This window comes from Pleurodeles waltl, chromosome 3_1 (assembly GCF_031143425.1).
Source record: "Pleurodeles waltl isolate 20211129_DDA chromosome 3_1, aPleWal1.hap1.20221129, whole genome shotgun sequence".
Taxonomy (NCBI): domain Eukaryota; kingdom Metazoa; phylum Chordata; class Amphibia; order Caudata; family Salamandridae; genus Pleurodeles; species Pleurodeles waltl.
The window spans coordinates 1,751,791,293-1,751,935,471 of record NC_090440.1 but is presented as its reverse complement, the minus strand read 5'-3'; positions in this window follow the sequence as shown (position 1 = coordinate 1,751,935,471).

Sequence of the window (144,179 nt, the reverse complement as noted above, 5' to 3'; positions counted from 1 at the left end):
TTGCTACCCTGAAATGGAGCTATCTTGGTTGTGCATGCCCCTGTGTACATGGTGGGAGTTGGTATGGCATTGATGGGGGTACAGGCATATCACATGGTACTCACCGGTTGATGTAGTGGGCTCAGAGGTGTCCAGATCTCCAAATCCTGTCACTGCCTCCTGCTCCAGGGTCTCCTCCACCCTTTCCTCCAGGGGTGTGGGTGGTGGTACGGATGATGGTCCCCCTCCTGTGCCTCTCATCTCCCGGAGCCTTTCTGCCACCCTCTCCTTGGTGCGGGAGCGGAGGTCATAACACCTCTTCTTGATCTCATCCACACTCCTGTGGCTGACCCCCAGGGAGTTCACTTTTTCTTGAATTTCCAGCCAGAGTTGTTTTTTGGTTGAGTCTGGCACATTAAGGGCTGCCTTTCCAAAGAGATCATCATAGTGCTGACAGCATTCTTCTATCAGCACCTCCAGCTCCTTCTCAGAAAATTTAAGTTTTCTCTTTCTTGGTGTTTCTGCCGTTGTAGCTGCTGTTCCTCCTGTTGGCTGTTCAGCAGTTTAAAATGGGTGTGGTCCTCCCTCCTCCCAGGTGTATTAGTAAACTTCCTGGCTGTGATGTCATCATCATGTGCCAGGAAGTGTTTCCAGAGTGTTCTGGAGTGGTTTCTGGAGTGTTCTGCAGCACCTGCAATAAATTTACATGGAACTCGCAATTTGCGACACCCACTCGCAAATTGCGAGTTCGTTTTTTGCGCGGTCGCAAACAGCGACCTCGCAGACAGCGGACTCGCTATCTGCGTTGAGACTCCGGGTGCGAGTCGCAATTTGTACACGGACATTGTACCTGCATTCCTATTAGCGACACGCAATTTGCGAGTCGCTAATTTTTTTGTACCTACATCTGGCCCTTAGTCTCTTTTTCGAAGATTTTCTTCAGCGGGACGAACCTGCCAGTCCAATTCGACCTCCTGGAGCCCTTCTCCGGATACGCGTCGCGGGAATCCTCGGTGGAGATTTTTACCTTCGGACTTAGCCGTTTTTTCGAGGTGAAAATCCTTTGACCGGGGTAAACCTGGATCTTGATCTGACGTCCCTGGAGCCCTTCTCGGATACGCTGGCTGGGAGGTCCCAGTCAACTTTTTACCTTCGGACTTAGGGCCTGATTACAACTTTGGAGGAGGTGTTAATCCATCCCAAAAGTGACGGTAAAGTGACGGATAAACCACCAGCCGTATTACGAGTCCATTATATCCTATGGAACTCGTAATACGCCTGTTGGTATATCCGTCACTTTACAGTCACTTTTGGGACGGATTAACACCTCCTCCAAAGTTGTATACAGGCCCTTAGTCTCTTTTTCAGAGATTTGCTTTACCGGGACGAACCACCAAATTAGGCCGGGTCGCGGTTGAGGCAAGCCGGCTAGAGTTGCCACGGTGGGTCGGTCCCTCTATGGATTATTTTTTCAAAAGTTCTCCAAACTTCTCCAAACTTCTGGGGCTTCTCCCAGATGTCCTTTTAAGGTTCTTTTGAGGTCCACAGCTCACCCCAAGGGTCCAGAAGTTCTGAGATGGTCCTTGGGGGGTGCGGACTACAACTCCCAGAATGCACCTGGCGCAAACTCCTTTTTGGCCACTGGACAGTGGTCAGCTGGTCGCTTTCTTCAGGAGTTGGTGCAGGGGACTCTGGTTAGAAATTTTTCACCTGTAGCAAACAGGGAGTCCCTCCTTGAACCAGTTGAAGCCAGGCAAAGTCCTTCTTCTAGTGAAGCCCAGGTGTGCAGCTGGTGCAGTCCTTCTGAGTGCAGGTTCCAGGTGCAGGCCAGGGGTCCAGCAGGGCAGTCCTTCTTCTTCTGTAGTTCTTCCTTGTTGGATGTGGTAGGGAACTGAGGTGTGGGTGCAGGTCTGCCAGTTTTATCCTTGCTCCTGGGTGAAACGCAGGGGGGTCCTGGTTCTCCAATCAGGTGCAGTATCCTTCCCTCTGGGATGACCACTTCCTGGGAAGTGTGGCAAAAATCAATCCCAGGAGGCAACATTCTCCAAAAATCCATCATGGCTGAATCAGATTTTTGGAGGTTACATCTGGCTGAGCCCACCCACTGTTGTGGCTAAAAATCATAAACACACCCCTCTCCTGCCCTCTCCTAATCTAATCAAGGGGGCACCAAGTTGTCTGGGGTTGCAGGATGTGGGGGTGTTGCTTGTTGCTCCAAATGTCCTTCTCTGCCTTTGAAGACCAGTTTGGCAGCCCCCCCCCTTCCTGCCTCACCATCTGCTGAGGGGAGATTCCCTCCCACAGGCACATTCCTTCGTGTGAAGCCAGGCCACTTCACACCTCATCAAGCAGCCTGGCCAGGCTGCTAGAGGCTGGCCAATCAGAGCACAGCAGCAAAAACAATGCAGGGCTGAAATTGGCAACTTTTCAGGTAAAGTTTAAAACTCTTTCCCTGAACAAGTTATATTAAATCCAACAACTGGAAGTTGTGAGATTTATTATAACAATTAATTTGATACCAAACTCTTGGTATCCATCATATAAGGGGACTTTAAAAATTAAAATAAAGTCTCCCCATTCTAGTCTATGAAGGCCATTTACTACAATGAGGGAAAAACGAATTTGGCTGTTTTTACCTCACAAGGGCTTATAAAACTATTTTTATAAGGTCCCTGCTTATAGTTACATGGCACCCAGCCCTAGGGGCACATAGGAATCACCTTAGGGGTGACTTATATGTAAAAACAAGGTAGTTTAAGACTTTGGAACTACTTTTAATTCCAAAGTCGAATTTGCATATAACTTTAATTTAAAAGCAGCCAGCAAGGCAGGCCTGCCTTTAAAATGACACTGGGCACCTCAGCAGTGCACCTATGGGTGCACTACCTATGCTGTGGTCCCTAAACCTACATGCCCTACCATATACTAGGGACTTATAGGTAGGTTAACTTAGCCAATTATAATTAGCCTAATTTGCATATTCATTTTACACAGAGCACAGGCCCTGGGACTGGTTAGCTGTACCCAGGGCACCATCAGAGTCAGGAAAACACCAGCAAAACGTGGAAAATGGGGGCAAAAAGTTAGGGGGCCTCTGCAATCAGCCCTGTTTTCTCACAGTAAGAATATGGAACTTTAGTATATATGTATTAATATGTGTGTGTGTATTCGTACATTCTCTTTGTATTTTCTCATATTTTCACCTCATGCACTCGTGCTTATGCGGTGTATAACTCAATAAACCTGTCACACGTTTGTGCATACGAATATCTTGTGAAGAAAGCATTGTAAATGTTGAAGTGATTGATAATCAAAGGTTTTCAAGGTAAATTGGCTGTTTACAATGTATACACATTCATGACGATGTGTTTCGTAAGGCTTCCCCTAAAGATATTTATGAACGCAAAAACAAAAGAAAGAACAAAAAAAGATGTGGAAGAAACAAAGCCAAGATTGTGAATTAAATATATATGAACCTCTAATGAACTGACATGGTTGAATGCATGAAAAGCCTTTGTGTATTCTCAAAACTGAAACTTAATTAATGACAGATTAGGGGAATCTATTGTTTAGCTTAATTCAGGCCCACGCCTACAGCCCAATGAGACGACCCCTCACCTGATACCAGACGCATGTTAACGGGCTGTCCCCTGTTTCCCTAAGCAGTGCCACTAAAAAGATCCTTTCTTTAAAGAATAGATTTGCGGGCATTATCGCAATAGCATATTACTGCAGGTGCTAATGAGACAAAGTATTACTTTCAAAGTCGTTCATTAGTCAGTAAAATAAAAGTGTCAATATGGAACCCATTTAAACCTAGGAAAGTAGGCAAACATACTCAAGTGAAATGTTTTACATCATAAACACTAAGGCCCTAATTTTGACAATGGCAGTAAATGCCGCCTACCGGCGCGATGACGGCCGCCAAAAGACTGTTGCCGCGCCTAACATCCTTCCGCCATAATATGACCACAGCTGGAATTCTGCCACAAGAAGGGTGGAAATCCGGCTGCTGACATGCTGGCGGATGGTGTTAAGGTGGCACTGCTACTACCAGCAGCGCTGGTGGTGTTCTGCTGGCGGGTGCTGCTGGCTGTAGCAGTGCCCCATCCTGTCCCCTGCCGGAAGACACCCTGAATGCAGGTAAGCTAGGTTTCCAACAGGGGAGGGTGGCTGGAGGGCATTGTGTGTGTGTGTGTGTTGGGGTGTGTGCATAAATGTGTGAGTGTGTGCGGGAATGCAAATGAGTGTGTAGTGTTGTTTGCATGTGTGTGTGCATGTGTGAGAATGTGTGTATGAATGGAAATGGAAATGCGTGTCAGCGTGTCAGTTTGAATGTGTGTACGGATGTGTGCATGAATGAATGGATGCATGTGTGTATGAATGCGTGTATGCCTGTGTGAGTGAGTGTGTGAATGCATGGTGTGTGCCTGCGAGTGTGCATGTATGGGGGGGAGGATTGGAAGAGGGGGAGCATGGATGGGGGGTGGGGGTTGCCTGGGGAGTGTTGGGGGGTGGGTGGGCCTCCTACCAGTGACAGGGAAGGAATTCCCTGTCACTGGTAGGGCCTATCGCCATGGTTTTCATGGTGTTATGAATGCTACGAAAACCATGGGAGTAGGCAGGGTCAATGGCGGTCGGTGTGGTACATTGGCGGGTTGGCTGTCATAATGTGGCGGCATGTACCACCAGCCTGCTGGCAGTACTACTGCCACATTTACACCGACCACTGGGGTCATAATGACCCCCTATATGTACTCTAATCTACTCAGCACTACTGCACTCTACACCACTGCACTTTATGCCACTCTACTTTAAACCACTACTACCTAAACAACTACTACTTAAACAACGACTTCCCAACACCGGAAAAACCTATAAAACAAATTATTTTACAACGAAGTCTAAACAACGAAAAAAAACATTAACTAAATTATTCCTGAACAACGAACACCTATTTAACGACTACGAAAACCACTAAATCACGAATATTCCACTAAACCACTACTATGTAAACCACGACTACCTAAACAACGACTCCCCAAATAACTACTACCTAAACAATGACTACCCAAAAAAAATATTACCTAAATAACGACTACCCAAATAACGAATACCCAAACAAACTACTACCCAAACAACGAATACTTAAACAACGAATCCTAAAATAACTACTACCCAAACAAACGACTAGCCAAACAACGAATACCCAAACAAATACTACCCAACACCGAAAACGCCTAAACACCTAATATATTTAAAACAAACTCCAAACAACAAAAAATATTAATAATTAATATCACAACTAAACAATAACGATTAATAAATAAAATATTAAAACCACTACAGTACTGCGTAAAAAATAAACGAAATCGAAAATAACAATATATTTCCTACATACAAAAAACAAAACATCACAAAAATCCAAAACATATAAACACCGTTTTAAATCAAAATAAATAATACTTAAACAATTATAAAACAAACACAACACTAAAAAAAAAACCTACATAAAACGATAGTCCTACAACACTTTCTACATGACCCAGGAAGTACTTCCTCTACTAAACATACGAGAACGAACATAAAAAAAAATACAAACTACAAAACAAATACACTCCACAATTATATATATCTAACATCACAAACGAATTCATAATAAAAAAACACATCGAAAACACATTCAATTTACAAATAAAACAATACTTACAAAAACACATATAAATACCAACGACCTCCATTTTCTACTCATTACTAAACCGAACAACTTACAGAGAAGACGAGCATATCACTACGGAAAAGAATTAAAATATAATTCATCCAACACCGCCATCTACTGAGATAGCAAGGTAAAATATCCATAAATAAATATAAAGAAGTGTACTAACCTATACCACAGCTAAAATAATACATAATTAATGTACCTTTCGTACTATTTTGTTACAGGCATAAATATCAAGAATCTGACCAAAAAGATAAACACCACACCTTCACCACCAAAGGTAAACCATTATTCAAAAACAATTTCACTAAACCATAAACAATTGCATTAAAAAAAATGTTAAATAACGAATACCATAATATAATTAAAATATATATATATATATAAAATATTAAATCTACTAATTAGTTAAAAATTAAAATTAATTCACCTAATAAATTTAACCAAAAACCAAATAGTATTCACCAAATTTCAAACCTACTAAAAAAATTGCTTCTAAATCAAAAAATTAATAATTAATAAAACAAAAGAATAAACTAAATAATACACTCTTTCTTATTTCTTACAGACTCCAAGAACCCCAAAAAACACCAGAAGACATAAAAAAGTGAAATAAATCAATTAAAAAAAAAATAACATCTGAAATAAGAAAATAAACTCAAAGTAAGTATAATATTTTCATTATAACATACAACCAGATTTTCTAGTTAAATAAAACTAAACAAACATTCTTATTCAAATACCCCTTAACTTAACACCAAACACATAAATTCAATAAAATTAAAAACACTTCACAAACACAGTACATATATTATATAAAAAAAATAACTATTACAACTCCACCAAACACTTACCTCTAAACAGCTGCTGGACTATAAACATAAATAAATTTCACAACAAAACACCAACTTCCAAAACAACTAGTACCTTAACAACAAGGACATAACACCAACCTTGTTCTTACTACTAATAATTTTACCACAAATGCCTTAACAACAATATTTCATTGTAAAAACATTCTTAATAAAAGCATTACTAATAATCACCATTCACCCTACATCCCTCACCCCACCCCCCCAACCACACCCCAAAACCTAAAACCCCCTGACCCCCCACCCCCTCCCCAAAACCAAAAACGCCCCACCCCCCAACCCCACCCCAAAACCTAAAACCCCCTAACCCCCACCTCCTCCCCAAAACCAAAAACGCCCCACCCCCCAACCCACCCAAAAACCTAAAACCCCCAAACTCCCCACCCCCACCCCCTCCCCAAAACCAAAAACACCCCAACCCCACCCCAAAACCTAAAACCCCCTGACCCCCAACCCCTCCCCAAAACCAAAAACGCCCCAACCCCCAACCCCACACCAAAACTGAAAACCCCCTACCCCCACACCCACTCCACAAAACCAAAAACACCCCACCCCCCCCAACCCCACCCCAAAACCTAAAACCCCCTCACCCTCCACCACTTCCCCAAAACCAAAAACGCCCCACCCCCCAACCCCACGCCCAAACCTAAAACCCCCTGACCCCACACCCACTCCCCAAAACCAAAAACACCCCACCCCCCCAACCCCACCCCAAAACCTAAAACCCCCTCACCCTCCACCACTTCCCCAAAACCAAAAACGCCCCACCCCCCAACCCCACCTCAAAACCTAAAACCCCCTCACCCTCCACCACTTCCCCAAAACCAAAAACGCCCCACCCCCCAACCCCATCCCAAAACCTAAAACCCGCTGACCCTCCACCCCCTCCCCAAAACCAAAAACACCCCACTCCCCCAAACCCACCGCAAAACCTAAAACCCCCTCACCCCAACCCCTTCCCCAAAACCAAAAACGACCCACCCCCCCAACCCCACCCCAAAACCTAAAACCCCCTTACCCCAACCCCCTCCCCAAAACCAAAAACGCCCCACCCCTCCAACCCCACCCCAAAACCTAAAACCCCCTAACCCCCTACCCCCTCCCCAAAACCTAAAACCCCCCACTAACCTAATTACCTCAATAAATAACACACAATCACCAAATATATAAGATAACAAACCACCTACACCAAACACTTACAAATAGAACACATTATATATTAATTAACTTACTAAGTAGTAAACTAAATCCACCACAAATTTAATAATAAAAACTGCAAACTTCTTTTAACCTATTTCTTTTATATTATTTACAGATATTTCACAAATGGCATTGCAAGGAGAAGCAAGTTACATAACCTCAAGAACCGGAAACAAGCTACTAAAATATGAAGGTTATCTTTATTGCAGAGACAAGGTTGTCAACCTCAGGAGCCATTGGAGGTGTGTACAATTCTACTCTTCACATTGTAGAGGCAGAGCTGTAACTCTAGAAAACACAGTTGTTAAGACATCAGATCACAACCACTCTGCCTCTGCAATAGAAATTGAGATAAGAGAAAACATACAAAAAATAAAAAACATTGCACACACCTCCAATGACTCCTGCGGACAAGTTATAAGGGAGGTAGTACAATATATTCCAGTACAGATTTCTGGTAGCATGCCTTCTGTACCAAACTTTAGGAGAATATTTCAACGAGAAAGACTGGCAAGTAATCCCCAACATATAACACCACAAACCTATGAAGACATTAACATCCCCCCAGAACTAACAATTACCTTCTCCAAAGAAACTTTCCTCATTCACAACAACGAAAACCCTCAAAAAAGAATTTTAATATTCAGCACAACATCCAATTTACTAATCCTACAAAATAGTGAAATTTGGATGATGGATGGAACTTTTAAATCTACACCCCATCCATTCACTCAAATTTACACCATACATGCCACAAAAAATAACACTACAATCCCCCTAGTGTATGCATTACTACCTGATAAACATTCCTCTACATACAATGAATTGTTATCAACAATCAAAAACAAAACATTAAATAAAACACCTAGAAAAGTAAAACTAGATTTTGAATTATCAATGATAAATACAATACTAAAAATATATCCACAAACCCAAATTCAAGGATGCTTTTTCCACTTTTCACAAGCATATTGGCGTAGAATACAAAAATCATCCCTAAGTAGAGAATATTTCTCAGATTGCATACTACAATTTGAATTAAAAAAACTCACAGCATTATGCTTTGTACCACCTACAAAAGTAGATGAGTATTACACCGCAATAACAGAATCAAACTATTATACACAAAATGAAGACAAATTAGAACTAAATTACTTCGAAGAAACCTGGATTGGACACCTAAACAGATCTGGTCGCAGACGAAAACCAAGATTTCCAATAGAATGGTGGAACTGCTACCAAACCTGTTTAGAAGGTGGTGCAAAGACTAATAATGCCATTGAAGGATGGCACAATGCCTTCAATAAAGTAATAGGTAAACCCCACCCAAACCTGTATCATTTCTTGGAAATTTTGAAAAGGAACAAAGTTTCCAAGAAATGAGACTTGCTCAATCACTGTCAGGTAACCTGAACCCACACACAAGTAAAAAAAAGCAAAAAAATGACCGAAATAATTTTGGCAAAAATACAACAATTTGATACAATAACACCATCAGAGTACCTCAACAGTCTAGCATATATTCTACATTACTAACAACCACTCACCTACTGAAAAATTACTTGCCAGTTCTAAAAAACACCAAACACCATCAATTAAATTGGCATTTTTCAAAAAAAATTTACACTAAATTTACACAACAAAAATTGTTCTTACCTTTCAAGTTTTCATGTCTTTATCCAAACATGTGATGCTGAATAAATCTTCTTCATTAATATAGAAAGAAGCATCTCATACTTAGAAAAGAAAAAAAAAACATTAGTCATCCAAAAGCAAATAAAAAATATTCATATTGCATGGATGATACAAAAAACAACTCTATATACTATAAAAACAATGAAAGAAATAAAATATAATACTTTACCAAACCAGAAATTCGAGAAATATCTAAAAAACTTAAAATACCAAAATATACTTTTTTTTACCAAAAAAAAGTAAACAAATTAATCACCTACTAAACAAAGCCACATCATTAATTAAAACATTAACTATCAAGATAAAGACATGAAAACAATATAAAGGATACTACTAACACAAAATAAAAAATTAATCACAAAACCTATTAATCCCAAAACTAAATTTATCAAAAAAATATACATTTCTTTCCAACTACTACAAAAGCAGTATAATCATTTGTAAGATAAAACACTGCTAAACAAATTTGTTAACTTTTACGAAACCACTATCGTATTCAAAAATATACGATAACAAATAATTAAACATAAGAAACATAACAAACACCGAAAATCTACTACCTACCTTACAACTACCTCCAACAACTATTTCTGTAATAAAAATACCCTACTGCATACGGTAAAAAAAATTATAATCCCACTTACCTGAACGAGGTCTCCGCTTCCGTCCTATCTTGACCGCGACGCTCCACCGACTGAACACAGAAGACGTCAAACAACGTAAACATGGAAGAGCACTAAAAATAGAAAACGGACTATTTCACTCACAGACTATAATAGGGAAAATAAGAAAATACCACAGAAAATAGATAAAGAAATATAAGAAAATAAATAAAAAAATTCTATAAATCTGTAAATATCAAACAATAATTTAAAACTTTTTTTTGCATTTTTTAAACTTGATTATGTTCAAAATAAAAAATATTTAAAAAAAAAGAATGGTATTTTAATTTTTTTTAAATTACATTTACATGAAAAAAAACATTATTGCAAATGCAAACATTTCTAACACCCCAATTTTTATTTTTTATTTATAATCTACAAATAATTATTTAATTAATTATTTTTTAGAAATAATATTAAGACAAATTAATATATGTATACAATTATACATCCAAAAAAATAATTACAAAATATGAATAATATTAATTACATCAGATCAAAAAAAAAAAATATATATATATAACATTTTGACAAATTTTAAAACTCACAATTTCTTTTTTAAATCTAATAAATATTTAAAATAAAAAAATGTAACATTATGATATTCCAAAATCTACTATACCAACTACTATACTATTAAAAAATCAAATATAAATGTTTAAACATAACTATTTTTAAACACAATTATTTTTACACCTTCAATAACAACAACCAAAAAATACAAAACCTAAAAATATAACACAAAAAAATAATTCACCCATAATAACAAATTATAAACTATCAATACATGTCCTAATCATGATCCACCAATAAACCAAATTGCATCCACCCAAAAATAAATAACATTACAAAAAAACTCAAACATAGAAAAAAAACTAATCATAAGAACAATACCCCAGCCATAAACCCTACATCCCCTATATCCCACCCCTAATTCTAAATATACTTTCAATAAAAAAAATAAAAAAAATAACCAAATACAATAAATAATACCAGACTACTAATATACTTCCCACCCATAACTTATAGATCGCATATGTCCCACCCCTAAACCCACAACATAAATTCCAAATTTTAATAAAATACAATAACTTAAATTAATACCCAAGTATTAATACACTTCCCCACCCATAACCCCTACATCCCATATATCCCACACCAAAACCCACAACATAAATTGCAAAATTTAATAAAATACAATTACTTAAATTAATACCCAAATATTAACACACTTCCCCACCCATAACAACCACAACCCATACATTCCAAAAATTAATCCACAATATACCCTTAATAAAAGATAAAAAAATACTTAAAGTCCTAATAAAATACTCAAATATGAATATACTACCCCACACCAATTTCACAAAAAAAAAATACCCAACTATGTAAATTAACACCCAATTACTAATACACTTTACCACCCATAAGCCCTACATCCTATATATCCCGCACCTAAAACCACAACATAAACTACAATATAAAAAAAATACAAGTACTTAAATTAATACCTGAGTATTATTACACTTCCCCACCCATAACCCCAACATCCCATATATCCCGCCCCTAAACCCACAACATAAATTACAACATATAAAAAAACACAAGTACTTAAATTAATACCTGAGTATTAATACACTTCCCCACCCATAACCCCAACATCCCATATGTCCCGCCCCTAAACCCACAACATAAATTACAACATATAAAAAAACACAAGTACTTAAATTAATACCTGAGTATTAATACACTTGCCCACCCATAACCCCTACATCCCACATATCCCGCCCCTAAACCCACAACATAAATTACAACATATAAAAAAAACACAAGTATTAAAATTAATACCTGAGTATTAATACAGTTCCCCACCCATAAGCCCAACATCCCACATATCCCACCCCTAAACCCACAACATAAATTACAACATATAAAAAAACACAAGTACTTAAATTAATACCTGAGTATTAATACACTTCCCCACCCATAACCCCAACATCCCATATATCCCACCCCTAAACTCACAACATAAATTACACCATATAAAAAAACACAAGTACTAATACACTTCCCCACCCATAACCCCTACATCCCATATATCCCGCCCCTAAACCCACAACATAAATTACACCATATAAAAAAACACAAGTTCTAAAATGAATACCTGAGTATTAATACACTTCCCCACCCATAACCCCTACATCCCATATATCCCGCCCCTAAACCAATAACATAAATTACAACATATAAAAAAACACAAGTACTTAAATTAATACCTGAGTATTAATACACTTCCCCACCCATAACCCCTACATCCCATATATCCCACCCCTAAACCCACAACATAAATTACACCATATAAAAAAACACAAGTTCTAAAATTAATACCTGAGTATTAATACACTTCCCCACCCATTACCCCTACATCCCACATATCCCGCCCCTAAACCTACAACATAAATTACAAAATATAAAAAAACACAATTACTTAAAATAATACCTGAGTATTAATACACTTCCCCACCCATAACCCCTACATCCCATATATCCCGCCCCTAAACCAACAACTTAAATTACAACATATAAAAAACACAAGTACTTAAATTAATACCTGAGTATTAATACACTTCCCCACCCATAACCCCTACATCCCATATATACCGCCCCTAATCCCACAACATAAATTACACCATATAAAAAAACACAAGTACTGAAAATAATACCTGAGCATTAAAACAATACCCCACCCATAACACCCACAACCCATAGAATCCATTACTTAATCCACACAATATACTTTAAAAAACTAAACATACAATAATTAAACCCTAAACAAATAAAAAACAAAACACAAAACTCACCTTAAAATTAATCAAAAAATAATTCACTTACTTTAAAATTCGTTGTTCTGGCATTAGTTGTTAAGGTAAAATCGTTGTTAAACCAGTAGTTGTTCAAAACTTCGTTGTTAAGACCCAGTAGTTCTTCAAGATTCGTTGTTAAAGCAAGTAGTAATTCAAACGTAGTTGTTAAGGTTGTTTCCCGTACTCTACACATTTACTTTCTATCCTGTACCACTCCATTATACCCTGCACCACTGAAACATTCTACTATACATCACTTCACTGTCTGCCACTTTTCTCCACTCTGTGACACGGTTTGCATGCTTCTTACCGCTGTAGTCTGCCAGTCAAGGGGCACCACCTGGTTTCTTGCTTGTTCTGGTTTGGCCAATGTAAGGGTGACCCCTTCCAGTAGCCATGGTGCTGCTGACAATACAATGCCTAGCATTGGTAGAAGGGGTCCCAGAGGAAAAATGCCAAATATTGGGAAAAAACCTCAGATTACAAGAACTCCTCAGAAGAGGCAAAAAGAGAAGCGAAAATAATTAAGAATGAGGAACAACAGAACTGCTGGCAAAAAACAGGATAGGTCCAAAAACACAGGAAGTAGGCGTGACAAGCACCACCAGAATGGAAGTGTTTGCAACACAAGGAAAAGAAAACCTTCTGTGCTTTTATACCGACAAATAGGAAGTGATATGCAGGAAGAACTAAGATACCATCTTGGATTGGGAAAGCTACATACAGGTGAATGGAAAAATTGTCATTGTAGAAAAGGTAGTAAGCAATGCATGCAGGGAAGGAAACACCTGGGAAGAAGAAAATATGGGCACAAGAAGAAAAAGGATAAAGAATAAAGAAAAAAAGAAAAAGAAGTTCAGCAAGCAGGTAATGAAAACTACAGGGCTCTTAAGCAAATGTGGCGTAACCCAGAGCCCAAGAGAGGATTCCCGAGCCACGCCGCGGAAAAACAAACAGGTCACGGCCCAAAAAGCTCTCGGCTACAGGATTGGCCACCCACAACGAGCAATGCCAATCTGACCGTAGCCCACGAGGGCAATGCCACGGATCCCCGCGTTGCCACCTACCCGAAGCTCCAAGCTTGTCCGGAAAATGTTGAAATAAATTGCGACCAAGCTGGGAGTATGGACAGAAGAAGCATCCTCCCAAGAACAATAACTAATGGAATATCCTTTCCAGTGAACCAAAAACTGGAGACAATTCTGAAAAACGCAGGAATCACATATCTCTTGTACCTTATACTCAGGCTGGCCATCAACCAAAACAGGAAGAGGAGAATGGGCATGTCTGTGATATGGATCAGAACCAAAAGGCTTGAGTAGAGACACATGAAAAACTGGATGAACTTTCCAGGTCCGTGGTAAACGAAGCCGAACAGAGACTGGATTCAACACATGCAGTATTCTAAAGGGTCCAAAGTAAAGGGGCTTAAATTTATTCTGGACAAACGAAAAGGCAGAAACTTAGAAGAAAGCCATACTTTATTCCCAGGCTTTTATGATGGTGCAGTACTATGCCGGGTATCAGCTACTCTTTTCATAAAACATTTTGTAGCTAACACATTGGTAAGTTTCATGCCCATTACATGGTGGAGACTTTGAGCAAATGAGGTAACTGCTGGAAAAGTGGAGTGTTCACGAGCTACATTAGGAAAAGCCGTAGGATGGAAACCATAAGTGCAAAAAAAAGCTGTGGAACCTGTTGCACTGTGGACCGTATTATTATAGAAAAACTCAGCCAATGGGAGATACGAGGACCAATTGTTTTGAGTGGCATTACAAAAACAGTGAAGATATTGATGTAGCCCCTGATTTAGGCGTTCCGTTTGACCATTAGTCGGAGGATGGAATCCAGATGATGGAGCAACATCTATGTGTAAAAGTTTACAAAAGGCTGTCCAAAAACGGGACACATATTGGAGTCCTCAATCAGAAATGATTACTAGTGGAAGGCCATGTAGGTGGAATATATCCTACATAAAGATTTGGTTCTTTTCCTTAGGAGTGGGTAATTTCTTTAAGGCCGTAAAATGAGCCATTTAGGTAAACGAGTCAACAATTACCGTTATGACATGGTGTCCTGCAGAAGATGGCAGAGAACATATCAAATCTGTGGACAACGAATGCCACAGAACGGATGGAACAGGCAAGGGTATCAATAAACCTGCTGGCTTAGTTCGGGGTATCTTGGTTTTAGCACATATTGGGCAAGAATTTACATATGTTTCAACGTCAGTTTTTAAAGTTGGCCACCAAAAGGAACGAAGGAGCAGTTCCTGCTTGTTCTTGATTCCATGGTGTCCAGCAATAGGAGAGTCGTGACACATCTGCAAAGCTTCTGTTTGAACTTTCTTAGTAGGCATAAACAAGGTGTCTTGGTGATAATAGTATCCCTGTTTCTTTTGTAAGTGAGGACTTAAAGCGTTCCACTCTTCAAGAGGAAGATGCTGATATTCTGATTTCAAATGATCAATAAATGATTGCAGAACTCCAATAATTCAACATGGTTCTATGATATGTGGGGAAGAAGTAATCATACTTTCCGGATAACAGGGGGATAAAGCATCTGCCACAAGGTTTTGGGACCCAGGTTTGTATGTTACTACAAAGTCATACTGACTGAAATAGAAAGCCCATCCGGCATGACAACTATTTTGACATTGAAAGCTGCGGAGGCATTGTAGATTACGATGATCAGTTCTGACTTCAAATGTTTCCTTAGTACCCATCAGAAAAAGCCTCTATTATTTTCAGGCGGCTTTTAGAGCGACCAATTCCCTTTCCAACACAGAATAGTTGCGTTTTGCATCTGTCAGCACATGGGATATATAAAAGACAGGATGTTCTAAGCCATCATCTTCTTTTGTTGAATAGCCCTAGAAAGCATTGAGGCTCCTTAATAGAAGCAGGAGAGGGCCAGCCAAGAATGGCTTGTACCTTTTTTGGGTCCATGGCTATGCCGAGTTGATTGATACAAAAACCAAGATATTGTACCTCGGTCTTGTTGAACTCATATTGTTTAGGTTTGCAGTATAGATTATTTTGTCAGAGTCTTTCTAAAACCTGAAGAACATGCTTTGTATGTTGTTCGGGATAACGAGAATATACCAGAATGTCATCTAGATATATTACAACACTTTGGACGGAATGCAGAGCAAATCAAACATTCACCCTCAGTCACAGATCTGGGTTTGATCCATCAGTTTTTTTGCTTACCCTGCCATTCCAGTTTGGACCCAGTCATATGCAAAGGTTATGCCCAGATGTGGGTCCCTTGCTCACTGTGCCACTGGATTCAAGCTAGCCTGGCTGATGAAGGGTGATGCCCTGAAACTGGTCCCAGGATGTTTTTTTTCTGGTCCAGGGAGAACCTGGCCTGGCAGTTCGGGCTGGATTGTTCCCATTGGCAACAGGGTCAAGACTGATTTGCATATGGCTGGGTCCAAACTGGAATGTCATGGCAAGCAAAAAAACTGATGGATCAAACCCAGATCTGTGACAGGGGGTGAATGTTTGATTTGCTCTGCATGCCGTCCATCATCTGTTGTTTTTCTTTTGTCGCCCCAAGTGGGAAGGGTATGCCCAGACATGGGTCCTGTGCTTGCTGTGCCACCAGATTCAAGCTAGCCTGGCTTATGAAGGGTGATACCCTGAAACTGGTCCCAGGGTGCTTTTTTTCTGGTCCAGGGAGGATCTTGCCTGGCAGTTCGGGCTGGATTGTTCCCACTGGGAACTGGGTCAAGACTGATTTGCATATGGCTGGGTCCAAACTGGAATGGCATGGCAAGCAAAAAAACTGATGGATCACACCCAGAGCTGTGACTGGGGGTGAATGTTTGATTTGCTCTGCATTCTGTCCATCATCTGTTGTTTTTCTTTTGTCGCCCCCAGTGGGAAGGATATGCCCAGACGTGGGTCCCGTGTTTGCTGTGCCACCAGATTCAAGCTACCCTGGCTGATGAAGGGTGATACCCTGAAAACGGTCCCAGGATGTTTTTTTCTGGTCCAAGGAGGACCTGGCCTGGTAGTTTGGGGCTGGATTGTTCCCATTGGCAACAGGGTCAAGACTGATTTGCATATGGCTGGGTCCAAACTGGAATGGCATGGCAAGCAAAAAAACTGATGAATCAAACCCAGATCTGTGACTGGGGGTGAATGTTTGATTTGCTCTGCATTCTGTCCATTATCTGTTGTTTTTGCTTTTGTCGCCCCAAGTGGGAAGGGTTTGCCCAGACGTGGGTCCCGTGCTTGCTGTGCCACCAGATTCAAGCTAGCCTGGCTGATGAAGGGTGATACCCTGAAACTGGTCCCAGAATACTTTTTTTCTGGTCCAGGAAGGACCTGGCCTGGCAGTTCGAGCTGGATTGTTCTAATTGGGAACAGGGTCAAGACTGATTTGCATATGGCTGGATCCAAACTGGAATGGCATGGCAAGCAAAAAAAATGATGGATCAAACCCAGATCTGTGACTGGGGGTGAATGTTTGATTTGCTCTGCATTCCGTCCATCATCTGTTGTTTTTGCTTTTGTACAGTATGAAGCATGGATTGTGCAGTTTCCATAATGTTTTCTGGAGGTTCTTCCATGGTTCCAGAGCAGCGCTGAATCTTTTAGAGGTTGCAATCTGTGATGGTTTGCAGGCTTCTTACAGCTGTAGTCTGCCATTCTCAGGGCGCCACCTGGTTTCATGCTTGTTCTGGATTGGCCAAGGTAAGGGTGACTGACCCCTTCCAATAGCCACGGTGCTGCAGATAATACAACGCATAGCAGGCCATAACCTCCAGAAGGAGTCCCGGAGGAAAAACCCAATTATTGGGAAGAAACCTCAGATCTCAGGAACTCCTGAGAAGAGGAAAAAAGAGAAGCAGAATTTAGCCATGCTGAACAGCAGCCACGCTAGTGTGCGGCTTGGCTATGAAATATTGGCAAAGCCAATAGCTCTTGCTTAGGCGACACCTGTTGGCTTTGCCAATGATTGTTTACTGTTTACTGTTGATTTCCCTGATATTAAAACTAGCATTGCCTGCAGCAAACTCAAATCCACGCAGTCTTCCATATGTTGCAAAGCACTCATCCAGCATAACTTTAAAGGTTCAAAACCACCCTGTTTGCAAACAAAGGCCATTTGTTTTGCTATCTACTTCACTAATGTGGGCCCTTTTATTTTGGTGCCGGCCTATATTCTGTCCCAGTCCTGCCTTGCCAGACAGATGACAAGAAATGGTGCTGAGGCCAGATACTTCCTCTTTTTGACAAGACTAGGAGCTGCCCTTGCTGTAAGTGTCCTGGTATTGAGGTGAATAAGCTGTGAGTTGTGCACCCACTCTGGGGCCTGTAATCTGAGCACACAGCCTGCTGATGCTTTTAGCCAACCTTCTAGTGATGGGTCAGCAGTACTGATGATGGCACGGCAGAGCTTGAAGGCTGGGGGAACAGAGGGATGTCTACTGCAGCTTGCTTCCAGACCCCCACCTAAGCAGGAGCTATGCTGAGAGGAGCAGCGTGGCAGGCAAAGGACTGGATACACAAGGAGGAACTAAGAAGGGAAGAGGAGTAGAACATAAGAGAAAGACTGTGGTCCCCTGGCAGCAACTCTGCAATTGGAATCTTGCAGCCCACCTGTTAGAAATGGGGTCTTTGGTTGGCAGTCAGGTTAACCCCTGCCAAGCAAGGACCCTCACTCTAGTCAAGGTAAGTCACACATAATTGAATTTATCCTGTGCCCACCCTCTGGTAGATAGGCACTGAGCAGTCAGTCTTAACGTAGAAGGCAATGTGCAAAGTATTTGTGCAATAATTCATGCAATAACACAGTAGAACACCACAAAAATACACCACACAGTGTTTAGAAAAATATAGAACATTTATCTGGTAAAATGCAAAACGATTATGATGCAAAAGGTATACGTTGAGATATCACTGTAAAATTTATATAAAGTGTCTTTAGTCTCTTAAAAGCAATAAATGTCTCCTGCAAGCACAAAGTATCTGGTTTGCGTTCAAAATCTCTGCAAAGAACCGCAGAGGAGAAGATGCGTGCAAAACAGGGAGGTGTGTGTTGATTTCTCACAGTGATGCGTCCTTTATTTTTCACACAGGGAAGGCTTTGCGTTGATTTCTGGCGCTTGGTCTTGGATCCTCTTCGGGTTTCAGGGTTTTTGGACACCCCAGGGACGATGCGTTGAAACCCGGTGCTGACAGGACGAAGTCACAAGGGCTGCGTCGATCCAGTGGGCGTTGCGTGGAAATTTCTACTGCACGTCAGGTGCTACGTCGATTCCTCTCAGGAAGTCAGACTTTGTTGTTCTGGCTCAGCTATGTGTCGATCCAATGGGCCATGCGTCGAATTTTAGGTCGCTACACTGGCACTGCGTCAATCTTCAACTTGCGTAGTCAGGCTGCGTCGCTCCGGTTCGGCGTGTGGTGAATTTTTCACTGCGTTGCAGGCTGAGCGTCATTTTTGCCTGCCAGCTGTGCATCAATTTCCGCGGCACAGGGAGTTCTTCTTGCAGGAATAAAGTGTTTTTGGTCCTGAGACTTCAGGGAACAGGAGGCAAGCTCTATCCAAGCACTTGGAGAGGTCTTCTCAGCACAGTCAGAGAGCAGCAAAGCAGCAGGGCAACAGCAAGGCAGCAGTCCTTCACAGAAAGCAGTCAGGTGAGTCCTTTGGGCAGCCAGGCAGTTCTTCTTGGCAGGTTGCAGGTTCTGGTCCGGTTCTCTTCTCCAGGAAGTGTCTGTGACAAGAGTGTCTTATCAAGAAGTGTCTAAGTTGGTAGGGTCAGAGATCCTGCTTAAATACCGAAATGTGCCTTTGAAGTGGGGTGAGACTTCAAAGAGTGGCTTAGAAGTGCACAAGGTCCCCTTTCAGTTCCGTCCTGTCTGCCAGGGTCCCAGTAGGGGGTGTGGCTGTCCTTTGTGTGAGGGCAGGCTTCTGTCCTTTGACATGTAAGTGTCAGGCCCTCCACCCTCCCAGCCCAGGAAGACCCATGCAATATGCAGATGTGTGCTTGACTGAGCATCCTATGTTTGGGGTTTGTCGGAGTGAATGCACAAGGGAGCTGTCAACTAAACCTAGCCAGACGTGGATTGGAAGGCACAAAAGGATTTAAGTGTAGAGAAATGCTCACTTTCTAAAAGTAGCATTTCTAAAATAGTCATATAAAATCCAACTTCACCCTTAAGCAGGATTTTGTATCACCATTCTGGCCATACTAAATATGACCTGGCTTCGCCTTTCAGATCACGATCTACCACTCAAACAGTATATGATGGTAGCCCTAATGCTATCCTATAAAAGGACCAGGCCTCACAGCAGTGTAAAACGAATTTAGGAATTTTACACTTCCAGGACATATAGAACACACATGTTCATGTCCTGCCTTTTACTTACATAGCACCCTGCTCTATAGGATACCTAGGGCCTACCTTAGGGGTGACTCATATGTAGAAAAAGGGGGAGTTTAAGGCTTGGCAATTACTTATAAATGCCAAGTCGAAGTGGCAGTGAAACTGAACACACAGGGACTGCAGAGGCAGGCCTGAGACATGGTTAGGGGGCTACTTATGTGGGTGGCACAACCAGTGCTGCAACCCACTAGTACCATATATTTACAGGCCCTGGGCACACGTAGTGCACTTGACTAGGGACTTACAAGTAAATTAAATAAGCCAATTGGGTATGAGCCAATGTCATCATGTTTTAAGGAGAGAGCATATGCACTTTAGCACTGATTAGCAGAGGTAAAGTGAGCAGAGTCCTAAAGCCAGCAAAAATATGGTCAGAAAAAGAGGAGGAAGGCAAACAATTTGGAAGTGACCCTGCAGCAAGGACATTTCCAACACCCCCTCTCCAGGAATAAAGGCAAAAAATGCAATACCTGTGAATCTTGAATAACGCTCTCACAGTCGGACTGTGTGTAACTGGTGATAGGTATGGATACACCAAGTCCACAGAGCTATAATTGTAAATTGATACTTTTTGCCACATGGAATTAGGGATCACTAGTTGATAGGGGATTTCACTGATCAAGTACATGAATTGGCCCATATCTCCTCCACTTAAGCAAATGTTGTGAATAAAGCAGAATGTGACTCCTTTGATATTTTCTTGCATGGGTCTTTCAGCCCCTGGTGGACAAACATTTGGGAGAATAAGACGCACTGCACCTAATAGAGTCATGTACCTTGATAGCAGTGGGGAAGCTGCAGAGCTGAACACAGACGTCGCAGAGACTGGCCGGGCCCAACCAGGGAAGTGGGGGAGATGGATGCTCTGGTCCTCTGATAACAAAGTCGAGACATTACTGTAAACACCCTCTGATGGGCTTGCAGACAAATTTGACACTATGTCGGAACCACTGCAGTATCCCGTGAGGCATTAGAGCCCAGAATTGATAGGGTAAAACCTGTTGGCAAGGGACAGTGAACATTTTTAAATGACTCCTATTGTGTGGGACCAGTAGTTTTTGAGTTTGTTTTTGAAAATCTAAAAACATGTTAAAAGCTTGCCGAATGTTTTTCAGTTTGACAGTACCATCTATCAAACCTTTAACAAGGTGATGGTGTATTCTACTCCATCACCCTGACCAATTACAACTACTCTGCACTCTAATCAAGTCCAATATTGGGATTGTGGGATTACCCAAAAATGATTAAAGGCTCCCCAATGGGATTATTCTTGGAGCTGTGGTTGCAGAGCACATGGCTCCCGGGGGTGTCTCCGACTTTTTCACCATGGATAGAACACATAGAGTACTAGCAGTCCCCTTAAGGTCACGCCCGCTGCCCTGGCTGGTAGTGACAAGACTCTGAATTACAGGGACAGACTCCTACAATTGGTGAGAAAAGTAATTTCCTACAAGGTGAAGGGAAAAGAGTATCTCTGCCTGGATAACACAATTGCAGTTCAGTGCCAATCTCAGGCCACTTGATCCTAAGAATATGCTAATGTATCCAGCAAAATAAAGAATAGTGGACAATGGTACAACACATTTTTTCACAGAGGCAACAGAGGTGGCCACATGGGTGGGAAGACCGGCTATGAAATGAAAAAAGCAAATCGGATATGCCATGGAAAAGGTGTACATCTAGCAGGAAGCACACTAGAAATAAGAACACAATGAAACATAAATTGTTGACAAAGGAGATCAAAATTGAATAGAAGAGGATGGTGAAGGCGTTCATGAAGTGCTGGTAGGTATGCCAAGAGCTCCCTGATGCTGGTTTGATAGTGCAGGAGACAGATCAGAACCAGGATCTGCTCATCTTAAAACTGATACTGATGGAATGCTGAGTGTGACACCAGCAACAACAGAAGATTTGTTGTGATTCAAATCCCAGACACTCTACTAGTCCTGAGGGAATGAGTGTGGAGTGCTTGAGTGTGTGGAGTGATTGGAAGGCTTGCTATGAGAAATTAGCAATTATAAAGTGCTGTATCAGGATGAATGGGTGCCCCAAGGCAGATCATAAATCTCCAGCAAGGGGTCTAGAGGCTTGCAGATGTCAGAAGAGAAAAATATAGACACGGAAGCCCTTCCTCGGAAAAAATAGGCTTAGCCCACAACCGCCCCTCCCTATATTTTTGTTATGCATCTCTGGACCCAAGGGTGGTCTCACAATGTCTATGTCTCTTTATCATGGTTGCTTAAAGAATACAGTGACCTCTGACTATTATCACACTATATATCAAAATCTTGCAGGCTGTGATAAAGCCTTGTGATTACATATGCTGGTGATGCGGGGATAAGAGGTTCAAACACAGCACAAAAAGCAATTCTGAAGGTCCACTAAGGATGAAGGAAATTAAAGCCGCCATTAGGGAAACAACTACTGGTAGGACTTCAGTTGAGAATGGATTATCAGCAAAGTTTTACTTTGCATAAATCAAGTACTTGACTCTCTCTTTGCATAAACCCAGCCTTTAAAGGTGGGAGTTACAGTGGTCTGTAAGAGCGCAATTATAGTTGTAATACCAAAATCAGGACAAGACACACTAGCACCCAATGCATAGCATACTGCCCTTTATCGATGCTAAACCTTGACTACAAAATTTTTGCCAAGGCAATAGCTAATATTCTATCGTCCTAACAGTTTTGATTCCCGGTAGATGCATGGAAATGAATATCAGAAGGTTATTGCATGCTATGGAAGAGTGTCCGGAGACGCAGCCGGTGCCAGAAGTGGTATCAATAAACACGGAAAAAGCTTTTGACATTTTAAGATGGGGATATCTAATTGTAGTTTTTAGAAATGATAGATGTAGCACAGGGGTGGACGTGACTGAAATGCCTTCTCTCCCCTCTTTAGTTTGCTTTGGCCATGTAGCCCCTGTCCTCAAGTTGCAAGCAGAGAACTGAGCACTGGTTGATATTCGTGAACCAGGATCGCATGTAATTTTATTGTATGTGGATGACATTCTGATTTGCTTTTGGAGGGCAACAAAAGATGTGCCACTAGCGCTGGAAGAACTTGTGAGGTTTAAGAGGGTACCTAGCCTAATGGTTATTATCACAAAGTCCTGCATATATTCTATGAGGCACAGAGGTTGGACTCCCTTGACAAGCAAGACTGGCTCCCAACTCAGATGGGAGGCATATACAGTTAAGTATCTGGTTGTGCAGATTTATCGAACAGATGAACATCTGATAGTTTATAATAAGCCAAACTCCCCTTTGTGTCTCAAGGGATTTATTGGATTTCTGGACAAAACTCCCTCCCTATCTCAGCTGAAGGAGGATAGCCATATTAAAAATGATTGTCCTCACAAGACTACTCTATTACTTTGCAACAAAACTGGTGAGATTGCCTGTGAATTTGTTCAGGAGGATTAAAAGCTTACTGGTTGATCTAATATGGGGCTGGGTCACTGTCTTAAATGTGCCCTGAAAAAACTACAGCCTAGATGTTCAAAACAGTCACAGAATGCAGCACAACAACAAAAATGGCCTTCAGTCTTTTTACAGAGTTAAGGCAGAGTTGACTATTGAGAATGATGCTATATTAAAAGGTAATTTGATGGTCCCTTCACTAGAGCTGAGCCCGGGTTGATCAAGTTTGTACATCAAAGTCATCTTGGCATGACAGGTACAAAACAAGTTTGATTACGTATTACCGGTGGCCTGATATGGACACCAAATTGGAGTGTAGCAAGATGTTGGAGTTGGCAAGAAGCAGATAAGTCAGTCAGCCTGTGAAATACTCCCCTTCATCCGGTAAAGTTTCCAGATGTCCCACGGGAGAAATTAGGTTTGGATTTTGTTGGCCCTATGTATAATGTCAATGTGCAGAGGAGGTGTGCCTTGGAATTAATTGAGTATCGCTCTAAATGCATGGGGTGTCGATTTTTAACAGAACCCACCACGTCTGCAGTCATAGGATTGTTGAAAGAAATGTTTTGCAGAGAGGGCGCTCAAGTTCAAGTCGCACGATATGCAAACATTTTTTAAATCTTGTGGAGTCAAGCACTTGTCTGTTGCATTGTATAGTCTGCAAGGAAACAGAATGATAGAAAGGGTGAACAGATTGCTCAAAGAATCAATTCAGTTGTCTATCACTTCAGGAGCGAGTGTGATGCAGTCCAAGAAAGACTGTGGAGTTATCATAGCCTTTCAGCAATTGTCCGTATCTGGGCATCACCAGTTTTACCCCAGAAGCTAAGGTAAGGCTGACTTATGAGCGTAATGTGCTACTGATGACGCAGAAAAGAAAGACTAACAAATATTCATATATCATATAATCAAAATCGTATAAGGTAGTGTGATTTTAGCAAAGAAAATAATGTACGTGGGAAAATTGTGCCCACAGGGTAGTTCGCCATCATTATAAACGAGCTTAAATTAATCATGAAGAATTGACAAATGTAGTAATCCGTCATAATTGCAAATGTATTCTATGATTTTCTTGTCAAAATTGTTTAATGCTTAGCTTAAATTTAGCAGAGGCTTTGGCCTAGTTGCCTGGTCTCAAAATTTAACTGTGTGGTTTTCACTTTCTTTAACAAAGACTTACTATTTTAGTATAATGCTGTATTTTTCCAGTAGAGATGACTAATACACTTATCTCAAGGTTTCGTGCTAGGATGGTTTCATCCCTTTTGATGCAAGGTCAGCTCCTGCAGGTGTGGACAATAAAAGCACTGATACCGAAATAATTGGCAAACTTTGTTGCAACTTGTGTTTCAAGGCTCCAAGGACAATGTGTGCATAAATGAGTACTAGGGGAAAGACACTATTCATTGGTCAAATTGAAGCCACCCTATGAACCCTCCAATGGAAGACCCTGAAGGATTTGGAATGTTTCTTACTTAAACCCACCGGACAAAGAGAAGTCAACCATTTTCCTTGATGCCATCTTGAAGCAAGATTCGAGAAGCCATTTTGGACCTTTTCTCTGTCGCAGAGAAAGAAACTTTAAAGAATTCTCACCCAAGAGACTTTAACTTTAATGTTGCCCCGTCTTGCCCATGCATTAACTCTTGCCCCATTCTCCTTGCTGCCGCAAGGAAACTTGCCCTTAACTTTGCCACTTTGAAATCTGCCCCATGCTGATCGAACCAATACCTGAAGGACGAAGATTTTCCTTGAATGCTGATTGTATTATGTTTTCCTTCCTAGGTCCCAACTGCTTATTTTGATAGGGCCCAAGCTAGAAGTTTTCTAAATTTGTGTTGACAAAATTTGCTTTGCATGAAGCCCCACATGCCAATGCTAATCAGAGGCTAGTCGAGGTATTCATCTGATGCACCATGCTAAATTGAAATCATGTTATGCTGACCGATGTATGAAATTAGTCAAATTCAATTGCTTATATTAGTGATTTGCATTGCTATAACTGAGTGCATTATAATACAGATTTTGCGTAGATTGCGTTTCTTCCGCCGCTATGGACAGCTAGTAATGTTCGTATACATATATCATTTGATTTTGAGACTCACCTATATTGTGTTAGCTTTGTTAATATAGGGAAATAAATTCATTAACTTTCAATAAACCGGTGTGGTTATTCATGACTGAAAGGTCATGGCGTGTGAAAATACAAATTGTTATTGATTCCTAATGTGTTGTTTGATTATTAATTGATTATTGGGTATTGATTAGAACGGTTATTGACTATTGATTCAAGTGATCCGACTATTCCTGGATGAGGAGAACCCAACTCGGTTAAAAGGTTCATCGACCTCCAGCGTGTCCAAGTACAGGTAATTTTTAAGGACTGGACGCGCTATCAGTAGATGGTAGCAGAGGATGGTTACGCCCTTTGGGACCCCATCTGAACAATAGATGGAGTCAAGTTAGAATTTTCTTTGATGAAACAAGTTGGAGAGATGATGATGCCCTAAATCCCCAATGACTTTCCCAGAATCTCAGAGCTTGCGAATGGAGGAAATGGAGGTGTGAGAATGTTTCTGGCGTTTCTAGTGACGGTATGAGAGAAGTTAGGGTTTTGAGCTTGCAGAGCTTATTGCCACAGATTAATTGAGAAGTTTGTGAGGATTTTAGGGGGTTACGCACTCCAGTTAAGAGATTTTAGAGGAGTGTTACTCCAAAGTGTGAGAGTAGGGAAGTCGTCGAACTTCACATGTGTGTAGCGCTTTGTGCAGGAAAATTGTCCACATGGTTGTTGATGTTGAGACGGGCCCTGCGAGGTCAAGAGACTCCGGAGTATGTTGAAAAGTGTATGAGACACTTGATTGATGTTGTAATCTGTTCGGTTTAATAGGTTGATAGGGCGTGGTCAACGAGTGTAGGAAGTTGGCTCTGTATGTGCTATTTCAAAGTAAGGAATAGCATGCACAGAGTCCAAGGGTTCCCCTTAGAGGTAAGATAGTGGCAAAAAGAGATAATACTAATGCTCTATTTTGTGGTAGTGTGGTCGAGCAGTAGGCTTATCAAAGGAGTAGTGTTAAGCACTTGTTGTACATACACACAGGCAATAAATGAGGAACACACACTCAGAGACAAAACCAGCCAATAGGTTTTGTTATAGAAAAATATATTTTCTTAGTTTATTTTAAGAACCACAGGTTCAATTTCTACATGTAATATCTCATTTGAAAGGTATTGCAGGTAAGTACTTTTGGAACTTTGAATAATTACAGTAGCATATATACTTTTCACATAAAACACAAATAGCTGTTTTAAAAGTGGACACAGTGCAATTTTCACAGTTCCTGGGGGAGGTAAGTTATTGTTAGATTTAGCAGGTAAGTAAATCACTTACAAGTCTCAGGTTTGGGTCCAAGGTAGCCCACCGTTGGGGGTTCAGAGCAACCCCAAAGTTACCACACCAGCAGCTCAGGGCCGGTCAGGTGCAGAGGTCAAAGAGGTGCCCAAAACACATAGGCTTCAATGGAGAGAAGGGGGTGCCCTGGTTCCGGTCTGCCAGCAGGTAAGTACCCGCGTTTTCGGAGGGCAGACCAGGGGGGTTTTGTAGGGCACCGGGGGGGACACAAGTCAGCACAAAAAGTACACCATCAGCAGCGCGGGGGCGGCCGGGTGCAGTGTGTAAACAAGCGTCGGGTTCTCTGTAGGTTTCAAAGGGAGACCAAGGGGTCTCTTCAGCGGTGCAGGCAGGCAAGGGGGGGGGCTCCTCGGGGTAGCCACCACCTGGGCAAGGGAGAGGGCCTCCTGGGGCTCACTCCTGCACAGAAGTTCCGTTCCTTCAGGTGCTGGGGGCTGCGGGTGCAGGGTCTTTTCCAGCCGTCGGGACTTTAGGTTCAGGCAGTCGCGGTCAGGGGGAGCCTCGGGATTCACTCTGCAGGCGTCGCTGTGGGGGCTCAGGGGGGACAACTTTGGTTACTCACGGTCTCGGAGTCGCCGGAGGGTCCTCCCTGAGGTGTTGTTTCTCCACCAGTCGAGTCGGGGTCGCCGGGTGCAGTGTTGCAAGTCTCACGCTTCTTGCGGGGATTTGCAGGGGTCTTTAAATCTGCTACTCTGTAACAAAGTTGCAGTTCTTTTGGAGCAGTGCCGCTGTCCTCTGGAGTTTCTGGTCTTTCTTGAAGCAGGGCAGTCCTCTGAGGATTCAGAGGTCGCTGGTCCTTGGGAAAGCGTCGCTGGAGCAGGTTTCTTTGGAAGGCAGGAGACAGGCCGGTAGGTCTGGGGCCAAAGCAGTTGGTGTCTTCTTCTCTTCCTCTGCAGGGGTCTTTCAGCTCAGCAGTCCTCTTCTTCTTGTAAGTTGCAGGAATCTAAATCTTTAGGTTCAGGGAAGTCCTTGAATACTAAATTTAAGGGCGTGTTTAGGTCTGGGGGGTTAGTAGCCAATGGCTACTAGCCCTGAGGGTGGGTACACCCTCTTTGTGCCTCCTCCCAAGGGGAGGGGGTCACATCCCTCATCCTATTGGGGAATCCTCCATCTGCAAGATGGAGGATTTCTAAAAGTTAGAGTCACTTCAGCTCAGGACACCTTAGGGGCTGTCCTGACTGGCCAGTGACTCCTTGTTATTCTCATTATCTCCTCCGGTCTTGCCGCCAAAAGTGGGGCCGTGGCCGGAGGGGGCGGGCAACTCCACTAGCTGGAGTGCCCTGCGGTGCGGGAACAAAGGGGGTAAGCCTTTGAGGCTCACCGCCAGGTGTTACAGCTCCTGCCTGGGGGAGGTGATAGCATCTCCACCCAGTGCAGGCTTTGTTACTGGACTCAGAGTGACAAAGGCACTCTCCCCATGGGGCCAGCAACATGTCTCGGTTGTGGCAGGCTGCTGGAACCAGTCAGCCTACACAGATAGTCGGTTAAGGTTTCAGGGGGCACCTCTAAGGTGCCCTCTGGGGTGTATTTCACAATAAAATGTACACTGGCATCAGTGTGCATTTATTGTGCTGAGAATTTTGATACCAAACTTCCCAGTTTTCAGTGTAGCCATTATGGTGCTGTGGAGTCCGTGTTTGACAGACTCCCAGACCATATACTCTTATGGCTACCCTGCACTTACAATGTCTAAGGTTTGGCTTAGACACTGTAGGGGCACAGTACTCATGCACTGGTGCCCTCACCTATGGTATAGTGCACCCTGCCTTAGGGCTGTAAGGCCTACTAGAGGGGTGACTTATCTATACTGCATAGGCAGTGTGAGGTTGGCATGGCACCCTGAGGGGAGTGCCATGTCGACTTACTCATTTTGTTCTCACCAGCACACACAAGCTGGTAAGCAGTGGGTCTGTGCTGAGTGAGGGGTCCCCAGGGTGGCATAAGATATGCTGCAGCCCTTAGAGACCTTCCCTGGCATCAGTGCCCTTGGTACCAGGGGTACCAGTTACAAGGGACTTACCTGGATGCCAGGGTGTGCCAATTGTGGAATCAAAAGTACAGGTTAGGGAAAGAACACTGGTGCTGGGGCCTGGTTAGCAGGCCTCAGCACACTTTCAATTCAAAACATAGCATCAGCAAAGGCAAAAAGTCAGGGGGTAACCATGCCAAGGAGGCATTTCCTTACACAACCCTCCCCCAAACGAAAGAGGATGAGACTAACCTTTCCCAAGAGAGTCTTCATTTTCTAAGTGGAAGAACCTGGAAAGGCCATCTGCATTGGCATGGGCAGTCCCAGGTCTGTGTTCCACTATAAAGTCCATTCCCTGTAGGGAGATGGACCACCTCAACAGTTTTGGATTTTCACCTTTCATTTGCATCAGCCATCTGAGAGGTCTGTGGTCAGTCTGAACTAGGAAGTGAGTACCAAAGAGGTATGGTCTCAGCTTCTTCAGGGACCAAACCACAGCAAAGGCCTCCCTCTCAATGGCACTCCAACGCTGCTCCCTGGGGAGTAACCTCCTGCTAATGAAAGCAACAGGCTGGTCAAGGCCATCATCATTTGTTTGGGACAAAACTGCCCCTATCCCATGTTCAGAGGCATCTGTTTGCACAATGAATTGCTTGGAGTAATCTGGAGCTTTTAGAACTGGTGCTGTGCACATAGCTTGTTTCAGGGTGTCAAAGCCCTGTTGGCATTCTACAGTCCAGTTTACTTTCTTGGGCATTTTCTTGGAGGTGAGTTCTGTGAGGGCTGTCACAATGGATCCATATCCCTTCACAAACCTCCTATAGTACCCAGTCAAGCCAAGGAATGCCCTGACTTGAGTCTGGGTTTTTGGAGCTGCCCAGTCCAGAATAGTCTGGATCTTAGGCTGGAGTGGCTGAACTTGGCCTCCACCTACAAGGTGTCCCAAGTAAACCACAGTTCCCTGCCCTATCTGGCATTTGGATGCCTTGATAGAGAGGCCTGCAGATTGCAGAGCCTTCAAAACCTTCTTCAGGTGGACCAGGTGATCCTGCCAGTTGGAGCTAAAGACAGCAATATCGTCAAGATAAGCTGCACTGAAGGACTCCAAGCCAGCAAGGACTTGATTCACCAACCTTTGGAAGGTGGCAGGGGCATTCTTTAAACCAAAGGGCATAACAGTGAACTGATAATGCCCATCAGGTGTGGAGAATGCTGTCTTTTCTTTTGCTCCAGGGGCCATTTTGATTTGCCAGTACCCTGCTGTTAAGTCAAAGGTACTTAAGAATTTGGCAGCCCCTAATTTATCAATCAGCTCATCAGCTCTAGGAATGGGATGGGCATCTGTCTTGGTGACAGAGTTAAGTCCTCTGTAGTCCACACAAAACCTCATCTCTCTCTTTCCATCTTTGGTGTGAGGTTTGGGGACTAAGACCACTGGGCTAGCCCAGGGGCTGTCAGAGTGCTCAATTACTCCCAATTCCAGCATCTTGTGGACTTCCTCCTTGATGCTTTCCTTAACTTGATCAGACTGTCTGAATGTTTTGTTTTTGACAGGCACGCTGTCTCCTGTGTCCACATCATGGGTACACTTGGGTGTCTGACCAGGGGTTAGGGAAAAGAGCTCAGTAAACTGCTGCAGGATTTTCCTACAGTCAGATTGCTGTTGGCCAGAGAGGGTGTCTGAATAGATCACTCCATCTACTGAGCCATCATTAGAGTTTGATGACAGAAGATCAGGGAGAGGTTCACTCTCAGCTTCCTGATCCTCATCTGTTACCATTAACAGATTTACATCAGCCCTGTCATGGAAGAGCTTAAGGCGGTTCACATGGATCACCCTCTTGGGGCTCCTGCTTGTGCCCAGGTCTACCAGGTAGGTGACCTGACTCTTCCTCTCTAGCACTGGGTAAGGGCCACTCCATTTGTCCTGAAGTGCCCTGGGAGCCACAGGCTCCAAAACCCAGACTTTCTGCCCTGGTTGAAATTCAACCAGTGCAGCCTTTTGGTCATACCAAAACTTCTGGAGCTGTTGGCTGGCCTCAAGGTTTTTACTTGCCTTTTCCATGTACTCTGCCATCCTTGAGCGAATGCCAAGTACATAGTCCACTATGTCTTGTTTAGGCTCATGAAGAGGTCTCTCCCAGCCTTCTTTAACAAGAGCAAGTGGTCCCCTTACAGGGTGGCCAAACAGAAGTTCAAAGGGTGAGAACCCTACTCCCTTCTGAGGCACCTCTCTGTAAGCGAAAAGCAGACATGGCAAGAGGACATCCCATCTCCTTTTGAGTTTTTCTGGGAGCCCCATGATCATGCCTTTTAATGTCTTGTTGAATCTCTCAACAAGGCCATTAGTTTGTGGATGATAGGGTGTAGTGAATTTATAAGTCCCTCCACACTCATTCCACATGTGTTTCAGGTATGCTGACATGAAGTTGGTACCTCTGTCAGACACCACCTCCTTAGGGAAGCCCACTCTGGTAAAGATACCAATGAGGGCCTTGGCTACTGCAGGGGCAGTAGTCGACCTAAGGGGAATAGCTTCAGATACCTAGTAGCATGATCCACTACTACTAGGATGTACATATTTCCTGAGGCTGTGGGAGGTTCAAGTGGACCCACTATGTCCACACCCACTCTTTCAAAGGGGACCCCCACCACTGGAAGTGGAATGAGGGGGGCCTTTGGATGTCCACCTGTCTTACCACTGGCTTGACAGGTGGTACAGGAGATGCAAAACTCCTTAACCTTCTGGGACATGTTGGGCCAGTAGAAGTGGTTGACTAGCCTCTCCCACGTCTTGGTTTGTCCCAAATGCCCAGCAAGGGGAATATCATGGGCTAAGGTCAGAATAAACTCTCTGAACGCCTGAGGCACTACCACTCTCCCAGTGGCACCAGGTTTGGGATCTCTGGCCTCAGTGTACAGGAGTCCATCTTCCCAATAGACCCTATGTGTTCCATTTTTCTTGCCTTTGGACTCTTCAGCAGCTTGCTGCCTAAGGCCTTCAAGAGAGGGACAGGTTTCTTGTCCCTTACACAACTCTTCCCTTGAGGGTCCTCCTGGCCCCAAGAGCTCAACCTGATAAGGTTCTAGCTCCATAGGCTCAGTTCCCTCAGAGGGCAGAACTTCTTCCTGAGAAGAGAGGCTCTCTTTTTCTTGTTGTGTTGCAGCTGGTTTCCCAGCTGACTTTCCTTTTCTCTTGGTAGGCTGGGCCTTTCTTCCAGACTCCAGCTCTACTTTTTCACCCTGTGCCTTGCACTGTGCCCTTGTTTTGACACACACCAGTTCAGGGATACCCAGCATGGCTGCATGGGTTTTCAGTTTTACCTCAGCCCATGCTGAGGACTCCAGGTCATTTCCAAGCAAACAGTCTACTGGGATATTTGAGGAGACCACCACCTGTTTCAGGCCATTGACCCCTCCCCACTCTAAAGTTACCATTGCCATGGGATGTACTTTAGTCTGATTGTCAGCGTTGGTGACTGGATAGGTTTGTCCAGTCAGGTATTGGCCAGGGGAAACCAGTTTCTCTGTCACCATAGTGACACTGGCACCTGTATCCCTCAGGCCCTCTACACTTGTCCCATTAATTAAGAGCTGCTGCCTGTATTTTTGCATGTTAGGGGGCCAGGCAGCCAGTGTGGCTAAATCCACCCCACCCTCAGAGACTAATGTAGCTTCAGTGTGACACCTGATTTGCTCTGGGCACACTGTTGATCCCACTTGGAGACTGGCCATTCCAGTTTTAGCTGGAGTTGAGTTAGAAGTGGTATTTTTCTGGGGACAGGCCTTGTCTCCAGTTTGGTGTCCAGACTGACTACAGCTACGACACCAGGCCTTTTTGGGATCAAAGTTTTTACCCTTGTACCCAGAATTGTTTTGTGAAGAGGCTCTGGGCCCACCCTCCTGTGCAGGTTTTTGGGGGCCTGTAGAAGACTCTTTACTATTTTTGTTTTTGGCTGTCTCACCACCCTTCCCCTGGGGAGGTTTTGTGACCCCTTTCTTTTGGTCACCCCCTGTGGAAGTTTTGGACACCCTAGTCTTGACCCAATGGTCCGCCTTCTTTCCCAATTCTTGGGGAGAAATTGGTCCTAGGTCTACCAGATGCTGATGCAGTTTATCATTGAAACAATTACTTAATAGGTGTTCTTTCACAAATAAATTGTACAGCCCATCATAATTACTTACACCACTGCCTTGAATCCAACCATCTAGTGTTTTTACTGAGTAGTCTACAAAGTCAACCCAGGTCTGGCTTGAGGATTTTTGAGCCCCCCTGAATTTAATCCTATACTCCTCAGTGGAGAATCCAAAGCCCTCAATCAGGGTACCCTTCATGAGGTCATAAGATTCTGCATCTTTTCCAGAGAGTGTGAGGAGTCTATCCCTACACTTTCCTGTGAACATTTCCCAAAGGAGAGCACCCCAGTGAGATTTGTTCACTTTTCTGGTTACACAAGCCCTCTCAAAAGCTGTGAACCATTTGGTGATGTCATCACCATCTTCATATTTAGTTACAATCCCTTTAGGGATTTTCAACATGTCAGGAGAATCTCTGACCCTATTTATGTTGCTGCCACCATTGATGGGTCCTAGGCCCATCTCTTGTCTTTCCCTTTCTATGGCTAGGATCTGTCTTTCCAAAGCCAATCTTTTGGCCATCCTGGCTAACTGGATGTCCCCTTCACTGGAGTTATCCTCAGTGATTTCAGAGAGGTTGGTCCCTCCTGTGAGGGAGCCAGCATCTCTGACTATTATGCTTGGAGTCAGGGCTTGAGAGGCCCTGTCTTCCCTAGATAGGACTGGTAGGGGGGAATCACCCTCCAAGTCACTATCATCATCCTCTGAGTTGCCATCCTCAGAGGGGTTGGCCTTTTCAAACTCTGCCAACAGCTCCTGGAGCTGTAGTTTGGAAGGTCTGGGGCCCATTACTATTTTCTTTATTTTACAGAGTGACCTTAGCTCCCTCATCTTAAGATGGAGGTAAGGTGTGGTGTCGAGTTCCACCACATTCATCTCTGCACTAGACATTATGCTTCTAAAAGTTGGAATACTTTTTAAGAATCTAAAACTAGTTCTAGGTTCTAATTCAAACTTTCACAAACTTTTAAACTCTAAAAGCAATGCTAACAGGGACTAACACAAGGCCCTAGCAGGACTTTAAAGAATTTAGAAAAAAAATTCAAATTGCAAAAAATCAATTTCTAATGACAATTTTTGGAATTTGTCGTGTGATCAGGTATTGGCTGAGTAGTCCAGCAAATGCAAAGTCTTGTACCCCACCGCTGATCCACCAATGTAGGAAGTTGGCTCTGTATGTGCTATTTCAAAGTAAGGAATAGCATGCACAGAGTCCAAGGGTTCCCCTTAGAGGTAAGATAGTGGCAAAAAGAGATAATACTAATGCTCTATTTTGTGGTAGTGTGGTCGAGCAGTAGGCTTATCAAAGGAGTAGTGTTAAGCATTTGTTGTACATACACACAGGCAATAAATGATGAACACACACTCAGAGACAAATCCAGCCAATAGGTTTTGTTATAGAAAAATATATTTTCTTAGTTTATTTTAAGAAACACAGGTTCAATTTCTACATGTATTATCTCATTTGAAAGGTATTGCAGGTAAGTACTTTTGGAACTTTGAATAATTACAGTAGTGTATATACTTTTCACATAAAACACAAATAGCTGTTTTAAAAGTGGACACAGTGCAATTTTCACAGTTCCTGGGGGAGGTATGTTATTGTTAGTTTTAGCAGGTAAGTAAATCACTTACAAGTCTCAGGTTTGGGTCCAAGGTAGCCCACTGTTGGGGGTTCAGAGCAACCCCAAAGTTACCACACCAGCAGCTCAGGGCCGGTCAGGTGCAGAGGTCAAAGAGGTGCCCAAAACACATAGGCTTCAATGGAGAGAAGGGGGTGCCCCGGTTCCGGTCTGCCAGCAGGTAAGTACCCGCGTCTTCGGAGGGCAGACCAGGGGGGTTTTGTAGGGCACCGGGGGGGACACAAGTTAGCACAAAAAGTACATCCTCAGCAGCGCGGGGGCGGCCGGGTGCAGTGTGTAAACAAGCGTCGGGTTCTCTGTAGGTTTCAAAGGGAGACCAAGGGGTCTCTTCAGCGGTGCAGGCAGGCAAGGGGGGGGGGCTCCTCGGGGTAGCCACCACCTGGGCAAGGGAGAGGGCCTCCTGGGGGTCACTCCTGCACAGAAGTTCCGTTCCTTCAGGTGCTGGGGGCTGCGGGTGCAGGGTCTTTTCCAGCCGTCGGGACTTTAGGTTCCGGCAGTCGCGGTCAGGGGGAGCCTCGGGATTCCCTCTGCAGGCGTCGCTGTGGGGGCTCAGGGGGGACAACTTTGGTTACTCACGGTCTCGGAGTCGCCGGAGGGTCCTCCCTGAGGTGTTGTTTCTCCACCAGTCGAGTCGGGGTCGCCGGGTGCAATGTTGCAAGTCTCACGCTTCTTGCGGGGATTTGCAGGGGTCTTTAAATCTGCTCCTCTGTAACAAAGTTGCAGTTATTTTGGAGCAGTGCCACTGTCCTCAGGATTTTCTGGTCTTTCTTGAAGCAGGGCAGTCCTCTGAGGATTCAGAGGTCGCTGGTCCTTAGGAAAGCGTCGCTGGAGCAGGTTTCTTTGGAAGGCAGGAGACAGGCCGGTAGGTCTGGGGCCAAAGCAGTTGGTGTCTTCTTCTCTTCCTCTGCAGGGGTCTTTCAGCTCAGCAGTCCTCTTCTTCTTGTAAGTTGCAGGAATCTAAATCTTTAGGTTCAGGGAAGTCCTTAAATACTAAATTTAAGGGCGTGTTTAGGTCTGGGGGGTTAGTAGCCAATGGCTACTAGCCCTGAGGGTGGGTACTCCCTCTTTGTGCCTCCTCCCAAGGGGAGGGGGTCACATCCCTAATCCTATTGGGGAATCCTCCATCTGCAAGATGGAGGATTTCTAAAAGTTAGAGTCACTTCAGCTCAGGACACCTTATGGGCTGTCCTGACTGGCCAGTGACTCCTCCTTGTTATTCTCATTATCTCCTCCGGTCTTGCCGCCAAAAGTGGGGCCGTGGCCGGAGGGGGCGGGCAACTCCACTAGCTGGAGTGCCCTGCGGTGCGGGAACAAAGGGGGTAAGCCTTTGAGGCTCACCGCCAGGTGTTACAGCTCCTGCCTGGGGGAGGTGATAGCATCTCCACCCAGTGCAGGCTTTGTTACTGGACTCAGAGTGACAAAGGCACTCTCCCCATGGGGCCAGCAACATGTCTCGGTTGTGGCAGGCTGCTGGAACCAGTCAGCCTACACAGATAGTCGGTTAAGGTTTCAGGGGGCACCTCTAAGGTGCCCTCTGGGGTGTATTTCACAATAGAATGTACACTGGCATCAGTGTGCATTTATTGTGCTGAGAAGTTTGATACCAAACTTCCCAATTTTCAGTGTAGCCAATATGGTGCTGTGGAGTCTGTGTTTGACAGACTCCCAGACCATATACTCTTATTGCTACCCTGCACTTACAATGTCTAAGGTTTGGCTTAGACACTGTAGGGGCACAGTACTCATGCACTGGTGCCCTCACCTATGGTATAGTGCACCCTGCCTTAGGGCTGTAAGGCCTACTAGAGGGGTGACTTATCTATACTGCATAGGCAGTGTGAGGTTGGCATGGCACCCTGAGGGGAGTGCCATGTCGACTTACTTGTTTTGTTCTCACCAGCACACACAAGCTGGTAAGCAGTGGGTCTGTGCTGAGTGAGGGGTCCCCAGGGTGGCATAAGATATGCTGCAGCCCTTAGAGACCTTCCCTGGCATCAGGGCCCTTGGTACCAGGGGTACCAGTTACAAGGGACTTACCTGGATGCCAGGGTGTGCCAATTGTGGAATCAAAAGTACAGGTTAGGGAAAGAACACTGGGGCTGGGGCCTGGTTAGCAGGCCTCAGCACACTTTCAATTCAAAACATAGCATCAGCAAAGGCAAAAAGTCAGGGGGTAACCATGCCAAGGAGGCATTTCCTTACAACAAGTCAGTATGAATATTGAGGAATGAAAGAAAATTTTCGACTTTGAGCTTTGACGAATTCTAAGGTGCACTAGAATAGTTCATTGATCAGTTGAGAGTAAAGTTTGCGGGTCAAATTTTGCTTGCGAGAGCAGGAAACCGAGAAAGATGGAATAACTGCCGAGGCTAGTGAAAAATCCCTAAGGTTTCTGAAGCGATTATATTACCCTTCCTGTAGTAAACCGACAGATTTGTTTTCTTCTTTTTGGTTAGTGCTCGCGATATATTGCGGAAATTAATTTTGAGTGAAGCTGAATGAAGGAGGACAAGCCGTGTGACTTTGTCAGCCGCAGTGTTTGAGTGTGACGTAACTAGGAGCCGCGCTTGGATAGGTTGGTTGGTGAGAAGGGTCGCGCATGGATTGGACGCAGTCCGTGAAGCGCAATTGGTGGGGAAAGGCAAGCAAAGAGTATTCCGGGAATTAAAGTCACTTATTGATTACATATCTTAGAAAAATAAAAGACGGAAAGATGAAATTTTTCAAAGCATTCAAGAGTGCCTTGAGGGGAGATGTCTATATTAAAGCAAATGTGGGAGAAGAAACACCGCCTGAGGGTACACCAGCTTACATCGTGATTGAAGAAAAGGGTGTTGCACCATGTCTTTGGCTAAAGCAATGGTGCAAATTAACAGAAAAATATGGAAGTGTAGCGTTCCCTATCCATGGGTCGTTTAATCTAAGAGTTTTGAAGAATCTAAGATTCACGCTATACGACATGAAAGTACCTCCAAGACCAGCACAGTTTGAGGCATTAGCTATTTGGGAGCTAATAGCTAGAAACCAACAACAACAGAAATTTGAGACAAGAATAAGAAAAGTAGAAAAGACACTAGCGGATGCTAGATGGGATAGCACACAAAAGGTTTGGAGATCAGACGTATTGCAGGGAATTAAATTGTTTCCAGCAATTACTGATGAAGCAGAGACGGAAGGAAGGAAAGCTACCTATAAAACAAACAGGAGTCAGTCCAGAGATAGAGAAAACAATAGAAATTCGAAAAGTTCAGACGAGTCAGACGATGAGGAGTTCATTATGCAATTGCTAAATGACCACCGCCACCATATGTGGAAAGCGAAAATGGCCCAAGCACTAGTACTGCCCCTCCAGAACCAATACAAGGTAATGTGACACTGAATTTGAGAATACCGCAGAGGCAGAGTAGTTCCGACATGCCTTTTACACTAGAAATACCACAAGTTCAGAGAATATATCCCGGCGTGCCTAAATTTAAACCTGTCAATGATTACCAGCCACAGGTTCAAAGGCGCTATTATGCTGAGCATAATTTAGAAATGACTTCTAGTTTAATGGCACAGGGAGGACAGAATTATCAAAGACCGACATTAATTCAAGCCGAATCAATGCCTCAGAAGCAGATGCAAGAAGTGCCGAGGTACACACAAATAGCAGAGAACCAGTTAGACATGCCAACAATGATGAACCATAATGTGGGAATTAACATGCCACAGAATTCGGGGAACGGACAGAATCCAGACGCAATATCTCTGCCTATCACTGTAGGTCCGCCAGTACCATTGTATATACAGACAAAGCCGAATGCATGCGACCAAGGGGTATTGACACAAAATGAGACAGGGAGGAGATGCATAGAAAACACTCCAGAAACAACCCCGGTAGGAACACTGCCAAATAGATCTGGGTCCTTGTTGGAACTTAGTCCATTTCCAGCTTGTGTTCCGGTCAACTGTGGTAAGGTCAGGTCCAACACTAATAGTACCGCTAACTTCAAAAACAGAAACGTTACAGAAACCATCAGTAGCAGCTGATGTAAGTGCTACATTGATGGGACTGAACGCGGAACAGTTAACACAATGGTTGAACAGCCTGAACTCCCAACAGAGTACACCCAGCGGAAAGGGAGAAGAATATTTGAATAAGATAAGATTGGGCATGGAAGCAGACGAACTAGTAGAGGGAACAATGGGTCTGAACAGGTTAGAATCATACACAGAAGAAGAGCTGAGATACATATGCCCTAGAATTACAAGAGAAGTAAGCAACATACATAAAAGGTTACAAGAAATTGAAGACAGAAACCAAGTCGACATAGGTAAAACCAAACACTTGAGCAGAAGTTACAGGTTAGACTTTGAGACAAAAGACTTTGAACACATGAGATCTGCAGGAATGAAAACACACCTTAAAGAGATACTGCAAAGCGCGCAGGTTTGGAGATGTCTAGATAAGTGGGAGAGCAGGTGGGTTAAGAAAAAGGACAAGAAGAAAGAAAGTACCCCAGACCGGAACGAGAAAGTACAACAGAATGATGATCTGATAACCATGTTGCCAGTGAAAGAAACGGCAGGGGGAAAACTTGTCCATGTACCATGGCACAGGTGCGATATTCAGTCCTTTATGGATGATTTCCCAAAATTAAGAGAGAAACCGATCGAATGGTATCAACAAACAGATCGATTTGTGAAACTCGCAAAATGTATTTGGGAAGACTTAAATACATTGTTCGAAATCGTGGTTACGGCAGATTTGTGGGAAGATTGTAAAAGGGCCGTAGGGTGGCCAACAAGTGAACCAGAAAGAGATAGGGACACAGGTGCACCATCACCTACGGTGATGAGTTTGTACCACAAGGTGATTGAACATTTGAAAACAAAGGTTGCGTCGAAAAATTTAGATTGGCAGAGAATTGACAGAACAGCACAAGAAGTTAAAGAGTCGATACATGCATACTATGAGAGATTGTTGAAAGCATTTAAAAATTACAGTGGTACGGAAATGATTGAGCCAAAGGACATGCTCCATTTTGTGTTCAGATTTGTGGAAGGTTTGAGACCCGAAATCAGCCAGATGATTAAAACGCATCTGATTTGTTGGCAGTCAAAATCGATCGATGAGGTGTTGAATTATGCAAAATACTGCAGCGATGAGATTGAGACGAAGCAGAAAAAGTTGAAGGAAAAGGTGATGGTAATGCAGCTTAGAGCAGCTCAGACAGGTTTGCAAAGTTTGCAAGGGTTTCAACAACAGTTGCCGCAGCAGCAACAACAGGGAAATGCTATGTTTCAGCCACAGATGAGAGGCAGAGGCCGAGGAGGTTTTGTGAATAATGGTCCTGATTTAAATACTTTTATGATTCCAAATGGTATACAGGCAATGAAGAAGGTGATGCTGTGTCACACGTGCGGAATCGTCGGGCATTGGAAACGGGAGTGCCCAATGTTGGTGCAGGAAGGTGTAGGTCAGCAAAACAATGATGTCAATTCATTTCAGAATATGAGAGGACCGAAAATGAAGGGTCCAAATCCAAATTTTCAAAATAATGTGAATCAGATGCAGGGTTTACAACCCATACAACCACAGCATGTGCAAATGCCCCGTGTACAAATGGCCCAGTTGCAGCCAATGCAACAGCAGTTTCCCACGGTACCTAATCAGAAAATGCAAATACTCTTAGCACCAATGAATCAGCAGCAAGTAATGCTTCCTCAACAGGTCACGGGTCAAGGAATGAATCAAAATGACACAGTACACCAATTCCCGTTACACAGTGAGCATGGAATAAACGATATATGGGAGAGTGAAAGTTCAGATGAGGAGGGAAATTGTATGCTTGCAGCATCTTTGGAAGTTGACCAAAAGGGACCGTATGTGGAAGGAAGAGTTATGGGTCACAGCGTTTCATTCTTGGTTGACACAGGAGCTACACGCTCTACAGTCAGAAGTATCGAAGTACCAAACTTGCCACTTTCAGGGAGAACGGTTCAAGTAGTGGGAGTAGCAAATAGGGATCTGACAAACCCAATCACAGATCCAGTGCAAGTCAGGATTGGTAACTATCAAGGGTCGCATAAGTTTGTGGTGTGTGACTCGAGTCCAATATCCCTGTTAGGGAGAGATTTGCTGTGCAAGTTGGGATGTTCGATTATGTGCTCAAACAATGGAATTAAAATACAGACAAACAGTGATGAGGAAGAAGAGGACAGTTTAGGAGGAGACAAAGTGGAAACTGTCGATGAAGAGTATCCCCTGAATACACTTTATCCAATGCTCACTGAAGCAGATATTCCTGCAGAATTACAGGAAACAGTTGGAAAGGAAGTGTGGGACATGACAGGGGAAGAAGTAGGCTTGGTTAAAGGAGCAGAACCAGTGAAAGTGACTGTAAAACCCAATGCAAATTTTCCTCAGACTCCACAATACCAAGGGGGTCATTACGGCATTGGCGGGCGGCCGCACTCCCGCGGCCCCCATCACGACATCCCCGCTGGGCCGGCGGGGATGAGGCCGCAACATAGGAGCCGGCTCCTAATGGAGCCGGCGGTGTTGCGGCCGTGCGACGGGTGCAGTTGCAACCGTCGTGCTTTTCAGTGTCTGCTATGCAGACAGTGAAAAGCTGTCCGGGGCCCTGTCGCACGCCTTCAACTCCGCCGGCTCCATTCGGAGCCGGCTTCCTCGTTGAAGGCGCTTTCCCGCTGGGCCGGCGGGCGGCCTTCTGGCGGTCGCCCGCCAGCCCAGCGGGAAAGCCAGAATGGCCGCCGCGGTCATTTGACCGCCGTGCGGTCATTTGGCGGCTCCCGCCGGGCGTGCGGTTACCGCCGCCGGCGGGAGTCGGAATGACCCCCTTTGTTTCTTTGGGAAACGGATATGCAGATCAAGTTGCAAGGTTTTGCGCATTGAACTGTATATTGCTCAGAGACGAATGGAGCCTGATAAATGAGCCAGAACGTGAACCAAATGAAGCCTTTGCTTTAAAAGTTGTAGATACAATTGAAGAATTGAACTTCCTACAAAATAATGTCAGTAAGGATAAGAGACTCTCATGGAGCAAACTACAATGCATAAAGAAACCAGATGATTTGTGGGTTTCAAGTGAAGGGAGGTTGGTTCTGCCAGACAGTCTTCTAACGCAGCTAGCCAGATTGTATCATGGACAAGCCCATCTTGGAAGGGATGCCATGATTAGGCTATTCAAAATTGATTGGTTTAATCCCAAATTCCGCCAAGTTGCTGAAGCAGTTTGCCATTGTTGCGTCATTTGCCAACAAATGAACGCAGGGAAGGGAACAGTAGTAAATTTGAGCCATATTGGAAGAGCAGGTGGGCCATTTAGCAGGATGCAAATGGATTTCATTGAGATGCCTATGGATGCAGGCTTGAAGTATGTGTTGGTGATTGTGTGTATTTTTAGTCATTGGATTGAGGCATACCCTACATGCAGAAATGACAGTCTCACAGTTGCAAAATTACTCTTGAGAGAACTAATACCACGTTTCGGATTACCGATCTCTTTAGAATCAGATAGGGGAAGTCACTTCAATAACAAAGTAATCAAATTGTTGTGTGCAGCGCTGAACATCGAGCAAAAGTTGCACTGTAGCTACCGACCTGAAGCATCAGGACTAGAGGAACAAATGAATGGCACATTGAAATCGAGGATGGCGAAAATATGCGCATCCACAAACCTAAAATGGCCTGACGCGTTGCCTTTGGTGTTAATGTCAATGAGAAACACACCTGATGGAAAGACTGGACTGTCACAGCATGAAATCCTCATGGGCAGAGCCATGAGACTTCCAGCCGTTCATGCAAATGCACTTGTAAATATTACCGATGATATGGTATTGGACTACTGCAAAGGTCTAGCTGATGTGGTCCGTTCTTTTTCCCAACCACCTTGCCACCGATCCAAGGTCCAGGACACGACCTGAAAGCAGGTGACTGGGTTGTGATAAAGAAACACTTGAGGAAGTCGTGTCTGGAACCCCGTTGGAAAGGACCTTTCCAAGTGATTCTGACAACTACCACCGCTGTGAAGTGTGCGGGAGTTCCCAACTGGATTCACGCCAGTCACACGAAAAGGGTGACGTGCCCCACAGAAGAGGAAGCCGAAGAGCTGAAATTGCCAGCAACTGGCAGGGAAGTACCAGGTACCGAGACAAGACAAAGAGAACATAGAGGCGAACAAGCAGAAATAGAAGAAGGAGAAATATTTTCTGAAGAAGAAGCAGCTGACCCATTTGAGGAGGTCGGAGGAGAAACATCAGAAAGTGACAAAGATCCTGAAGGTGACGAAGAACCTGCGACAGGTGAAGAAGCAGGAGAGCCTGATCAGAGGAGGGCTTTCCCAGAAGCAGACGATACAGGAAAAGAAAAGGAAAACCTGATTGACCTCCTAGGGGAAGAAAAGGAGGCGGGACAGAGTGAAATCGTTCAACCTCTTCCAGAACCGGTTGCAGGTCCGTCAAGTGAAAACAGTGCGAAAAGAAGACAAAGCATATCGCCAGTGGGATCAAAGACTAAAGAAATATTAAAAGAAGGTGAAGAGCCAAAGTTGAAGGAGAAAAGCAAAGAAGTGTCTGTCGCAATAACATCACCAAGTGAAGAAAAGGACACAGCCAAAGAACAAAGCGTCAGCAAGAGAGAATCAAAAGGTAATGCAAAATTGAAGAGGAAAAGAATACCGAGCAGAAGATATTCTGGTCCTGAGTGGGCATACATAGCCGCTAACGATTGGTCAGACGAATTCCTATCTCTCAGTCTTGAGAACGAGGAAGCAGAACGCCACTTTGGCACATGAGAAATGAAAATTCCATGAACATTACCAAATAAGTCATTGACAACCTGATTGACTTTTAACCGGATAAGACATTGTTAACTTGATTGACTTTGAAACCGATCTTGAGACAAAGCTGCTAAACCGATAAGAGATTAAGGGAGTTATTACAACTTTGGAGGAGGTGTTAATCTGTCCCAAAAGTGACGGATATACCACCAGCCGTATTACGAGTTCCATAGGATATAATGGACTCGTAATACGGCTGGTGGTATATCCGTCACTTTACCGTCAATTTTGGGACGGATTAACACCTCCTCCAAAGTTGTAATAATCCCCTAAACTGCTAAAGAAAACTGTGTGAACATTGAACTCGTTCAGCTTTATATATAGATATATCTGCAAACCTGATTTGATAAAGTGTCTTCAACCTTCTGATTCTATATAGATCATGACAGGCTACACTACAAAAGGACACAAAATGAAATGTTGTAAATATGTGTGTACAGGTCTAATAACTGCATGTGTACTAATAATTATAGCAATAGTTCTTGGAATGCATGGGAAGAATGAGAGAGACGCGAATGATGCTTCTACTTCCAAACCTACTACTGAACTAACTCCTCAGCGGAAACTTGAACAAGACGAGAAATATTTACACGATAAGAAAGAGCTCTCCTCAAACGTTTTCTATCGCTTGCTGAATGAGTATGTTGAGACAATGGACGCGAAAGATTGTTATGTGTGCACACAAATACCTACCTCAGTAAAAGAAGGAGTGACATATCATAGCATGCCTCTTACGTATGGCATTTCATGTAGTTTATTGATGACCAGATTTTATGGCCAGGAGTATATTCACTACTTTTATTCCAATCATGATGTTGTATTTGCATATATCCCCATAATTGAGTACCTGAATAAAGTAGCAAGAGATTATTATATAAAATTAATGAGGGGTTTCTTTGAGCCATTGTCACCTTTCCACACAGCTCATGCCCACAGAGAAAACATTACATGCTTGCTTTCACCGATGGAGAAAAGTTAGATCACACTGACGATAGGAGGAAGGAGGGGAAGGACAAATTAGAAAGGGAATTACACAAGAGGATATCTGTAGATAATTATGCTTTTGCCACGATAAAGACACAAGGGAAACTAGCTTTAGATGCAATACATGTAGGGAGGCTTTGTGTATATAGACCTAAATCATATTATGACACAATCTTTGTGGGAACGAGTGAATGTAAACATACGTTTTTGTTTCAAGCTAAATGGACGTTCATGTTAAATGGCCTAGATCCAGTTATTCCAGGGGTATATTATATCTGTGGACTCAATGCCTATTATCGTCTTCCAAAGGGATGGTATGGGAGGTGTTATTTGAGAATAGTATTTCCAAAGATTTATCAACTAGACGACTTGAAGAAGCTTCCAAAGCTGTCTGAATCACATCATGTTCAGAAAAGGGAGACAGCTTCTGGTGTGGTAGGAGATATATTTGGAGCAATGATTCCTTCAGTAGGAGTCATATTGAATTCAATCAAAATACGAAAGTTGTCTACTATCGTGGATAACATGTTGACAAAATACTCAGGAGCTATAATCCTGATGGATACTGAACTTGCTGCAGAAAGAGCTATGACTCTTCAAAATCGGCTTGCTTTAGACATTCTTTTAGCAAAGGATGGCGGCGTTTGCAAAATGCTTGGTGCACGTCACTGTTGTTCTTATATCCCGGACAACAGTGGGCAAATTAGAAAAATGCTTACAAATTTAACTAATGAGAGTACAGATTTGAAAGAATTGAAAGAACCAGGAATATGGGAGAAGTTTGGAAAAGGATTTGCTTCTGTGGGAAATTGGCTCAGCAACATTTGGAACGGACTATTACTGAAAATAGTAAAAGGAATATTAATAATATTAATTTGCTTATTGGGTGTTTGGGGAATATGGAAAGCTATTAAAATATTGAAAACAAGAAACAAAAGGAAAAGAGAAGAGAAAGAACAAAACAAAATGGTAGAAATATACAGAGAAAAATCTAAAGGAACCAAAAGAAAGAGGGAATTGACTGAAGTGCCAAATTACTAAAACAGAATTTTAATGGAATAAAATTTGTGGGAAGATTTGATGTGATTACATAATTAGTCATCAGAGGAGGGATTGATGATGCAGAAAAGAAAGACTAACAAATATTCATATATCATATAATCAAAATCGTATAAGGTAGTGTGATTTTAGCAAAGAAAATAATGTACGTGGGAAAATTGTGCCCACAGGGTAGTTCGCCATCATTATAAATGAGCTTAAATTAATCATGAAGAATTGACAAATGTAGTAATCCGTCATAATTGCAAATGTATTCTATGATTTTCTTGTCAAAATTGTTATATGCTTAGCTTACATTTAGCAGAGGCTTTGGCCTAGTTTCCTGGTCTCAAAATTTAACTGCGTGGTTTTCACTTGCTTTAACAAAGACTTACTATTTTAGTATAATGCTGTATTTTTCCAGTAGAGATGACTAATACCCTTATCCCAAGGTTTCGTGCTAGGATGGTTTTATCCCTTTTGATGCAAGGTCAGCTCCTGCAGGTGCGGACAATAAAAGCACTGATACCGAAATAATTGGCAAACTTTGTTGCAACTTGTGTTTCAAGGCTCCAAGGACAATGTATGCATAAATGAGTACTAGGAGAAAGACACTATTCATTGGTCAAATTGAAGCCACCCTATGAACCCTCCAATGGAAGACCCTGAAGGATTTGGGATGTTTCTTACTTAAACCCACCGGACAAAGAGAAGTCAGCCATTTTCCTTGATGCCATCTTGAAGCAAGATTCGAGAAGCCATTTTGGACCTTTTCTCTGTCGCAGAGAAAGAAACTTTAAAGAATTCTCACCCTAGAGACTTTAACTTTAATGTTGCCCCGTCTTGCCCATGCAGTAACTCTTGCCCCATTCTCCTTGCTGCCGCAAGGAAACTTGCCCTTAACTTTGCCCCTTTGAAATCTGCCCCATGCTGATCTAACCGATACCTGAAGGACGAAGATTTTCCTTGAATGCTGATTGTATTTGGTAAATATGTAAGGATAATTGTATTATGCATTATGTTTTCCTTCCTAGGTACCAACTGCTTATTTTGATAGGGCCCAAGCTAGAAGTTTTCTAAATTTGTGTTGACAAAATTTGTTTTGCATGAAGCCCCACATGCCAATGCTAATCAGAGGCTAGTCAAGGTATTCATCTGATGCACCATGCTAAATTGAAATCTTGTTATGCTGACCGATGTATGAAATTTGTCAAATTTAATTGCTTATATTAGTGATTTGCATTGCTATAACCGAGTGCATTATAATACAGATTTTGCGTAGATTGCGTTTCTTCCGCCGCTATGGACAGCTAGTAATGTTCGTATACATATATCATTTGATTTTGAGACTCACCTATATTGTTTTTAGCTTTGTTAATATAGGGAAATAAATTCATTAACTTTCAATAAACCGGTGTGGTTATTCATGACTGAAAGGTCATGGCGTGTGAAAATACAAATTGTTATTGATTCCTAATGTGCTGTTTGATTATTAATTGAGTATTGCGTATTGATTAGAACGGTTATTGACTATTGATTCAAGTGATCCGACTATTCCTGGATGAGGAGAACCCAACTCGGTTAAAAGGTTCATCGACCTCCAGCGTGTCCAAGTACAGGTAATTTTTAAGGACTGGACGCGCTATCACTACTTCACTTAAAAAAAACTACCAGACATGGACCAAACTTGTGTGTTGTGGGTTCACCAAGTTCAATGGAAAGACCTTACTCCTGCCATACCGGTAAGTGGGAAGCTGGGTTAACCAAGGGACCTTTTATTAGGACCCCTAATTCCATTTAGCGCCCTAACACTCACACTCTTAAATTCTTATACTTCATCACTCGATCCTTACCTAAGCATTCCATAGAGATATGGGATCTGATTAGAGATGAAACTCCAGATGTACTTTTTATCACTGAGACCGGGCTTAATGAGACCGATTTACCCGACATTGCGGTCTCACTGCGCCTAAACTACAAAATTCTAAAATGTGATAAGGCAGGACGTCAGGGTGGTGGTATGGACATTACCTTTAAAGATATGTATACCAGCTCAATAGAAGGTAATTATTCGTCAGCTGATGGGGAATGGTTTGCTTTCCAATTGGCATTAACGGATGAGAGGCTGCTGTGTGGCGCTATTTTTTATGGACCGCTGGGCTATAATGTTCACTTGGCGACAGGCTGTTTGCATGGCTTGCTCCTATTATGGTGAACCACTTTAGCTATATTGTAGTTGGCTACTTTAATCTACACTTTAAAATCTCAGAAGATCCATTGTGTAAACAACTAGAAAAGGATATGCTTAGCCTACAACCGATTCAAATGATTAATGCCCACACTCATTCTCCAGGGCACACCCTCAATCTACTCTTCTCAAATTCTAACAACATAAAAGATATTAAAATCTCCCCTCTTTAGAGTCAGATCATTTTAGTGTGAGATTTGCAATTTTTCTCCAACTAAACCATAAACAGTTCTCCAAAATCTCAAATGTTCCCAAAAGGCCCTGGAGCAAAATCAGTGTTGAAACTTTTGCCAATCACTTCTCGTCTCCAGAATGTGACACCTCCATCCCTTGTTAGTTATCTACACCTGTTCAATACAGCCATTTCGGCTGCCTTGGATGCCTGTGCTCCCCTAAAAACTAACACACCTCGCAGATTGACCCCATCTGAACAATGGTACTCCTTGGAGATGAAGAACAAGAAAAAGAAATGTAAGGCCGCTGAAAGAGTATGGATACTCCCAAAAAATGCAATAGACAGGCTATCATACAAACACCAATTAAACGACTATTATCAGCAGGTTAGAAAAGCAAAGAAAAATTACATTATCAAAAGGTTAAATGACAATAGTGGCTTTCTAAAGAAACATTTTTAAATTGTGAGAGAATTATCCCAACCAGGTAGTTTGTCACAAACCAATACCCCTTCACTGCAGCATTGTGAGACCATAGCCAGTTATTTTTCCAATAAAATATAGAAAATGTACTCCACTTTCAGCACACAACCCACCTTAGAAGACCTTTTTGGTATCTTGACAGGCCCCCACCCTGGAGCCAAAGCTCCCTTAGATAACTTTACCTGCATCACTAAAGAACATGTGGAGAAAACTATGTCTGAAATTAAGTCTGCTTGCCCACTGGATCCCTGCCCTCATTTCATTTTTCTCCCTTAGCATCTACTTTGAATGTACATCTGACCCAAGTCTTTAATTCATCTTTAAATAGAGCGGTATATTTAGATTTGTGGAAGCAAGCCCTAATCCTCCCGTTAGCACAGAAAGCGGGACTTGATATGTCCACACTATCAAATTAACATCCCATCTCACTGCTGCCATTTATGGCTAAAGACATGAGAGATTTATTAACCTCCAATTGACAACTTTTTTGGAGGCTAATGACTTACTAGATCCCTCACAGACAGGCTTTAGAGCTAAAAATAGCACTGAGAGTACCTTGCTTGCCGTTCTGGACAATGTCATACTGGAGGTAGATCAGGGCAAGGCAGTGGCCCTGATTCTTTTAGATCTCTCTACGGCACTCAGTAGTCTCTCATAGCCTGCTTAATAAGAGACTAATTGAGATACAACTCAACTCTGCTACTCTTCAATGGTTTGAATCCTCTCTGTATAATAGATCCCAATCTGGACACATTTAGATCATCCACTTATGGTCCAAAATGTAGTGTACCCTAAGGGCTCTTCTCTGAGCCCCACACATTTCAATGTATATGTCACAGCCTTTGCCACACTGGTCATAAACTGGGGCTTTGACATTTGCTCTAACGCTGATGACACTCAGCTGATCACCTCTATTGGTGAAAAGTAGTCAGAGACCAAGAAGAATTTAGTGGGTTGTCTCTCGGAAGTGGCCAGTTAGATGACGGCTCACTCTTTAAACCTCAACGCACAAAAAAACTGAGATCCTGCTGTTTGGCTGACCTGAACATATTTGGGATGATTCTTGGTGGCCCTGCTTGTTAGATACTGCAACAGAACCTAAACAAAATGCAAAATATCTAAGAATTATTATTGATCGTTCCATAGCCAATCAAGACCAGGTAATGTCCACATGTGGTAAATGCTTTGGTTTATTAAAACTGCTTAAAAAACTGTTCAGAAGGATCCCAATTGACTGGTGTCGCATTATTGTCCAGGCTTTGATTTTTAGTCGTCTGGACTATGGAAATGCTTTGCATATGGGAATGGCGGATTATCTGTTTACGCATCTTCAGACGATACAAAATGCCACTGAAAAACTTATCTGCAATAAGAATAGACACAATTCTGCCTCCACCTGCCTAAAAACTGAATTGGATGCCCACACGCAAAAGAACTACGTTTAAGCTTCTCTGTCATACTCACAGGGCTTTGTACAACTCTGGCCCTTTGCTTCCATGGCAGAAGGTGGAATTATACCAACCTCGAAGAAATTGTAAATCAAAAAACCTTGCCATGGCCAAAACTAAAAGCATTAAGAGGGCTAGAGCAGGTGGTCGCTCATTTACTCACTTGTCAGCGTCTCACTGGAATGCTTTCTCTTTGGATCTTCACCTTACCGAGGATTACCTTGTATTTAGGAAAAAAATGAAAACATGGTTCTTCCCTGCCTGATGCACCTGCACCCTCTGCTCCTCGCTGCTTTCCTGCTGACTATACATATTGCAGTCTCAGACCTGTGATATCCCTCTGGGGATGATTGTTAGCGCTCTATAAATACTTTTAAAAAATCATAATACACCGCATTCAGTCACAGGAGTTTCACCGTTCGTGCTATTGAAAGAAAGGCCTGGTGCACGCAAATTGAGTCCTAGTTGGGTGTTGGAACGCATGCATAGAAAGGACAGACTACCAGATTTAGGACAGGTGCGGGCTAGGCTGACAAAAGCTCAGTTGCAGAGCAAATTGATATTCGACATAAGCAAGAGGGTGAGGGAAGTATGTTTTCAAGTAGGTGATGTAATTAATGTGAAAAGGCCTTTTGATATCAAGAGGGGAAACTCTAAAGGGCAGATCAAACAGACCCTAGTGTCACCGGAGTGTCACTGTTTGTGACGTTCTGGTGGCGCTAACCACTGCTCCATATTTACAAGGAGGTGTAACACCACATTTTGTGGTGTTACCCCTCCTTGTAAATATTGGCCATTCTGACACAGTTGTCTGGGTGTTGCAGTGGGTGTTCCACCGCAACACCCATTGCTTTTGACGCTGCCTCAGATATACAAGTTGTTGTAAACCTGAGGCAGCGCCAAACACTAATGCCACCCAGGTGTGGCGTTAGCATGGCAAAACGAGGAGGAATGCTTTTATTCTTCTGCACACATAAAAGAAGCAAAATGCCAAGGATGGTTGTTTATGTGCAGGAAGGTGACCCTTTCTGCACATACCCAATCATTCCGAAATGGCGCTTTGGTACTTCTATCTGTGCTGCATTTTGCAGCACACATAGAAGTGCTAAATTGCAATAATAGATTGTTCATGTGCAGGAAGGGACACCTTCCTGCACATAAACAATCTGTCCCCTCAACTCAGAAACCCTTGCACTATGGTGCAAGGAGGCCTATGTTGGAGCAGGCAGCTTAATTTAGCGCTGGTGCAGGGAGAAACACAGGGATGCGCCGTATTCCTGTAAATACGGCACATCCCTGCATTTCAAAAGTAGCGCAGCTTGGTGCTGGTATTTTTGGCGCAGCACCATCCTGCGCCATTTTGGCTTAAATCAGGGCCTACGTTTTTCCCAAAAACAAAAATTATCGGGGTCTCCAAACATGCAGTGGAGGTAGAAAATGGTAAATGGTAAAGCAAATTAAATGTGGTAATTAATGATACGAATAATGAATTCACATTGTGTTATGAGGGAGAGAACCTTCAAAGTGAGCGGTGGTGGTTGGGAGCACAAAATGTTTCCAGACAGGATGTGCAGCCTGAGGAATGATGTGTGGGAGCACCGGGTGATATGCATACAGAAGCTATTTAAACTGTGGGTGACAGATGTGGTAAGGATGGCACAGCGAAAGGGGTGGGCTCCTCAAGGGAAAGTGTGAGGCAGGTCTCCTCAAGGAAAGGTGGATGCCAAGTGCGACTTCTCCATTATCTTGAAGATTTTGTCTAGGTTGTGTTATTTGGTGTTTTGTGTTGGGTTACAGTTGGGGCTTAAGGTATTAAGGGGCATCAGTACTTATGCAGTGAATGTTAGTTCTGTGTTTTATGTTGCTGTGGTCTCATATTTTATGTTGTAATAGGTGTCGTGCTATATGTTGTAGGGGTCTGGTGATGATGGGCCACGTGTACGAAACGTTTTTCCAGTCGCAAACGGGTCAATTCGCAGAATCAGCCATTTTCTGACTGGGAAAATGCAATTTGGGATGTACAAAGTCCAAATTGTGATTCACTAACTTGTCACTGAATCACAATTTGGAGGTTGCAATTTGGTATTAGGAAGGGGAATGTTGAGGGCATCCCTTCTTAATTCTGAATTGGAAAGGTATTCAAGAATGCTTTGCGACAAAAAAGCGATTGCAAAACATTCACAGTTTACCACCAATGAGAAGTTGGTGGTAACCCATTAGCAAATGAGAAGGGGTCCAAGGACCCCTTCTCCTTTGAGTATGGTTGGGAAAATATTTTTTAAGAGCAGGACCACTGCCTACACTTAAAAATGAAACTTAAACATTTCATTTTTTTCTTTTTAAACGCAGGCTGTGTTTAAAAAATTGCTTTATTTAAAAGCAATCACAGACACGGTGGTCTGTTGACCCCTGCAGACCAGCATCCCTCTGATTTTTTGCGATTCTCAATGGGTCAACCTACCTCATTGATATTTATGAGGTAGGTCATTTTGCGATCCACTGAGAATCGCAAAATAAACTCAGTAAAGTTTTGTACATTTGAGATTGTGATTTCCTAATTGCATTTTGTATGGAATTGCACTTAGGAAAATCGCAACTTCCAACGTACATACATGTGGCCCTAGGTGTTGTATGTTACTAGGGTGGTCTGTGGTTGTACAAGGGGGAGGATGTGTTGTGTTTAGAATGTAGATCTTAGCATGCGTGACAGGAGTTCTGGTGAGGGATTCCATGGGAAGTCAGTTGAAAGCTGACAGTGGGAGTTTATGGAGGTTTAGTCGTTTGTGCTGTCTGTACAGTAGGAAAAAACTATTCTGACATACTTCTGTCTACGAGTCTTACATGCCATGTGAGAGAACCCAACATGATGCTTTGTAACTAAAAAACAACAGAAAAGCAGACTCGCCATACCATTGCTGGGGATCTTTGGTTTGGATTGCTTTGTGCAAAATTTTCAGTGTACATGGTTCAATAAATCACGTTTTATAAATATGAAGGACATTAGGTTATAGGACAGTGTAGATATCTGTCTACCACCAACAACCCAACCTTCCATAAATATTTGCATAATGTGCGCTATATTTAATTAAACGAGTCAACCTCTTTTCTTGATGCAACTCTCATTTGGTATCTGCAGGGCTTAGTTAGTAAACGAAAAAGTGAGGGTGCCCAAACCTCTGTTCAGGGCACTCATTTTTGGGGACTGGCACTTATTTTTCTATATCAGACAAACAAAACAGAAAGACTGATGAAGAAAAAGATGGCAAAAACGCCATAAAGGAGGAAGCAGGAACCTGCAAGGAAGCGATAAAGAGACAGCGAGTGTTTGGTAATGAATTAAAGAGGCTTGAGGTGGATTCAAGACTACCAGCCTTGGTTTTTGGTGAGCTGCACTGGCCCTGGGCTTCCGAGCAGAGCCTTGGGCACTGATAACCATTGTTTTACAAATTAAGCACTGGCTTACCCTTCTAATACTTACCTTTGTAATACTGAGTGATGAGTAGTGTTTGCATCTCCCTCTCCATCCCTCTGGTCCTTTCTTTGTTCTTTAAAACTGTGGGGCAATTTTAAGAGCCCCTAGCGCCATTTTAGCACAGCCATCACTTTTTTTTACGCTAAGGCGGCGCTTAAGTGGCTTTTCTGCCATGCCATATTTGCAAAGTGGCGCAATGCATACATTGTGCCACTTTGTGCGTCAGGCAGAATGTATGCAAGGGGAGCATTTCAGTTCTACGGGGCCCGCAAAAATGGTACAGTGAAATTTAAAAGATTTCACTGCACCATTTTTTGGCATCATTTTTAACGCCTGCTCAGAGCAGGTGGTAAAATGACACTCCCATAGGAACCTATCGGCCTCCTTGCACTTTGCTGCACTAGTGTCAACATTTTTTATGCTACCTTACCAAAGTGCCACAATAGCGTCAAAAATGTTGCCGCTATTGTGCTAACCACTGCCATGGTGCACCGTATTATAAATACGGTGTAACCATGGTGCCGGTAGGGGGGGCGCAAGAAAAGTGGGGCATCATAGCTGATGTGCCACTTTTTCTTAAATATGGGCCTGTGTTTACACTCCTAGTTCTGTCCGTTATTTATTTGTTGTACTACATGAGGATATCAACCTCACCTGTCTAAGCTGATCTGATATCTACTTATGAGGGCTGGACTAATCCAATTTTTCTTTGATAATGTTCTCACTTCCTGTATATGTAGCTACATACATGTGTCTTAAGGTGGATGCCCGCTTTCATAACGTCAATAACTGTGCCAGCAACATGCTTTATTAGCTGACACGTACATGTATGACTTTTGTGAATAAATATATTTAGATTAAAAAAAATCACAAACTAGACAGCGGATCATGAGATGAATTTGTCTGTTTTTCAATTTTATGTTTTATATTCATGTTGCACCAACACTGTGTTTTACTTTTGCATGCATGAAGTAATTTTAGTAGTAGCTTCGAAACATGAGTTAAACATCTGTAGCATCACGCATATAAACTGCATTGATCAACAGGGCATCAGTACTTAAACCTGGAATCTGTGACCCTAGGGCCCTCATTTAGTTCTCCTCTGGAGATTTGTGGTAATACCTATTTTTGATTCAGTAGTTCATTTTTTTCTAAATATAAAAATGATGTTAAATGCACTCCCATTTAATTTAAAACCACTTGACGCACATTTGCCATTTCTATTCACACCTTCCGACAAAGTATAAATGAACCCCTAAGAGGAAGAAATTCTCACCTCTGCATGTAGAGCAGGACACTGTAGCTTTGATGATTTGTATCATGTCATGAAGTCCCTTGAGCTCGCCAGGCCCTCATTTAGCAAACCCAAATATATTGCAAGGTGTACAAAGATATTTTGCCTTTGTCATTCCTGCAATCTGCAAAATCCCAGGGTTTGCAACCACAAAATGGCTTTTTTGCTACTTACTATAGGCCAGATGTACAAAGCTTTATTCTGTGTGCAAACGGCCCAATTTGCCGAATCAGGCCGTTTGTGCACAGAAAAATGCATTTTGTTATGTACAAATGTTATTTTGGGATGCAGTTATTTATTTACTGAATCGCAAAATAGGTTTGCGAGTCAGACTTAGGAAGGGGCGTGCGAAGGGCGTCCCTTCTTAATTGCGAGTCGCAGTGGCATGTACGATTGTTTTGTGACAGTGAATGCGGTCGCAAAACAATCGCAGTTGACAGCAATTTCAAATTGGTGCTAACCCATTCGCAAACGGGAAGGGGTCCCCAAGGAATCCCTTACCCTTTGTGAATGGGGACGCCAACATTTCTTTAGAGCAGGCAGTTGTCCCGCGGACCACTGCCTACTCTGAAAAAATTAAACTGAAACATTTCATTTTTATTTTTGAAATGCATCCCATTTTCCATTAAGGAAAACTCGCTGCATTAAAAAAAAAAAAACTGCTTAATTTAAAAAGAAGTCACAGACGTGGTTGTCTGCTGACTCCAGCAGGTCACCATCCCTGTGAGTGTGGCCATTCCCAAATGGGTTGCAATTTGCGACCTGCCTCATGAATGTTAATGCGAGTCACAAAACCCGACATTTGTACATGTGGCCCTAAATCCTTCTGTGAGTCAGAAAATGATTTCCTACTCACAAAATAGATTGATCGACCCAATCCAAATCACAGTTACAAAGAGGTGTGAAACGCACTTCGCGTCTTAATTGCTATGTGGAGTGGTATTTGTTGTGGTTACAGACCGTTGCAAAATATCAGATTCCTTTAAGAATGTTGTAAGTCAATGATTTGCAAAGCGGAAGTTGTCCCCATCGGATAACTTCCTTTGTCCCAATTGTGTTGGGCAATCGTGGGACAGAGTCAGCAGACAGTTGTCAAGAGATTCCCTATCTGCTTGCCCTTGTTGTTTTACCCAAAATGTTTTTTAAGCAGCATGGGTTCTGTTTGAAATGGGGTTTCTGGTTGGCTAGGGTATGCACCTAAACCAGGCAGAACCCACCCACTCTAGTCAGGGCAAGGAAGTTACACGTCCAAGATAACCCCTGCTCACATCCTTGGTAGCTTGGCACGAGCAGTCAGGCCTAACCCGGAGGCAATGTGTAAAGCTTTTGCACAACACACACAACACATTTGATGCACTATCCCCACCACAAAGGAAACACAACACCCAGTTATATGAAAATATACTGTATTGTACACAATGCAATTATTAGACCAAACGTCACATATCAGTAATATCCTGCTACCTTAGCAGTTGTCAGAACGTTACACATTAGTTACTCTGCAAAACTAGCAGTAGTCACATATAACACACAGGTTACTTAGTATTCTGCAACCTAAGCAGTAGTCAGGAAACACGTTATTACACCAAAGCACTTGTCATAAGAATATCATAAACGCCCATATTAGGAACATTATTAAACATATGGCAAGTCAGAAAAACATATTAGCATGTTATGCCCATAAGAGGAACATTTGCATACACATATGAAACATCCTAAAACCGGTAGGCAACATATAAGTCAATTAAGTGTCTAAAAAGAACTTATGTTATATATATTGGCCCTCATTCCAACCCTGGCGGTCGGTGTTAAAGCCGCGACCATACCGCCGACAGGCTGGCGGTCCAAAAAATGGAATTCTGACCCTGGCGGTTCCCGCCAACAGAGACCGCCGCTTCAACACTCCGACCGCCACGGCGGTACAAACAAACAGCCTGGCGGTCACCGGCAACAGCCCGGCGGGAGACAATGTACCGCCTACCCGATAACGACCCACCAATCCGCCACCTTTTCCGGGGCGGGAGCCCCGCCGATAAAAACACGGCGGAAACAGACTACGAACGGGAAAACGCTCACCTCCACATACTCCACGCGAGATTCCGGCAGTATGGAACCCGAGTTACAGGTCATCCCCGCACTCCTATACCTGCTCCTGTACCAGGAGCACGCCCGGCGGCACGGAAGACATCGGTGAATACTGCACCTACGACACAGGGGAGGGAAAAGATTACCGGCACACACCCACCCACCCACACCCACTACAACACACACATCAATGCATTCCCACAGATCACTGTCACAACCCACAAACCCCCCCCTCCGAAATAATGCAAAGACCAAAAGAAGAGATCTTAAACGGGCAGATATATTGAAAAATGGACAGCAGTAATCCAAATAAATAAATAAACTATGTACAAAATATATACATCTACTATATGTAGTCCAACCACTGTCCGTGGACCACAGGGGTCCTGAGCAAAGGGGCAAGGCCCAGTCCCACGACAAGAACTCCACGGAGAGAACACTGCAGGGGCATCAGAAAGAAAAAAGGACAGGCACCTCAGGGGGAAGGGAAGGGGGGGCACCTCAGCCACTTGAGTACACGACGCCAGATCCACGAGGGGACTCCATGACCACTGGGCCATCCTGGGGAGAGCAAAGCCACAGTCCATACAGTCCATACAGTGGGTGGCCTGCCCACTGGGCCATCCTGGGGAGTGCAAAGCCACAGTCCATACAGTCCATACAGTGGGTGGCCTGCCCACTGGGCCATCCTGGGGAGAGCAAAGCCACAGTCCATACAGTCCATACAGTGGGTAGCCTGCCCACTGGGCCATCCTGGGGAGTGCAAAGCCACAGTCCATACAGTCCATACAGTGGGTAGCCTGCCCACTGGGCCATCCTGGGGAGTGCAAAGCCACAGTCCAAACAGTCCATAACAGACTCCACTGCCACTGGAGGAGGCATGTTGGCCAGAGGACATCCTGCAGCCCTGCCCGAGACAGATCCTGCCCTGCCACGTCTGCCAAAGGGCCAGCGGTTCTTGCCTTGAAGGGCCCAGTTCAGCGGTTCTTGAGACGGCGGTCCCCAGCGGAGCGGTGCTGGAGACGGCGGGGCCCAGTTCAGCGGTTCTTGCCTTGAAGGGCCCAGTTCAGCGGTTCTTGCCTTGAAGGGCCCAGTTCAGCGGTTCTTGAGACGGCGGTCCCCAGCGGAGCGGTGCTGGAGACGGCGGGGCCCAGTTCAGCGGTTCTTGCCTTGAAGGGCCCAGTTCAGCGGTTCTTGCCTTGAAGGGCCCAGTTCAGCGGTTCTTGAGACGGCGGTCCCCAGCGGAGCGGTGCTGGAGACGGCGGGGCCCAGTTCAGCGGTTCTTGCCTTGAAGGGCCCAGTTCAGCGGTTCTTGCCTTGAAGGGCCCAGTTCAGCGGTTCTTGAGACGGCGGTCCCCAGCGGAGCGGTGCTGGAGACGGCGGCCATTCTATGGCCAACTGCTCATTGCCTGGTGGTGCCCTCCTGGGCAGCGGGGATGGTGCTCCTTCAATGCCCACCTGGGCTGTGGGTGGTGGGGCCCTCCTGGCCAGCTGGGCTAGGTCCTCCCTGGGCAGCGGCTATGGGGGTGGTGGGCTCTCCCTGGGCAGCTGTGACGGTTCCTCCCTGGGCAGTGGCTATGGGGGTTGTGGGCTCCTCCTGGGCAGCTGTGACGGGTCCTCCATGGGCAGCAGGCCTGCTGCCTGACTTATCCGCCTTGCTGCCCTTGCCCTCCTTAGTCGGGAGTCTGTGGCCCTTTCCTCCCTTTGGAGCTGTGGCTGTTGACGGTGGCTGGCTAGTGTCCTGGGGGGATATAGAACCCGGGCTCCTGCGGCGGCCCTTCCGCCTTCTGCTCCTCTTCCCAGGGGGTGGGCTGCCTGTCCCCTTGCTGCTGGGCGAAGATCCAGACATGCGGGCTGGTGGGCTCCAATACCCCTGCACCCTTGTCAAGGGGGCTGCAGGGCTGGTGGTGGCTGAGGTGCTCTTCTTACCCCGACGAGAAGGAGGGGGGGGCTCAGGGTCAGGAAAGAAGTTAGCAGTAGCGAGAAAGATTTTCTTGGGACAATGGAGAGTGGTAGGTACAGTGGGAATGGGAGTGGAGGGAGAGGATGTGGTTGTAGGTGAGTCACGTTTGCTGTCTTTGGGTGCAGGTGCAGGAGGGATAGGCTGTCGTGAGGTGGATGGCTGTTGGGTGGGTGGGTGGCTGCGTTTGTGTGGTGTGGAAGAGGGGGTGACAGACAAAGTGGGAGAGGACACAGGGGACGTGTAAATGGCAGTGGGGGTGGTGACTGCACGTGTGCGGACTGTACTGGAGGGTGTGCTGGTGATGGAAACACTGGCTGATGGTGAGGTGAATGAAGGTGTGAGTGTAGACATCACAGGGAGGGAGGAGGGAGACGAGGAGGTGGGGGTCACAGAGGTGGTAGTGACTGTTGGCATGTCTGCATCGGAATGTTGCTCGTGTGAATGTCTGCGTGATCTGTGGTGCTTATGTTTGGATGAGCTGCTCTTGGGTGTTGAGGTGTGTGCAGGCTGGTCTGATGGTGTGTGTGGGACAGGCAGAGGAACAGGAGACTGGGAGGAGGGAGTTAGTAGAGGGAGGCAGGGGACAGGGACAATGGCTGCCGTCAGTGCTGAGGCCAGAGCCTGGAACGATCGCTGAAGGGCAGCCTGACCCGAATGAATGCCCTCCAGGTACGCATTGCTGCGATGAACCTCCCTCTCCACCCCCTGGATGGCATTCAAAAGGGTAGACTGCCCAACAATGAGCGTTCGGAGGAGGTCAATGACCTCCTCACTGAGGGCAGCAGGGGTAACTGGGGCAGGGCCTGAGGTGCCTGGGGCGAAGGAGATGCCCGGCTTCCTGGCAGAGCGGGCACGGGGCGAACGCTGAGGGGCTGCTGGGAGGGCGGAGATGGTGCGCTGGGTGGCGGCTGTACCTGTAATGGCGGGGGGCACGGATGGTGCCACCCCCGCAAGGGAGCTCCCTTCCGAGGACGTGTCCGTGTCGCTGCAGGGTCCAGTCGTCCCCGTTGTGGAGCTCCCCTCGCCCTCCGTCTCACTGGTCCAGTCAGACTCTGTGGCATGGCCCTCCTGGGCCATGTGAGATGCAGCTCCCTCCTGCCCCGATTCCACTTCTCCTCCGCCTGATGATGCTGATGCACACAAGCACAGAAAGACAAACAAAAAGGGGGGGGGAGAGAGAAATAAAGAGATTTTGAGTACATGGATCACCGGTACAGTTAGCGGACATGACAGACACAGATGCCCCCTGCACTAAGTTGCGCACTTGGGGTCCGCTACGCATTCCGTGGAACATGCCCTACACGCCTAGAGTTGACAACTGCACCCATGGATGACACGGCCCAGGGATGGCTGTACTGGCACACTACTGAGGGTGGTGGCTGGGGACACAGGGGCTTACGGGGGTGCCCAGCCTACAGATATCGCCCTGGCCTAGGGGGACCCACAGCCCTCCTCCCCCACCCAGACACCTCCACTGCGCGACAACAGAGTAGATTATGCTTGTACTCACCCCCTTGTGTCTGCTGTGCTGCCCTCACGCGCCCATCCAAATCAGGGTAGGCCACCGCCAGGATCCGGAACATCAGGGGGGTCAGTTGACGGCAGGCACCCCGCCTACGTTGGGAGGCCATCCCCAGCAGAGACTCAGCGGTCTTCTTGGTCCCGCGGCGGATGTCCTCCCACCTCTTGCGGCAGTGGGTGCCCCGTCGCTGGTGGACCCCCAGGGTCCGGACTTCCTTGGCGTTGGCACGCCAAATCCCGATCTTCCCATGGGCGCGGACCTATGTGACACGTACAGGGAGGGAGAAATACCACGTTCAAGTTTGTCTGCATTTTCGTTGCCAGTGGCCCAACGCCCCCCATCCCCGCCATGCCCCCCGCCAGGCCCAACATGACCCCATCCCCGCCATGCCCCCCGCCAGGCCCCCCGCCAGGCCCAACATGCCCCCCATCCCCGCCATGCCCCCGCCATGCCCCCCGCCAGGCCCAACATGCCCCCCATCCCCGCCATGCCCCCCGCCAGGCCCCCCGCCAGGCCCAACATGCCCCCCATCCCCACCATGCCCCCCGCCAGGCCCCCCGCCAGGCCCAACATGCCCCCCATCCCCGCCATGCCCCCGCCATGCCCCCTGCCAGGCCCAACATGCCCCCCATCCCCGCCATGCCCCCGCCATGCCCCCCGCCAGGCCCAACATGCCCCCCATCCCCGCCATGCCCCCCGCCATGCCCCCCGCCAGGCCCAACATGCCCCCCATCCCCGCCATGCCCCCCGCCAGGCCCAACATGCCCCCCATCCCCACCATGCCCCCCGCCATGCCCCCGCCAGGCCCAACATGCCCCCCATCCCCGCCATGCCCCCCGCCAGACCCCCCGCCAGGCCCAACATGCCCCCCATCCCCGCCATGCCCCCCGCCAGGCCCCCCGCCAGGCCCAACATGCCCCCCATCCCCGCCATGCCCCCCGCCAGGCCCCCCGCCAGGCCCAACATGCCCCCCATCCCCGCCATGCCCCCCGCCAGGCCCAACATGCCCCCCATCCCCGCCATGCCCCCCGCCAGGCCCCCAAGCCAGCCAGTGGCCCCAAATCCATATTGAATTAAACTCACTTATTGGTCTGGAGGACCGTAGAGTAGCGCATACTGGGGGAGGACCCCATCCACAAGTTTCTCCAACTCTTCTCCAGTGAAGGCAGAGGCCCTTTCCCCAGGCGCAGCAGCCATTGTCCCTTCCAGACCGAGGTCACAGCAACACTTGCAGTATAGGTCCTCTCCTGTGAAAGTTCAAGTCGCGAGTGAATAAGTAGATAGAAAATGGCGGTCACGCCCGCGGCGGTGCGTACCGCGGCGGTGCGTACCGCCACCGCCGGCGCCCTTCGCCATTGGCTCCTGAAACCCATAGGCTTCAATGTTAACCAATGCGGCTTCGCGCCGCGGTCTTCGACCGCCGACCGCCGCGGTGTGCCACGCCAGCGCATTGACCTCACATCCCATTGTCACACTTCACAGGTCAGGCAGCCGCCATTACGAGGGTCCACATGGCTCAATTTAAACTGCGTCACACAGGCCTAGGCCTTGCATAGCCACTCATACACGCCATTCACTGCATAGAGAATCGTTTACTGTGCAAGCTGTGAGTACGTACCTGTGGGTTGCTTGACTGTGTGCTCCATGTTGTCCTTCCTAGGCACCGTCCGCTGGGTTTGGCGAGGAGAAGGAGGAATCCTCCTGTGTACAGACCGCTGGTGGACCTGTCGACAATGGAAGCACACCACATTATCCTGACCTACCGGCTTGACCGTGCCACTATACATGAACTGTGTGCCCAGCTGGAGCCCGACCTGATGTCCCCCATCCGCCAACCCACAGGGATTCCCCCTCTGGTGCAGGTCCTGTCAGTACTCCATTTCTTGGCAAGTGGGTCATTTCAGACAACAGTGGGAATTGCTTCTGGGATGTCTCAGCCCATGTTTTCGAAGGTGTTATCCAGAGTGTTGTCTGCCCTGATGAAATACATGAGGAGCTACATCCTTTTCCCTGAGGTGGGCGAATTGGCTACAGTGAAGGGTGATTTCTATGCCCTTGGACATATTCCCAACGTCATTGGTGCCATTGATGGGACCCATGTGGCTTTGGTTCCCCCAAGAGACAGGGAGCAGGTGTACAGGAACAGAAAAAGTTACCATTCCATGAACATCCAGGTGGTGTGTTTGGCTGACCAGTACATCTCGCATGTAAATGCCAAATTCCCTGGGTCAGTGCATGACGCCTACATCCTAAGGAATAGCAGCATCCCTTACGTGATGGAACAGCTAGAGAGACACCGTGTATGGCTATTGGGGGACTCTGGGTACCCCAACCTGTCGTGGCTACTGACCCCAGTAAGGAATCCCCGGACCAGGGCAGAGGAACGGTACAATGAGGCCCATGGGCGTACTAGGAGGGTGATCGAACGCACCTTCGGCCTCCTAAAGGCCAGGTTTCGGTGCCTGCATATGACAGGTGGATCCCTAATGTACTCACCTAAGAAGGTGTGTCACATCATCGTGGCCTGCTGCATGCTTCACAACCTGGCTTTGCGCCGCCAGGTGCCTTTCCTGCAGGAGGATGGTCGAGACGGTGGTGTTGTGGCAGCTGTGGAACCTGTGGAGAGTGACAAGGAGGAAGACGACGGGGCTGAAACAGACAACAGGGACAGAATCATTGAACAGTACTTCCAATAGGACACAGGTAACAATTCAAACATAATTTAGTAAATGTGAACTACTCTCCTGCATCTCTGCTGCCTGTCTATTTGCCCCAGTGTATGATGACTGAGTTGTGGCTTTTCCCTCCCTATTTCAGATCTGGGGTCCCCACTACGAGTCCTGTGCTTCGTTTCCCCATGGACTACAGCTTTGTGGCAGCTGTTTGTTGACTTCACTATGTACAAGGACATATTTGCACTGTCATGTCAATTACAATATTTTGAAATCACAGCCAGACTCCAGATAGTTTTGTGCAAAATAGGTGTTTATTTCAGTGCTCAAAATGGGATGGGTGGTTTCAAGTGGGTGGGGGCTATGGTGAAGGAATGTCCATGGCAGAGTCCAGAGTAACAGTCACACAGGTGCATTGTCCATAGGCCTGTGGAGAGATGGAGCATGGGCAGTTCAAGGATGCACAGGGTGACAATGTGGGACAGTGGGATGACATCAGGTGGTATCCTTTGCTGGCGGGGGTCTTGACATCCTACTCTGTCTTCTTGCGAGATCTCAGGGCCCTCTTGCGGGGTGGTTCTTCTCCTGCAGGAGGTGGGGGTCTGGTGTGCTGCTGTTGTGCGGGGGCCTCCTGTCCACTAGCGCCGGCGGAGGTGGTTGGCTGTTCTTGGTCCAGGCTAGTGGCAGGGGCCCTTTGTTGTTGTTGAGTGTCCATCCTGGTGTTGATGAGTTCCTGCAGCAGCCCTACCATGGTAACCAGGGTGGAGGTGAGGGCTCTGATGTCCTCCCTGTACCCCCGATAGTGTTCCTCCTGCAGTACCTGGATCTCCTGGAACCTGGCCAGTACCGTCGCCATCGTCTCCTGGGAGCGGTTGTATGCTCCCATGATGGTGGTGAGGGCCTCGTGGAGAGTGGGTTCCCTGGGCCCGTCCCCCCCTGTCGCACAGCTGCCCTCCCAGTTCCCCTGTTTCCCTGGGCCTCTGCCCCCTGGCCGGTGTGCCCACTACCACTGCCCCCAGGTCCCTGTTGTTGTTGGGGTGGTGGGTTATCCTGGGTGCCCTGTAGTGGTAGACACACCGCTGATTGACGCGCCCTGGAGACAGAGGCATGGGCCCGCTGGGTGGGAGCTGTGCTGGTGTTCCCGGAGGGGTTTGGGTCTGTAGTGGCCTGTGGCTGTCTGAGGGGAACCGACTGTCCAGAGGTCCCCGATGGTCCGGGCTGGTCATCAGTGTCCAGGTCGACAGAGCTGCTGTCATCGCTGACGGCCTCTTGGGTGGGGGGTGTGGAGAATTCTGGGCCCTCCGTGGCGGTGTGTTGGCGGTCGGGTCCTGCAGGGGTATAGAGGTATGGTTATAGTTTCAATGTGTGCCATATGGGTGTATCTGTGGGTTCCCGTGTCCCCAAGTGCTGGCATTCGTGTGTGGGGGCTTTGGTGAGGGTGGCTTGTGGGGGGGATGTGTATATGCATTGGGCATGCTTTGGTGATGGGTGTCCATGCTTAGTGGACGCATGCAGGCCTAGGTTTTGGGATGTGTGGGTTGTGATGGTGAGACATTGGCAGGGAATAGGTGTGCTGGGGGTGGGGGTGAGGATGGTGGTGGGGGTGAGGATGGTGGTAGGGGTGAGGGTGGGGGTGAGGATGGGGGTGGGGGTGAGGGTGGGGTTCGAGGATGGGGGTGAGGGTTGGGGTATGATTTGGCATGCAGGTGGGGGGGAAGCAGTATTGAAGCTTCAACTTACCAGAATCCATTCCTCCGCCGACTCCTGCGAGGCCGTCAGGATGCAGGATGTTCAAGACTTCCTCCTCCCATGTTGTAAATTGTGGGGGTTGAGGTGGGGGTCCTCCGCCAGTCTTCTGCACGGCGATGTTGTGCCTAGATACCATGGAACGCACCTTCCCCCGTAGGTCGTTCCATCGCTTCCTGATGTCTTCCCGATTTCTGGGGTGCTGTCCCACAGCGTTGACCCTGTCGACAATCCTCTGCCATAGCTCCGTCCTCCGGGCAATGCTGGTGTATTGGACCTGTGTGCCGAAGAGCTGGGGCTCTACCCGAACGATTTCCTCCACCATCACCCTGAGTTCTTCGTCTGAGAAGCGGGGGTATCTTTGGGGTGCCATGGAGTGGTGTGTATGATGTGTGGGGTGGAGTATGTGTAGTTAAGTGTGTTGAGTGTGGTGGTGTGTGTTGTTTTGTGTGTGGATATTGTGTGGGTGATGGTGTAGTGTGCCTCTGTGTGATGGTGTTCTATGATCGCTGCTGTGTCTCTCAGTGCTTCTTTTTGGATTTTGGTCGAAGGGGTTTGTGGGTGATGTGGGTGTGTGTTTTATATTGTATTGTGTGTGTGGGAGTGGTGTGTGTATGTGTATGCGGTGTGTGGAATTCAAATCGTCCAATGTTGCTGAGTTTTGTTCGTTTGTGTGTATTCTGACCGCGGCGGTGTGTACCGCCACTGGAAAACCGCGATTGAAAGACCGCCGCGTGGATTCGTGGGTCAGAATGGCATGGGCGTATTTCTGTTGGCGTGACGGTGGAGGTTTGGTCACCTCCACTTTTCCGCCGACCGCTGGTCTGGCGGTCTGTTGTGGCTGTCGGATTTTCGGCGGTTTGGCTGCTGTGGGTCAGAATGACCGTGGCGGATTACCGCGACCGCGGCGGAATTATGGAGGATTTCTGACCGGCGGTAAGCGCCTTTTACCGCCGAGGTCAGAATGACCACCATTGTCTCTTAGGAGTACCTGGTTTAGATGAGGGCACCTCCAGTGCCAGTGGAACGGAAAATGGGGCCCCCTGCACTCCTCTGTGCCAAACGGGGGCCTCCCAGGAGTTCCAAGGACGAGGGGGGTGGCACGCACTCCCTCTACATTAATTACAGGCCCCAGGGCCCCCCCTGGCCTCAGCCGCCCTCACGGGTGGACCAAAGTCAGCAAATTATTCAGAAAGGAGGGGGCGCCACGCACCCCCTCTGCTTTAATACCGGGCCCATTCTAGGGCCTGCGATCTCTGAGCCCCCTCCCGAGCCTTCACCGGCCCTCCAACGAGGGGGGGACAACACAAGGTTCAAGCCCACAAGGGGCCACCAAAATGGAACCGGGGATGCGGGGGCCTCTGGTGAGGCTTCCGCCCCCCTGTGGTCCTGCAACTACTCCTTCGGGGCTCTGGTGGGGCAGGGAGAGGCTTCCTTCTCCCCTGCCCTTCCCAAAACCAGGAGAAAGGGGCCCGGTGGGGCGGGGGAGCCTCCGATGAGGCGTCCTTCAGCGCCCGACGTCTCCTGCAATGCTCTGCGGCTCACCCAGCCGTCCAAAATGACAGGCACCAGAGTAGGTGCCTACCTGTGCCCTGGAGGCATTCCTCTTTTGATTGTGCCCCTGGGGCAAAATGTGATAGCGCGTCCTTGCGCTCACGATGAACAGCCCACCCGGGCTGCGGCGGTGATTGTTCCACGGCACAGTAAGCGCTTCACACAGCGCTTTACACTTAATGATGAGCCCACATCGCTGCAGTGTTTCTGGGCGATAAGGAGCGCTCTCAAAGCGCTTTAAGGATAAAAGATGAAGTGCTTTCCAAAGCGCCAGTTTTGTCAGGACGTGAAGCACTCCTCGCGCTTCAATGGTTGCAGGGGTCATTGGCCACGGCACCCTGCCCCTGGTAGCAGAGTTCAGGGAACAGGCCAGCACAAAGAGGATGCAAGCAAGTGGCAAGTCCTTACAGTAACCAAGCAGGTCACAGGTCAGCACAGCAGCAGCAGTCCATGGCGGTCCCTGGTGAGTCCTTCCAGAATTTCTGTGTCCAGTTCCAAGATGTCTCCAAGAGTCTCCAAATTGTGGGGGAAACTTCCCTGTACTTATATTCAGTTTTTACAGTGTTTTACAATGGAAGGGGAGAGGATGTTCCAACCAGTTACAACTGGTTCTGGGAGTGCCCCCTCTCTCCTCCAGCACAGGCTCCAAACATCAGTTGGGGATAAAAAAAACTATTGTGTGAGGCCAGGGCACAGCCTTTACAAATGTAGATGTTCCCAGCCTCTCCTTTCTCTCAGACCAGGAAGACTATTCAGTATGCAGATGCACCTCTGTGACACCTCCACCCTTCCTGTGTACAGGCTGTCTGACAAGTGTGCACAAAGCCCCAACTGTCACTCTGCCCAGACGTGGATTGGAGTCAAGCTGCAAAACACCAGAGTCATAAGCACAGAGAAATGCACACTTTCTAGAAGTGGCATTTCTGCAATAGTAATTAAAAAATACATCTACACCAGTAAGCAGTATTTCTTATCACCATTACAACCATACTAAACATGCCTATGCTACCCCTCATAAATCAGACAATAACCCTTAAACATAAGGCAGGGCATTTCTAATGCAATCCTATGAGAAGGCAGCACTCACAGCAGTGAGACACCAAGTTAGGCTGTTTGTCACTACCAGGACAGGCCACGCAACCTGGCACATGTCCTGCCTTCTACATACATGGCACCCTGCCCATAGGGCTAGCTCGGGCCTGCCTTAGGGGTGACTTACATGTAGTAAAAGAGGAGTTCTGGGCCTGGCAAGTAAATTTAGATGCCAGGTCCCTGTGGCAGAAAACTGTGCACACAGGCCTTGCGCTATCAGGCCTGAGACAGGTTTGAAAGGCTACTTCAGTGGGTGGCGGAAGCAGTGCTGCAGGCCCACTAGTAGCATTTAATTTACAGGTCCTGGTTATGGAGATACCACTTTACAAGGGACTTATAGGAAAATTAAATAAGCCAATTAGGTGTAAGCCAATCATACCAACTTTAGATGGGAGAGCACCAGCACTTTAGCACTGGTCAGCAGTGATAAAGTGCTCAGAGTCCTAGAGCCAACAGCAAGAGGGTAGAAAAAATAGGATGGATTAGGTAAAAAAGACAGGGGATGAACCTGCCACAAGGGCCAGGACCAACACAAAAGGATGATGGACGGAGTGCTGAACAATGCAAACACTCACCCCAAGTCACAGATCTGGGTTTAATCAATTTTTCTTTTGCTCACCATGCCACCCCAGGTTGGACCCAGCAATATGCAAATCAGTCTTGACCCTGTTCCTCATGGGAACAGTCCAGCCCAAACTGCCAAGCCAGGTCTTCCCTGGACCGGAAACAAGCAACCTGGGACCGGTTTCAGGGTTTCACCCTTCATCAGCCAGGCTAGCTTGAATCCAGTGGCACAGTGAGCAAGGGACCCATGTTTGGGCATCCCCTTCCCACTTAGGGCAACTTTAGCAACACAAAAGGATGATGGACGGAGTGCTGAACAATGCAAACACTCACCCCCAGTCACAGATCTGGGTTTAATCCATTGTTCTTTTGCTCATCATGCCTCCCCAGGTTGAACCCAGCCATATGCAAATCAGTCTTGACCCTGTTCCTCATGGGAACAGTCCAGCCCAAACTGCCAAGCCAGGTCCTCCCTGACCAAGAAACAAGCATTCTGGGACCGGTTTCAGGGTTTCACCCTTCATCAGCCAGGCTAGCTTGAATCCAGTGGTACAGTGAGCAAGGGACTGCCAAGCCAGGTCCTCCCTGGACCGGAAACAAGCATCCTGGGACTGGTCTCAGCATTCCGTCCATCACTTGTTGTTTTTGCTTTGTCGCCCTAAGTGGGAAGGGTATGCCCAGACGTGGGCCCCGTGCTTCCCATGCCACTGGAATCAAGCTAGCCTGGCTGATGAGGGGTGAAACCCTGAAACCGGTCCCAGGATGCTTGTTTCCAGTCCAGGGAAGACCTGGCCTAGCAGTTCGGGCTGGACTGTTCCCATGGGGAACAGGGTCAAGACTGATTTGCATATGGCTGGGTCCAAACTGGAATGGCATGGGCAGCAAAAAAACAATGGATTTAGGCTCAGATCACTGTACTGGGGGTGAATGTTTGACAATGTTCAGCATTCCGTCCATCACTTGTTTTTTGCTTTGTCGCCCCAAGTGGGAAGGGTATGCCCAGATGTGGGTCCTGTGCTTCCCATGCCACTGGATTCAAGCTAGCATGGCTGATGAGGGGTGAAAACGGTCCCAGGATGCTTGTTTCCAGGGAAGACCTGGTCTAGCAGTTTGGGCTGGACTGTTCCCATGGGGAACAGGGTCAAGACTGATTTGCATATGGCTCGGTCCAAACTGGAATGGCATGGGCAGCGAAAAAAATGATGGATTTAGGCCCAGATGACTGTACTGGGGGTGAATGTTTGACAATGTTCAGCATTTCGTCCATCACTTGTTGTTTTTACAAGGGCCAGGACCAGCAGGTTCCTTTATACAGTAAAGCTGGTTTAAAAAATATGTTCATTTGGGAATGCAAACAGAGACATGTCAGTCTTTTGTTCCTTGCCTGTCACCATCCCTGTGTTGGCAGTTAGGTATGGGGTTGCAAATAGCGACTTGCCTATTACCGCTCATTAGGCATGTTTTTTGTGACCCCCTCCAACTGGAGATTTTGCAGTGTGACCTAATAGCACAAAGGTCACATTGCATTAGAGACTGAACGTAACAAAAAAAAAAGTCAAAAAGCCAGCGTGCAATTTCAAGGCACATTTGTGACCAACCTTTTCGAACATTCGGCCCATCAGCTCTAAAAAATGCAACATTGATTCTTCTCCAGCCTCTCCAAGGTGGTTGACAATACATGCAAGATCAGCGTCTTGCTGTTTTTTGCCAACACTCAAGGTAGTCATTTCGGGTGAAAGGAGCAAGTTAAGACTATTAATAATCAGTATTTTCTCTCCCGAAATGCATCGCTTTTACAAGTGTATTTCATGAGAAGAGAAGCTCCTGGTATTTTTGGAAGGATGTATTTGCTGCCCCCTGTTGCTCTTTGCAAGGCTTTGTTGGGTTTGAGATGAAACAGGTAATTATTTCCAGAGCGGAAGGTGGAGAGCCTGAGGTGCGCAGTGCTTCAGGGACATTGTATTGTGCGGCCTGGCTCTGCCACCCGATAAGAGGATTTGAGACACTTCTTCGCTCACTTCTGCTCAGCACGATTGCTCTGTCGCGCTTTGGAGAGGTAGAGGACGTGAACAATAGGACCCCTCAGTAAGGCTGCTAGCCCTTCAGTATGTACATCTGCTTGGTGTCATACCTCCATACAGTTCTGCCAAGAGGTGACCTCTTTCATACTCTGGTTTAAGGAAGGAGAGACTGACATTCTAAAAATGCTACAATCAAAAGACAATATTTATCATTCGAGACTTGGCTTCCCACTACTAGTGAGCAGGAAATTTAGTGTTTTTAACGTTTGAACGTGGGCACAGGGAAGTCAGTCCATATGAAGTTTACTAGTGATTTGGCAAAATTTCAACAACAGCCCACCAGCGTGATTAAAGGCAATGAACACCTGAGATATGTTGAGTTTTATTTATGGGTTTAAGGCAACCTGAACGTTTTGCCCGATGCTTTGAAACATAATCCTCAAATAGACATTCCATTTGCAAACTCCAATGGTCTCCATTCAACCTTAAACTAAGTTGCTAATACAATTGCTTCAGTATTATATTCACATCAATAAAAATCAATGAGCAAGATTAAAACAGCTTTTACAGTGAAAGCTCAGAAAAGCCTAGAAGCAAAAAAAAGATTTTAGTCAACAGTTCAAAAAGCGAACAACAAACTCTTGTTATAATAAAAATGTAGCTGTGCTAAATCAACTAGAGGTGCTGCGGCACTCCAAGAATAACCCTGGAGGTGGTCAGAGGAAAAGGCGCAATAGAGAGGCCTTTGGATTTTATTTCTATGTTGTTGCATTTGCTGTGTTCAAAGACAGATGAACTGTCAATGTTTTCTGACAGGTTTCTGTTTATTCATTTAATACAGAGATGATGTTTACTTATTTCTCTGACTTCAGAGTCTGCATTGTGAGGGACTTTTCGCAACATGAATGTAGTGAAAATCTTCTGGGGTGCAGACAGTGTGTGTCAGGCAGTAGCCTGGTGGGATTATCTACTGCTTGCTGTGGCTCCTAAATGGAGGTGGTAATCCCAATCTGATTTTGCTAGATTCCTTTCAGCAAGTAAACCTTATGCTGGGGCTGCGCACGGAGGTGTGCTACACGGCAGCATGCTGGCAGAGAACTATGATGCCCACAGGCCTGAAATCTTGTGTGTTATAGATAGACGGCGCACATCTTCAGTTGCTAGGTAATTATGCTACAATGTTGCTGCTCCTCCCGAGATGAATTTTGAATTTCCCTGCTAACAGCCGATGTTTCTGAGAGGATTGTTTTGAATGGACAATTGCATTTTAGAGAACTATCATGCTGTTCATGAAAACAAACTTTGAAATAGTCTCTTGAATATATATGTAAACTATTCAGGCGGGGGTTGTATATTCGGGTAAGTTTGCCCTGTGAAATAATAATAAGAAGGAATCCTTGAGGGGACCATGCATTGGATTTGTTATTGCGAAGTTTACGGAATAGTAGGATGTTAACAGTATTGATTATTGATTATTTTACAGCGCCATAGAAGTAGAAAATGTAACTGACCTTCCACAAGTGTGTGTGTGTATGTGTGTGAGATGAGGTTTAAGGCAGTCTAAAACATCAGAAAAACACAATTGTAAATGTAGTTTTTGAGAAAGATATATTTTGTATGTTTAGTTTTTAGGAATTACCAACTTCATGTCAAAGTACAAAGAGTTAGTACACAGAGGTGGTGCTGCGGTATACGATTTCTTAATCAGACTTCCATTTAACATTTATGTAAGGTCTCGCTTTGCCTTGTAGAGATCCACTACATCTAGCAGACCTCACGGAGCAGCTGGAGCGAAGCTGCAGAGTGGTGGAACAGTGTCTCATCTCTGTTCTCTATGTTGGCGCCATTTCCCTTTCCCTGCTTCTTGCAGTGGTCCTCGTATCCCAGTGGAGGTGGTGAGAGAGGGAAAGGAGTACTTTGTTGCTGCTGGATCCACACAAAGTTAGTGAAACCTGGCAATGTGAAAGAAAGATACCAGTGTATGCCACACGATTCCTAACACAGCACTACATTGAAATATTTGTAAACAGATTTTACAGATATTTCAAAATATATCAGCATCAAGAAAAGTACAAACGAGGCTCATTAGGTCGGTAAATTCTAAAGTCAGCTGGAAAAGCATTTTAATTAGATCACAACAAAGCAAAAGCAAATGGCAAATACGCATAGAAACATGTTAATTGTTTGCACCTGCTTCGGGTTATCACTAAAGCTGCTTGTTTGATATAATTTAACAGTATCAGTGACAAGGTAAATCCATTTCACAAAAAGCAAGTGCCACGCTCAATTGCCACCAGCAAAATGTTAGTAAATGAATAGGTAAATATATGTAAAAGCTTGCAGTCACTATGATACTGTGCTCCGTTTTTACACGAAGAAAATACTTAACCTGTATAAATGCTAGTAGAAGTGTTTTACCTCCCAATTATTATTTTTAAAGATTTCTTTATTGGTATGAAAAAGACAAAGCAATAGCGCCATCGAGCGGTAGTGCAGTAAAAATAGTGCAGTAAAAAGAGTCTGTAGTAAAATATACAGGTACAGTCACTTGTGCTGAAACAATGGTGGGTGTTTAACTCAGGTATTAATGCACATTCGATCACAAAGACGGCTTATGAACACTAGTATTCGCATTTTGAACGTTGTGTACTCAATATACTGCGAACATTAGGTTACACAATATAACACCACCTAACTAAAGCATACAATCACCCTCGCTTAACTTGGGGTGGGGTGGAGAGGGTGGGAGGTTGGGGAATGGAGAGGATTATGCTTTGTCGGCCAGCGTGAAGGCACTGCCAATATCGGCACATGGCTGGACAGGGATCCTGACCATGCAGTGCATGATTTTAAGAGGCATTCCAATCTAGGAGGCAGACAGACTAAACTCCGTCATCCTGAGGACCGAAGGTGGTAGGCTAGGTGTTCATGGTGATTTGTCATCGGACTTAGCTTCCACCTTCTCCAAGTACTTTTGCTAGCCCAGAGCCCTGGCCGTTGTTGAGCGCCCTAGTCAGCCACTGCACAGTGCCTATTGTTCAGCCAGTATACCCGAGAGCAGGTCTGATGACCACGTTTTGGTGGGAGAGGCAAGAGCTGATTTCCAGCTCATGGCTATCCTGGGCTTAGCAAGTACCAGAGATAAATGAATGAACTTGTTGATAGGTAGCGGAACAGGAGGTAATACCCAGTGCAATGTTGTCCCTCCTTCTGAAGTAGGGAGCCCGAGTCCTCAGCGACAAACCCTAGGATCTCGTCACAATAAGAGGTAAGAAGAGAGCAGGCCCATAGCATGTGTATAAAATCCCCCACAGTAGTTTGACAATGTGGGCATGTGTCTATGGCCTCTGGGTTTATATGTGCCAATCGCTCTGGGGTAAGGTAGGTGTGGTGAAGGAAATTAAATTGCGCATACTTGAGCCTGACATTTGTGGAGATGAGCTTGGGTGCCCCTATACACTGTCCCCATTGCTTATCTGTAAGTGTGGTGTTAAGGGTGGTATCCAATAGGCCCAGATGTAGTGAAGTGGAACCCACTGTCTGTGCATAAGGAGCTATATGGATATGTAACAGCTCAATGTCCTCCCCCTTGTGTCAGTAATACCTGGAAGCATTCTGAGGTCACCGGTTCATCATGCGTTCTCTGCCAAACCCTATGCAGATGTCACGTAAGTGTGGCATAGATGATGAACGAGCCTGGTGGTATACCAATATCGACTACCAAGCCCTCAAACGTGCTAAGAATCTTATCATTAAAGAGATCACCCCTGTTGGTGAGGTTAGCCTTCGACCATAAGGTTGCATCTGGTCGTGAATTTCACTCTGCACAGCCCGGTAGCGCCCAAAGGGGTAGTTCCGGAGCATATGTGGGATAAGGGTGGCTTTTGGCCATATGTTTCTCCCAGATACTTTAGCCACTCACATCAGTGTGTTTCCTCCATCCCTGGGATCCCACCCCATCGGAACCAAGCGGCCATTGAAGTACCGATGATGGTGTTGCCCTCGCGAACCAATACCCCAGTTCAGACATATTTTGCCCTGCCAAATAGCAGGAGGATGACTGTCGCTGGCTGGCAGTGTAATAGTATTTATAATTTGGTGCGCCTAGACCACCCTCCTCTAGCGGGGCATGTAGCTTTGTGAGAGCCACCCACCTCCTTTCCTTGCCCCAGATCAATGTGGTCAAGAGTGAGCGTACTTCTGCTGATATTCTGTTAGACGTCAGGACAGGGATAGCAGAAAAAATACAGTAGCCTAGGAAGGATCAACATTTTGGAAATGGCGATGTGACCCATCGCCATTTTCTCTGGGAAAGAGTTAAGGACGTGTAGAATGGGAGGGATGCCCTCACTCCCATCAGGACTCTGCCTAAATTACCATCAACCAAGTCCTTCCCGGAGTTGTAAACTGGGACCCCGAGAGAGAGAGAGAGGTGTACACGGAAGCCCTCTCTGATGATCTTCCGAAAGGGCCATCCGGAGAACAAATTATACTTGTCCCAATATATCCTCAGTCCGGAGGCTTCACTGAACTGATGAGCTCCATAAGTTGAAGGATGACAGTGTCATTGACCTGATGATGCACCAGTGCATCATCAGCATACAAGGAAACTATAGCTAACTGTTTCATGTCTGAATTTCCCATTCCAAGGCTCTCATCCTAAGTGCACACGCAGTGGGCTCCATACCCAGCGCAAAAATTATTAGGGACAATGGGCAGCCTTGGCGTGTGCCACGTTTGGTATTAAACCGGTCTGATATAGTGTTCCCAGTTTTTACCTGGATGAATGATGTGATATATAGTAAGGCAATCCACTTGAGGAATCTGGAGCCCATTACAAACCTCATAAGGACTTCCATCAGGTAGTCCCACCCCAGGATGTTAAACGCTTTTTCTCTGTACAGCGATGCAACCCAGGGTTTCATGCCCATCATCCGTGCCCAGTCCATCAACATGAACAGGCAATGTAGGTTCAGGAACATATTTCTGCCCGGTATAAACCCATTCTGATCAGGGTTCACTACCTGCTGAGTGATGAGGATTGGCCAATTGGCCAACACCTTTCCAAGGACCTTATAGTCTGAGTTCAACAAGGAGAGAGGGTGATATGATCCCAGTAATAGGGCATCCCTGTCTGGTTTAGGCATGACTACCAGTAGCGCCTCCCAAAAAAATGAGGGAAGGATACCGCTGAGTATGCTGAGTTGAAGATCTTGAGCAAATGTGGAGTAAAATGGGTGTTATAAGTGGAATAGAATTCAACAGGCCATCCATTTGCACAGGGGGTCTTGCCATGTGCCATCTGCTTGATTGCTTCAGAAGGTGCAGCTTCCAACAGGGTTGCCTCCAGTTCCATTCACTGGGAATCCTGCAATCACAGATGGCATATATTGTCCAGGAACAACCCTACCAGAATAGGGTTTGCAGGCCTCAGGACCATTTGCAGCGGGGCGTAATAAGCATGGAAAGCTTTGTTGATGTAATCTTGGTATTTAAGCGAGAGACCAGTTTCATCACAAATAGCAGTGATGGGTATCTTAGGGGAGTTAGAATGAAAGACCCAGACTAAAAGCCTGCCCACCTTATCGCCCTCTATGTGTTTCCTTGTCAAGTAGTCTTGGCAATCTATGTTACGCAGTGTCTCTACTGTCGTCCTGTGGGTGAGCCTTGCTTGTGCCAGAGATGTAGCTAATGCCGGGTCCATAGACAACATCCATTTGTATTTTCAGACATCAGTTTCTAGTGTGTGAAGCTTCCTGCATAGCGTTAGTTAAGTGCCATATATTGTTTTGAACGCATGTCCACACATGACTACTTTAAACACATCCCATTGTATGCCAGTGCCTGAGGCCATGCCCTTGTGGTCTGCGAAGTACAAGGTAATATGGTCTGACAGAGTGGAGCAAAACGTCCTGTCCTGCAGGGCATCTACAAGGAGGTGCCAAGTAGTTATACACTTTGAGAGCACCTCTGGACTGGAATAGAAGAGGTCTATTCTAGTGTGGAGGTCATACAAACCAGAGTAGAAGGAATATTCTCTGGTCTTGGGACTTAAACTGTCCCAGGCATCCAGCACCTGAGTATGTGAGGCCCAGCGTTGCAAGTGTTGAGTCAAAGCAGTGGATTGCGCCCCGGGTACAGGTGTACGAGTGCTATTTGGTCAGAGTCCAGAATGCAATTGAAATCTCCACCCCAATAGCAAGGGCCTAGTGCATCCCTTTGATACTGGCAGGGTGAGGGAATGTAGGAAAAGGGTCTGGTTAGTGTTGGGTACGTGTAGAGAAATCAGTGACACAGAAAGGCCCTCCAGTGTCCCTTCCAGTACCACATACCCCCTTCTCGGTCAGCCTTTTTGTGAAACACTTCTAGGGCCACCCCTGGAGCTCTCCAAATAAGGGTGCCTCTGGTATAGCAAGAGTACCTAGTCCCCACCAACATTCCTCACCACTGCCTACGCATACCCTCCAGAGCCAAGGCCATAAGGTGGGTCTCCTGGAAGAGTGTGACATGGAACTTGCATCGGTACAAATAATGATATACACAATACAGTTTGATGTAACCAGCCAGCCCCCTGACATTTCAGGTCATAATCAGATACTACATCCCAATCATAGCATCATTACCAGCGATTGATCCATAATTAGAGAGGGCCTGCAAACACCCCCAACCCGTAAGTCTGCATGCTTTCTAAAAACATTCAATAAAAGAAAACTGGATAAGGAAAACAAGGAAGCAACAGACATCTAACACCCCAACCCAGGCCAGCACACAAATGAGTACCTGGCCAATAGCACTGAAATGCAATGAACAACCAAGTTATATGTCAGTCAGCTCTGTATCATTGTGTAGAAGAGTGTTAGTGGCACTTTGTTAGAAACAGCAACCATTGTTTAGTTGCCAGGGACCCTCAGCCACCACATTAACATGGTGCCCCCATCCATCGCACAGGCATGATACTCACAGAGGCCCAGAGGAGACAGCTATCTAGGTCACTACAAATAGTTTCTATCAGGTCTTCAGCAGATTGAGGGCGGACAGCTTAGCAATGTGCCGACCAATGACAGAGCCATGTCCAATGTTTCATGGTCGGGTCACCCAGTCTCTGAGGCGGTAGCAGAAGGGGTCGCCACATGTTCCACTTCCGCAACCACGTGGCCCCATTCCTTAGCAGCTTGTTCCGTTGATAGGCCTACCTCATCCTCTCTGTTGCATGACCTGCAATGGCACTGCACCCTCCATTTGGTAGCAATATCTGTCTTCTCTGTAGGGTAGGCAATGATACTTTGCATTCCAACCATGACCAGGTCTCTTCAGGTGTTGCACAGAAATTGGCACTGTCCCCATACATTATTCTGAGCGTAGCAGGGAACTGTAGAGCATATTTGATGTGGTGTGCCTGGAGGCATCTCTTCACAGCCAGAAATGAAAATCTTCGAAGTTGCACCTCCATAGTGTAGTCTGGGAACTTTTGACTTTGGAGTCTTTCGATTGTCCATGAGCCTTTTGCGCTGGTGACCTGCAGAACATGATCTCTGTCCCTATAGTTGATGAAGCAGATGACTAGTGACTGCAGAGCAGCTCCCGGAGGGAGTGGCTTGTCCGGGACCCTGTGGGCCCATTCCACAGAAAAGAAGGTTGAGTACTTGCCTTGTAATACCGTGATTGCAAACCACTCCTTGAGATAGAGTTCCATACTGAGGCCCTCAGCTTGTTTTGGGAGTCCTATGATCCTTAAGTTATTGCGCTGGGACCTGCCTTCCTGATAATCAGCACTCTATCAAAGATAATCAACCTCGTCCTGCAGGGCCTTAATGCATTCACTTGTGTCTGCAATAGATGGTCTAAGTGTGGCCAGAGTTGACTCTGAGTTTTCAATTTGTTCCTTCAGTTTTTTATGATCTTCCCTCATCAGGCCCAGGTCTGTCTTTAAAGCACCGATTTTCAGTTCAAGAAGGTTTTAATGTCCAACACAGTCAGGATTTTGTTGAACCTGCTGAATCAGTCAGCTAGTTGATGCTCCGGGGGTGCATCGGTGGGGCGTAGTGTATCTCCATCGATTCCATTGCCCCGTCACTGGGTGCTGCCACAGCAGCCATGTCTTGCTTTGGGCAGATCATGGGGGCGGGTCCCACTGTGAGAAGTTTCTTGTGTGAGGAAGTCACAGGGGTTCCTCTTTTCGTCATGTCACAGTGTTCTTACATTGAAAAGGATACAGAGGGTAAGAAGCTGTGGAGGTTAGAGGAGGTGGGGGTACGCAATCACTGTTTGGTTCCCCATCTCCACGGTGCTACACCCACTAAAAATTTCTCCCGGCCTGCAATCTCCCACCTGCTACCCAGAGCATCAGGCAGGCAAACTGCTGGGCCTATTTGCAAGGAAATGGGGCAGCTCTGTGCTGAAGCAATTTTGCTGTGCCAAACTGCATGATTTCCAAAATGCAGGGACGCGCCGCATTTACTAGAATATGGTGCACCCCTGTGTTTTCCCTAGCGCTGGCGCTAAATCAGCTGCCTAGCACTAATGGAGGCCCCCTTGCACCATAAGAAGGATGCCTGCGTTGTAAGGAATGATTATTTATGTGCAGGAAGGTGTTCCTTCCTCCACATAAACAATCAACAATAGCGATTTGTTACTTCTATCTGTGCTGCAGAAAGTGCATGACAATTTGTTACAAAAATGTAACACATTTGTGCCATCATCATTCAAATATTTAAATGTAGAAAATGCAAGAAAAGTTAAAAAAATATATACATACCCTTAAATAAGTAGTGTAGACACACAACAAATACTTGCCAATCAATTTCCAATTTTATTATAAAACGTTCCTAAACAGAAATAACAGCATGGCACAACCTCCAGTGTAGATAATAATATAGTATAAAAATAACATATCATATATATGAAAGTGAAATTGGTACACTTTCGAAGCAGTGTAAATTTAATTTCTCAATATGCCCCAATTTTAATGGCACTCTATTTATCCACACTGGAAGGATAAAGGCTGAATTGGCCTTGCCGGAATTCAACTTGTGACTTGTAAGTTATACTAATTTTCAGGGCAAGTGCTTGGCTTGCTGCATTAACTTGTTTGTCTACCATACCAAACCAAAGGTAAAAGTTGCATTAATTAACATATATTTATCGCACCTCAAGTTATTAGGTTGGAAAACTCCATGGGTGCAAAGTGGCATGCTGGGTTCAGCTCACCCTATTTACATTGGCTCCTGCAGCGCCTCTGTAACAAGCAGTAATATAGCATTTTACATAGAACGTAGGAGAAGATCTGAGTACACGTGAAGAAGAGGTTGGTATTTTGTGGACACTTTGTTGTGCTGTGTTAAAAAAATAAGGAGATGTGGACAAAAACTCAAGGAGACAAATTGTCCCTGTGGTGGAAAAAGAAGCAGGATCCATAAAAAATGATCACTGTCGAGAACAAATGGCTCTATTCAGAGTCCCTTGTGACTTTGCCCCATCTGATTGCACTTCAGGCTCAGTTACCTTCTCCCCCTAGACACATCTTGAAAAGGTGGATGGTTAGCCCTTTCAGAATGACGTGATTTCGGGATGTTCTTAGTTGAATTGGTAGGGTGTCTGCATCTGAGAATGACCTTGTCTTCCGGTTCATGTTGTGTCGATTTTTCGTGTTTTCATTTGTTAGTGTTCTCACTTCTAAATTCTCTCATGTCTCCAGAAATTGTCACTAGCTTTTCTGGGTAGCTCGAGCTAACTGTGTGGAGTGCTATGATGGTGAGACGGTTGATTTCTCATTTTCTGAGCTGCTACAGGAAACCAATATATATTCCTCAGAGTTGGTGATTTGTTGCTGACTTTCTGTCAGACCCAAGTTAGAATGAAGTGTTATTTTGATTCCTCGACGGCCTGTCAAAATGGTATTGTTGGCATCAACCCTGGAGATGATTAACAAATGTGCCACCTTCTTCAGTTGCTCTTTGGAAAGTAGATTCTTTATTCTCTGTAATTAGTGTAGGTGAGGTGAAAGTTTTAAGATCGCATCAGTTTGTTGATGTATAGGCCTAGGTTTGCTAAGCCTATCGCCCTTGCGTCACGAAAGGTGACACGGGGCAATGCAAGGGCTTATTTGGTAGTTACTATTCACAAAGCCATGCATGGCTTGTTTTGCATGGCCTTCTGTTACTTTGTAAAAAAAAATGTAACCCAACGCAGCAGCTTGTGCTGCTTTGCGTTACATTTCTTAGTGGTAGGAGCTCCGTGGGTGAAATATCGGCATTCCCATGTATCCAGCCATGAATTTCACGCAATTCCAGATTTACTAATGTTTATGAAGGGTGGAATTGCATGAAATTAGTACACCCACCACTGAGAGGCGTAATGAGGAGAAGAATGTTTTTTTGCTCCTTGATATTTCCTCTTTGTATGCATGAAGCATTGTGCATCTCTCATAGAAAGAGGAAAATGCCTCTTTGGATTGTGTTTGTGCAGGAAGGTGTTCCTTCATGCACAAAACAATCCTGCCCATAATATAGGCACCCTTGCACCTTGGTGCTAGGGTGCCTGCATTGGTGCTGGGCAGACCTAAGTGAGCTAGTGAAAGGAGAGAGATGATGAGCGCCATATCTTAGTAGATATGGTGCTTTGCAGTTCTCTCTCATTCACACAACTCAGCGCAGCAACTTGTCTTGCTGCAGTGTTTTGTGTGAATTCATAATAAACCTGCCCCATAGTGTCAAAAAAGGGATGTCTCAATCAGTCCTTCAGTTTGATGGTCACCAAAAGTATTGGTGAGAAGCCTTTCACTTTTAATTTTGCGATTAGGTTTGGGTAACTTTATTTTGGATTTGTGAGAGATTAAAATCAATTCCTCTTTCTAAGGATTTATTTTGAGACACTTGGATGTCATCCCGATACATAATTTCCTCTAGGCCCCTTTGTTGAAAATGGCCCTTTCTGCAGGGTAATTCCAAAACTTTTTACCTTCCTCCTCCTCATTTTAAAATCTACTTTTTGCTGGCTTTAGGACTTGGGGCCAGATGTAGCAAAGGGTTTTTCCCATTCTGTGTCAATGAGAAAATATGTTCGTACATATGGCCCTTTGTGTACTGCTGACCAGTGCCGAAGGGCATGTTTGGTGTCTCTGGACTCTCATTTTACAAAAAACATCTTTTGATAAATTTGTTTTTTATATTTTAGGTCTGAAAATGCCACTTTTAGAAAGATCAAACCTAAAAAGAAATTGCCAATACTGACCTTAAATATTATTATTAAGAACGTATATTTGTGTGCATGAAGACCTCATTTAATGTGTGATCACCATTTATTTGTAGCCTAATACATATTCTATTCATTCTTATTTCAAAACAGTATAGTCGTACAGAAGAACAAAAACACAAAACATGACGTTACATTAGCATTATTGTTTTCGAATGGCCCAATGAACATACATAAAGGTACACATCAATCAGTGCAAAAGTGGCACGTTATGTAATCAGAGGGAAAACCCAAAAAGGGTGCAAGGCTCGCCTAATGAAAACAGACTGCAAACATGATTTGTGTTGAACAGCGTATGCAAACTGAAAGCTTGAATATGAGAGAGCTAAAATAGAGAACTTTTAATGGGGGAAGCTGGGATAATGAACTTTCATATTTCAGAAAATGTAGAACAATTTCAGACATTGTAAAACCTTTTTTCCAACTACACGAGGTGCCACCGATGTCCTAAAAAATACCAGTCCCTACGCTTTCCAAGTGACGCTGTTTCAAATTCCATCCTATTTTTGTTCAGAAGAATCGATAATGAATCTCTATATGAAGTCTTTATTATCATTATTTCTGCAGCAGAAGCTGTTCACTACAATTCTTAGAATGCTGCCTATGGATTCAAGCTGCACAATATTAGGCTGTACCATTGGATTGGTTAGACCTAGTTTAAAAGGCCATGACTATCCGTGCTTTACCTGAGCCATGCCTCTTCTTACCTGATGGTGGTTCCATTTCGATCTTGTTAGAAATGGGGTATTAGGTTGGCAGTCAGGCTACCCCCGTCTAAGCAAGGACCCTCACTCTTGTCAGGGTAAGTCACACACAATCCAAATTATCCTGTGCCCACCCTCTGGTAGCTTGGCACTGAGCAGTCAGGCTTAACTTAGAAGGCAATGTGTAAAGTATTTGTGCAATAAATCATGCAATAACACAGTAAAACACCACAAATACAGCACACAGGGGGTCATTCTGACCCTGGCGGTAAAATCCGCCAGGGCCAACGACCGCGGGAGCACCGCCAACAGGCTGGCGGTGCTCCCTTGGGCATTCTGACCGCGGCGGTACAGCCGCGGTCAGAAACGGAAAACCGGCAGTGTACCGCCGGTTTTCTGCTGCCCTGGGGAATCCTCCATGGCGGCGCAGCTTGCTGCGCCGCCATGGGGATTCTGACCCCCATACCGCCATCCTGTTCCTGGCGGTTTTGGCCGCCAGGCACAGGATGGCGGTATGGGGTGTCGTGGGGCCCCTGGGGGCCCCTGCAGTGCCCATGCCAATGGCATGGGCACTGCAGGGGCCCCTGTAACAGGGCCCCACCAAGATTTTCAGTGCCTGACATGCAGACACTGAAAATCGCGACGGGTGCAACTGCACCCGTCGCACCCCTTCCACTCCGCCGGCTCCATTCGGAGCCGGCATCCTCATGGAAGGGTGTTTCCCGGTGGGCTGGCGGGCGGCCTTCTGGCGGTCGCCCGCCAGCCAAGCGGGAAACCCAGAATACCCGCAGCGGTCTTTTGACCGCGCAGCGGTATTCTGGCGGTCCCAGCCAGGCCGGCGGCTTCCGCCGCCGGCCGGGGTCAGAATGACCCCGACAGTGTTTAGAAAAATATATAATATTTATCTGATAAGATGCAGGTCCCCGGGACACGTCAATTAGCAGTGTGTCCACCACTACAGGGACCGCAGACAACCCCACAAACACAGGACGATCAGGGACCTGGAGTCAATGGCAGTGGGCACACGGTTCAGGGGACAGAGGCACAGGACAACAAAGAAGCTGGGAGGACTGCTGTGCGATAGGGGGAGGACAGGCCCAGGGAACTGACTCTCCACAAGGCACTCATCAATATCCTGGGAGCACACCACCATTCCCAGAAGACCTTGGGCCAGATACTGGCCAAGTTGCAGGAGACCCAGTGGCTGCAGGAGGGACAGTACCTGGGGATCAGTGAGGACCTAAAGGACATCCACACCACCCTGGTCACCATTGCAGGGGTGCTGGCAGACATGGCCAACACCATGAGGATGGCAGTAGCACACCAACGGGCCCCTGACACTAGCCACACCGATGAACAGCCTTCCACCTCCGCTGCCGCTAGTGGACAGGAGGCCCTGCCACAGGAACAACAGGCCACTAACACCCCACCCCCTGCAGAAGGAGAACCACCCCGTAAATGGTCCCTGCAATCCAGGCAGAAGCCAGAGAACATTGCCAAGACCCCCGCCAGGAAATAAGACTCCCCTGATTGTCACCCTTGTGTTCCACTCTGTCACCCTGTCCACCTTGAACTGACATTGCGCCCCTTCCTATGCCCCCTTGGGCAATGCACCTGTGATACCAATAGACTGGACCCTATCCTGGACTTTCCTCCACCATCACCCAAGCCCATTGCACATCCCCATTTACTTCTCAGCACTGAAATAAACACCCTTGGAAAAACAAGTATGGAGTATGTCAAATGATTTAAGGATGTAGTTGTTTAACGATCAGTAGACATTGCAAATAGACTGTACAGTGATGTATACATAGTTATGACCTGAAATGTGCTGCAGTCAATACACCAGGAGCCACAGGAGGGTACAAATATCTGCAAATAGACATGTTAAAGGGTACAATAAGTGGCCTTTGTAGTGGGAACAGCAGCCAGCCAGAGAAAATACACTTCACAAAACAGCAATGGAAGGTGAGTTTACAGTGTCTTACCAGTGTGTCACTGGAAGTACTGTTGTATTATAGTTGTTCTGTTGTCCACATCCTCTTTCTCTGCTTCCTCTGTCCACAGGCTCCACCGCTGCCACACAGCCATCTCCAACCTCCTGCAGAAAAGGCACCTGGCGTCTCAAGGCCAGGTTGTGCAACATGCAACATGCAAAGATGATCTGGCGCACCCTCTTGGGTGAGTAGCATAGGGATCCACCTGTCAGATGGAGGCACCTGAACCTGGCCCTCAGGAGGCCAAAGGTGCGCTCAATGATCCTCCTTGTTCACCCATGTGCCTCAATGTAACGTTCCTCTGCCCTTGTCCTGGGATTCCTCACTAGAGTCAGTAGCCATGAGAGGTAGGGGTAACCAGAGTCACCTGTAAATATTGAGGGATACCTGTTAGCCACACACTCACCCTCAGGGCCAACCCCACACCCATATACCAACAGACACTGGGTGGGGACCATGGGCTTACCTATTAGCCACACCCTGTGCCCCTAGAGTTGAGCCATCACATATGGGATGCTGCCATTCCTCAGGATAAAAGCATCATGCACAGACCCAGGATACTTTGGATTCACATGGGAGATGCACTGGTCTGTCAGGCACACTATCTGCACATTTGTAGAGTAAAATCTCTTTTGATTTCTGTACACCTGTTCGTTTCTCCGGGGGGGGGTACAAAGGCAATATGTGTACCATCAATAGCACCAATGATGGTGGGGATGTGCCCCAGTGCATAGAAGTCAGCCTTCACTGTGGCCAAATCCTCCACCTCGGGGGAAACAATGTAGCTGCACATGTGTTTCATCAGGGCAGACAACACTCTGGTCAGCACTATTGAGAACATAGGCTGTGACATCCCTGCTGCCATGGCCACTGTCGCTTGGAAGGAGCCACTTGCCAAGAAATGGAGCACTGATAGGACTTGCACAAGAGGGGGGATCCCAGTGGGGTGACGGAGAGTTGAGATCAGGTCTGGCTCCAATTGGGCACACAGCTCTTGGATTGTGGCCCTATCAAGTCTGTAGGTGAGGATAATGTGCCTGTCCTCCATTGTTGCCAGGTCCACCAGGGGTCTGTACACGGGGGTATGTCTCCATCTCCTATTCATCCTCAGTGGTTGAACTCTAGGGTGAAAAACGGTGAGCAGATGGTCATATTCAAACATATCCTCAGAGTAAAATGCCTTGCATGTTGTGACAGAAACAGTATGTGAATGTTTAGTTCCGTAAATATGCCTATGTCTGCTGTGACACAGTTAGGTGCCATGGCCTGTTCCCCCCTGAAATGGTGGCCGTCTGACCTGTGTGGAGGAACAAGTGGAAATGAGGTAATTCCGCTGACGTTGTGCGCCGTTGCGGGAGGTGGTCGACGACCACCGTGCAACATCTCATTGGTTGTCATTGGGCCCTATGGGTTCCAGTAGCCAATTGTGATGTACGCCGGCGGTGACGGTATGCACCGCCGCGGACGTGACCGCCATTTTCTTGCTGTTTACTCACTTGCTACCTGACCTTCCACAGGAGAGGACCTACACTGCAAGTGCTGCTATGACCTGTGTCTGGAAGCGACCATGGCTCGAGTGTCTGGGGAAAGGGCCCCTGCCTTCACTTCAGAGGAGTTGGAGAGACTGGTGGATGGGGTCCTACCGCAGTACTGTTCACTTTATGGTCCTCCAGACCAACAGTTGAGTCCACTGTGAGCACGATGCCTGGGGCATGAATGCATGGAGTGCTGTGTGTGTAAGCCTCGTGTAAGGGGGGTAGCTGAGGGGTCCTGGGCAGAGTGCTGTATGTATGGTGGTCAATGTCTGTGCATAAGGAGATGGGAGGAATATGGTGGGCCATGAATGTAACAGGCCGGACGGTATAACTAATATCTTTTTTTATGTATCTTTTTCTGCAGGTCAGCGCCCATCAGAAAAAGGGTATTTGGCATGCCATCACCAAGGATGTGCGCACCCTGGGGGTCTTTGACAGGCGGAGCACCCACAGTCGCAAGCGGTGGGAGGACCTGTGCCGCTGGGCAAGGAAGACGGCAGAGGCCTAGCTGGGGATGGCTTCCCAACGAGGAAGGGGTGCCTGTCGTACCCTGACCCCCCTGATGTTCCGCATCCTGGCGGTGGCCTATCCGGCGTTGGGTGGGTGCTTGAAGGCATCACAGCAGCCACAAGGGGGTGAGTACAGTTTCAGAATCATAAAATTGCGTGTGTTGAGGTGTTATCTGGGTGGGCGATGTGGGTCTGTGGGTGCCCCTAGACCAGGACGAGCATGGCAGGGTAGGTTCCATGATGGGCAGGGTCTGATGCACTCCAACCCCAAATATGCTAGTGGGCATCTTCTACTGGGCAGGGTCCTGTGGGTTTTAGCTGTGCTGCTAATGGTGTTAGGCATTGTACTCCGTGGCCTGGTAACAAGCATTGTAACTGGTAGTGCATGGCCTAGTGCATAGGGCTGTTCCCTGTGTGTTGTATATGCCAACAGTGGTGTTGTTGCTGGCATTGACCAAGTGTATCCTCTGTCTCTTCCCTCCCTTTTTGTTTTGTCAACCTGTCCTTGTGTGCATTAGCATCATCTGGCAGAGGCACCGGCGACGGAGGGAGCTGCATCCTACATGGCCCATGAGGCCGAATCCTACGACGGTGAGGGCACCAGTGGGATGGAGGGCGAGGGGAACACCACGACTGAGGCTGGAGGGGACAGTTCGGACAGCGACACCTCCTCCGATGGAAGTTCCCTGGTGGCGGCGGACACCTCTGTGCCCACCCCAACTACATGTACAGCCTCCACCCCCGTACCAGCACCACCCTCCCAGCAGCCCCTCCGCTTGTTTCCCGGGAGGGTGGGCATCTCCTTTGCCCCAGGCACCTCAGGCCCTGCCCTAGTCAGCTCTGCTGCCCTCAGTGAGGAGTCTATTGACCTCCTGCGAGCCATCTCTATTGGGCAGTCAACCATAGTGAATGCCATCCAGGGTCTGGACGGGCATTTGCAACAAACAAATGCATTTCTGGAGGGCATTCACTCTGGCGTGGCGGCCCAACAGAGATCATTCCAGGCTCTGGCCTCCTCCCTGATGGCAGCTATTGTCACTGTCTCTAGCCTCCCCCTTCCAACTTCCTCTACCCAGTCCCATTCCCCTCAACCTCAGCCTAACCCAAGCACACCTTCAGACCAGCATACACCTAAATCAACACACAGAAGTGGCTCAGCCAAACACAAGCACCACACTTCATCCCACAGGCACTCACACAAGCACCATCCAGATGCAGACACACCAACATTCACTGCCTCCACTGTGTCCCCCTCCTCCTCTTCGTCCACCTCTCTCCCAGTAGCATCTCCTCTCACACCTGCATGCACTACATCCTCATTCACTACCTCCATCACCATCACGCCTATCACTGCACGCCCCTCACTGGCAGTCACCACCCCCACATCCATGCACACATCCCCTGTGTCCTCTCCCACTGTGTTTGTGCTCCCTCCTCCCAAAATACACAAACGCAAGCACTCAGACAGCCAACAGCCATTGATCTCATGACAGCATCCAGCCCGTGCACCTGCACCCAAACACAGCAGACAGACACCTCCTACTGCCACTCCCTCTTCCTCCACTCCCAAAGCTTCACTCTCTTCCAGCCTCGTGTTCCTAAAAAGCTTTTCCTCTTCACCCTTGACCTATTCTCTGCCCCTCCCCCCGTCCTTCACTTCCGGCCAGGGTGGTCAGGACCCAGGCTAGCACCTCAATCACCCAGTCCACCGCCACTGTCGTTTCTGCAGCCACTGCACTCCCCAGGACCAAGCAGTGGGCAACCCACCCACTAGAGTGACTGCGGCTTTGCACTCCCCAGGACCAAGCAGTGGGCAAACCACCCACTTGAGAGACTGTGGCTTTGCACTCCCCAGGAGCAAGCAGTGGGCAAACCACCCACTAGAGAGACTGTGGCTTTGTATTCCCCAGGACCAAGCAGTGGGCACACCACCCACTAAAGAGACTGTGGCTTTGCACTCCCCAGCAGCAAGCAGTGGGGAACCCACCCACTAGAGAGACTGTGACTTTGCACTCCCCAGGAGCAAGCAGGGTGCAACCCACCCACTACAGAGACTGTGGCTTTGCACTCCCCAGGACCAAGCAGTATTTTCGACCTGATGACTCAGCAGTGTTCTCTCAGTATTGAGGCAGGAGTCAAGTGGGGCCTTGGCCTGTGTGATATGGACATTTGGACTGAGCAGTGTCCCTCCATTTGTATGTATTGTAGATACTGTTTTGTGCTTTGAGGACGTATTTCTCGAACTTTAGATTATTACACTGACTTTACTCACTTTTGTCCTTGCGTTATTCCTGAGGGGTACAGGGTGGGTATGTAATGTTGTTGCATCTGTTTGTGTGTATGGTGTTGGGGGTGGGGGTGTTGCGTGTTGCGTGTGTGTCACTCTCTTTTTCCTCCCACCCTCCCTTGTGTGCTAGGTGCGGTACTCAACGTGGTCGTCTTCGCCGCCGTTCATGTTCCTGGTGTAGGAGGAGGTATACCAGCATGGGTAACACCTGTAGTTCGGGCTCCATGGCGTTGTGGTTCTTGCTTGAGTGTCCAGAGGTGAGTTGTTTCCCTTTTGTGTACTGTTTCCTCTTTGCTTTTGATGGTATTGGTACTGCCCCGGAAAAGGTGGCGTATTGGCCTGTTGTAATAGGGTGGGCGGTACATTATCTTTCGCCTGACTGTTGGAGGTTACCGCTGCAGTGCTTGTTGCTATTGTCATGGCGGTCGGTGTGTTAAAGTGGCTGTCTGTGTAAGTGGTTTCTGCTGTGGTCATTGTTCCATTTTTGTTACCTCAGGCCTGCTGGCAGTCTTACCACCGCTTTATCACCGACTGCCAGGGTTGTAATGAGGGCCAAAGTGTCTTTAGTCTTTTAAAAGCAATAAATGTCTCTTTCAAGCACAAAATACCAGATTTGCGTTCAAAATCTCAGCAAAGAACCACAGAGGAGGAGATGCGTGGAAAACAAGGAGTTGTGCGTTGACTTCTCAGGCTGCACACAGCAATGCATTGTTTAGTTTTCACGCAGGGACGGCTGTGTGGTAATTTCCGGCATTCGGTCGTGGATCCTCTTCGGGTTGCAGGGTTTTCGGACGCCACAGGGACAATGCTTGGATTTCCGGCGCTGACAGGACGAAGTCACAGGGGCTGCGTCAATCGGGTGGGCGTTATGTGGAAAGTTCTACTGCACGGCGGATGCTGCTTTGATTCCTCTCTGGAAGTCAGGCTGCATCGTTCCAGCTCTACTGTGCGACGATCCAGTGGGCAGTGTGCTGAATTTCCAGTCACTACGCTGTCGCTGCATCGTTCTTCTCGTTGCGAAGTCAGGCTGCATCATTCTGGTTCAGCGTGCAGTGAATTTTTCACCGCAATGCAGGCTGTGCGTCATTTCTGGCAGACTGTGCATCGATTTTTACCGCACAAGGAATCCTTCTTGAAGAGATGAAGTCTTTTTGGTCCTCAGACTTCAGGGAACAGGAGGCAAGCTCTATCCAAGCCCATGGAGAGCACGTCTCACCAGCAGCAAGGCAGCACGGCAACAGCAAGGCAGCAGTCCTTTACAGAAAGCAGTCAGGTGAGTCCTTTGGGCAGCCAGGCGGTTCTTCTGGGCAGGTTGCACATTTTGGTTTGGGAAGTGTCTTGTCAGGTAGAGTGTCTATCTCAGAAGTGTCTAAGTTGGTAGAGTCAGAGACCCTGCTTAAATACCCAAATGTGCCTTTGAAGTGGGGGAGACTTCAAAGATTGGCTTAGAAGTGCACAAGGTCCCCTTTCAGTTTCATCCTGTCTGCCAGGGTCCCAGTAGGGGGTATGGCAGTCCTTTGTGTGAGGGGAGGCTTCTATCCTTTGACATGTAAGTGTCAAGCCCTCCACCCTCCCAGCCCAGGAAGACCCATTCAAAATGCAGGTGTATGCAAGTGAGGCTGAGTATCCTGTGTTTGGGGTATGTCTGAGTGAATGCACAAGGGAGCTGTTGACTAAACCTACTCAGACGTGGATTGGAAGGCACAGAAGGGTTTAAGGGTAGAGAAATGCTCACTTTCTAAAAGTAGCATTTCTAAAATAGTAATATAAAATCCAACATCACCATTAAGCAGGATTTTGTATCACCATTCTGGCCATACCAAATATGGCCTGGCTACTCCTTTCAGATCAGGATCTACCACTCAAACACTATATGAGGGTAGCCCCAATGCTATCCTATGAAAGGTGCAGGCCTCACAGCAGTCAGTGTAAAATGAATTTAGGAGTTTTACACTACCATGACATATAGAACACACATGCTCATGTCCTTCCTTTTACCTACATAGCACCCTACCCTATGGGCTACCTGGGGCCTACCTTAGGGGTGACGTATATGTACAAAAAGGGGAGTTTAAGGCTTGGCAAGTACTTTTAAATCCCAAGTCGAAGTGGCAGTGAAACTGCACACAGGTACTGCAGAGGCAGGCCTCAGACATGGTTAGGGGGCTACTTATGTGGGTGGCACAACTAGTGCTGCAGCCCACTAGTAGCATTTAATTTACAGGCCCTGGGCACATGTAGTGCACTTGACTAGGGACTTTCAAGTAAATTAAATAACCCAAGTGGGTATGAGCCAATGTCACCATGTTTTAAGGAGAGAGCATATGCACTTTAGCACTGATTAGCAGTGGTAAAGTGCACAGAGTCCTAAAGCCAGCAAAAATGAGGTCAGAAAAAGAGAAGGAGGAAGGAAAAACGTTTGGGGGTGACCCTGCAGAAAGGCCATTCCCAACAGATCTGAAATCACCTTGTAGTTTCCTACTACTAAATCAAATAAGTGCACTTTGACAATCGTTAGTGAAGCACATATTGGCTAAGCTGTGGCCTAAATTTTATCACTGATGCGCCCTTCCAAGCTGCCTTTTCTCGTAACCATTCTATCTGGTACACCCAACTAAACGTCTTCAGTCGGGTATATTTTCCTTCCTCCCACATATCAGGCTGTTACAAAGTAGCCCCCGTGGTAAGGCTCATAGTGGTTTTGTTATAACCACGAATGATTGAAGTCAATTAGTTGAGCGGTTACACTGTTTCAAACAGGATCTCTGGGCAGCTTTAGGCTTACTGCGAGTTGAACAGTCCCTCTTGAAGCCATTAGTAATAAGACTAACCTGTTTCAGAATTCCTGGGACCACAACATTTCTGTCACAAAGCTGTTCTTTCTTAAGTTAATTTGTTAAGCGGACACATTTTATTCAAATTAGACCGCCTAGTGGGTTTAGGCTCACCGCAGTGCTATTGGCTCCAGCGGACGCCATTAGTATTTGCAATTTCCTGTAGGTTCGTTCCAGCCTCAGTCTTTCATTCCAATGGCCCACCATTGGAATGAAGCCGTAACCGAATGCTACAATCCACCCCCACTGTGTTTTTAGATCAGTGTATCAGTGTATATGTGTTAAAAAGAAGCCTCATGGCCCAATAGGCTACATGGGTGTTTTTAGGATTCACAGGAAGAAGGGTGGGCACCTTTATGTATGCAGTCGATCAATTCATAATGTGCTGAACAAGACGGTACGCATGAGCCCACTAATCTATTTTGCTAAATCTGCACCATTGTATTCCAATTTTGAAATTCTGTTGTGATATTATGTTGTTGATTTTGTCTTAATTTTAGATTCAGTCAGCATATCTCAGAGATGTTCATTTGGACAAGGTTTATTTGACTGTAGAAGCATCAGTCGTAAGTAGAAGGTGGATTCAGGATACTGTCAAACCCTTTTGCAATTGCTTATCATACTGACTGTTGCTTTTTGACTTCTTTTTTTTATGTAGTGCCCATCAGTTCTGTGTCCTGAGGAGAACCCGAGAGTAATAGAAGGGTTCGAAATGTGTCGGCAGTGTTTCAGCCAGTGAGTGCTTAAAAATACATTTTGGACATACAGAGAATATGGCATTATGAAACAATTGATGTCCCTGTTCAGAATCTAGTCAAATTATAAACCAGCAACTGATTCAAAAGGCCGGGGCACTCATATGAAATAAGATAAGAGTCTGTGCAGTTAGGTTCTTGGTCTTCGGAGAATCAATATATAATCCAAACAGAGTTAAAGTTCAGTGTCTTTATTCTTGTGCGAGGTTTTCATACATGTTCATCACATCAGAAAGATTCCATATGTGGTCATCACAACAACATCCAACAGCCAACACGTGTTTCGTCTCCGAGAAATTAATCTCATTGACTTCCTCAGGGCAAAGTATAAGTAAGGTGTTAACACGAATAAATGGCTTATCCTAAACAAGTAAAACTCTTCAAGATAATGTACGATCTAGAAGTATAAGGTATAGAAGAGACACAGAGTAAGGTCTCAGGAGTGTGTGTGAAACTCCTCTGCATGACGGGCATCCAGCAACCTCTGGATTTGTCCCATCAGTAGGGGCAAGTAACTAAAATGAAACAGAGACAAGGGTGTTGAATTCCAGAACCTGAACATATTAATGTGTTTCATTGCATTTGTGTGTTCTGTCACTGATTGATTTACACATTTATGTATGTTCTTTGGCCCATTCAAAAGCAATAATGTTAATGGAATGTCATGTTTTGTGTTTTTGTTCTTTTGTACAACTATATTGTTTAGAAATAAGATGAACAGAATATGTATTACGCTACAAATAATGGTGATCACACTCATTACATCAGGTATTCACACCCATAAATATATGTTCTTAATAATTAAGGTCAGTACTGCAATTTCTTCTTAGGGTTGATATTTGATAGTGCCCCAGCTTTGCTGACATTAAAAGGGCCCAACCCTAAAGTTTGTGACAGACTTTTAGAAATGTGGCATTGTATTACTTTAACCATTCTGTGCCTTGGCTTGTATCTGAGTACGCGTCTGGGTTTAGATGACAGCTACATTTGTGCATTCTCTCCAGGCAGCCACAAATAGGAAGGGCTGGGTGTATCAGGAGATACATCTGCATACTGATAGTTGTCCTGGGCAGAGAAAGGGATAGTCAGTTTACATTTACATCTGAATAGGCAAGGTCCTGCCCTCACAAAAAAGGCTCATTACCCCCTACTGTTCACCTGGAGCCAGGGCTGGGTTGAGAGGGAACCTTGTGCACTTCAAATAATTATTTTGAAGTTACCCCTACATCGAAGGCCATTATGCATATATGTACTAGGCCTATGACACAATATACTCCAAACATTTCTGGACTGTGGACATTATACCAGGAAGAAGGACTGCTGTGCTGTTAGGAGGGTCTCCCACTTTGCTGTTTGCTCTGCTGTGTTGGCCTGCTGCCTGTTGCTTCTTGCCTGGGAGTGAGAGGACTGGATCTAACTCTCTACATCCTGCAATCTAAAGTTTCTCCAAGGGCCTGACTGAGATGGCCTCCTGTTTCTGAAGTCTCAGGGAAATCAAAGACTTCACCTGCATCTTGCTACCAGCACCAGGACTCCTCTGTTGTGAGCCCTGCTCTTCCAAGTGGTGCCAAATCCAGGCCTGATGAGTCTGGTTCTGCCACACAAGAACAGATGCATCAAAACCTGTGCATCACTTGGAACCGACGCAACCAGCTGCAGAAACAATGCTTTCCCTCTGCCTGTACCGAAGCCCCGAACACCGCTTGCCAACTTCATGACCGAACAACCCTCACTTAAAACGCTGCTCCAGCTTGACTGATGCATCATAAGCAGTACTCATCGCTTCTGGACATCGAAGCATCAATGACGTTGCCCGATCAGTAAACAATATATTGCCTGCAAGCGCAACGCATCCCCTCTTCTGGATCAACGCATCGTCACCAAGCATCGACACAACAAAGGTACTGTCAATCAGTCTGCATAACTCCTGCACCTGGGTTGCGCTCCATCACGGTCGGACTGCACTTTTGAATTTGCCCCAGTCCAGCACGACCAGATAGTTTCAGTTGGAGCTATTATCTTCTAAGCACTGCATTTTGATTTAATCTTTTCATACCTTGACTTGTGTATGTTCAATATTTGTCATTTTGGTCTTGTTTGACTTAGATAAATGATAGCTACCTTTCTAAACTGGTGTGGAGTCCTTTTGTGGTGTTTTCATTGTGTTACTGTGCATAAAATACTTTACACATTGCCTCTTTAGTTTATCCTGATTGGTCTGTGCCAAGCTAGCTAGGGTGAGCACAAGTCAACTTTTACTGTGTATCTTACTTGCCCTGATTAGGATTGTGGTCCCTGCTTGGACAGAGTGCATACCTCTGCCAACTAGAGACCCAATTTCAACCATCGTTAATAAATGGAACAAATCTAGAAGGCATATTTCCCTTCATCTAGACCTCGATGAATGTCAGATTTCCATAGTTTCTATGCTGAATCCTGATTGAGACTGAGAGAGCAGTAAGTTGTCATTTAGGTATTTGTTGAGCTATATAGCTATGCATTTAACAATAGTTTTTCCTAATGAAGGCAGGTTAGTTGATGCTTTGTATGTATCCAGGATTCCCGGATCAGCGATATTCTTTTATAGGAATGGTGTGACTGGTCCAGTCTTCAGATGTCTTGGAGAAGTTCCTCGTTTCAATGAGACATTTGTTATTTTAAGCCACTGATGTGCTAGATGGAAGTTAGATTTTATTTTATTTTCTAGTTTTGCATCCTGAAAGAGCAAGCTGGACGCTGTAGTTTTATTATTTTAGTGTGCTCCCGCAATTGTAATTTTGAGAAGGAATCCACTAATAAAAGGGTTTTTGGACAGTTTTCTATCATGGTTGGCTGCAAGTGGTGAGGTTCTTTCTGATTTTCGTGCGTTTTACATCCAAGAAAAGTAGGAATCCATTGCACTTCTCCTTCGTCAGTGTGATCATGTTATTCTTGAGTTCTGCAGTGTACTTGTTTATGAACGAACGTGAAGACTGCTTTCACTGGGTACTGGGTGTGGGCAATTTGTTGTTGCATGTAAAATGTTTTTCAATTTTGTATTTCTTAACTCTGTCATATATTATGGATGGGACTATCTGAAAGGGACAGGTTGAACAGATCAAAGGTTACACATATTTCACGATCACAGGCCACAGACAACTAAGCTAGATACATCAAAGAGTATCATTAGTCAGTGCTACTGCTCAGGTACATCGTGACAGTCTACAAACAAATGCACATATGTTCAGTCTTCATTACTTTCATTGACGATGTATCATTATAGATGATAAACTGTATCTACTTAAGTCATGAGATGGCATCCATAGCAGGAAATGGCCTATGGAACAAAGCAAAACATATCAGCAATAATTATCCTTAGCTCAGCATACATTATCACTTACATGTACGTTTTAAGGACATTTCATAAATGCCATTTTGTTTGAAGCATTTATTTAACAGCTTAAGAAAATAAAGGCATTCCACAATTAAATACAATATTTTCATTTTGGCCCTCCTTCATCAGTTTGTCATTTTCACAAGCAATATATGTATATTTATTTCTGTCATGGGTGGGCTAGGTATTCACTACAACATTGAAGACCGACGGAGCTCATTTTTATGAGTCCAAGTACCTCGTGGCATAAGGTGACTTCAACTACATTGAAAGGTAGAGGAAAAGCCCTCCTCTAACCTGCAGCAGTAGGTACAGATCCGTACAGCTGCTGATATTTATGCCTGTTTTCTTTGATTACTTAATTATGATATAAATGTCAAGCCCTATTGAAAGGTACCTTATTTTGCTATCTAGATTGTGTTTTGCCAGAGGGCCTCATGGAGTATTCAACCAAGGTCAGAGTTTCTCCCGTGCTCACCATTTCTTCCCTGTTTCCCCATGAGGCAGGTTTCCAGCCAAGAAGTTAGCTGCTGGCATCCACCATTTTAGTCCCTGATACTTTCACACATGGACAGATTCTGCCTTTCCTGACCATTATTATCACCATGGTACTGTAACAGATGTCAAAGCTCAAGAATGACCACAATATATCAAGAACGAGCAGCTGTTACTCCAGGGTTAGCCAGAAATGAGGGAATAATGGTCATCATAGGGCCATGATTGTCTACAGTTATGCCAGAGATGCCCATAATATTGTCAGGAATAAACATAATTTGACAAGGATTTGCAACTAGAGTGCATGGGTTGGCAAGATTTTTAACAGGGATGCCCACAGTATGACATGGAATATCCTAATACATTCAGGGACGCTCACAAATATGTCATTAGTAACCCTCAATATTACCAATAATGATCACAACATTCCAAGCATGAGCCACATTTGGTCAGAGCGAACCCCTTCCCACCAACACCCTCCCACCTAACCTTCTTGCGCTTTGCCAAATATACACACCCACATCAATTTATATGCACATCCATTCAAACATAGGTACATTCACACACACACAAATACGCTATTAGTCACCACCTGCCTGTTATGATTATCAGCTTGCACTTATCCTTCTCAGGTGTCTGCCTTTTTTGCCAATCTGCAGAGGAAGAAGTGGTCTGGAAGGGCTTCACCCGAACAAGGATTCATTTTTTACCACCCTTCGCTCAGGCAAATCAGTGGGGGGTTTCACATGTACAGTGCATGTAGAATGAGGGCTGCATCTCAGCTGCAAACATTCTTCATGTTGTATGCATATACAACTGAGTTGTTAACAAGGAAATCATTCATTGGTGTTTTTATATAGCCTGTAAAAGACCTGCAAAAGACCTGAGAGTGTTAATTGATTGGGGTGATCTGTCAAGCGGGGGGCTGAGAAAAAGTAGGGTCCCAAAACATGTTTTGCCCATTCATTTCTCCATAGGACCCTTAGACACATCTACAGCCAGAACCACTGAAAGAAATTACACCAAAACTGACACGAAGGTAGATTCTTTTGCGCAGATCACGCTTTTTATGATTTGGTGTAAACCCATTTAATAGTTTCAGAGTAATTCAAGGCCCAAAAATATAGCTATATAGGGACTCTGATGTACAGCGGATCCACCGCGGATCAATTCACAGATCCACGTGCCACAAGAAGAATCTGATTGGCTGACCACAACCTGACATTAAAGAGGCAGCAGCCATTTCATCTGTTGCAGCAGCTCGGGGTGGGAAAAGAGGGGAGAACAAAAACACATAACGGGTCAGGATACAGGTATGCTGACCCCATAGGACACATAGAGGGGTCCCTCAGGGAACCCTCATGGGCAAATATTGCCCAATTAATTTTTTTTGTCTGATTTGCGGATCCATGAATGGATCCACGGATCCCGGATTTGCGAATCCACTTGAGGATTCACGAATCCAGAGAAAAATGTAAGAAAAAAACCACCCACTGTATCCAAACTCATGCTGCGCACGGCCTTCGGCAGTGCGCAGCCATGCGCAGTTTGGGTTTGAGTGCATGCAGGAGGGTTGGTCACCAGCTGTGGCCATAGGCTAGGCCCTGTCGCCAAATCCAGCCACGCAAATTTAGCAGTTATAGTTAGAATTATTTCTAATAACTATAACTTTCGTCCTAAGGTAACTAAAGCTATCGCCTTCACCATACGCAGCTAATTACTCCACATTTTATATCACTGATGACACCTTCTACGGCATCTTTCATATTATGACTGCAACATTTGCAATACAATTATTGATCAGAAAACTGTGCATGGCGAGGGTGCAAGTTATAGTTACCTTAGGGCGTGAGTTAAAGTTATTTGAACAAACTCTAACTATAACTGCTGAATTTCGAAGGTTTTGTGCGAATAAATACAGAACCTAACTATTGGTTTTTTCAGTGAATATATTTATATATATATATATATATATATATATATAATAATTTTCAAAGAACGGTGCAACTCGATTTAAGCACCAAAAGGCTGCACAGTATCCAGAAGCTCGTGGAAAGTAGAGAATGAGAACAGTCACCAAAAATCGTTCATGTGAAGAATCATCGGCTTCATTTATTAGAAAAGTTCATACAATAAACAAAATTAAATAGGTGGCACTTCCAAAAAATATGAAATGAAAATCCATTAAGTGCCCAAGATGAACAACAAACACACACTGTTCCGGCCAAAATGTCGACGCGTTTCGGCAACAGCCTTCAACTGGACATATATATATATATGAATGATGCTCAAAGAATACATTGTGAAGTGGGGAGCAGGTTCCCTGGGTAAACACGATATAGATATATATATATATATATATATATATATATATATATGGACTGAAAATTAACAAGCAAGATAAGCAAAACAAGAAATTGCTCCTCAACCAACAAGCAAGCCAAAAACTGAAGGATGACAGTGTTCAGGCAGGTAGTTGGCCCCTTTGATAGAATGAAGAAATCTATCTCCAAGTGGCAGTTCAGGTATGATTATACAGGGCAACATCATAGGCAAACCGAATTATGGCTACTAGTGCACCAGAATGCAGTTTGGCAAATGATACAGCACTCAGGTCGAGGGGGGACTTTCAGTTCAACATACACAGAGTAGGATTTAAGGATCATTCATGATGGGTGTCGATGCCTGTCAACACTTACTGTTCAGCAGCTTGACTGCTTGTGTTAGTATTCACTCATCAGCCTTTTGTCCCACAACTTTTTTGTGTTTTTTCTTTGTTGGTTCCATTTGGGTATTTCCAGAGTGTAATGTTTGTTTCCATGCATCCATTTACATTTCAGCTCTTCCTTCGTTACCTGTTCGTTAAAGGCTCTCATTGGTTGAAGTTGCTCACACCCGTCTTCCCTCAAAATCCTTTTTGATGATGGACCTAGGTGTACCAGGGCTGTCGAATGGAAGCCAGTAAGTTTGATTACCAGGGGACCTTTTATATTTGTGATTATAGTCTCAGGTGTGTGCATATTTACTTATGATAACCACGTTACCTTATAGAAGGAGATGAGACTCAAAACTCGATGATACCCAACTAACCAGTCCTGCTACCTGTGTATCAGTAATGTTGTGGAGAAGACCTGTTGTATTTTGTGTGTGTGTCTCAGTTCCATTCCTCCTTCTCCTGGTAAATCCCTCTTACATGGCGTACGTTTAGTGTAGGTGCAGACATTCATACCAAGGAACATGGCATGGTATGATCAGGCACACCTTTTATCCATTACCTGAAACCAAGAAAACCCAGCCAGACCTGTTCGGTTCATCTATAGACCAGGTGTTTGGAACACAGTACTCTCATTAAGGGTCCAGCAGAATTATTTCCCCTTCTCTACTGTTCTAGGCCATCACCTTAGTGTCTGGTGGAGTTCCCTGTCTTCTTGGTTGCTTTCAGGTAGGCTATAATTAAAACTAAAGAGTTTCCTCTTGATGTGTTGTACTGTTCAGGGAGGATGGTCTAGCTGTTCAGGCAAATTTATATTCCAAGATGGGGGCGTCCAGGGGATCAAATGATGTCCATCTCTTCATCTCGACTCCAGGGAAGCAATGCTTCTAGCTCCTAAACAAGTGATGGCCCACTTACTGCATTACCACTGGCACCAAGGCCCAGGATTCCCAAGGCTCAAAACCATTATCTGATGCACCAGAGATGTGCAGCATTGAAGGTCCACTGCTGTGCCGACCATTAGGGAGAGCCACCCTGTAACAAATCCACTTTTTCCGCATAGTCACCCCAAATTTGATGCCTTTTCGTGGACTCTAATTTTGCTGCTGTTGGGACTCTTCTGTTCTATGACACTGTTAGTCATTGAGACAGTGCGTGCACTCGGGCCCTACAATGAGGTAGCTCTGTTTGTGCAGCGGCTTGCCTGTTTGTCCTGAAGAATACTGATCCGCGTAGGAGGGCACGCTAACTGCTGATGAAGTAGACAGATTCTTGCAGCAGCTTGCTTATTTGTCTGGAAGTAGTTGTCTTGTTTTTTGAACAGTAAAGTCCAGCTGCTGCTGAAGTAGGCTGATTCATGCAGTAACATGCCCACTGTTCCTGCATTAAACCGATCCACAACTAAAATATGCTTGGCTTCTCGGAGATAGTTCAGTGCAAGTGTTTAACTGTATTACTTCTCCTGAAGTAATCTAACTTACAAGATAAAAGTGTAGTACACGAATCTGGTTTCAATAACAAGCAAGTTTACTGTTGCTCCTGAAGTTTTGTTCATTAGGGAGCCTGGTTTCTACTGGTGTGGAGTTTATTACTTCATGGAGAATTCCATTGTGATATTGAGAATTGCTTCTGGCATACAGGGTCATTAAAGGCTGGCTATACACTTACCCGGATCACATTAAGTGCTTTAGCGTTGACTCAGTATGGATGAATGCATAACCGTTCCGAAAAAGATGAAAGAGCATAGCATGTTTGAATAATTGAAAAGCAGTGTTTTTTTACCGTGCTCCACTTCCTCTTTGGAGCTAAATTTGGTGGCTGGGGAACAATCGGCCTCTCTCGCTCTGACCTTTAAGAGCCTGGAGAAGAAGCGGAGCAGTATCAATAAGGAAGTAAACACACAGTGGTTTAACAGTTAGCCTTAAGCTATTTTCCTCCTGGTGTGTAAGTGATACTTGTGTGTGCTGAGCAGGGAAACCGTCCTAGGTTTGGGAACTTTGCTTTCTCTCACTCTCAAACTGGCTGATCCCCTTATTTGGGGCCGTCTACCAGGTAGCCACATGGTTCAAATTCAATTTCTTGCTTTGTATCTGAGATCCAATATTTACATGGGAACAAGCACATATGGTACAGTTTTCCTGTGTGTATGGCTATGAGATTCCAGGATACAGTACAATTTTATTGGCATCAAACTCATGGAAGTCACCTAGGGGTCGCCAGGGGTCACAGCTGCGACCCCTAGCTTGCCCCTTGCGACCCCTGGCACTGCCTTTGCGACCCCTGGCCTCAGAGGTGGCAAAATCAGTGCCAAGAGGGCAGGGGTATCTCCCATTTCCCACATCTGACTCCAAGCTCGTTTTCTGCCCATTATTTTACACTAATAGAGAATAATAGCCTATTATTCACTATTAGTGTAGTAAAAAGTGGAGGTCAAATTTGGAAAGGACCTTCACTGGCCTTTAAGGTAAGAATAATAAAATGCCTTTAAATGTATATTGTGTTCGTGCATGTGGGTGAGAGTGAATTTGTCTGAGAGACTCTCTGAGCATTTATCTTTGTATGTGGGATCGTGTGTGTGTGTGTGTGTGGGTGTTAGAAATGGGGTCTTTGGTTGACAGTCAGGTTACCCCATGTTCAAGCAAGGACCCTCACTCTAGTCAGGGTAAAAGAGAATCAACCTCAGTTAACCCCTTCTTAATCCCTTGGTCGCTTGGCAGAGCAGTAGGCTTAACTTCAGAGTGCTAGGTGTAAAGTATTTGTACCAACACACACAGTAACTTAATCAAAACACTACAAAATGACACAACAGAGGTTTAGAAAAATAGGAAATTTTATCTAAACAAAACAAGACCAAAAACGACAAAAATCCACAATACACAAGTCAAGTTATCACAAGTCAAGTTATCATAAAAATGCAAAAAGAGTCTTTAAGTAGTTCTAAACACACACTAGCACTGCTAGCGTGAAAATGTACCTGGTGCGTGTTAAAAATAACCCCGCACGGGCGAGTGCGCTTCAAAAAGGGCTTGCGAGGCGGTGATTCCACTTATGAGCGGCACCGTGCGTCGTTTCTCCTTTCACCGGGTCGGGCGCGTTGATTCTTCTCTCCGCAGGAGAGCAGTGCGTCGATCCGGTCAGCACTCTCGGGTCCGGGCAGGCCGTATTTTTCCACGCGGTACTTGAGTCGGAAATCCAGCCGCACGATGATCCGAAAACCCAGCAGCGCGGGCTGTGATCTCCCATCCTCCGTCAGCGATGCTGCACGTCGTTTCTCCTGCTCTGTGCGTCGATTCTTCGGTCGCGTTTCCTGCGAGCGACGCTTCTCAGCTGCGGAGCCGGCGGCGCGTCATTTCTTCAGCCGCAGATCAGAGTTGCGTCGATCTTTTCCCCGCACAGCGCTCTGTGCGTGGATTCACTTGTCTTTAGGCTGCCTGCTTCTCCTTTCAGGGTCCCAGGAACTGTATGGGCACCACAGGGCAGAGTAGGAGTCTCTCCAGAGACTCCAGGTGCTGGCAGAGAGAAGTCTTTGCTGTCCCTGAGACTTCAAACAACAGGAGGCAAGCTCTACATCAAGCCCTTGGAGATTTCTTCTCAAGATGTAAGGCACAAAAAGTCCAGTCTTTGCCCTCTTACTCTGGCAGAAGCAGCAACTGCAGGATAGCTCCACAAAGCACAGTCACAGACAAGGCAGCTCTTCAGCTCTTCTCCAGGCAGATATTCCTCTTGTTTCCAGAAGGGTTTCTTCAAGTCTGTGGTTTTGGGTGCCCTTCTTATACCCAATTTCCCCTATGAAGTAGGCCTACTTCAAAGTAAAGTCTCTTTGGAATGTGAAATGCTGCCTTGCCCAGGCCAGGCCCCAGACACTCACCAGGGGGTTGGAGACTGCATTGAGTGAGGGCAGGCACAGCCCTTCAGGTGTGAGTGATCACCCCTCTCCTCCCTCCTAGCACAGATGGCTCATCAGGATATGCAGGCTACACCCCAGCTCCTTTTGTGTCACTGTCAAGTGTGAGGTGCAACCAGCCCAACTGTCAAACTGAACCAGACAGGCAATCCACAAACAGGCAGAGTCACACAAATGGTACAAGCAAGAAAATGCTCTCTTTCTAAAAGTGGCATTTTCAAACACACAATCTTAAAATCAACTTTACTAAAAGATGTATTTTTAAATTGTGAGCTCAGAGACCCCAAACTCCACATGTCCATCCACTCCCAAAGGGAATCTACACTTTAATCAGATTTAAAGGTAGCCCCCATGTTAACCTATGAGAGGGACAGGCCTTGCAACAGTGAAAAACGGATTTAGCAATATTTCACTGTCATGACATATAAACCACATTACTATATGTCCTACCTTAACCATACACTGCACCCTGCCCTTGGGGCTACCTAGGGCCTACCTTAGGGGTGTCTGACATGTAAGAAAAGGGAAGGTTTAGGCCTGGCAAGTGGGTACACTTGCCAAGTCGAATTTACAGTTAAAACTGCACACACAGACACTGCAATGGCAGGTCTAAGACATGATTACAGAGCTACTTATGTGAGTGGCACAACCAGTGCTGCAGGCCCACTAGTAGCATTTGGTTTACAGGCTCTGGCACCTCTAGTGCACTTTACTAGGGACTTACCAGTAAACCAAATATGCCAATCATGGATAAACCAATTACATACACATTTTGTAAAGGAACACTTGCACTTTAGCACTGGTTAGCAGTGGTAAAGTGCCAGGAGTCACAAAAACAGTAAAATCAGTGTCCAGCACATCAGCAACCTGGGGAACAGAGGCAAAAAGTTAAGGGAGACCACGCCAAGGATGAAACGTCTAACAGTTTGTGTTACTATCCTTGTGGGGACTTGGGTGTGATAACACACTCATGCTGTGGGGACGTGGTTGCACTGTGGGGACCTGGACTCAAGTCCCCACAAGGCAATGTCTTCTAAATGATATAAAATGACTTCAGGAACATATGTGTCAATTTTTACAACTTTTTGAAACAATTGCATTGTGGGGACCTGTGTTTCATCAAGTGTGTTTATACTTTTGCTCAGCTCTGCCCCTGTAGATAGGAGGCTGTACTGCAGTCTTAAACACACTTTGCATTTAAACCCACATTGCTCAACAGAAACACATGGTAGCAGCAGACATTCAAAAGGCAAAGCTGCATAATCCTGTATTTATCTAAATATTTGTGCGCAAATTAACATTTTCTCAATGTATTAAAGTTAAATTTTATTTACATGAATTTACTGAATTTTGAATTTTTATCTCTGAAAATTGTTAGTGGCTTTATAAACATTGCTAAAAGCAATTTGGCTCAGTTTTCAATCCAAGAATACTTCACTATTGATGTTTGATCCTATCTGCAATTAAAGAAAGGTGGTGCACTGCACTGAGATACCATGTACACCTACGTGATCGTTTTTTGTTCAAATAAACTTACAGCAATATTACTATTGGATCCAAAATGGATTCAATGATGCATTTTGAGCTAAGAAAATAGTGAAAAATGCAACAAAACACAAACAGCAGCGCGAACTGCCACTCGTGCTTGCTGAATGTACTCCTGGGGTAGGATTTTCTTCCCCAAGTTACTGATGCGGTCGTAAATGAGTAATTTTTGGTGATTCTGCATCAAAGAGTAACACAGAATTACTAAAATTACTTCAAGAACTCCAGTGTTATTAAAATTACTCACAGGCCTAGTAAATATCACAGTACGTGCTACAGTGATGTTAACTTTACTGGCAACCATTATCACTAGATTAAGAGCTATATATTGACAAAGACGTATAACCAGCTAACATTTCTACCGTTGCTCAGCTCCATGATTCCACTTGAGTCTATCAGGGACATTAATCAACCAGATATTAACTTTGGGTGATTTATTTTGGGGCCATCAATCTTCCATGAGCAAAAATCATGCAGAATTGTGGTTTATGTGAAAACAGGAAAGTTCACACATTTCACATAACACAAAAAATAGGAATTTTGGTGGACTACATGAGCAGAATGAAAATCACACTTGGGTTTACTCTCTAGTAGTATGTATGTATATCTTATGGTAATCTGCCTAGTAAACCCACGAAGCCTGTGGTAGTGCTGCAAGTATACAACTGCACCTGTTGTTTGTGGGTAGACTTTATATATGACTTGCTTAATGGTTAATTTGTATGTACAATGAGTTGGACCTTTGTCGTTCTTGGGTTTACTCCATATTTCGTGATGGCTTATCAGCACAATCAATTTTGTGAATCCTTTATTTCCCTGAGTGAACTCCATATAGCATTTCTGTGCTGGCTTACAATGCCTCCAATAAAATTGCTCATTTGATGCTACTTAATATTCTTTAAAACCCTGTTTGTCCTAAATAATATCCATAAAAGGTGGGCTCTAAATTTGAAAGTGCCAGCCTAAAGTTGGAAAGCACCTGCATGCTTGACTGCATCCGTCCTCACACTCTCCCTTACACTCCATGCTTATGTGCAGCAACATTGGGCACTCTGTGCTGCCGCCATATTGTTTCAAACTTCACAAATATCAAAACATATTCATTGGGCCAATCTACAAACAACAATGAACTTCTAAAGTTACAGAGAACACTAAAGTAAATCAGTATGCTTCGCAACCTTACCAGGAGTATGAAGCGCTATATAAATAACACAGTCAGAGCACTTTAGGATTGTCGTGGGATATGGAAAAATCTGTATAAATCCCAATACAGCAACACCCTTTGCTAAAGGAATAAGCCTCAGTTTATCTTTTTCCAGGAAAGGTTGAAAATCCGGACTTGGAATGACATTGCACACTTGTTTCTTAGTTTTTAGAAGCAAGTCCTTTGATGGAAGGGTGATTTTTTTTTTATTATTTTTTTTTTTACTGAAGTCTTTCTGATGTGTGCTTTTTGCAAGCACTGGACACAAGATGGTATTTTCCTTAAAGGTCTGGTGGATCCTGGGTTTTCTGGTATGCTAGTGTTTAAAATACTGAAAAGCATTTCTGGTGAAGCTTTTACATGACATTGTACACCGCTTTGCTTTCACATATTCATGATGGCTTCCTGGACTAGACTGTTTGCCATCAGACAAGCAAGTCGCTTTAAATTACAGGAATAAAAAGTCTCTTTCTTCCTGTTTTAACTATTTTTGTTATGCACATAGGTTACATTTAGACCTCTGTGTGTAGTCAGAGTGCCAAATAATATAGGTAACTGATTTATTGAAAAAATAAAATACTGTGTAACTTAATCAGCACTTAAGCTGTGGTTCAAATGCACTTAAGGCTCACTCTGAAATGTGGACATTTTTTAGGCCCCTTTTTTTACTGTGAGCTGTTAGTGACTTTAAGATCAAGTAGAAAAGGATGTGTCTGTGTGCTCCTTACTGTAGAAAGTGATCAAACCAATACTGAGTGCAGATGGATTATACACCACAGGTTTATAAAATGGAGAACTACAGTGAGAGCGATCACTCGCATATGACCACACATTTGCAAACACAGAAAAAAATATTTCCTTTATTTATTTATTTTTTAACACTTTATTTACTGAACTTTGATGGGGTGAACCAAGTGCAACAGTAATAATGAAGGGGGAGAAGGGACAAAGAAAGTAATAACAATATTTGGGGGCTGTGGCTCCCAGGAAAAAGACAAAGAAGAAAGAGAAAAAAGTACTAAATAAGCTATCTGCATAGTGCACATTATACTTTAAATGAAACCAGTAAATCCAAGGTAATAGGGAAGGGAGTAATAATGTTTCCAATGTCTGTTTTGCAGGGTCATCCACTATAAGGTTCATGATGTCCTTCTGGTGTTTCTCATTTCGCAAGTCAGTTCCTTCCTCTCCATTTGACAATAGATCCTTTAGGCCTCTGAACCTCCCAGTATCTGGGATTTTGGTCTGTAGCACTTGAGAAAATGAGTCTCGAGCAGCCCTGTGCTTGCTAAACAACAGTCAAATCACCTCTAACTTACAAATCATCCTGCATCAATGTCTTTTCTTTCTTCCTCTTCTGTTGGGTCTGACATTCTGTGCATTTCAGCTGCTAACGCGTCCCTTTATGATTAATTTACTCACTTTGGGACTCGTTTTAGGCCAATGAATCTTTTGACCCTGATTGGAGACAACTTGGGACGAAATAGCTAATCAACATGTCAATCAATATGTCAATAACGTCATCAATATTTATTATAACAATACACTTCACCTTAGTCAATGACATTAATAAGACTCAGAAACCACCATGACCTTGCAGTCATGAATAACCACACCAGTTTAGTATGAGTTTAGTGAATTTTATTCCCTATTTGTTACAATTCTACCATCAAGTTTATTAATCTCAAAACCAAGAAACTTATTAGCATAGTCACAATATGGCAACTCTGATAAGATTTAATCAAAGCAAGAATCACAAATATTAGAAGATAACACAGCGTAAACATAGGTTATCCCCAGCAGAGTAACATTAGCGCATCATTCAACAAAGCATAGATTCAGTCATTTGTCTATTTGTGTCTGTTTAGTGAACCCCTCACCTAACCTCGAATTAGCATTGGCATGTTGGGCTTCATGCAAAACAATTTAGTAACGCCAATTTGGAAAACATCTAACTATGGTCTCTGTCAAAAGAGAAGCAGTTGGTACCTAGAAAGGAAAAGCAAACAGACAATCACAATTTCATTGTCATATAGTTACCCCAAAGTTTGGACAGCACTCAGGTTCTGTCTTTGTCTTCAGGACATCAGTTGATTCGCCATCAAAAGAGATTCAGCTCCGGCAAAGGGCAAAGGGGCACTTCCCTCATAAGGAGGTAAAGTGTAAACGGGCAATCTAAGGACAAGAATGATTCTAAGTAAAAAATCAGCAAGTCACTAGGCAAAGTGACAAAGTCTCTGGATCATAGCAAATCGCATCAGCATCTCCCTAACTAACTAACTAACTAACTAACTAACTCATTTCCGTGTGTCAAGGGGTTTTCTTCCTTTTTCGCTGTACATTCCCCCAAAATCTGATTGGACAAGGGGTTGCACCCCACTATCTTTAACCAATTAAATTAGCTCATCGAATTTGTCATCCTATAACAGTTCTCACGTATTTTATTGGTCCTTATGATTGACGTCTTTAGCGGATGGAATGTCCGGTATGATTTCATAGTCTTGTGGTCCTTTGCGCATCTTTGGTCAGTGGCTCCATTGTCTGTACCGGTTTAGGCGACCTTGTACCTAACATTAATCTACACTGTTGCATTCAGCTAAAATGTTTCTACAGGCAGGATGAATTTCACGAGAACGGATCTACTACAGTTACATTCAGCTTCTAGCTTTTGGGAAAAAACAAGAGTTCATGTCCTTTAGCAAGTCAGCACACTGCACGTTAGAAAAATACATTTAATATGAGAGTCAGGCAGCTAGGCATCGACTCATGCTAACCAAGGCCTACTGATTTATTAGCAGAAGTCTAACATCTAACCTTTCAACATTAGTGCAAAATCACATTTTAATAAAACATTTCACCATTATTAGTCAGTTTCATTAGTCCCCGTATATTTTGGCGGCCACTCCCCGTGGGCACATTTCAAACGCACGTTTTAGTAAAACATATTAATAAATTTTCTATACGGCATTATTACACATTAGTTCATAAACATTTCATGTTACTATAGATTATATAAGCTAAGCTCTCTCAGTCCCTCCTCTGATGACACTTGTCATCACACAAACCTTTCCCTTTCAACCTTTCACTTTCAACCTTTCACTTTGCGCATGATGTGCATTTCAACATCTTGCCCTTTGTGTGAACTTTCCCAAATTTCATTGAACATTTTCTCCCTTTCATTTTCTTCATTTCTTTTACTTCGTTTTGTCAAATTTTTCTTAATTCTTTCATTAATTTTGCATGCTCCCCATAAACCAATAAACAAATCAGGACAATCAATAGACCCCCCTAATATTTTCGCAAGTACCCGTTCCAAATATTACTAAACCAATTCCCTACTCTGGCAATTCCTTTCCCAACTTTTTCCCAAACTCCAGGTTCCTTCAGCTCCTTCAAATCTGCACTATCTCTAGTTAGGTTAGTAAGCATACATCTAATCTTTTTACTATTGTCAGGTATGAACGCACAACAATGGCGCTCATTAAGCATCTTGCACACTCCGCCGCTCTTCGCTAAAAGAATGTCTAAAGAAACCTGGTTTTGAAGAGTAATAGCTCTTTCTGCAGCAAGTTCAGTATCCATCAGGAGTATAGCCCCTGTGAAGTTTTTCAGCATGTTATCCACAATAGTATACAACTTTTGAATCTTTATGGAGTTTAAGATAACCCCTACTGAAGGAATTATGGCACCAAATATGTCACCAACGACAGCAGCCGCTGTCTCTCTCTTTTGTCTAGTATGTTGTAATTCAGACATTTTAGGAATTTGCTTTAAGTCATCAATCTGGTAAATCTTTGGGAAAACTATTCCCAAATAACATGTCCCATACCATCCCTTTGGAAGACGGTAATAAGCATTAAGTCCACATATATAATAGATCCCAGGGATCGCTGGATCCTGTCCATTTAACATAAATGTCCACTTACTCTGAAACAAAAACACATGCCTGCATTCACTCGTTCCTACAAATAAAGTGTCATGCTCAGATGTTGGCCTAAATATACAAAGCCTACCTACATGTAATGCATCTATAGCTAATTTGCCCTGCGTCTTTATTGCGGTGTAAGCATAATCATTTGCATATGTGCGCTTTTCTAACCCCTTCTCTAACCTTTCTTTCAGTGCTTTGCGTCTGTTATCAGTGTGATCTAAGAAGCTCTTTTCTACAGGTGTTAGTAAGCAGGTTAAATTATTGCGGTGCGCATAAGCTGTCCCAAATGTTGATGTTGGCTCAAAGAATCCCCTAACTAATTTTATGCCATGCTCTTTAGCTAATTTATTTAAAAACTCAATCACAGGCACAAAAGAAAAAACTACATCTAAGTTTGAGTAAAAATATTGCACATGTTCCTGATCATAGAATCTTGTTAGCAGCAAACTACAGCTTATCCCATATGTTAAAGGCAGACTATGATAGGTGACCCCTTCCTGTACTGATGAAGGAATCTTTGTACACACATAACAATTCTTTGCATCCATTGTGTCAACATACTCATTCAGTAAGCGATAGAAAACATTAGTAGAGACTTCCCCTTTTGGATTAGTTCCCTCATGGAAGTATTTTGCATCCTACTCAAACTTTTCCCACGGTGTTAGTGTAGCAGTCTCAGATTTTGAAGCATTGTTAGTCCCTTTCTTATCCAACCATGGCAGGCATTCCCACAACACATCTATAATTATTATTGCACACACAATACCTAAAATAGCACTTAACCAACCACACACCCTACCCTTGTTGCTACTACCTCTAGTGTAAGCCATGATCTGTAAAGAATCAGATAGCGGAATAACTTAAAACAAGCAACTTGAGGACGATATAAAAAGCTCCTTTTTTTTTTCTTTCTTTTTTTTTTTTTCGAATGCAAAGTCTCTCTTTCTCTCTGCAAGTATTTACAGCGTTTCACTCACCCCAGGACCCTTTTGTCAAATCAGGTTAACAGCTTGTCATAATCGGTTTTCAGAGTCAATTCAGGTTATCAGTGTCACATCCGGTAATTTTTCAGTCTCTTTTCTCAGCTTTTCAGCCTTTAATTTTAAATTTTAAATTTAGCACAGTCTCTTTCTCAGGTTGAATTCAAGTGCCGTAGTATTGACCTGGTACCTCTCGATCAAAACAGAACGCCAAGAATTCTTGTTGCCATTCAGCTGTCGTTGCATATGCCCATTCAGGACCTGCGTACCTTCTATTTGTGACTCTTTTTCTTTTCAGACTGCGTTCACTCTGTAATTCTCCTTCACTGAGATCTTCTTTTCTAGTTGTGTCAACTTCTTCCTCTATTGTATCACAAGGGACGACTTTCTCTCCTGCAGCTTGTTTCTTTGGCCAGTTATCACCTTTATGCGTTTTCTTTCTGCTTAGCCTTTCAGGACGTTGAACAGCACCCTCCTCTTGTGCTATGGTGTTTTCTCTTGACGGGCCTGCAAGTGGCTCAGGAGGAGTCGATGCACATTGACGTCCTTCTGCTTCTTCCCCCTCGTCTTCAGGGTCTGTTACGGGCTCAAGTTCAAACCTGTATCCGTCTAATTCTGGGAGAACCTCTCCTTGTCTCGGTTCTCCTGCTGCCTCTGCTGAGATAGGCTCACTGTCACCTCTCTCGAACTCGTTTACTGTTTGAGGGACTAAGCCGTCCTCAGTGGGCTCTCCTTCAGTCTCAGTTCCCCTTTGAGTACTCTCCTGCCCTGAGACTTCCTTCTCTGCAGTTGTTGTTTTGGACACTTCAAGTTCCTCATCAGTTGGACACGTCACCTTCTTTGTGTGACTGGCCTGTATCCAGTTTAGAACGCCTGCACATTTCACAGCAGTGGTTGTCATCAGTATTACTTGATATGGCCCCTTCCAATGCGGCTCCAAACGCGACTTCCTCACGAGCTTCTTGACAACAACCCAGTCACCGGCTTTCAAGGAGTGACCTGGATCACTGATCGGTGGCAATGTGTTAGCTTCCACCTGGTGAGAAAAAGAGCGGACCACATCAGCCAGACCCTTGCAGTAGTCCAACACCACATCATCCGTGATATTCACAAGAGCATTTGCAGGCACTGCGGGCAATCTCAAAGCTCGGCCGATCAAAATTTCATGAGGGGATAGTCCTGTCTTCTCATGAGGTGTGTTTCTCATTGACATCAGCACTAAGGGCAATGCATCTGGCCACTTCATATTGGTAGCTGCGCACATTTTTGCCATTTATCAAATTCATGGTACCACTCATCTGTTCCACTAGTCCTGATGTTTCAGGGCGGTAGCTACAATGCAGCTTCTGCTCAATGTCCAATGCAGCACACAAGAGCTTAATCACCTCATTGTCGAAGTGTCTGCCCCTATCTGATTCTAAAGAGACCGGAAATCCGAACTGTGGTATTAACTCCCTAAGCAACAGCTTTGCTACTGTGAGACTGTCCTTTCTACATGTAGGGTAGGCTTCAATCCAGTGACTAAAAACACACACAATCACCAACACGTACCTCAAGCCTCCACGCACAGGCATCTCAATGAAATCCATCTGCATCTTGCTAAACGGACCTCCAGCTCTCCCTATGTTTCTCAAAGTCACCACAGTCCCTTTTCCTGCATTCATCTGCTGACAGATGATGCACCTGTGACAGATGACCTCTGTGGCTTGTCTGAATTTCAGATTGATCCAATCAATTTTGAATAATCTGATCATTGCGTCTCTCCCAAGATGTGCCTGACCATGGTAAAACCTTGCAAACTGTGACAAACAACTGGCAAAACCATTTCCCCCTCCTCTGAGACCCACAAGTCGTCAGACCTTTGTACAAATTGCATTCTCTGCCAGGAGCGTTTATCCTCTCTGCTAGCACGGCCCTGCAGTAATCTTAGCTCATCTAATATATCAACCACCCGTAATGCAAAGTTCAAGCAAGTTTTATTTTCAGTTTCAGGTAATAATTCCCACTGATCCTTAAACGATATACAGTTCAATGCGCAAAACCTTGCGATTTGATCTGCATAGCCGTTTCCCATTGACACAAAGTCTTGTGATTTAACATGAGCATTGCATTTCACCAGGGAAATTTCAAGAGGTAACTGAATCGCATGCAACAAATCCTTAATCTTTTCGCTATTTTTCACTGGTGAACCAGAAGAGGTCATGAAACCCCTCTGTGACCACAGCTGGCCGAAATCATGTACAATTCCAAATCCGTATCTGCTGTCAGTATAGATAGTGACTTTCAGGTTTTCAGCTGCGTGGCATGCTTTGGTAAGAGCAATTAATTCAGCCACTTGTGCAGAGTACACTCTTTCGAGCCAGGAAGCTTCTAAAATACCGGTGATCGTACACACGGCATAACCAGCTCTCAGTATTCCGACTGAGTCTCTCAAGCATGAACCATCAACAAACATAATGTAATCATTTTCTTCTAACTGGGTATCTTTAATGTCAGGCCTGGGTTTGGTGCATAGTTCTGTTCCCTCAACACAATCATGTTTTACTTCCTCAGCATTATTAATCTCAGCATTTTAAACAGGAAGTAAAGTTGCTGGGTTCAATACAGTACATCTCTTGAGAGAAACATTCGGAGACCCCAGTATAATGGTCTCATATCTCGTCAGCCTAGCATTTGTCATGTGCTGAGTCTCGGTTCGGGTTAACAAAATTTCAACTGAATGTGGAACCATTACTGTTAAGGGATGTCCCATCACTATGCCTTTACACTGTGTGAGGCTCTGACCAACTGCTGCAACTGCGCGCAAGCAACCTGGTAAGGCTGCTGCGACTGGGTCCAAAGTAGCTGAAAAATATGCTGCTGGGCGGTTTTCACCTCCATGGACCTGTGTTAAGACAGACAAAGAACAAGCATCACGTTCATGACAAAACAGTAGAAAAGGCTTTGTGTAATCAGGCATACCTAAAGCTGGTGCCCCGCACATGCTTTCCCTCAATTCCATGAATGCCTCCATCTCTTTCTCGGACATGATTATGGTACCCGGGTCATCCTGCACTTCCTTGCCTGTCAACTTCACCAATGGTTTAGAGATGATTGAGAAGTTGGGAATCCACTGACGACAGTAGCCCACCATTCCCCAAAACATCCTGACATCTCTCTTAGTTGTCGGGGGATTCATCTGCAGTATGGCTGTCGCCCTTTCTTTGGATATGCTCCTGGAGCCCTTTTCAATCAAATGACCTAAATACTTCACCTCCTTCTGACAGTATTGCAGCTTCTTTGGGGACACTTTATGTCCATTCTTTCCCAAATGGTTCAGTAAGGCAATTGTGTCATACCTGCAGTCGTCTTTTGTTCTGGACGCAATCAACCAATCATCAATGTACTGCACTAGAGTCGAACTGAAAGGCAGTTCTAATGACTCCAAATCCTTCTTCAATATTTGATTGAAGATGGACGGTGACTCAGAAAACCCTTGAGGAATTCTGCACCAAATGTACACCTTATCCAGGAATTTGAAACTGAAAAGAAATTGGCTGTCCTCATGAAGAGGCACCGAAAAGAATGCGTGAGACAGGTCCACAACTGTGAACCACTCTGCATCACACGGAACCTGAAACATGATTACTGCTGGATTTGGCACTATGGGGCAACATTTTACCACAATATCATTTATTTTTCTCAGGTCTTGAACAATTTGAACGTTCCCACAAGGCTTTTTCAGACCCATTATTGGTGAATTACATGGGCTACTCAGTACCTCTTTCAGAACTCCTTGCTTTACAAAGTCTGCAATTATCTGCGATACCTGGATGAGGACATCTTGTGCCATGTGGTACTGCGGTACCTGGGGAAACACTGCGTTCAGCCTAACCTGTACTTTAACTGGTTCTACTCCCTTTATCTGTCCCACTTCCTTTCCTGTCAGGTCCCACACCTTCTCTATCACTGTTCCCTGCAGCTCAGGTGGCAAGTCAGTCACTGTGAGCATTGGGAATAGGGTTATCAAAGGGTATTCTTCATTTGCGGTCTCCGTCTCTAACTCTGAGAACTGGCCATCGTCTCCTTCATCATCACTGTTTGTCTGCACCTCAATTCCTTCATTGGAACAGGTAATTGAACACCTAGTTTTGCACAGCAAGTCTCTTCCCAGTAGGGATACGGGACTAGAATTACAGACTACAAACTTGTGCAATCCCTGGAAGTTGGCAATCTCAACCTGTACTGGATCTGTAATCAGATTTGTCAGGAACTGATTTGCTACTCCTACCACCCTTATGATTCGCCCCGAAAGTGGCAATTTTGGAACCTCTGCACTTCTGACTGTAGAGCGTGTAGCTCCTGTATCAACTAGGAATGAAACCTTGTGACCCATCACCTTTCCCTCTACATAGGGACCCCTCTGATCTACCTCTAGGGACGCTGCAAGCCTGCACTCCTCGCTGTCTGAACAATCATCCGACCATTCATCACTTAATCCATCCTCACCACGCAATGGGAACTGCTGTATTGTGTTATTTTGACTCATTGTTGGGCCTGTGACCTGTTGAGGAAGCATCACCTGTTGCTGTCCCATCAGAGCTAATGGTAATTGCATTTGCTGTCTAGGTACCAGGGGAATCTGCTGTTGTACCTGCTGCATTTGTGCTGGTTGAACACGCGGCATTTGTATTTGCCGCATGGGCTGTAACCCCTGCATCTGAACCATGTTATTCTGGAAGTTCTGATTTTGTCCTCTAATTTTTGGACCCCTCATATTTTGGAATGTACCGACATCAGTGCATGGCCGAACAACACCATCCTGCACCACCATTGGGCATTCCCGCTTCCAATGCCCCACGCCCCCTCACGTGTGACATGGTGACACCTTTTTCATCCCCTGCACATCATTTTGAACTACTACAGTGTTCAAGTCTGGACCGCGGTTCACAAAACCTCGACCTCGACTTCTCGGTTGTGTCTGAAACATGCCATTCCCTTGCGGTTGCTGCTGTATCATCTGCTGTACTCCATTTCCCTGCATCCCTGCTTGCGCTGCCTTGATCTGCATCACCATCACTTTTTCCTTCAACTTTCTCTGCTTCAACTCAATCTCATCACTACAGTATTTTGCATACTGCAACACCCCATCAATCGGCTTTGCCTGCCAACAGATCAAATGATTTTTAATCATCTGACTAATCTCTGGTCTCAGTCCTTCAACAAACCTGAACACAAGATGATTCATGTCTTTCGGCTCTATGGTCTCAGTGCCACTGTAATGTTTGAATGCTTCCAACAATCTCTGATAATAAGCATGAATCAACTCTTTAGCCTCCTGTGAGGTTCGATCGATTTTCTGCCAATCAGTCACTTTCGGCGACACTTTCTGCTTAAAAAATTCTATCACTTTATGGTAGTACTTCTTCACTTCCTCAGATGGTGCTCCGGTCACCTTATCCCTTGCCGGCTCCTGCGTCGGCCAGTCCACACCTCTCTTGCACTTAAGCCATAAGTCGGGTGGAACTATAATCTCAAATAGGGTATTCAAGTCTTCCCAGAGACATTTTGCAAGCTTCACAAACCTATCTGTCTGCTGGTACCATTCTATCGGCTTCTCCCTCAACATGGGATAATAATTTGTGAATGACAGGCTGTCTCCCCTAGACCACAGTACATGGACTAGAACCTCTCCAGCTGTCTCTCTCATTGGTAACATCTTTACTGTCCCCGTGTCCGGTGCAGCTTTAGCCTGATTTGGTTCCATGCCGTCCATTTTCTCTTTATCTCTTTTCTTTGCCCATCTGCCTTCCCACTTCTCTAAGGCTCCCCAGATTTGCGCACTTTGCAGTATCTCTTTAAGATGCGCTTTCATTCCGGTGGACCTCATGTGCTCAAAATATTTAGAATCAAAGTCTAATCTGTAGATCCTTTTCAAATGTTTAATATTCTCAATGTCTATATTGTATTTATCTGCCAGGTTTGCCAACCTCTGATGCACCTTACCCACTTCTTTAGTGATCTTGGGGCACAGATACCTCAGTTCTGCTTCTGTGTATGACTCTAATCTGTTCACCCCCATTGTCCCTTCCACTAGTTCCGCAGCTTCTTCACCCAGTCTCACAAAATTCAGGTATTTTTCCTTTTCCGAATTATCTGCGGTTACCTCAGTAGTCTGTGAAGCATAAGTCTCTTCTAACCACTCATTCAACTGTTGCACAGAAAAACCTTGCAACAAAATATTCCCTGAATGCATCAATGGTGTCTGTGATGTATTTGTACTCATTGTCTGTGGGGCTAGCACACTTAACCCTGCTTCCCTCATTGCCTCCAAAGGTGCCCCAATCTGACAAAGGTCTAACAAGGACCTGAGTCCTTCTGCTAATTTTTCTCTTGGTGTCATTAGTTGGGGAGTTCCTGTGAACCCTCCTCTTATTGCCTCTTGGGTCCTCACTCCCTGATCACACACGTCAGGCTTACCCTGCGCATACAGCGGTACTGATGGACCAACAGTAATTGGTAATGATATGGCAGCTGGTGTCTGACCAGGTCCCAAGCCCCGTGGAGCAGTAACTCCCAAAGCTTGACTCACCGTGGCTGCTGTAGGTACTGACTGAGGTCCTGCCGCTGGATTATAACCCAGAATCAGCTGTTGTTGCGGCTGGGGCGGCAAGTGCGGAGTTGGCTCAATCTGCACTAGTTTTGATCTTGCATATATCGGATCAGGCGGCACCATCAGACTCGTATTTGTCTCTAGTACTGGGACGTCTGGATAAATCCTCTGTATCTGTGGCAGAGGTTGCAACTGTATCTGCGCGTCTGGTGCAGTGGGTACACTGACACCATTCTGTATCAAAACCGTATCCCTTGTCTGCATTATATTTGTAATTTCCTTACTCTGTGTCAGATTCCCAGGACCCGCACTAGTGCTCGGAGCAGTGTCATTTATGGCATATGGTGGCGGGCGATCATGTAACAACTGATTAAGAAACACTTCATCGTCTGAATCATCTTCATCTACCCAAGACCTCTGAGTCTCTTTAGGCTTACTAGAGCCCTTGTCTGTCTTACAGGTGGCTTTCTTCCCCTGTGTCTCATCTTCTTGTGTTACTGCCGGGAACAATTTGAGTCCGTCAACTATTCCCCTTCTCCACATTCTGCTCTCATTGTCCCATCTAGCCTTGGCTAAAGTCTTTTCTGCCCTTTTTATTCTTCTTTCAAGTTTTTGCTGTCTTTGTCGTATGGCCATTAAATCCCAGACTTCTAACGCCTCATACTGGGCTGGCCTCGGGGGTGGTTTTTGTACACTTAACATTCATCTCAAGTTCTCTAAAATTCTCGTATTAAATGTCCCATGCTCTGGAAACTCTAAACATCCCTCTTTCTCTGTTAATTTGCCCCACTGCTTCATCCAAAGACATGGCGCAACTCCCTTTTCCTCCAGTACAATATAAGCTGGAGTACCCTCAGATGGTGTCGGCTCCCCTTCACTCGCCATAATATATGCGTCTCCTTTCAGAGTACTCTTTAAAGTCTTGAAAAACTTCATTTTTGGGTCTAATATTTTATTTAGAATCTAATCAGGTAGTGAATTTTATTCCCAGAACACTCTTCACCCACTTTTCTCAACCTATTGCCTCTCACGGACGGCTGCCAATCCGTGTGCGACCCCTCTCGTCAACTGACCTATCCCAGCACGGCACCACTGACGTCACACTCACACACACTGCGGCTGACAAAGTCTTGCGGCTTGTCCTCCTCACACAAAACTAATCCAATATATTACGAGCACCTTTAACCACAAAAACCCAAATCTGCTAGTTTACTACAGGAAGGGTAACACATTCACTTCAGAACTTTACAGAGATTTCACTTGAAGCCTCCGCCGCTACTCTCTCCTTCTCAGCTCCCGCACCCGCAAGCAGAATTCGACCCGCAAATCCTACTCTCGACTTGTCAATGGTTTGTTCTAGTGCACTTTAGAACTTGCCAAATCTCCATCGAAGGTTTTCACTCACACAATTTGACTCAAACTCGACTTGTCAACCATGCCCGATTGGCCTATTAAACCGCACAAATTACAACATAAAACCCAATTGTCTCCTACACTTGTCAATATACTCCCGAGTCTTAGACCACGACGGGTCCGTACATCACCAACAACTACCTGGATAAATTTTTAGCACAAAGCGCCACACTCATATGAAGTACGCCGACTTCCCTACTCTCATACTGCAGAGTACGCCCACTCCTACTAAAACAAAATTACCTGACCTAAATCCACACAAACTTCACGAATCACCTGCAATGAGCATAAGCTGAGCAAGCGCAAATTCTACACCATACATGCTAAAACGCCGAGAACATACCCAACTCACTTAGGCAGGCTCAGAGATTCCGGGAAAGTCATGGGGAATTTAGAAACGCATCAAACCTCCAATTTGCATTATCTCAGAAAAACAATTTAAACAATAGTCCTCCGTCCTAGGGCACCAAAGGGCATAAACCGTTGATCTGCTACCAGAACTGCTAACGCGTCCCTTTATGACTAATTTACTCACTTTGGGACTCGTTTTAGGCCAATGAATCTTTTAACCCTGATTGGAGACACCTTAGGACGAGATAGCTAATCAACATGTCAATCAATATGTCAATAACGTCATCAATATTTATTATAACAATACACTTCACCTTAGTCAATGACATTAATAAGACTCAGAAACCACCATGACCTTGCAGTCATGAATAACCACACCAGTTTAGTATGAGTTTAGTGAATTTTATTCCCTATTTGTTACAATTCTACCATCAAGTTTATTAATCTCAAAACCAAGAAACTTATTAGCATAGTCACAATATGGCAACTCTGATAAGATTTAATCAAAGCAAGAATCACGAATATTAGAAGATAACACAGCGTAAACATAATTTATCCCCAGCAGAGTAACATTAGCGCATCATTCAACAAAGCATAGATTCAGTCATTTGTCTATTTGCGTCTGTTTAGTGAACCCCTCACCTAACCTGGAATTAGCATTGGCATGTTGGGCTTCATGCAAAACAATTTAGTAACACCAATTTGGAAAACATCTAACTATGGTCTCTGTCAAAAGAGAAGCAGTTGGTACCTAGAAAGTAAAAGCAAACAGACAATCACAATTTCATTGTCATATAGTTACCCTCCAAGTTTGGTCAGCACTCAGGTTCTGTCTTCGTCTTCAGGACATCAGTTGATTCGCCATCAAAAGAGATTCAGCTCCGGCAAAGGGCAAAAGGGCACTTCCCTCATAAGGAGGTAAAGTGTAAACGGGCAATCTAAGGACTAGGATGATTCTAAGTAAAAATCAGCAAGTTACTAGGCAAAGTGACAGTCTCTGGATCATAGCAAATCGCATCAGCATCTCCCTAACTAACTAACTCATTTCCGTGTGTCAAGGGGTTTTATCCCTTTTTCGTTGTACATTCCCCTAAAATCTGATTGGACAAGGGGTTGCACCCCACTATCTTTAACCAATTAACATTAAATTAGCTAATCGAATTTGTCACCCTATAACAGTTCTCACGTATTTTATTGGTCCTTATGATTGACGTCTTTAGCGGGTGGAATGTCCGGTATGATTTAATAGTCTTGTGGTCCTTTGCGTATCTTCGGTCAGTGGCTCCATTGTCTGTACCGGTTTAGGCGACCTTGTACCTAACATTAGTCTACACTGTTGCATTCAGCTAAAATGTTTCTACAGGCAGGATGAATTTCATGAGAACGGATCTACTACAGTTACATCCAGCTTCTAGCTTTTGGAAAAAAACAAGAGTTCATGTCCTTTAGCAAGTCAGCACACTGCACGTTAGAAAAATACATTTAATATGAGAATCAGATAGCTAGGCCTCGACTCATGCTAACTAAGGCCTACTGATTTATTAGCAGAAGTCTAACATCTAACCTTTCAACATTAGTGCAAAATCACATTTTAATAAAACATTTCACCATTATTTGTCAGTTTCATCAGTCCCCTTATACGTTGGTGGCCACTCCCCGTGGGCACATTTCAAACGCACGTTTTAGTAAAACATATTAATACATTTTCTATACTGCATTATTATACATGAATTCATAAACATTTCATGTTAATATAGATTATATAAGCTACGCTCTCTCACAGCCATTATTACTAAATCTGGGACATGTTGGAACATTCTATCTTTCAAATGTGGTATCCTATCTAAAATAATAGCTAATAACTTCCGCATTACCAAATTGTGCCACATTTTGGACTGCCAATTCTCTATTTGGAATGAGGATTCCTGCTTCCAGAATTTGGCCAACTGTAATCTTCCTTTAAAATAAATGTTATGATAATTTTGCCAGAGTGTTTGTTTGCTTTATGTGCTATTTTCACAGGAAGATCCATGAGTATGAAGGCTTGTGACACTAACAATTCAAGAGGAGCCAGGCCTTTGCCGTGCTATATGCATTTCTCACTTGATCCCATCCAGTGTAGAGGTTGCATTAGTTTGTATGTATCCATCTAGAGCAATTAGTATTACTTTTCACTCCCCATTCTACAGTACGAGTTCCCCCGCTTGAAACGTTTTCGCTTTTCTGGGCCGGCTTGCTCTGATTGATAAACGATGGGTCATTAAATCCCAGAATAAATTTGAGGTTGAATTTTAGTGGAGTCAATGAGGATGGGAAAGTCATCACTTTTTTGCTTTGTACTAGGTTATTTCAATGATTAAGGAGAATCATTGTAGCGGAAGAATACTACCACAATTCACTCTGTAACATGGAGTTTGGCACCATAAGTGTCTTAAGGAGATCTAGGACTTTCTTTCTGAGGTTACCAGCTATGCTTCTGGTCTTCATTCACGATTCACCCATCTAGCAAATTTGGGCTGCTTCTAAATTGCTATACATTTCTGGAAGTCCTAGTCCTCTCGCTAGGGTTTGTTTTTAATAATGTGATTTTACCACTCTACATAGCCTAGTTCCCCAGACTAAAATTAATATTCATTTCTGTACATCTTAGTGGGAGAGTTTGAGTCATGTAGAGGATCACAGGGGGGAGTTTATCTTTATGGAATTAATCCTGCTGAACCATGACATGTCCCAGTGACATTCAAAACAATATGCAGCAGGGGCATCTGCATAAATCATTGTGATGATTTGGGATAATGATGCTCATGTAGAAAAAATAGCCTTCAGCGTACTTGATTATCAATCATTGAAGGTGGGGCCGGGATGGGTCTACATCATAGAGACAACATAGGGCCAGATTTAAGATATGGAACACTGCACCCAGTGCAGCCCCACTTTTCTTGCGCCCCTAAGTGCCCCCTAATGCCACCATGTGTGCGCTGTATTTAAGATACCGTGCACCATGGATGTAGTTAGGGAACTAATGTCAAAATGTTTGATGCTAATTTGGAGCTTTGCAAGATTAGCATCAACAATTTTTACGCTAATCCTGCAAAGCCCATTGAGGCCCATTATGAATAATGGTGCGCCTACATAAAAAAATGCCTGTTCTTAGCTGGCTTTAAAAGTGCCACAAAAAAGAAGCCATGTTTTTGCCCCCCCTAACGGGGGAACGCTGTTTATTATGCATGGCGAATGCATGATGCAGTGTAAAGAGTTACAAAGTGGCGCAATGCATACATTGCACCACTTTGTAAATCTGGTATGGCGTTTTTGGCCATCTAATGTCACATTAGTGTAAAAGAAAAATGCTGCTAATATGTCGTTAGATTGCGCAAGGGGCTCTTAAATCTGACCCATTGTCTATATTTTGGAGGTTTAGAATTGTGTATCCCCATTGACAAGCTAATTGGGGAGTAGTCTGTCAAGATTCGTACACCTAATGTATCTAGGACCAGGTCAAGGGTCGTTCTATTCACAAGACAAATGTAGATTCTGGAGTGAGATCTGGAGAAGGACATATAGGCCCTCATTATAACAATGGCAGTAAAAAACACCTACCGCCGCGGTGACAGCCCCCAACATACCGTCACCGTGACTACCATCCGTCCGCCATATTATGATCACTGCTCGACTTCCACCACAAGAAGGGCGAAAATTCGTCAGTGATCATACTGGTGGATGGTGGTAAGCTGGCGCTGCTACCACCAGCACCACCACACCAGTTGAACGCCGCCAGCCATATCATGACCTGTGATACGGCCTGGAGGTGTTCTGCTCATGGGGCGCTGCTGGTGGGGGCAGCGCCCCTTCCCGTTCCCTGCCGGAGGACCTCCTTGACAAAGGTAAATCAGGCTTCCGACAGGGAAGGGGGATGGAGGGTGCTGTGTGTGTGTGTCTGAGTGTGTGCATGAATGTGTGAGTGTGTGTGTGTTGTATTGTTTGCGTGGTTGTATGCATGTGAGTGAACGTGTGTAAGAATGGTGAAGTGAGTGCGTGTCTGCATGTCAGTGTGATTGTATGTAAGAATGTGTGCGAGCATGTCTGGAAGTAGGAGTGTATGAATGCGTGCATGCCAGTGTGAGTGATTGGGTGTGTGCATGGTGCTTGTCTGCAGGTGTGTGCATGTATGGTGGGTGGGTAGTGTGAGGATCAGAGAGGGTGGGGGGAGTTTGGATGGAGGGGGGCATCTGGTGAGTGGTGGGGGTGGGGGAGCTGCCTACCGGTGACAGGGAAGGAATTCCCTGTCACGAGTAGGGCCTACCACCATGGTTTTCGTGGCATTGCTAACGCCACAAAAACCATGGTGGTAGGCAGGTTCATATTGCCGCTGGCGGTACTATGCTGGCTGCTGGGCTGGAGATTGACATCTCTAGCCCTGCTGGCTGATATCGTCATGACAGTATGAGTGGAGAAGTGGCCATTCTCATAATGTGGCGGTATGTACCACCAGCCTGTTGGCGGTACTAACAGCACATTTCCAACCACCGCCGGGGTCATAATGACTCCCATAGTCCCTTTCCTGGGGTGTTGTAGCTAACAAACATTGTGTAGGCCCAGGTCCTCAATCCTACCTTCTAGTAATTTGGGACTTTGGAATAATCCCTATTTGTGGATTGACCTGTTTCCAGTAGAATTTAATATTGTATTAAAGCTGTCTCTATGACTAGGAGGTCTTCTGTTACAGAGGTGATTGTGAAGAACTGGGAGGTAAAAAATAGTTTTTTATCCTCACTAGGGCCATAGATACAGAAGACTGTGATGTTGCGATTGTTTATGCCTCCTGTGTTTTCCACCATCCTATTTTCCCTGTCTATAGTTGCAGATCCGAGTTATAGACATCTTTGTTGGAAGACTGACACCTCTTTCACCTTCGAGGTTGCATTGTGGAAAACTGGCTAGGGAACTAATCAATGGAGCCTTTGTGTCTTTTTCAAGTAGGCAAGACTCTCTGAGCAATTCTCACAGCAAGGGTATTTCAACACACTTCATCTTTTTACCAGGGTGCTTAGCCCCTGAACAGTTATTGACAGTATTATTAAGTCTGTTATCTTGGTAATTGTAAGTTGGATCAATATTTGGGGTGCTTTTTTGAAGAGTAAAGATGTGGTGAGAACCCATAATTTGCTAAAGATGTTATCCATGCTACTTAACTTGCTGCCCACCAGGAGTTCCCTATCTGCCTGGGAACACTACTGCTAACTGGCTTGAAAACATCTTTAATTGTGACCACAGTGAACATATAAAAAACCAAAATGTAGGGTTAACTTGTTCTTCTTACTGTACCTTATGTGGTCAGGTTACTTTGGTGCATTAGAGGAGGCCTGGCCAGGCCACACCGGGGCAGATGACCCACCACATATGCTTGGTTGGAAAGTCGGCATGAAAATATTTCAATTGTCTATGTTTCTTTGTTTCTGTGGATTCTCCACAGCTAGAGATCTCTCGGCCTGTCAGGTGAGATGTTTATTGTTGGCTTAACCTGGCTCCTTCTAGGATCATCTTCATTGTCTTCCAGCTTTTCCAATATGCTCATGAAATGTCTCTCCAATGATGTTACCCTTTCTTCCAATTCATCTTGTTCACGTCCTTTGGCAATGAAGGTTTCAACCTGCTCAAGTCTTTTCTCAGCTTTGTGGAGGCTGTGATCTAAATCTGATGTTGCTTTCTCAAGGTCCTGGCATAAGAATATAATTAGGAATATAATTCTGCTTTAAATTATCTTATTACAACTGTTGCCCCTCGTCGATGGAGATTGGGCTTATATTGAGTCTAAATACTGGGTCTAAAACATTTTCAGAATTTTGTGATTAATGAGTGCTTTGGTGGGTCATGCCTTGTGTTTCTTTGTGTGATCAGTGCCACCTTGATGGACTGGCTTTTGGGCTGTTTATTCCTCAAGGACACCAGATCCCTCATGCGCCACCAACTTTATTTCCAGTTTATGTGAAGGGGTCCCACATCCTTTGGAAACCCATGCCAAAGGATTGTTCATCTGATATGCTGTTATTGTTGTGTAGCTGGTGGTCACATGCACATTTTCCACACCCACAGGGAATCATTTTGAGTCTCCTGATGCATATACTGCTAATGAATGACTCCAATCTCCTACAAGGAAAAATCAGACCCTCTATCCGGCAGACTCAAAGATTTAGCCTCATTCGCAGCTTCTCAATCTAATAAGGCCACACTTGAGCAATCTATGAGCCAATTGTCATCTACAAACATGATGGGCTTGAATCTTCGATACTCGCAGAATACACTCATCACACGGCTGCACAACATGGGCGTCCCAGGAGCTGCTCTCAGAAGGATTGCCTTAATCCTCACTGGAACAACACAAACATTCTTCCTTCCCCCTTCACATCCGCACCCAAGGAAATCATCTGTGGAGTACCCCAAGGACCCTTGCTCAGCCACACCCTCTTCATCACACATATGACACCTCTGCTCAGTATCACCAAAACCCATTGACTCAACATCATATCTTACACCAACAACAAGCATCTCATCCTCTCCGAGGACACGACCAACTTCCACAACTGCATGACAGACGTTGCCAACTGGATGAAGGACAACTGCATGAAGCTCAACACTGAGAAGACATAGGTACTGATTTTCTGAAAAAAAGCTTCCCATGGAACGTATTCCGGTGGCCCTCAGAGCTCGGACCTACTTCAACTTGCATTGACCACGTTAGGACCCTAGGCATCATTCTGGACAACAAATTAACCATGCCAACGCAGTTCAACGTCGCCTTTGCCTCCTGCTTCTTCATCCTCTGCATGCTTCATAAGATATTCAAATGGCTACTCCACAGCTGAAGACGCACCATCACCCAGGATTTCATCTCCTGCTGACTGGACTACAGCAACGCACTATATGCATGGATCACAGCTCACCTCCTCTGACGACTACAGCGATGCACAGTGTCACAGTCAGACTTGTACTGGCTCTCCCTAGATGAACCTACATCACCCCCTACCTCAGAGAATTCCACTGGCTCCTTATACATAAAATAAGCCAGTACAGACTCCTGACCCATATATACAAGGCCCTACACAACTGCAGACCCGCCTACTTGAACCACTGCCTGAACTTCCATCAGCCCACCAGACACCTCTGCTTTGTGTCTTTTTCTCTAACCCCCACCCCCTGCATCTGACGTAGCAGATGTGGAGTCACTCCTTCTCCTACCTGCCAGCAAAGACATGTAACAAGCTACCCTTTCATGTACGGCCCTCCCCATCTCTTCTAGAGTTCCAAAAGTCCCTAAAGACCTGGCTATTTGACAAATCAACTGGACCATGCCAGAACCTGGATAACCTCACTGATAGCAAGTAGCACTCTACAAATCTTCTGATTGATTGATTGATTCTTATCTCTTGGAATATAGCTGGTGCCTATACCAAAGTATAAAACACAGATTGATTGACATTCATTAGTGCCCTTTATATTATCTAGTGCCAAGACACCTGGATGACAGAAAAAATCCATATTGAAGGATTTTATTATTATTTTTATTTGAGCAGGTTACAACACATCACTTACTTTACAGAGTTACTAATAACCTATTATCATCAACAAATAACGTACCAACAATGTCAAGTATACAAAAATAAATAGCAGCATTGATATATTGAAGTGCAATAGTAAAGTGACAGTGTAAAAAAGTGCCTTGTGCAAATACATATAGTAGCAGACCAGTGAAAGCCAATTCTGTATTCCATGGCAGCAGATAAGAGTGTAAAAATGTAACATAATAAATGATGAATCAGTGCAATACAATAGAGTAAAAGAATCAGCTAAACCAATTCCTAATTGAAAACACGCGTAGCAGCCGTTATTAAATGACAAAAAAACATAAACTTCGAATCAGTGGAATACAGTCCAATTAATTTCCTGACAATCACTCAAATACAACCAGTTAAAGTGGAAGTCATTGCATCCTTTGTAAACTATTATTATCAGCCATGGTCGGGGAAATAGTAAGTGATGAGTCTTGAGGGGATAAACACATGAACTCGTGGGGACTCTTAGCAAATACTAAAATCCAAACACTAAGGGGGTCATTACAACCCTGGCGGATGGCGGAGAACCGGCGGTAAGACCGCCAACAGGCTGGCGGTCTTACCTTGGTGAATTATGACCATGGCGGTTACCGCCATGGTCATCCGCCGGTTCTCCGTCCCGCCAGCCGGGCTGGAGACCTGGGTCTCCAGCCCGGCGGCCGTCAGTATACCGCCGGTGGTATTTGGACCCGGCTTACCGCCGTGGATTTCCAGCGGTTTCAACTGCCATGAAATCCATGGCAGTAAGCACTATCAGTGCCAGGGAATTCCTTCCCTGGCACTGATAAAGGTCTCACCCACCCCCACACCGACTCCCGCCCCTACACTCCCCACCACCCCTGCCACCCCCCAAAGGTGGAAGGGCCCCCCTCCCACCCCGACCCCCAACATAACATTACTCACACACACACACGCATGCAGGCACCACCAGCACACACCCCGACATACATGCCAACAGCCACACACACAGTCAGACACGCACACCCACATTCAAACATACACGCACACATCCATACAGACATACCCACAGCCATACACGCACTCATTCCCATACACACAACACCCCGCAAGCATACACGCACTCACACACCCCCTCTACATACACACACGCACAACCCCATGCACGCACACAACACACAACACCCCCCTCCCCTAACGGACGATCGACTTACCTGTTCCGTCGATCCTCCGGGAGGGGATGGGAGCCATGGGGGCAGCTCCGCCGACACCACACCACCAACAGAACACCGCCACTGCGAATCACAGGACGTGATTCACTGGGCGGTGTTCTGTTGGCGTGGAGGTGGAGCAACCTCCACTTCCCCGCCGCCCGCAAGTATGGCTGTTGGCGGCTCTCTGTCGGAATAACGGTGGAGAGCAGCCAACAGTCATAATACGCCGAGCGGCAAACCGCCTGCACAGGCGGTCTTCCGCACTGCGGTCCCTCAGCGGTCTTGCAAAAAGACCGCCGAGGTCGTAATGGCCCCCTAAGACTCAATGGGCAACACCATCCTTAGGCTGTATTATATGGTGTGTAAAGTGAACCCAAGTTGCATTAAATCTCTGTAAAGCCCCCACCCGTTTGGCGTGGGCTTCTTTAAAAGAGCAAGTCCTAACCATTTTATCATGTCATTGGGAATATAATGGGACCACATCAGTTCTCCAGTTTTGGAGAATCAATGATGATATTTGTACACATGATCTACCTCATAACATGAATCAAACAACATCATCCTAGGTGATGGGGATACTATAGTGTGCAAAGACTGACTAATTGCATGACAAATTCCACCCCAAAACTGTTGAAGCATTGGGCAGTCAGAAAATAAATGATCCCACACCCCCATCATTTGCTTTACATCTAAAACACTGGCCTGGATAAGATGGAAACATCTTATGTAGCCTATTGGGCGTATAATTGGCTGTCCAGGTTGATAAAAACGCCATGTGCTTAAAATTTGGACCTCTAAGTGATATATAGCCTATCTCAGAAAGGTACTGCCATTGTCAAGATTGTACCCACAATTGGTTGTCTGAAAAACGTTATGGAGGAGCTTAAATAATACATTTTAAGTAGTTTGTTGTCATAATATCTGATACCAGTTTCCAGCTCCGGCCTGCCGAATTAAAAATATATGAAAAACAATTTGGCGAATCCCCTCTTCCATCACAACATAATTAGTTTTTTTAAAGCTAATTATCTGAGTAAAACTAAAAAAGAGCAAGACATTCTGGTTGTCAAATTGTAGAATAAATGTGTCCGATGAAATAAGATTTGGAACATTATGAAAATCACCCAACTTCTCAAAGCCTAAAATTTGCCAGGATTGTAACATCGCTTTTGACAATCCCAGTCCCTAAATCTCAGAATCCTGCAGTGGAGTATAGGCATGACATGCTGGAAATTTCCAACATTTTTAGGGAGCTTGACTACGTGAGTCTAAGGTCTCTAAAAACTTACACCTCGTTTATTTTTGGAAATTTAGCAGTACGAAGAGAAACAGGTAAATGTTTATTGTTTCCCCGGATGATATGCTCCAACAATAAGTTATTATAAACTGTATTGCCTGATGTTGACTGGCCGAAAAAAAAATCAATTAGGACAGCCTGGTAATATGTCCTAAAATGTGGCAGTGCTAGACCTCCCTATAGTGTATTGATCAGTAAAACTGATATTTTAACCCAGGTTTGCTTTTTTGCCCAAACAAAACCTCTAATAACCGTATTTACTTCTTTAAAATAATCACTAGGGATCTTTAAAGGGAGATTAAGGGAAATAAATAAAAACAGACATGTTGACCATAGCAACTCTACCTAGCAAAGGAAAAGCCAAAAAATACCATTTATCCAATAGCCTTTTAGTTTTAGCAAGAGTTTCTCCTTAGTTTAAACAAAATGGTTGTGAACAATTGTTTGTAAATCCCTAAATACCTAACGGGATGTTGTGGGACCATCTACAAAACATCAGGAAGTTCAGAGCAAGATGAATTAAACAATAATAACTCGTTCTTACCCGGATTAACTTTAGAACTCACAATTCATGTGAAGTTGTCAATTTCCATCATAGCGTTCTGGACATTAGATTTATTGGTCTTTAAATATAAAATCATCAACAAATAATTAAATTTTCTCCATTACCTCAATAGGTGGTAAAATAGTTTGATTTGTATGAATCCTAGAAGCTAAGGATTCATTTAAAAAAGTAATGAGAAGCAGGGAAAGGGGACAACCTGACGAGTACTGTGCTTAATTTTTACTAACCCTGCTTCAAAAGAAATAATAATGATCTTCACCTCAGCCCCCTGATATAACTTTTTTTAGCATATCTACAATTGCTACCGTGATACCAAATCTGGACAAAATAAAGAAAAGGGCATGCCAATTGGACAAGTCAAACGCTTTTTCTGCATCCATCATAAAAATTGTGACCTTTTCTTTAGTGAGTGTAAAATAATCAATAACGTGTATCAATAGATGAATATTAGCTGTCATTGATCTTTTGGGCAGAAAGCCATTTTGATTAAAATGGATCAATGATTGCGCACAAGGAACAAGCCTGACAACCCAAATTTTCATATATAATTTGTAATCCACTTTTAATAGACTGATAGGTCGATATGAATTTGGCTTTGTAGGGTCTTTGTCTTTCTCAACAAAGCTAACCATGACGTACTCTTCAAAGTAATGTTTTTGACTGGAGCAGCAGGCGCAGTTCACATGATCTGCTGCTAGCACCCATTGTGTGCGTGAAACCTCCCACTTACTCTCACACTTGTGCATGGTTCTGCTGGTAGTGGCTGATGCGCTGACCAAATGCGCTGGATGTTGGTTTGGCAGCAGAGTCTATGAGTAGGCCTGGCGTTGGGTGCCACAGAGTCCTTGGAGAGGATCTGTGGAGCCTCAACAGCTTCATTGGTGGCAATGTCGGTAACAGTGTCTCAGAGGAGGTGATTTGAGAGGAGGAGAGCAGCCACCCTGATAAAAGGCTGAACTCAGACAGAGGGTTTTGCTCTCAGGTGGTCCAGCAGCCCAGAAGTGAAAATAGTGAAGCAGCCATCAATGATAAGCTAACATCGCTTCTTAGCCCCTGAGGCAAGAGGGTGGCTGGCTCGAGGAGTCGGGGCACAGCACCCTGCTTATGGGATTTCAGAAGCTTTCTGTAGATGTGTGCAGGGTGACCAGAATGAAGTGGGGTTGGTGCCAGGCCAGATAAATGAAGATGGCAAGCACAGTCTGGACACTGTCTCTAGCTTAAATCAGACTAGTAAGGTTAAAGAATATGCAGTAGTCAACAAATCAGTAACTAGCTAGTCTGATAAAAGGAAGAAAATCAATGGTAAGCATAAGAAAGGGGGGCCACTCAGTAAATTCAATGGGAAGAAGGGGGACAGCTGACAAGCGGGGGACCCAGCCTCTTGGATGTTAGGTTTCTGAGCTCAGAAGTCATTCAGGCCGATCGAACAGCTGTAGATTTGTGAAACCCTGTGGACAGTGTAGGCAAAGACCATTGTTTTCCTCTGGATATGATTGCTCTTCCTGAGTGTGCCAGTAACCCTAAAATAGACTGTAATTCCTCTGCATCGCAGCCAGAGATGCCAAAAGGTATTTTTGAAACAATACTGATAGAAATAAGGGAGCTTAAGTAGCAACAAACCCATAAGATTGAGTTGAGAAATCAAAGATTGACTAAGATTGAGCAACACCTTGAACAGGTCCCACAAAGACTGCAGAAAGCTGAGCAAAGAATTTCAGATCTGGAAGACAGAGTGGTATCATTCAACAAAATAGTTTTGATTGAGCAGAAAAAGATCTGTTGACTTGAAAATAAACTGGAAGATATTGAGAATCATGTGAGGTGATCATGTCTCCGGTATAAGGGTCTACCGGAGGGCAGTGAATCCCAAGGTTCAGCCACAGTTAATAGACTCATTGATCAGAAGGCATATCTTTCCTGAAGCCCCAAGGATCTCACAATTATGTGGGCACACAGGGTGGCTGCATAGTGCTCTCCGGATATGAGATATCAAGGAACAATTCTGGTCAATTTTGCAGACTACAGAATTAAAGAACGGATATTGTCTTTAGCAATTCAAAGAAAATCATTTTCGCTGGTGGAGAATACTCATATGAGGCTGTGTTTGGCTCTTTCTATCACTGCCACATGAAGGTGAAAAATATTTCAAGGACTGGTTTGAGATTTTTACTTTTGGGGGTGCAAGCCTCGATAATCCAGTAATCTAAGTTAAAGGTTCTAGCCAATGGTCAATTTCATGTTTTCACAGTGGTCGAGGAGGCTCAGTCTTTCCTCTAAAAAATGTTGAATGTCAATGCCAAGTTGTGAATTGTATTAGTTGGGGCAAGAGACGAGAGTGCCCTATTTCGAGGGAGGTTAAATCTCTGTTTCTAGGGAGGTGAATTAATATCAATTTATTTCTTCTTGAATAGCTTTTAGTTTTTTTTTTGGACAGTGGTTAGTGAGGGGAAGAGTCCACACAGAGCGCTGGGTGCATTAACAGGGTACCCAATGAGAGTAGGTAGATGTAATAATCCTAGGTCCAAGGAAGGGGAGGAGATGGGGTTTTGAGGCGAGTTGGTGTGCAGAGAAAATAAGCAGGGTACAGCAGTTTTTTTATTTTTCAAACCTAATTTGGGTCAATGAGAAACAAGGGTGCAATAGCCGTAGTGTAAGATATAAAAAGGTATTATAATGATTATGCCAGAAATAGTATAAAATAATGGAGCATCAGATCAAAATAATTACCTGTAATGTCAATGGGTAGTTCAATAGATGGAAGAGTGGGCCTTTGTTGAAATGGCTAACCTCTTTTAATCCGAACGTTATTTTTCATCAGGAAACCCACTTAAAAAGTATTATGCCCAAAATTAATGTCTCAGGAAAATACTCATTGGCATTCTAAGCCTCTGCTGGTGCAGCAATACGAAGTGTGGCTATATTGTTATCTAGCTCTGTAACTTGGTAAATTAAGACAGTTTTGAGGGACAATAAGGATAGATTAATTTGACTGAAAATTAGGGTGGCTAATCAGGTTTTGATTTTTTTTATTTCTAATAACCTCTAACAGATGATACAGAGGCTCTTGAACCAATCTTTAATTTGGCAATACAGACAAAGGGATCTTTAATAATTGAGGTATTTCAATTTTGTTCAAAAGTTAAGGTATGATACATGTAATAGTTATAGGAGGTAGTTAAAGCCAAGAACCGCCAAACTACTCAATATGTTTAAACAGGATTTAGCTTTGGTGGATCCCTGGTGGTTGATCCATCCTAATTTTCCAAATGTACTTATTATTACCCGAGATTCTACTCAAACTCTTGCTTAGACTTCTTTCTTCTGACACAGTCTTTAATAAGTGGCACTGCTGAGATCAGAGCTAATAATTTTTGGATCACTTAATAGTGTCCATGGTGATCATTTCAGAAAAAAAAAGTCTAGGAGTCCCTGCTATCCTACCAACCTTGGGTCATTGACACTAAGCAGTTTATTCATGAGTTCTTTGAAATAAAAAATAATTTTGCCCCTATTTTTCTGTTTTAGGAAATTTTTAATGCCACTTTTAGAGGAAAGGTGATTTCACATAAAGCAAAACTAAGCAAGGCCTGGGCAGAGAAGATTCAGAACCTACAGGCAGTGTTAGATAAAGCCATTAGCCAGCTTATGATTTTTTTTGAGGCTCTGTTCCTGCAGTTTGATGGCGCGCCTGGCAAAGTGGGACTGTCAGAGTTCCTACCCCATCCAACTTTCCCAACATCCCAGCACAAGGCATTTCCTTTCCAGTGCTGGTTTTGGCAAGGTGTGGGGGTATTTTGGGTATTGCATCCACTCACCAATCCTGCTAAAATGGTGCACTCTCCTTTCAGAGCCTACAAGGTTTCACAGCTCCCAATACTAGTACAGCACATAAAGGAAATTAAAACGTTTTCAGACATCAAATCAACTCTAAGTCATGAGACCAAACATGCCTTAAAATAGAGTTTCAAAATCCAATGCCACTCGATTTAAAGTGTATCAAAATGTTGTGAAATCACTGATGTTTATTTGAGCTTGGAGAAAAACATGTGGAAAGTCAATCCTCGATTTTGAGTTCAACGAAAGATGCCTGCAAGTGTTGAAATTGTTCCATGCTGGAGGGTCTAATCAATGACAGCTTCTTAATGCTTATGCCAGACACTGACTGCCACCAGGGGGATGGCTTAGTCACACTTCCTATTGCTTCCCTGTACAGAGGTGTTTGCTTTTCAGCCATCTCTTGGTGTGGGAGAACAATCTACTTCATAGAGGGAAAGTTAATTGGGCAAGGCCACTTCAATTGAGGCTACACTCCAAGACCTGACCGTAGCGCTACTAAATTACACAGCAGGGCACACTATTGTGGGAGGTGCCTTCCACTCTGATACAAACAGTGTACAACCTCACAAATCCATAGTGATGGGCAAATGGGCACAAACGTTAGCCCTTGCAGATACATGATGCCTGCTTTACTTGACATCTAAGGAATATAAGTTCTATTCACACTCTCATAGATCTTTCTCTAGACTTTTCTATTCTATTATGCCCCCCAGTAACACACAAACTGGTGGATGTACACATCCTCCCCCATGCCCTTATTGACCATGCCCCGATACGGACAAAGTTAATCCTGGCGGGTGCTTGACAGCTGGGACAGTGGTGCTTAACCGCCAGGTGGCTTTGAGATACCAGTTTTGGGGAATATATGAGACACTTGTTGTCTTACTCTCAACAAGAAAATTGTGGAGTCACCAATCACACTCGGGGATGCCCTTTAAAAGGTCTTAAAGGGCAGGGCAATCTCTCCTACTAGTGTGCGGCCAAACAGCAGTATCACCAAGAAATGGCAGCCCTGGAAGTACAGATAAACATGGCTGAAAATGTCTTGGCCAGCCCCATAGAGTGGAGCAGTTGCGGCTATTATTCCAACATGAGCCTCTAGAATCAGCGTCCTTGTTCTGTACAGTGACTCTGCATTTGCACATGTTGAACTTGCTACTTGCATTATAGCTATTCCTTGTGTTAAGGAGGCTTGCACTATCCCTGCCCATGACATTGCTGTCCAGTGCTTTTGTGAAACCTGTTAATGCTTTTCATTACACCAGGCCAAGACAATCAATATTTTTCCTTTTGTCCACATATCTCTTTATTTTTAGCACTGCATTTCACTCTAACTGGGTGAATTAAGCACTCAACTCTGTAGATTTCAAGTTCATTTTCTTAGCACAGACTTTGAGTAATTATGGGTGAGTGAAATGAATAGCCAACTAGAATAATACAAATCATATACCCAAATGTTCCATTTAAAGTGCTTATAATCGAAGCACAGGATCTATGTTTTTTAATAACAAAAATGGCTGTTTCTCCCAACCATGAAAGGGTGATACATTGGTTTCCTGGTCTTACATATATATTTTTTTTTAATCTGTTTATTAAACTTAATACAAAACAAGGTACAAAAGTAGCAGTACATTACATATGACTTGGTGAGAAAACACCCAGCTTCTCTCCTTGTGCTTTTCTTAACGTTTGTACATTACATTGCACAACACAGCTGTATTTTAGTGTACTGGCTTTCCATAAACTTTATATAACTAGTAACACTTGACATGGTGGTTATTATTCTTAAATATATATGTTGGCGTCAAATATTATAGTGGGAGCATATGTCTGTACAGGCCCTAAGGGCTACATTTCTATGTGTGCGCTTTGGTGTGGGGGGATAACAGTATTGAGGGGCGGCTGATGGGTAGATATATTATGGGCTAGGCATGGTGGTACAATAGAATGGGTCTGTTTTCGGCAAACTCAATTGTTATGGATAGTTTTAGTAATAGCGTATCCCAAGAATGTTGAAGGGACTAACTCATGGTGGATATTTGTCATCTCTGGATTCAATTCTAACTACAAAAAAGTCCCAGCTTTCGGTCCCGCCTTGTATCTGACCTCTATGTTGTGATTGCCTTAGGGTTTGAGATTCCGCCAATGTGTAATCATGTAGGTCTCGTAGCCAAAGGGAATGGGGAGGGGCATTTGGGGCCTTCCAATGTGTAGCTATCAGGCGTTTATATGTCACGAATGCCAAATCTACAAACTTGTGAATGTGTTTATCTCCTTTTGTGCGGTGTCGTATATTAAGCAGGCAGGATTCTGGAGTAGGAGTTAACAACTGGTCTATCAAGTCTGCGGTTGTAGCAACAACGTGGTTCCAGCCAGTGTTGATCACGTGGCATTCCCAGACCATATGGTAGAAGGTTGCTGCGGGGGTAGCGCATCTTGGACATATGGAGTTAGCGCCTGGGTATATTTTATGAATACGAGCTGGGGAGAGATATGCTTGATGCACATAATTAAATTGCGTGTATCTTAGTCTGGAGTTGCGAGATACGGACTTGATCGAAGTAAGGGCTGTGTCCCAGGATTTTTGTGCAATTGGTGCGGGAAGGACGGTGTCCCAACGATGCTTGACCTGGGTTAGGGCTTTGCAGCTTCTTGTTAGAAGTATTTTGTATAGTTTAGTAACAGCGCGTTTTGCCTCGCCCATAGAGAGTATTGCAGTAAGTAGGAGGGATTCGTTTGGTTCGTTGTGACCGCAGCCCCATATGTTACGTAGGAGATTAGTTATGGCATTGAATGTCAGAAAGGCTCGCGGTTGCATTAACTCCGCAGCCACCAGGTCTGCAAACTTGATTGCTCTGGAGTCATAATATAAGTCTCCTGTGTTCAGGGTATTAACCGCCCGTACGTCATGATGAGAGGATAGGGCGTGGATGCCCGGCAGCTGTGGTACTAGGATTAGGGGAGAGTAGGGGAGGGGCTGCATTTTGCCCTGCACATATCTCTTCCAGCAGTGTCTGGCCGAGTCCAGTAAGGGAGTATTATGTGGTAGATGAGGGAGACCTGTTAATAACCATGTCAATATCGTGGTTGGGATTGTATAAGCCATTATTGATGTAGACTCTGCATTGGACGGCTCGTTGAGCCATTTAGTGACCCATTGAAGTTGGGCTGCTGCATAATATAGCTCAAGGTTCGGCATGCCCAGGCCACCTTCTTCTTGTGGATATTGTGTGGTAGTTAGGGCTACTCTGCGTCTGTCTCTGCCCCAGAGCAAGTCAGTTAGTAGGGAATGCACTTTGTGGAAAAACGAGCGTGCCAAGGTCACCGGTAGTGCAGAGAAATAGTATAAGAATCTCGGTAATATTAGCATCTTGACTATTGCTATCCGGCCCATAGGCGATAAAGGCAAGGAACTCCAAAATGTCAAGGAGCCTCGGGTGGAGCGAAGCAGCCTATCTAAGTTACCTTCCCTTAGGTCTGACATAGAGTGATATACTTGAACACCCAGATATTTGAAGGTCTGGTGCGACCATGGTAGTCGATGCATGGGGAGAGACGCTCGCTGTTCAGGGGGCAGACAAGTAAGAGGGAAGATACAGGATTTAGACCAATTCACATGCAAGCCAGAGACAAGAGCAAACCTATTCAGTATACGCATTATCTCAGACAGGGAGGCAGAGTGATTGCGCAAATATATCAGGGCGTCATCTGCGTACAAGGATATTATGTGATATGCGTCAAACTCCTTTATGCCCCACTCATGTGCACATCCCCTGAACTTAATTGCGAGTGGTTCAATAGCTATTGCGAACAGCAATGGAGAGAGCGGGCAGCCCTGCCTGGTTCCTCTGTTTACAGGAAAGGCCTCCAACACTACCTGACCGGTTTTAACTCGGGCTGTTGGTTTGGAATATAGTGTAGCAATCCAGTTAATGAAGCCACTCCGGAATCCAAACGCCTTGAGGGTGCCGAATAGATATTCCCAACCTAGCGTGTCGAACGCCTTCTCTATATCTAGTGACACGGTCACACTATCTGGGTCAGTGGTATTATGCATGATACGGATTAGGCGCCTTATATTAAGAAAGGTGTTTCTACCCGGGATAAATCCCGACTGGTCAGGGTGTATTAAGTGTGGCAAGTGGGAGAGCAATCTATTTGCTAGGATTTTCCCTAGAAGTTTGCAATCAGTGTTCAAGAGAGAGAGTGGTCTATATGATCTGACATCCAGTGGATCACGTCCTGGTTTAGGCAGGACCACTATTAATGCTTCCCTCATAGAGTCTGGCAATTGTTTTCTATTTTGCGCTTCATTAAACACCTCTAGCAAGGGTTGCAACAAGTGGATGCTTTGTGAGTTGTAGTATTCTGGTGGTAGACCATCTGTGCCAGGGGTCTTGCCACGTGCCATCTGAGAGAGGGCCAAGCGAAGCTCCTCAATAGTAATGGGGCCATCTAGGATATCAGCGTTGTTGACGATGTTCGGGTTTTGGGAAATCTGAACTAGAAATTCAGCCAGTTGTTGTTCTGTAGGGGGGATAGAAGACTGGTATAGCGTGTGATAATACATGTAGAAGGCCTTGTTGATGTCAGCTTGAGTGTTAACCACTATTCCTGTTTGTAATTTGATAGCTCCTATCGGCGATGATTGCGGTGATCGACGCACCAGCCACGCCAGCAATTTGCCCGATCTGTCCCCCTCAGCATGTTGTCTCGTTTTAAAGTGTCTATAGTCGTGCCTGCTAAGACTATCATCCGTTTCTCTGTATTTTGCTTTCAGTGAGATTAGTGTTTCTGGTGGGGTATTGTTTGTTGAGACTTCAATCTCCGCCCTGTGTATTCTGGCTTCTAATTTTAATAACTCTGTGGTCAGCATTTTCTTAATGCCCACAGATGCTGCCAGACAATGCCCTCTAATTACTACTTTATGGGCATCCCACTCAGTGGCTCGGGTTGATGTTGTGTTTTTATTTAGAGAGAAATAGGTTGACAGGCATGTGGCCAATTCAGTGTTAAAAGGGGGGTCAGTCAGGGCGTCTGGCTGCAGGCGCCATGTTGGAATACGGGCATGTATGTAGCCCCAAAGCAATATGGAGTAGTGTGGGTTGTGGTCTGATATAATACGGGCTAGGTGGCCAGATGTAGTTACCTTTGGGATTATGCTAGGTGTAGCGAAGAACATATCCAACCTAGTGTAAAGTTTGTGCACTGGTGAATAGAAAGAATACTCACGTAGTGTGGGATGGGAAGTTCTCCAAATTTCGTTTAGCCCATTATTGGAAGCCCAATCTACCAGGTCGAGCGATGCTCGTTTAGCCGGGGTGTGAGCTAGTGAAGGGGTAGAACGCTCTTTCAAGATATCTAGAACGCAGTTAAAGTCCCCGCCCCATATGGCATCTGTTGCGGGGTCGCTGAGCATGCTACTGCCTAATGTCCTGAGGAAGTCACGTTGGTTTGTATTAGGAGTGTATAATGTTATCAGGGCTAAGGGGCCTCCGTCTAAAGTACCCTCCAGTCCCACGTACCGCCCGTTTGTGTCACATTGTTTGCGGGACATAGTATATGGAACCCCGGGGGCTATCCAGATTATAGCTCCTCTGGCGTATGTCGAGAAGGTGGTCCCATATAATTGGCCTTTCCATTTTGTTTTGGTATATGCCAACGAGGACTCATCTAAGTGGGTCTCTTGCAACATGGCTATGTGTATCTGGTGCCTCCTGAGGTATGTATAAATCCGTTGCCTTTTGCTTACGGATGCCATGCCCTTTACGTTCCATGTGAGAATTTTATAGTGTGTGGTATAGCGCTGATTTTGGGATGCCATGGGATTTAAGTGAGACAATGTGGGGGGGTACCGCCTGTGGTTGCGCAAGCCCGATTTTCTTTGTTATTTGATAAGCATACATATCATCTAGCATCTTAGCTACTGGAGTGTGTGACCTGCCTTTTAGGTTTACATTGTGGTGTGGCGCACTGCAAATAGTACATGTCAATACATATAACAGTAAAACGTTCCATTCAACTACAACTATAAAATCTACTATATTTAGCAGCAGTAGCAGTTGTGGTAAAAACAATGGGGTAACGAAACTTGTCATCCTGGGGTAACGGTCCATATGGAGCGGGGGGTGATCCAAGACTACGGGTGGTTGAGTGTCTTAGACCCGGCCCATTTTGCGCATGTTGGTGTCCTTGTCAAGCAGGAGCGGCAGCGAGTCGAGCACACGAGTTAAGAAAAGTGATTATGTGATTACAAACGACGAAAGCATCCAGGTAGGAGTAGTGGGTGAGACGACCTCCAATGTTCAGGGGCAAAGATTTAACAAATGTCCTCTGCTGATCGTGGAGTGAGGTTGGGGCCTTGGGCAGATTCCGTCGAGTCGGAGTTTAACTCTAGGTCAGGATCTGCTTCTGATTGCCCAGATAAGGATGTCGGTGATGCGTTGGCGAAACGCAACGTAGACTGTAGCAGTAGCGATCGTTCAACTCGCGATTGTTCAGGGGAAGGTTTGTTATCTTGTTTACTGCGAGGTCTGCGTTTATCCCTCGGGGGTAGGCTTTTGTCATTAGGGGGTAGTGGGTCAGCTAGACCTTTTGCATGAAGCCATGTCCATGCGTCTTCAGGAGTAGAGAAAAATAGAGTGCGGGTATTGTCTTGTATCCGAAGTTTAGCGGGGAACAACAAGGAGTATTTAATATTGTGCTCTCTTAGACGCTCTTTGATCCGGTAGAATGAGTTTTTTTTTTTGTTGGACCTCTACTGTGAAATCTGGGTAGGCGGTTATTTGCGTGTTCTCAAAGTGCATTGGGCCTGCTTTTCGGAATAGTTGCAATATAAGGTCTCTATCGCGGTAGTTCAGTAATTTTGCTATGAGGGGACGTGGATAAGCACCCGGTGGTGGGAGTCTGCCTGGGACCCTGTGGGCGCGTTCTATGGAAAAAAACTTTGGAACTTTATTTTTCAGTACCGATTCAGTCAGCCATTGTTCGATAAAGAGTTCTGTATTGGGGCCCTCGGCGCGTTCCGGAAATCCCACGAACCGGATGTTATTTCGACGCGATCTGCCTTCGGCTTCTTCGGCTCTGCGTTTAAGTGTCTCAACTTCTGCTGTTATAGCACCCAGTTGTGACTTAACCTCAAGCATAGATGGTGTGAGGTGCGACGTGTCTTTTTCAAGCTCAACTTAGATATATATTTTTCTATGAAGTTGTAAGTAATTTTTTATGAGGTGTTGTATTTAAGGTTCTTTGTTTCTTCTCTTACCTGATATCTGCTGTTGTTTGTCTCATTTCTATGTCTATGACTGGTTAGTATTTAACAATGGTGGATGGGTGATTAATAACACGTGACCAAGGCTGCCGTGTCAGCCGAAACGCGTTGTGTTTCGATTAAACTTGTCTTTCACTTTACCTGAATCCTGAGCGTGCTGATATACTTTTTTCTTTTGTTGTTGGATTTATTATACCGGCTTGCTCGTACCGGTCTCTGCACCACCCCTCTTGGGCCATTGGTTTCATTTCGAGCGTTTGAAGCTGACCATATATATATATATTTATATATATATATATATATATTTTTTTTTAACAGGGATACACAAAATCAGAACTAGCCAGACATATAAGATTAAAGGCTCTAGTCCTGCGTTTATATCTGGCCTGTCCTGGTTTTTGTTTCTTCAATTCTGGTCACCCGAAGACTGCAGGACAGATTACAATGGCTATAGTCCTATTTTTTATAGTTACAATTCCGACCATCAAGTTTGTGATAAACAAAGCAGCCCCACTAAAAGAGCTAAAATGGGCTCATGATGTCTTTATTTGGTTGACAATCTATTTAACGTTCTTTAACTTATGTGAAAAGAAGCAAATGCATTTACATTGCAATTGCATGTAATAACTTTTTTTTTAGAACCATGAAGAAAACATACAGCTCTGACTTAAATATGCATTTAAGTCCAAAAGTTGACTGCATGGTAATTTCTGTGTGTTTTTTAAAAGCAGGACTTTTACAGACTCATGGTCTTCTTTTTCCTTATAACATGCCCTACTCTTTAGAACATCACTGCATGAGCAGCATTTCTTTTAGTCAAAAGTAGGGCTACAGGAACAATGCGATGGTGCGGCCATGGCAGTTTTCACATAATTATATATATGCTTCATTTGCCACACCTTCCATCCTCTGCCCACAATCTGCTGATTTTATTTAAAAAAAAATTCTAGCACAATCAGTTCAAAAGTTACTAAAAACGCAGCACCACATGCAGCCCCGTAATCAAAGGTTGATTGATCACCTTTCTGTTGCTAATTGCTATTTTTGAGTGCTAAACTAATGCCCAGGCAGCGTTAACAACATTAAAATGTCAAAATAATGAAGTAATACTATCACAAAGGTGGTCATTACAACCCTGTTGGACGGTGTTAAAGCGGCGGTAAGACCGCCAACAGGCCGGCGGACAAAAAAAGAGAATTATGACCCTGGCGGGAGCCGCCAACAAAGACAACCACTTTAACACACCGCCCGCCACGGCGGTACAGACAAGCAGCGCGGCGGTCACCGCCAACAGACAGGCGGAACACAATGTACCACCCATAGTATCACAACCCGCCAATCCGCCACCTTTTCCGGGGCGGATTCACCGTGGATAAAAACACGGCGGAAACAGCTTTGGCAATGGGAAAACGCTCACCTGAACACATCCCACGAGGAACAAGGACTCCATGGACCCGGAACTCCAAATACTCCCTGCCCTTGTGTTTCTGCTCCTCTACGACCATCATCTACGTAGGCGCCGAAGACAACGGTGAGTACTGCACCTAAGTCATGGGGGAGGGGGGAGGCAAAAGTTAGGGGGACACCCACCAAACACCCCCACCCCCAACCTCACATTATACAACATATACACCAATGCATTCACAAAAATCACAGTAACAACCTACAATCCCCCCGGAAGAATGAAAAGACAAAGCGAAATTCGGTCAAACATTGTAATGTGGCAATATGCATGTCATACAAAAATATACAGATATATATGAAAATCAGTCATAATTATATACAGTACGAGAAGTAGTGCAGATATGTACACAACAATGTCCGTGCACAAACAGTCCAAAAATGCATGGGCGAGGCCCACAAAAGATACCTGACCACAATCGGAGAGAACACTGCCGGGGCATCAGATAGAAATACTACAGGCACCTCAGGGGGAAGGGAAGCGGGGGCACCTCAGCCGGATGACTGCAAAGCCAGATCCACGACGGGGCTCCATGCCCATTTATGTATCCTGGGGAGTGCAAAGCCACAGTCTCTCAAGTCTCTACAGTGGGTGGGGTGCCCACTGTGCCATCCTGGGGAGTGCAAAGCCACAGTCTCTCAAGTCTCTACAGTGGGTGGCTTGCCCACTGTGCCATCCTGGGGAGTGCAAAGCCACAGTCTCTCAAGTCTCTACAGTGGGTGGCTTGCCCACTGTGCCATCCTGGGGAGTGCAAAGCCACAGTCTCTCGAGTCTCTACGGTGGGTGGGGTGCCCACTGTGCCATCCTGGGGAGTGCAAAGCCACAGTCTCTCAAGTCTCTACAGTGGGTGGCTTGCCGACTGTGCCATCCTGGGGAGTGCAAAGCCACAGTCTCTCAAGTCTCTACAGTGGGTGGGGTGCCCACTGTGCCATCCTGGGGAGTGAAAAGCCACAGTCTCTCAAGTAGATGCAGGTCTCCACTGGTACTGGGGGGGACTGGTGCCCAGAGTGCTTCATCCTGTGCAGGACAGACAGAGTGGATGCAGGTCTCCACTGGTTCTGGAGGGGGACTGGTGCCCAGACTGGATGAGACTCCTCGTGAAAGTTCCTGTCCTGTCACTGTCCTAGCTGCACATGGGATAAGGATGGATGCCTGATGTGGCGGTCTATTCATTCCTACCCGGTGCTTGCCCTGTTCAGCGGTGCTTCGACATGGCGGTTCAGGTCTGTTCAGCGGTGCTTTGCCATGGCGGTCTTTGCCCTGTTCAGCGGTTCTTCGACATGGCGGTTCAGGACTGTTCAACAGTGCTTTGCCATGGCGGTCTTTGCCCTGTTCAGCGGTGCTTTGCCATCGCAGTCTTTGCCCTCTTCAGCGGTGCTTTGACATCGCGGTCTTTGCCCTGTTCAGCGGTGCTTCGACATGGTGGTTCAGGACTGTTCAGCGGTGCTTTGCCATGGCGGTCTTTGCCCTGTTCAGCGGTGCTTTGCCATGGCAGTCTTTGCCCTGTTCAGCAGTGCTTTGCCATGGCGGTCTTTGCCCTGTCCAGCGGTGCTTTGCCATGGCGGTCTCTGCCCTGTTCAGCGGTGCTTTACCATGGCGGTCTTTGCCCTGTTCAGCAGTGCTTTGCCATGGCGGTCTTTGCCCTGTTCAGCGGTGCTTCGACATGGCGGTTCAGGACTGTTCAGCGGTGCTTTGCCATGGCGGTCTTTGCCCTGTTCAGCGGTGCTTTGACATGGCGGTTCAGGACTGTTCAGCGGTGCTTTGCCATGGCGGTTCTGGTACGGACATTGATGTGTGGCATGACGTTCCCTACACTGGGCATTGGTGTGTGGCATGACGTTCCATCATAGCCCACCTGGGCTGTGGCAGCCGGGGCCCTCCTGGGCTGTGACTCCGGTGGTGGCGGTGGTCTCCTGACCAGTGACGATACTTGTGCCCTCCTGGACTGTGACTCCGGCGGTGGTCTCCTGACCAGTGACGATACTTGTGCCCTCCTGGGCTGTGACTCCGGCGGTGGTCTCTGGACCAGTGACAATACTTGTGCCCTCCTGGGCAATGACTCTGGCGGTGGTCTCCTGACCAGTGACGATACTTGTGCCCTCCTGGGCTGTGACTCCAGCGGTGGTCTCTGGACCGGTGACGATACTTGTGCCCTCCTGGGCTGTGACTCCGGCGGTGGTCTCTGGACCAGTGACGATACTTGTGCCCTCCTGGGCTGTGACTCCGGCGGTGGTCTCTGGACCAGTGACGATACTTGTGCCCTCCTGGGCAATGACTCTGGCGGTGGTCTCATGACCAGTGACGATACTTGTGCCCTCCTGGGCTGTGACTCCGGCGGTGGTCTCTGGACCAGTGACGATACTTGTGCTCTCCTGGGCTGTGACTCCGGCGGTGGTCTCTGGACCA